At 42.6% G+C, this 134,829-nt stretch overlaps 2 protein-coding genes across 2 annotated transcripts; both read left to right on the forward strand.

The window, feature by feature from the left end:
- Positions 1 to 2,208: 2,208 nt before the first annotated feature.
- On the forward strand, positions 2,209 to 32,594 carry LOC149439348 (uncharacterized). Its single transcript, XM_089659160.1, has 3 exons — positions 2,209 to 2,428; positions 17,153 to 17,473; positions 31,901 to 32,594. Exons 1-3 carry the CDS (start codon positions 2,359 to 2,361, stop codon positions 32,011 to 32,013), a joined length of 504 nt encoding a protein of 167 aa, XP_089515286.1. The 5' UTR covers positions 2,209 to 2,358; the 3' UTR covers positions 32,014 to 32,594.
- Positions 32,595 to 40,502: 7,908 nt separating this feature from the next.
- Positions 40,503 to 110,935, forward strand: LOC149439349 (uncharacterized). Its single transcript, XM_089659161.1, has 16 exons — positions 40,503 to 40,679; positions 54,924 to 55,060; positions 61,858 to 61,907; positions 66,391 to 66,480; positions 69,819 to 69,869; positions 69,959 to 70,078; positions 72,271 to 72,320; positions 72,399 to 72,535; positions 73,210 to 73,274; positions 76,184 to 76,270; positions 78,702 to 78,797; positions 79,597 to 79,649; positions 84,681 to 84,796; positions 86,388 to 86,437; positions 88,249 to 88,347; positions 110,762 to 110,935. Exons 1-16 carry the CDS (start codon positions 40,533 to 40,535, stop codon positions 110,851 to 110,853), a joined length of 1,440 nt encoding a protein of 479 aa, XP_089515287.1. The 5' UTR covers positions 40,503 to 40,532; the 3' UTR covers positions 110,854 to 110,935.
- Positions 110,936 to 134,829: the final 23,894 nt, after the last annotated feature.

A 134,829-nucleotide genomic window follows, 5' to 3' on the forward strand; every position in this document is an offset into this window, starting at 1 on the left:
GGCTACCTTCCTGCGAGACACTGGTGCCCCCATCCTCTATAGACAACTGCACTGAAACCACAGGTACTCTTTGGTTTATCTTTTGTTTAACTTCTTGGTGAGTGAACATAGTGCTATGTGGGCAGCCATGTACCAGTAGATTGAGCTTTTAGGAACAGGCTGTAGGTGAAGCTACACTATGCTTTATGCTATGTTTATTTGCAAAATTTAGTAACATTGCGTTAAAAAAAAATAGATAAATTTCCACATTTTCTGAAAATTTGTGTAAAAAATTAAGTCTTCAGAAGACTCGGCTGCTCCAGGACCTCCAAAATGGCATTAGGTAGTCAAGAAATCAGATGTGTCATTTTTTCCCCTAGAACTCCAAAAGGTGCTTATTGGATGTGGAGCCCCCCTATGTGGCCAGACTGTGAAAAAGTCTCACACATTTGGTATTGCCATATTCAGGAAGAGTTACAGAATGTGTTTTGGGGTGTAATTTTAAGTATGCCTATGTTGTATAATAGAAATATCTCATAGATTGACAACTTTGCGTAAAAAAAAAAACATTTTCATTTTCTTTTCACATTTTCCAAAAACTTTTGGCAAAAAATGCAGTCTTCAGAGGACTCCCCATGACTCTTAAAATATACCTTGGGGTGTTTTCTTTCCAAAATGGGGTCATTTTGTGGGTAATTCCATTGTCCTGATGCTCCAGGACCTCCAAAATGGCATTAGGTAGTCAAGAAATTAGATGTGTCATTTTTTTCCCCTAGAACTCCAAAAGGTGCTTATTGGATGTGGAGCCCTCCTATGTGGCCAGACTGTGAAAAAGTTTCACACATTTGGTATCGCCATATTCAGAAAGAGTTATAGAATGTGTTTTGGGGTGTAATTGTAAGTATGCCTATGCTGTGTAATAGATATATCTCATAGACTGGCAACTTTGCATAGAAAAAAATAAATTTTCATCTTCTTTTCACATTTTCCAAAAACGTTTGGCAAAAAATGAAGTCTTCAGAAGACTCCCCATGCCTCTTAAAACATACCTTGGGGTGTTTTCTTTCCAAAATGGGGTCATTTTGTGTGTAATTCCTTTGTCCTGGTGCTCCAGGACCTCCAAAACTGTGATAGACAGTCAAGAAATTAGATGTGTAATTTTTGCCCCTAGAACGCCTAAGGGTGCTTATTGGATGTGGGGCCCTTCTATGTGGCTAGGCTGTGAAAAAGTTTCACACATTTGGTATCACCATACTCAGGAAGAGTAGCAGAATGTGTTTTGGGGTGTAACTGCAAGTATGCCTATGCCGTGTGAGAGAAAGAACTTGTTAAAATGACAACTTTGTGAAAAAAAAATTAAAATTATTTACTTTCATCATTTCCCCTTAAAAAATTGGCAAAAAATTACAACTTCAAAAAACTCTCCTTGCCTCTCATTAAATACCTCAGACTGTCTACTTTCCAAAAAGGGGTCATTTGGGGGGTATTTGTATTATCCTGCCATTTTAGGGCCCTGAGAAACTATATAGGTAGTCAGTACATCAGGATTGATAAATTTTCAAATATATCAAATATATATACCGTGGTCTGTGGACTCTATAACTTTAATACAGACTAAATAATACACACTGATTTGGGTTATTTCTACCAAACAAAGGTAGTACAATGGATTTTGGCCTAAATTAATGAAGAAAGTATATTTATTTGCAAAATCTAGTAACAAAAACGAAGAAAAACATGTTTATTTTCAAAATTTTCAGTCTTTTTCCACTTTTCTAGAAAAAAATAAAACCCCCAGTGGTGATTAAATACCACCAAATGAAAGCTCTATTTGTGTGAAAAAAATGATAAAAATTTCATTTGGATACAGTGTCGTATGTCTGAGTAACTGGCATTCACAATGTGAGAGCGCCGAAAGCTGAAAATTAGCCTGGTCAGGAAGGGGGTAAAAGTGTCCGGTCTGGAAGTGGTTAATGGTTTGCTGTTTTAATAGGCATCAAGGACTTCTGATCATCAATGATAAAAGCCTCTTGGTTTTAATAAAATATCATTTCATTTGTCCCTATGCAGAAAATACAGTTTTCCTATTTTTTGTAAAAGACAGAAAACAGAAAGAATTGTCTTAAAGCCAACATAACAGTTTGCCTGTAGCCCACAGAGAAGTAGTGGTTATTTCTCTACAGTTTCTTATAATACAACTTCCTCTTATCACACAAGAAGAATGAAATGTCAGAGGTGCAAGACCAGCTAGGCGTCTTCAGACCTACTCTTGAGGTTGTTGTGGCTGCACATTCCATTATGTCACAGATATTACCGAAAATACCCAAAATGTAGATCATCGCCTTTGGACTGATCTATTAGTGTTGTACATTTTTATTGATGAATTACAAAATGAAGAATTTCAAGATATTTATTATCATTTTACACCTGGCAGTTCATCAATCAGAAGGTAAGATACACAATTACAGTTTTTTTTTATAAATTGATTTTCTAACGTTGAAACTCTATAGTGTGTGGCTACTGACTTCCTCTGCCCTAATTCTGCGATGGATTGGAAGTAGTTATGTTAAACCGCAGTCTTGGGTTGGTTTTAATATAAGATAGAACTTTCATCTTTCCATAGTCGTGAAGCAGGCAGATCTTGCAGCATCGAGGGGGGACACAACCTACCTTCCCATGTTAGAAGGATTTACACAGCCATATTGTTTAAGCGGAATGGAAGAAGCCGAATTTTTAGAAGTGAAGAGGGAAGGAGAATTCAAAAAAAAAAAAATTGTGTTGGTGTGATGACAAGCCAACAACTAATAGTAGCATATTTGGCAATCATTTTTCAATTTCTCTGCATACAGGGTGATATGTTGTTTTGGGATCTTACTGCACTTTACTGAAAACCTTCTATATTGTCAATGCCCTCTACTCGAAACAATCATTGGTACTGGTAACATACCTAGACTAGCAAATGATCATCTTCAAATGTTTCAACAAAATAAGGCTCCATGTACACTGCAGCTGATAAACTCACGTTTAGGAGCTATTCTGCATTTTTTTTCAGCAGCCCCTGAACTCTCCCTAATGTTTTCCTATGTGTCCATGTACACATCTTCGTTTACAGGCAGTTGAGTTTACAGTTGTTTTTTTGAAAGCACCAAACTTGCGTTCAGGAGTAGATTTTATCAGCGTTTCAAACGCCAAATGCTTGTCAACGTGGCTAACCGCGTCTATAAGCGTTTGCAAAAATTTTTTAACTCTTCCATTTACAGATGCTGTCCAGAGCCTTTTTTCATCATGAAAAATACATGCAAAGCGTTTTCCCAGTACTCAAATGGACCATACTTGAGGTTTTGCATGAAAGAAAATATGTTAGACACTGCTCATTATTATACAGTATTTATATAGCGCTAAAAGGTTTGCTCAGCGCTGTACATTATAGTGGGGGACAGTACATGAGACAATACAGTAACAAAACAAAACATGAGGGGTTCAAGGGCCCTGCTCTTTCGAGATTACAATCTAGGAGATTATCTTCTTTAGCAACGGGTTAGTTGCATTGCAGAAGTCTTGTGGCTTATTTTTCACATTATAATAAGCATTGTTCTTTTGGGATACCATTTATGGATCATATCACTGTTCATTTTGGCACGATTTATTGGATATTAATTAGTTTATATTTTCACCCATAATCACCTATTTATTATTAGTGGTGTACCTAGGTTATGCCTTTTTTTGTTTGGGTGTTCTTCACTTTTATTATCCACATTTCGGATGTTTCATGTCCATTCTATTCAATATTTAGATCTGGTGTCAATTCCTGATTTGGTTTATTTTTCATTTTATTATGAATGAGTTTATATTAGTATATTGTGCGGAGAATTTCTCCAAGGAGTTTATATTATACTACATGTTCTTCCTATACTTAGATATAGCACAGCACCAATCAGCTTTTAATTGTTAATTTTTCCCATTTGGTATACGGTAAGATGTTAGCAGCTTTTTGCAATTTGATTTGAGGGTCTAGAGTGCGGGAGGACTATATAGATAAATTAGTAAAGAAGATTTACATCAGGTATTGTATTAGGAATCATGTATAATTATTTGAAAAAAAATAACAGCAAGAGACATTTTGAAATGTAGCTACAAGTAGTCACCATATGGTTAAGATCACCCTGGGAAATGTTGGCTGAACAGTCTAAATCCTTTTGAGTTTATGCATGTTTGTGCGCATTTATATGTGAGCAGGGGCGGACTGACCATTTGGAAACTCAGGCACTCAGTAGGGGGCCTTATGAGATGCCCCTGGTACCTTTTTCATAGGCTTTTTTGAGTTTGGGCAAGGACACAGGGGCCCCATGATCCCCTATTGCCCGGGGGCCCCATGAGTTGTCAGTCCGCCCCTGTATGGGAGTGTGCATAAATGATGCCAGTAGGCTTCTCTATGAACACAGATTTTTTATATGACCCCAAACGCTGCTCTAAAATACTAATCTATGCAGCGCAATGTGCAAGAACACATTGGCTAAAATAGAGCTGTGTTCAGAGGCATGCAAAAAACAAAAAAAAATGCTTCTAAGGCCTCGTTCACGTGGTTGAATTTAGGCGTACACCTTTGTGAGAGTTGTGTTTTCCCTGCATAGGATGCACAAGTCTTCCATGCATCCAATTGCAGGCAGTCACATTCATGTCAATTGGGACACAGCGGCTGCGTGGACACAGAAAATGTGCATTCGGGGATATGCACCAGCACCAGTATAGTTGTAAACTGAGAGCAGCAGCTACGTCCCAATTGACATGAATGGGACTGCTTGCATGCAGATGCATAGTACATCTTTGCATCTTGTGCAGGTAAAACACACCATCCTCACACAGGTGTACATCTCATGCTGATGCATTTCAGGCTTCAAAGACATTTGGGTGGGAAGAAGTCACCAATCCTGTGTCTAGGTCTAACGGGGGACCTGTAGGTGTCCACACTCATTATAATCAAGGAGCTGGCCATAGCTCTCCGTCAGGAGAGAGCTGTGTTCTCCGATATGGAAATAGACAGAAGTGCTCTACTCTAGAGACTGCATTCCATGTTGGATAGATTCCTTGTCCATCAGACAGAGAGAGTTGAGGCAACTGCTTAAAGTGTTACTAAACCCACAACAGTATGTTGTGTGGCTTTTTATAAGCGGAATTATGCTATGAGGCCCCCGCTGTTTATCATATTATATGTTCGAAGGTATACTAAGTACTGAATCCAACTACTGCATTGGAGGAGCAGTGGAAAGAGGAGAGGAATAGATGAGAGTGCATAAAAGAAGTCTATATGAGCCAGAGAATACCTGCATTACAAGCACTTAAAGTGTTACTAAACCCACAACAGTAAAATCAGTCTGGATATGTAGTAAAGCATGCTTGTTATACTCACTGTGGAACCTATGGGGTTAATTCTCTGTATTGTGTAAAAACGCTGTTTAATCCTGACTTCTCTGATCCTCCCTTCTTCCAGTGTCCCCCTCTTATCCCCTGATAAGACATATCCTGTGGAGTCACTCTGCACATGCTCAGTTTGGTGTGTATTGCTAGAGAGGTTTTTTTTTTTTCTTGGGAGGGTGCATGTGATCAGCACAGGGCTAATCAGCACTGTCCAGACAGAGGTCAGGTGTTCTGCATCCTCCTAGAGCAAAGTGAAAACTCCTCCTACAAGGTTTAACGTGCTTGGCTGGACACTGATAGAAGTCACAAGACTGCTCTAACTGCTGATGACAAAAGGTATTTAGCAGTTTATATTTACTAACGTAATTGCATTTCCACATTCTGTGTACTGTGGGAGACCAGATATAGTGAATGCAGGGTAGGGGTTTAGTAACACTTTGAGTCTGGGAGACAACTAGGCGAGTCCAGGGGACAGAGGGAATCCATAAGTCTCAGTGCAAGAGAGACTGGGGTGTCAAGAGAAGCCCTACTGAGAGGCCAGGAGTGGGCCTGTGCTGCAGGCAGCAATAGCACATTTGCACTGACCAGACCAGGGGCAGACTGACCATTTGGAAACTCGGGCACTGGCCCTGGTACCTTTTTCATAGGCTTTTTGAGTTTGGGAAGGACACAGGGGCCCCATGATCCCCTATTGCCCGGGGGCCCCATGAGTTGTCAGTCCGCCCCTGGACCAGACCTACACCTAGATTTACAGTGGCTGCAGGGAGCAGTGAGTAAACCCTATTGTGCCGTACAGCTGGGAGCTGTGACTACAGGCTGAGGGAGCCAGGAAAGCCCAGAGAGCCAAGAGAAGCTGATGAAATGGTCTGAGGGACCAGAAAGAAGAGCAGAGGTGCTGCTCACAAGAGATCCAGGTGGCTTAGCATTTTCAATTGACTGTGTTGCTGTGTGAAGCTGACACCCCTACGTTGTCAACTGCTGTGTTAAACCTTTCCTTTTTCAATAACAATGGGCCAGCAAACCCTTAGTTCAGACTGGCACAATTCACTTAAAAAAAGCAATACCACTGATCTAAAGATCCCCCTTATCACAGTATATATAGGCAATGGGGTTGATTTAATAAAACTGGAGAGCACAAAATCTGCTGCAGTTGTGCATGGTAGCCAATCAGTTTCTTACTTCAGCTTGTTCAATTAAGCTTTAATAATAAAACCTGAAAGCTGATTGGTTTCTCTGCAGAGCTGCACCAGATTTTGCACTTTCCGGTTTTAGTAAGTCAACCTCATTGCTGGTTCTCACTGCTAGAGAAAGATGTTAGTAAATCAGACATAAACAGTGTCTGAAATCAATTCAGTTTTGCTGGTCTGAAGACCACACCTTTAATGTGGTTGAGTAGACTTACCGTAGCTCCATTTCTCTGTATTACAGAAGTTAGAGACGGCCTTTTCAAAGTGCTTAACCTTTGCCAGGAAACAATTAGCACAATCCTGCAACTCTTCATGTTTTTTTGTTTATATGACCTATTTAATTATGTAGATTTCATAGAATTTGGAAAGATTAATACATGTTATCTCAAAGTATGTAGACAAAGGACCCTCCCGCCTTCACAATACCCCCCCCCCCCCCCCCCCGCCCCTGCCTTCCAGTTTTCAGGCCATGAAGACTAAATGTGCAAAAATGACTGGGTAAGCCCACAAATGTTTTCATACACCAGTCACCAATACTTTTCTTTTATACTGACCTTCCAAAATTACAGATGCAATCATTTAGAAGTTAAGTCAGCATAGGGGCACTTGTACTCAAAGAACAAGAAAAGGACCCTGTTCTATACCAGCCTTTCTCAACCTTTTTACTTTTGAGGAACCCTTGTAATAATGCTAAGGTTCTTAGTGAATCCTGGCTAAAAATGATTATTTCTATAGCTCATGGTACATTAGTGTAATCAATGGGTTAAAGAACATTTAAATAAAAGAATAAGGTGAGGTATACCTAGGGTATTTGACACCCAGGGCAAATCGTGTTTTTACCAATTCTCTACAAAATTATTTCAGAAACACCCTTCAAAATTATTTATACCCCCCTAAACCATGTTGTCTGACTGAGGTTAACCTCAGTCAGACAACATGGTTTAGGGGGGTATAAATAATTTTGAAGGGTGTTTCAGTAAAAGTTGATCTACCAGGAAAGAGCTTGTCAACATTTTTTTATTGCTTCCCCCAAGTGGGCTCACACGATACTCTCCTTAAACCACTTTAATAGGGATTCTGATTGGCCGACTGTCAGCACCAAATTTCCCCAAGCTCCCACCCCACTTCTTCTTGGATAGGACAAGACCCACTGCTGTAGTTGAAAGCCTCGGTCATTTTGTGCCCACTCTCTGCCATAGGCCTTCCCAGGATACCCCTGGCCATTAGCCTTTATATTCATATAAAAGTAATGGCTATACAAAAGTTGTAGTTCCGCCATTTAACGTTGTTTTGCAAAGATGGCAGTGACACATCACATAGGCATAATGTCATTGGCATAAATCACTATACACAAAAGTGAACAATCTGTAGCAGTCATTGTGAAAGCAGAACATTGCATGTCACACACAAGCCTTCCTTCTTTCGCAACTCCTCTCTCATTTCCTTGGGAGCACCACAGTGTGCCATCTCTCTGTATACTAAATCTGTAGCATTCTGCTCTGTTCTTTTTCTCTAAGGGTCATTAGTACTCACCCAGCGGGCTCTGAGTTGCCCATTAGGCTTTATGTTTCTAGCTCATGGCTTCCTTCATTTCAGAGACAAGACTGCTGCAGGTACACATCAACACATCAAGATTCTGTACACTTCTCCTAGGACCTCCAGGGGTAACACTTAGCCTGGCCTAAAATGCCTAAGATGTCTTTTGTATCCCGCTCCCAGTCAGGACTACTACAGCTGGCTCTTTGGGGTGTTCGACTATCTCTCCCTGACCTTCTGCCCTGTTCAGGGCCTTTGCAGTAGCTGATTAATTCTGCATGGCTGTAGGGTGTTTCGCTTTCATACCCCAACTCACTCAAGGCTCCCTCCATCCTGTCATTTATATGGGCACTAGCTCACCTCACTACAGGAAGGCTTGTCTAAAAGGGGACCAAACACCCAATTACATATTTCCCTATTACTACACTATTTTGGGATACAGCGACCTAGTGGCATTCTAGCTAACTGCACCAGCTTACACCCCCCCTTTCCCCAATCCATCCTACGCAGGCATACACATGCAAGTTTGCCTAATGCAATTATGTGTAGGAAGATCTTTCATTATTCTTGGAAAAAGTAATAACTACAGAAAAGGCAAGTCAGTAGAAAATGTGGTGTCCTCTAACATTAGTGGTCAGTGGTTAGTAAAAAATATTGTCCCCCTTGGTCATTGTTGGTGGGATATTAATCTAACATTGCTCATTATTCAAGGAACTCCTCAAGCAAGCTCAGGAGGAACCCTAGTCAAGAAACATTGGTCTACACCAACCTACTAATCTTCTTCCAGCCACAGCAGGCAACATATTTGGTGGGTGGAAAACCTATTACTCTACTGCACTCTTTGGTTCCTCCTGTTGGCTTGTACATCCTGTAGCGGGACATATAAAGGATAATAAGGATGTAAAGAATATGAAACTATGCATAGGTGATTACAGAATACATTACATCACACTGTTACATAACAAGAAAATGTTTTTGTCAGTACAGTATGAAAGTTAACAGAGAATGAGAGAGACTCTAGCAAAAATAAAAGTGTTTTCATTCTTGCATATGTTCCTGTTAGGCTGGCCATAGATGGGTTGTATTTGTTTTATTCAGCACACTGGCTGAAAGAAAAGAAAAAACAAAAAAACAAACAAACAAACAAACAGTTAGCTTCATCCACAGGAAAAAAGAACACCTTCATCCATAGGAAAAAAAGGATGCCTTCATCCACACAATCAAGACAGATGGAGGTATCAGCATGCAGGAACTTTGTATTCTGCCAGCAGGACTCTCTGATATACTGCAGCTGATGATTGAGGAAAGTTTTTCAACAATCCCTTTTGACAGAAGTACATCTAATGATCAACTTCTGCTGGACAGGAAGGGATGCCCATGGATTAAAATTCGTCCAGTCCCTGCTGAACAGGATGAATTTCGATCCATCTATGACCACCTTTACTTCTTCTCCAGTGACCATTGTTATATGGAGAAGCAGGGAGGAAGTATTACCAATCTGCAGCAGAGAAAATTCAGTTCTACTGACCTGGGAGACAGGGGCTGTGCTGTGTGGTAGAACTATGAAACTCTCCATTGCAGTGGGGCTGTGCCTAAAGTGATTTTTAAGGTCTAGGGGTCATGGAAAGGAAGTTTTATTTATTTAACCCCCTGCTGCTGTGCGTTACTAGACCTGTTCCCACAACATCTTCTTCCAATGCTCCATTGGTCTAAGGTCCTGAGGTCACAAAGACTGATAAAGGGTCCAAAGCTCTGCATTGGACATGATGATGCCAAGAAACGTTCTACCATTAGAGCATGGGGAAGCACCTTCTGCTGGTGAAATGGAAGATCAGGTAAGTAGAAGTACTTTTACTAGACCTAAATGAACAGATAATCCTTGCACAGAGGAATTTTCTGATTTCCTTGAGTTGGATTTGAAGAATTATGTGAACAGAAATACAAATCCTCTGGAAGGCAAAACAAATGTCCTCCTTCCACGTGCGATCCCCTGTTGAGTTGTCGGAGTGCACACCGGCTCTCTTGACCTGCTGTGAGGACACTGCAAGTTGTGCTACAAACTGTGCTGCCTGATCTCAAGGACACTGTTATATTGTGCTGGACTACATATCTGGCTACCTGCACAAGAAATGATGTCTCTAGGCCCACGTGGTGAGATTGTTCCATTTACCTACTGTATGAGTGCAGGACTTATCCTACGGCCTATGGACATACAGAGTCAATCAGCTACCTGGATGTAGGCTGGACCTGTCAAGTGCTGATCGTGCGTCCTTTCTTGGAAAGCTCCAGTTATGGTGATGAGAACATAGGAGGATTTGAGCTACTACAGGTGAAACTCGAAAAATTAGAATATCGTGCAAAAGTTCATTTATTTCAGTAATGCAACTTAAAAGGTGAAACTAATATATGAGATAGACTCATTACATGCAAAGCAAGATAGTTCAAGCCGTGATTTGTCATAATTGTGATGATTATGGCTTACAGCTCATGAAAACCCCAAATCCATAATCTCAGAAAATGAGAATATTGTGAAAAGGTGCAATATTCTTGGCTCAAAGTGTCGCACTCTAATCAGCTAATTAAGCCATAACACCTGCAAAGCGTCCCTGAGCCTTTAAATGGTCTCTCAGTCTGGTTCAGTAGGAATCACAATCATGGGAAAGACTGCTGACCTGACAGTTGTGCAGAAAACCATCATTGACACCCTCCATAAGGAGGGAAAGCCTCAAAAGGTAATTGCAAAAGAAGTTGGATGTTCCCAAAGTGCTGTATCAAAGCACATTAATAGAAAGTTATGTGGAAGGGAAAAGTGTGGAAGAAAAAGGTGCACAAGCAGCAGGGATGACCGCAGCCTGGAGAGGATTGTCAGGAAAAGGCCATTTAAAAGTGTTGGGGACTTTCACAAGGAGTGGACTGAGGCTGGAGATTTTCTGAGATTGTGGATTTGGGGTTTTCATGAGCTGTAAGCCATAATCATCACAATTATGACAAATCACATCTTGAACTATCTTGCTTTGCATGTAATGAGTCTATCTCATATATTAGTTTCACCTTTTAAGTTGCATTACTGAAATAAATGAACTTTTGCACGATATTCTAATTTTTCGAGTTTCACCTGTATATGGAACTGTGTTTATTCCCTTGAGGTATAACTGTTGCCCTATTGCTCTCCTCCGCAGAGGAAACACACTCTGTGGCCCAGATATGCTTAGCTGGACATACCTTGGTTCCTATTGCATATCATCATACATCACAGCAGGGTCTTCAGGAAGAGTTTACATCTGCACAGGAAGGGGGACCTGGAGAGTAGTGGGGGGCTGGCCTTAGTCCCCCGAGTCCCTCATTGGGAGGGGGGGAGGTGAGGAGGGGTGCTCCTTGGGTGTTGGGGGTGACCTGGGAGGGTGTGGGTAGGGTAGGCTGGGTGGGACACCTGGGGGGGGGGGTGGGCACGGGGAGGTTTGTGGGGGGGGTGAGTTGGGTGAGGGTGGAGAGGATTTGGGGAAGGGATGGATGGGATACTTGCACTGATTAATGAAATGTTTTTTCCTGTTACGTCCCAAATTAACATATGTTGTTTATAAGCCTTGAGGTGCTCTATCCTTTTGTGGGGGCTTTATTTGCAGTGACTATTGTTTGGATGCACCTCCCCCCTTATTATGAATATTGGGGGTTTTGGCATAAGCAGATATACCACTCCAAGGACGGGCTTTTGGGCGATTTTGTATAGGCAAAACATCTCCTATATACAGCATATATTTCATCTGTGTATTAAGATGTTGGACTGAAGTTCAGCTTTAGCTATCTAGTAAAAACTGTCATTTCAGAGTTGAATGCATAGGCACTCTAAACTCATGCCACACATTGACAAGAAATGAACAGCAGAAAATCTGTGGTTTCCGTCTCTCTATATATAGAAGACTTCACAGAATCACAATTGAAGACACAATACTTACCTCTGTTGCTGTCAATGATGGAAAACGCCACTCTGTTGCTCAGATATGGTCCCCCAAAGTCTGATGCAAAATCAGCATTTTCAGGAGTGTCAGTCTCCTGAATCCTCCACAGCTTTCACTGTCTCCACCTGTTGACCTCCATCTCATCTCTATAGACATCCCACCAGTCTCCTCCAAAGACTGCTCAACTCTTGGAAATGTGGATGGGGGTGGGTATTGAAGACATTTACTGTCGGATATAATAGTGATCCTATGTAACCTGCTGTATGGGGGATCGCTGTTATGACAGGAGGGGAGATCACAGAGAGCCCACATCTCCTCCCCGCTCTCTCCTCTCTGGACTAATCATTTTAGATGCAGCTGGCCATGAGTGCAGGAATGGGGGGGAAAGCTCAGCGGGCACGGCACAAAGTACAAGAGAGGAGGGGGCACCTGCATAGGGGGGGGGGCACAATTGAAATATCTCTTCACTACTGCACTACTCCTGTTGTTCCCTCGTGTAAGGTTGGGGGAGGGGGAGCTTGTGGAGGAGGGGTTGGGGGAGCTATTTGTGCTGGCAAGAGTAATGGGGGGGGGGTGTTAGGAGGCGGATTTGGGGAAGATTTGTGCTAGAAAAGGGGGAATTGGGGGGGGGGTTGTGCTACTAGGATGATTTGTGTATGCAGGTATTTGTGCTGCAAAGGGTAATTTGTAGGTGGTTGTGCTAGAAGGAGGAATTTGGGGAGGATTTGTATTACAAGGGGGGTGGGGGGAATTTTTACTAGTAAGGAGGATTTGTACTAGGAAGGGGGATGGGGGGGATTTGTACTAGAAAGGGGATTTTGGGGGGAGGATTTATATTTGTGGGGATATTTGTGCTAGGAGGGGGGAGTATTTGTACTAGGAGGGGAGATTTGCAGAGAGGATTTTCGCTAGGAGTGAGGATTTAGGGGAGAGGGTTTGTTCTAGAAATGGGGGGAATTTGTACTAGGAGGGGTGATTTTAGGAGAGAATTTGTACTAAGAGAAGGGATTTGGGGAGAGAATTTACACTAGGAGTGGGGATTTGAGGTGAGTATTTGTGCTAGGAGGGGGAATGGTGGGGTATTTGTATTAGTAGGGGGGATTTGTACTAGAAGGGGGGATTGGGGGGGATTTGTATTAGTAGGGGGGATTTGTACTAGGAGGGGGGATTGGGGGGGATTTGTATTAGTAGGGGGAATTTGTACTAGGAGGGGGGATTTGTACTAGAAGGAGGGATTTGGGGGGAGGATTTGGACTCTGGGGAATATTTGTGCTAGGAAGGGGGATTTAGGGGGGAGTATTTGTATTAGGAGGGGAGATATAGGGAGAGGATTTACGCTAGGAGTGAGGATTTGGGGGAGAGGGTTTGTGGTAGAAATGGGGAGAATTTGTATTAGGAGGGGTGATATTAGGAGGGGTGATTTTAGGAGATCATTTTTACTAGGAGAGGGATTTGGGAAGAGGATTAAGCTAGGAGTGGGGATTTGGGGAGAGGATTTGTGCTAGGAGAGGGGAATTTGGTAAAGGATTTGCGCTAGGAGTATAGATTTGTACTGGGGGGGGGGATTAGTAAGAGAATTAATACTAGGAGTGGGGATTTGGGGGAAAGGGTTTGTACTAGGAGGGGTGAGGGGCATAGAAGATTTGTTAGGGATTGGGGGGATTTGAGCTGGAAGGTGGGATTGGGGGCAAAGATCTGTGCTGTAAGGAAGGTTTGGACTGTAAGGATGGGGAATTTTTGCATTTTCGGATAGACTTTGGGCTTGCAGAAGGGATTTATGCTTAGGGGTGAGCGTGTTGATTAGTGCTTTTTTTTTGGGGGGGGTGCAGTTTGTCACCTTGAGTGCTAGATGATGTCCCGGCACTGCCCTCACTGCACACAAGGCACTCAACAGATCTCACAGCATCGATCCGCACAATGTGTAGCTATCTGCAGTTGCCGTTCTGACCTGTGGAATTCCCTGATTGGATTGGCAGCTGCAGTAGCCAGCTACACACTGCATGGAGGGATACTGATCTCAGCTATGTGCTGTGTGGGGAGGAGGAGATCTCTTAAGTGCCCTGCCAGCAGTGACCCTGTCCTCAACTCTGCTGACCACTGTCTTCTGCCATGCTGACTCCTGTACCCTGCCCTGCTAATCCCTGTCCTCTGCACTGATGACTCCTATCTTCTGTCCTGTTGACCCCTGTTCTCTGCCATGCTAATCCCTGTACACTGCCCAACAAGCTGCTACCCCCTGTACACTGCTCTACTGACTCTTATACACTGCCCTGCTGACCTTGCATCCTCTGCCCCCCTGCCATTTTTACTGCACCCCTAAATCAGACAGGCTAGATCCGGCCCTGGTGGCTAGTGTAGGTACAGGTTCCCTGTCTGTCAGGAACAACACTAGCGTTAGGGAAAGGTTCCAGTGGAGTAGGGAGAGAGCAGTGACTATGTCTACTTTACTAGGAAGCTCCACCTTGGTTTCGACCTGCCAGGCTGCACTCCACTTCTCGTGGCAGATGTTGTTGGTATCCCTGAGTCTTCTGACCACTGTCTCTATGTTGCTTAGTTGTAAGTGTGTGAGCCAGGCCTGTTTGTATTGTTGAACTACTTATGGCACACCATTTCTTGCAAATCGGGACTATGTGTGCTTACTGGCCACCACACCATGCTGCACCTAACCAACACACCAGAGATTTGGACCATTGTACTCTGTATAGAGCACAGGACTAGAACTCTTATGTGCTGCAGTCAAAAAGAGTTTTTTAAAGCTGCAGTACACAAGTAAATTAACAAAACAGGAAAATCCTACACTTTGCCTGTAAGGTCTGACTGAATTGCAGTAGGAAGCAAAGTTTAATTGGGTTTTTAGTAGAACTTGTAAAATGTGTCAGGCATGTTGGTTGTCTTTTCCTGTCTAGGCTAGAGTTCCTCCTTCTGAGGTTAATAGGGTTTCTTGAGCAGTGAACAATGGTGGACTGATCTTGTGCCTACACTGGACATCAGTGTAAGGAGGTAATTTTCCACTAACCACCAACGTAAGGAGACACTTCTACTATACATTTTACAGGATACCACAATGTTCCTGCCTGCCTTTTTTGCACAGATATTATTCATTTCAAGAATATTGTTGAAAATAATTTTATAGGGAGTTGATAACAAAATTCCCTGCCCTGTGTTTCAAATTTAAGCATATAGGTACTCCACAATATTTACAAAAAAGAAGAGAGGGCGCAGCGCTGAAGTACAGTATAATTATAAACCATATATATGTAAAGTGATAACAAAGTGCCAAAAACTGTGCAAAAAAGCAATAATAGTCCTTTAGACAATAAATGGTGACTGAAAAACATGCGTCTTCCGGTGATCAGAGTAATTGAATCATGCACTCACCAGATGCATAATTCAAATATGCATATAGATGGTATCCCGATATCCAAACGAAGTTGTCTCATAGATGGATAGGGTCATCATCCAAGTGCAGCAGTCCGTCCAAGGTATCTTCTAATGGATCGTGTGTTACCACACTAAAACACCCCTCAGCTGTCCCCTAGGAGACTCTGCAAGTAATGGACTCAGCAGGGTCCCAAGAAAAAAAGCCAGGATGGTGTGATACCGTTTAAAATAAAAATTTATTGGTCCAAAAGAAAGACAAGGACTGCATAAATAAAACTGACCATAAAGGTGTACAAAGATGGCCGCCGCTCCATGCGCTGGCGTAATGTCTGGGATATGCTGCTCTTACCCTGAGAGGGTAAGAGCAGCATATCCCAGACATTACGCCACCGCATGGAGCGGCGGCCATCTTTGTACACCTTTATGGTCAGTTTTATTTATGCAGTCCTTGTCTTTCTTTTGGACCAATAAATTTTTATTTTAAACGGTATCACACCATCCTGGCTTTTTTTCTTGGGACCCTGCTGAGTCCATTACTTGCAGAGTCTCCTAGGGGACAGCTGAGGGGTGTTTTAGTGTGGTAACACACGATCCATTAGAAGATACCTTGGACGGACTGCTGCACTTGGATGATGACCCTATCCATCTATGAGACAACTTCGTTTGGATATCGGGATACCATCTATATGCATATTTGAATTATGCATCTGGTGAGTGCATGATTCAATTACTCTGATCACCGGAAGACGCACGTTTTTCAGTCACCATTTATTGTCTAAAGGACTATTATTGCTTTTTTGCACAGTTTTTGGCACTTTGTTATCACTTTACATATATATGGTTTATAATTATACTGTACTTCAGCGCTGCGCCCTCTCTTCTTTTTTGTATGTCTTTTTGAGTCTTTTGGTACTTATTGGCGCATAGCAGCTTTTCCATCTAGCGCTCACTTTATCTCTATTTTTTGATTTACTCCACAATATTTGTTCTTTTATTTAAAACTGTATTCATTTTTTTGATCACGCTGATGTACCATGAGCTATTTATTTATTTCAGGTACTTATATAGCGCCATCAATTTACGCAGCGCTTTACATATACAGTATATTGTACATTCACATCAGTCTATAACCCTCAAGGGGCGTACAATCTAAAGTCCCTAACTTACATTCATACATACACATACTAGGGCCAATTTAGACAGGAGCCAATTAACCTACCAGTATATCTTGGAGTGTGGGAGGAAACTGGAGATTCTGGAGGAAACCCACGAAGGCACAGGGAGAACATGCAAACTCCAGGCAGGAGGTACCATGGCTGGGGTTCGACCAACGACCCTAGTACTGCCAGGCGGAAGTGCTAACCATAAAGATATAGATAGAAAGCTATAGATAGAATCAATCTTTGCAGGAGTTCTCTGAAAACTTGAGAATTATTTCAAGGGTTCCTTAGGAGAAGGAAGGTTAGGAAAGGTGGCCTAGACTGTGGAACAAACAAAAATGTTGGTGGTAGGTCACCCTGATCCATTTTGTACAGCTGAATGTAGTTATTAAATTGCCTGAAAATTATTGTACATATGATGGAATAGCAGATAATTGTTAATTGCTTGTTATGGGATGAAATATTACTTTATCATTCATTTTTTCTGTACCATAACACAACCCACAGTTTTTCCTTATTTTATGAATTTTGATAACAGGTGGTAACAATCGTACCGTGGTGGATCAGCCGCCTTTCATCACTGGTCAAACAGGAGGCTCTGTGATCATCGAATGCAAAGTATCCTTTCAAGCTTCTTCCTTCTCCGTGTTTTGGACTCTGGGCTGTGAGGAGAGACGTCCTGTTGGTAAGGAAGGCCGAGTTACCTACGAGTCTTTAAACCGAGTGATTATCATATCAAACCTAACTGAGGTTGACTCCGGAATATACTGCTGCCTGGTGGAGACAGCCGAGGGGAAATCGGCCAGAGGAAATGGAACAAGACTGAACGTGATAAAGACAACTTGTTCTGCAGCTGAAGGTATTAATTAAGTCATGAGGCCCTGTCCTAGAGATGCAATAGGAGAAGACAGTGGGTTTGATTTACTAAAGGCAAATAGGCTGTTCACTTTGCAATGGAAGTTGCACTTTGAAAGAAAATTTTCTGCAGAGCTTGGCGAATGAGGTGAAGCTCTGCTGACTTCCATTATCTGACGTGAACAACCTATTTGCCTTTAGAAAATCAACCCAGTATTTCAAGAGATAACCTTATAAAAACTGTTGAAGCATGGTGGATCATGACTGGCAATTAGGATCAATGTTCCACATTCTCAAATACATTGGAATATTTCTTACCAGTTGAGACTTTATGGGTGCCAGACAAACACAACACACATACATATTTATCTCATGGTAACTTGCTGCCTGCAAGCAGTGATTCCTGTACTGACTTCGAAATGTGTGACACGGCAGTGCCTTCTCACGGTGGCATAGTGACTACGGGTCACATAATTCAAGGAAGTAAATGTGTGGGGGTATTCTCAAAGTAAGTTTATAAACTTTAAGTTCATTCAGAGTAATAGGGGTAGGCTATAAATAATTAAAATACAATGTAGAAATAAATATATGATATTACATTTTGACCATAGATACACTTAATTAAATAACATTGCAATAGCAATGAATAAAACACATACATACAATGGAACAAAATTCCCTGCCCACAGAGAACCACTAGAACTCTCTATGTGTCAGTTATTCTGTGCATTATATCTGTTTACATACAGTGCCTTGAAAAAGTATTCATACCCCTTGAAATTTTCCACATTTTGTCATGTTCAACCAAAAATGTAAATGTATTTTTTGGGATTTTATGTGATAGACCAACACAAAGTGGAACATAATTGTGAAATGGAAGGAAATGATAAAGGGTTTTAAAATTTTTACAAAATATCTGATAAGTGTGGCATGCATTTGTATTCACTCCCCTTTACTAATTAATCTCGGTATAAATACAGCTGTTCTGTGAAGCCCTCAGAGGTTTGTTAGAGAACATTAGTGAACAAACAGCATCATGAAAGCCAAGGAACACACCAGACAGGTCAGGGATAAAGTTGTAGAGAATGTTAAAGTAGGGTTAGGTTATAAAAAAATATCCCAAGCTTTGAACATCTCACAGAGCACTGTTCAATCCATCATCTGGAAATGGAAAGAGTATGGCACAACTGAAAACCTACCAAGACATGGCCGTCCACTTAAACTGACAGGCCTGGCATAGAGAGCATTAATAAGAGAAGAACCAAGAGGCCCATGGTAACTCTGGAGGAGCTGCAGAGATCCACAGCTCAAGTGGGAGAATCTGTCCACAGGACAAGTATTAGTCGTGCACTCCACAAATCTGGCCTTTATGGAAGAGTGGCAAGAAGAAAACCATTGTTGAAAGAAAGCCATAAGAAGTCTCATTTGCAGTTTGCGAGAAGCCATGTGGGGGACACAGCAAACATGTGGAGGAAGGTGCTCTGGTCAGATGAGCCCAAAATTTTACTTTTTGGTCTAAAAGAAAAACTCTATGTGTGACAGAAAACTAACACTGCACATCGCCCTGAACACACCATCCCCACCGTGAAACATGGTGGTGGCAGCATCATGTTGTGGGAATGCTTTTCTTCAGCAGGGACAGGGAAGCTGGTTAGAGTTGATGGGAAGATGGATGGAGCCAAATACAGGGAAATCTTAGAAGAAAACCTGTTAGAGTCTGTAAAAGACTTGAGACTGGGGCAGAGATTCACCTTCCAGCAGAACAACAACCCTAAACATACAGCTAGAGCTATAATGGAATGGTTTAGATCGAAGTATATTCATGTGTTAGAATGGCCCAGTCACAGTCCAGACCTAAATCTAATTGAGAATCTGTGGCAAGACTTGAAAATTGCTGTTCACAGACGCTCTCCATCCAATTTGACAGAGCTTGAGATATTCTGCAAAGAAGATTCACTTTGTAGATGTGCAAAGCTGGTAAAGACTAGTGTTGGGCTCTATGCTCAAGTCAAACCTAAGTGTGTTCGCTGAACACACGAGTGCCAGTGCCTTGTGATTGGTCAAAGCAATCCACCTGACCGCAGGTCAGGTGCATTGCTTTAGCCAATCACAGCACAGGATGGCAGTATTTAAGAACTGTAATCACTTATACCCACCCTCGGATACTACCAATAAGTGGCAAAACTGTGTTAAACAATACAAAAAATATAAAAAAGTTGGTTGAGCTGCTGCTTTTATAAAGGTACTGACCTCTAGAAAAAATGTTAAAGCAGTGAAGCGCTGCCATATATACCGTACGTGCAAAATACCTCAAAATATACATATTATGAATTCATGGAATGTGATTCCTTTACAATTACACCATTAATATAAAAAAATGAATAAACAAATAATTCATATATTATAGCCTCTTGATGTGCAAACGTGCAGTGATTCTTCAAAGTGCAAACGTGCGATAATTCTTCATAAAGTAAATCGAGTCCTTAGTGCCCCCCTCCGGTGGTCCCACTTACTCACCAGCTCCCGTGGACTCTTATAAAATCAAGAGTCTAACACACTTGTCTAAGTATAGGTTCATCTGGGATTTGTAGTCCTCCTGTTGGTCTGGTCCTCTTGCTAGTCCTCCGTGGTTAGTTTTCCATTCATGAGAATGAGCTCCTATACATGTGCCATAAGAGGATAGTTGTTAGCCGTTTTCCAAACATGTCCTTAAATCCCACCAACAGTTACATAGTTAGTCTGGCTGAAAAAAGACAAAACTCCATCCAGTTCAACCATTTAAAAAAAAAAAAAGTTATAATCCTATACCCACAGTTGATCCAGAGGAAGGCAAAAAACCCAGCAAAGCATGACCCAATTTGCTCCTTTCTGATCCCCCGAGAGGCAATCGGATATTCCCTGGATCAACTCTACCTATAAATGTTAGTATCCAGTTATATTCTGTGTATCTAAGAAACAATCCAGGACTTTTTTTAAAGAAATCCACTGAGCTGGCCAGAACCAACTCTTGAGGGAGTCTTTTCCCCTTTTTTACAGCTCTTACTGTGGAGAAACCTTTCTGTGTTTGGAGATTAAATTTCTTTTCCTCCAGACATAAAGAGTGCCCCCTTGTCCTCTGTGATGACCTCGGGGTAAATAACTCTACACCGAGTTCACTATATGAACCACTGATTTATTTACATATGGAGCTCATATCCCCCCTTATGTATTATACATGGAGATCATATCCCCCCTTATGTATTATACATGGAGATCATATCCCCCCTTATGTATTATACATGGAGATCATATCCCCCCTTATGTATTATACATGGAGATCATATCCCCCCCTTATGTATTATACATGGAGATCTTATCCCCCCTTATGTATTCTACATGGAGATCATATCCCCCTTATGTATTCTACATGGAGATCATATCCCCCCTTATGTATTATACATGGAGATCATATCCCCCCTTATGTATTATACATGGAGATCATATCCCCCTTATGTATTCTACATGGAGATCATATCCCCCCCTTATGTATTATACATGGAGATCATATCCCCCCTTATGTATTATACATGGAGATCATATCCCCCCTTATGTATTATACATGGAGATCATATCCCCCCTTATGTATTACACATGGAGATCATATCCCCCTTATGTATTATACATGGAGATCATATCCCCCCTTATGTATTATACATGTTGATCATATCCCCCCTTATGTATTATACATGGAGATCATATCCCCCTTATGTATTATACATGGAGATCATATCCCCCTTATGTATTATACATGGAGATCATATCCCCCCTTATGTATTATACATGGAGATCATATCCCCCTTATGTATTCTACATGGAGATCATATCCCCCCTTATGTATTATACATGGAGATCATATCCCCCCTTATGTATTATACATGGAGATCATATCCCCCTTATGTATTCTACATGGAGATCATATCCCCCCCCTTATGTATTATACATGGAGATCATATCCCCCCTTATGTATTATACATGGAGATCATATCCCCCTTATGTATTATACATGGAGGTCATATCCCCCCTTATGTATTATACATGGAGATCATATCCCCCCTTATGTATTATAAATGTTGATCATATCCCCCCTTATGTATTATACATGGAGATCATATCCCCCTTATGTATTATACATGGAGATCATATCCCCCTTATGTATTATACATGGAGATCATATCCCCCCTTATGTATTATACATGGAGATCATATCCCCCTTATGTATTATACATGGAGATCATATCCCCCCTTATTATACATGTTGATCATATCCCCCCTTATGTATTATACATGGAGATCATATCCCCCTTATGTATTATACATGGTGATCATATCTCCCCTTATGTATTATACATAGAGATCATATCCCCCCCTTATGTATTATACATGGAGATCATATCCCCCCTTATGTATTATACATGGAGATCATATCCCCCCTTATGTATTATACATGGTGATCATATCCCCCCCTTATGTATTATACATGGAGATCATATCCCCCCTTATGTATTATACATGTTGATCATATCCCCCTTATGTATTATACATGGAGATCATATCCCCCCTTATGTATTATACATGGAGATCATATCCCCCCTTATGTATTATACATAGTGATCATATCCCCCCCTTATGTATTATACATGGCGATCATATCCCCCTTTAGTCTCCTCTTCTCAAGAGTTGATGATTTCTGATTAGTCACATGTGTAAGTACATTTCTTGAATCTCTGTTACTGCAATAGAATGTCCGCAGGTTTAGATTGCATCTTTGCATGCTTCACACTTTAAATCTCATTCCTGTCAATCAAACAGATTCCGATAAGCCCCCCCCCCCCCCCGCCTGCAGACCCCCACAACCACAGCCCAGGGTTGTGCGGAAGAGGCCCTTGCCCCCATCAACATGGGGACAAGGTGCTTTGGGGGGACGCACCCCCACATGTTGAGAGCATGTGGCCTGGTATGGTCCCCCTCCTTTCCTTACTTGCCGTGCTCCATGCTCGGATAAAGGTCTGGTATGGATTTTGTTTCTTAATTTTGGCATGGGGGTTCCCCTCAAAATTCATACCAGACTCAGAGGGCTTGGTATGAATGGGATGAGGGACCCTACACCGTTTAAAAAAAAAAACTATTTTATTGTTGGGCATTGCCGGCAATTCTTTTTACATTCATCTGTCAGCGGGCAACTTCACTGACAGCTGAAAAAATAGTGAATGTTTCACTACCCAAATACCACATGACTTAATAATATGCTGTAAGTCATTTATTTTAGTAAGTGAGCAGCATCTTACTGCATGCTCAGATGCGGTAAGATACCACTCAGTAAATTGTTCGTGTTCAAAGTTTGTGCACCCCACACTTTTCACAGATTTGTAAAAACATTTTGAAAACCATTTATCATTTTCCTTCCACTTCACAATTATGTTCCACTTTGTGTTGGTCTATCACATAAAATCCCAATAAAATACATTTACGTTTTTGGCTGTAACATGACGACATGTGGAAATTTTCAAGGGTATGAATACTTTTCCAAGGCGTTTTAACACCCTAGTTGTCCTCACCCATCAACCTAACATTTATATCTCACTTTATTGTTGCATGTTGATCATGAAAAAGAAGGTGAAGTCTGACCACAATAGAGAAAGGAAATAGCACATATATTGTTCATATACCATTGAAAGTGGTTATAAGTGCTGGTTCACATATATGCGGATTGGATGCAGTTTGAACCGCTTTCAATCTGCATGATATGTGAAAAAACATTGCTTCCTATGGTGCCTGTTCACATACAGTATGTCCGGTGTACTGGCAGTGAGGATTCAGTACAATGTCTGAGCAGTGCCTTCAGGTTTAAGTGAGGATTACAGGCTATTGACTTCTATGGGAACTGTTTCTAAACTGCATATGTGTGAACAGGATAAGATCCTGAGCTAATACTGTCCTGAACCTGATATAAACCTGACATGAACTGTTGAACAACTATTGTATCAATTAGCTGTGAAGCATGAGCTTCAATCCGCACCACACATGTGTAGCACTACCCCCTTAGGAGTTGCTAGAAGATTTAGGTCCCCCTATAGCCCTGCAAAGCCAGGCATCACAAATCTTCACAAAGGTTTGCATCCAGAGTCAGATTTCAGTCCTTGAGCTTTAGTTTTGTTGTTTTATTTAGGGGATTTAAACTGAGATAGGGTTAGGGGTGTACAGGATGCCCAAGGGTACCAACAACTGAGGACTACCTCCTGGAACTACACTGTTAAAAAAAATTAAAGGAACAATTTTTAATCAGAGTATAATATCAAGTCAATAAACTCCTGGGATATTGGTCTGGTCAGTTAAGTAGCAGAGGGGGGTGGTAATCAGGTTCAGATGCTTTGGTGTTAATGAAATTAACAACAGGTGCACTAGATGGGCAACAATGAGATGACCCCCAAAACAGGAATGGTTTTACAGGTGGAGGCCATTGACATTTTTTTCCCTACTCTACTTTTCTGACTGTTATTCACTAGTTTTGCATTTGGCTAGGGTCATTGTCACTACTGGTAGCATGAGGCGATACCTGGACCTACGGAGGTTGCACAGGCAGTCCAACTCCTTCAGGATGGCACGTCAATATTGCAATTGCCAGAAGGTTTGCGGTGTCTCCCAACACAGTCTCAAGAGCATGGAGGAGATTCCAGGAGACAGGTAGTTACTCTAGGAGAGCTGGACAGGGCCGTAGAAGGTCCTTAACCGGACAGCAGGACCAGTATCTGCTCCTTTGTGCAAGGAAGAACAGGATGAGCACTGCCAGAGCCATACAAAATGACCTCCAGCAGGCCACTGGTGTGAATTTCTCTGACCAAACAATCAGAAACAGACTTCATGAGGGTGGCCTGAGGGCCTGACATCCTCTAGTGGGCCCTGTGCTCACTGCCAGGCATCATAGAGCTAAATTGGCATTTGCCATTAAACACCAGAATCGGCAGGTCCACCATTGCACCCTGTACTTTTCACAGATGAGAGCAAGTTCGCCCTGAGCACATGACAGATGTGAAAGGGTCTGGAGAAGCCATGGGGAATGTTATGCTGCCTGTAACATCGTTCAGCATGATAATTTTAGCGGTGGATCAGTGATGATTTGGGGAAGAATATCCATGGAGGAACACACAGACCTCTACAGGCTAGACAATTGCACCCTGACTGCTATTAGGTATCCAGATTAAATCCTTGGACCCATTGTCAAACCCTACGCTGGTGCAGTGGGTCCTGGGTTCCTTCTGCTCCACGACAATGCCTGTCCCCATGTGGCGAGAGTATGCAGGCAGTTCCTGGAGGAATTGATGCCATTGAATGACCCTCACGCTTGCCTGACCTAAATCCAATAGAACACCTCTGGGATATTATGTTTCGGTCCATCTGACGCCGCTAGGTTGTACCTCAGACTATCCAGGAGCTCAGTGATGCCCTGGTCCAGATCTGGGAAGAAATACCCCAGGACACCATCCGTTGTCTCATTAGAAGCATGCCCCAATGTTGTCAGGCATGCATACAAGCACATGGGGGCCGTACAAACTACTGAGGACCATTTTGAGTTGCTGCAATTAAATTTCAGCAAAATGGACTAGCTTGCTGCATCATTTTTTCACTTTGATTTTCGGGGTGTCTTTGAAGTCAGTCCTCTGTAGGTTGATCATTTTCATTTCCATCAAACGATGGGGCATCCTTACATTCTTGACACATAACCCAGTCCATATAAGCATAGATATCCAGCATAATATTTTATCCCATTGAGATCTGATGTAATTTCAAAGTGTTCCTCTCATTTTTTTGAGCAGTGTATTTACAAGCCTTCTCTGCAGAGCAGAGCAGGCCCTGACACTTTTAAGGGTGTCCAGCCCTTTGTCAACCTCCTCCTCAAGAGTGCAGCCAGCCACTGCTCAGCTCCACCCACTGCCTCTAGAGCCTTCCTCTAAAAGCCCTAGAGCAGGGGGAAATTCCAGAGGGCTGGCCTACAGAGCCTCTCAGCTTCTGACCAAGATTTGACCTTCTGGCTATTACACTCAGGCTGCTACTCAACTTTCCTTACTGTCAATCAAGATTCTAGCTTATCCTAGCTAAACTAGGAGGGTGCTACACATGTGTGAATCAGCTCTAAACCTCAGACATGAACTATGAACAGTATATTCCTCTATAGTGTGTGCTTGTCTTAATCCAGAGCACATTTCTATCTGTTGCCCTGTTATAATCATGGGTTACTTTTGAAAAGTTTTACTGAAACCAAGAGAAAAAAATGACAAGGGAGGAAGCTCCAGCACACAGCCTGTGATTGACAGTTTTATGTGAAGGAGGTGTGTCACTTCCCTCCAATCAACTCTCAGAGCTCTCCTCACTGAGCTTTGCAGAGTGAAATTTCTGCTCTTGGCCTCCTTTTTTCATTCAGCACTTTTATGGCTGTAGAGTAAAGAAGACAGCAGATAGACAGATACAACCTATGTATGAGGATTTGTCTCATCTCTGTTTCTTCTGAGGCCAGTCACTTCACTGGGTATATGGAAGGGTTTACAACCACTTTAACTTTTAATGTCATTCATATTCTAAACCTATATAACACTTACTGATGAGCTTACCCAACAGTCAAATATTAGGTGTCTCCATTTCACCATACCTCCCCATAGGAAAGGAAGTAATAGGAATAATCGTAAACTGAGATGCCTGGTGATGAAAATGTTATGGTTTGGGGCTGCTTTGCTGCTTCAGAACCCTGGAAGGTCACAGGCATTGGGATTGATTTACTAAGGTCTCATTTACACTTGCTTTGAGTTTAACACAGACTAAAGCGCCTACCACATCAACATGCTTTTGTATATGTTTTTTATGTTTCTGATGCTTTTCTGAAGCTTTATTGAAGCTTGGCAAATGCCCTGTGTTTGTTAATTTTCTCTTTGTTTTAAAGGGGCCTAGTAGCACCCCAGCTTAGTAGTACCCCCACTCATCAGATCCCCAGCTCATTAGTAACCCTGTTCAGCAGATCTCCAACTTATTAGTATCCTTGTTTAGCAGATTCCTTGCTCAATAGTACCCCCAGCTTTGCTAATCCTCCACTCAGTAGTAACCAGAAAAATTAATAATAGCGCCTATGGTCAAAATTATATAACTTACTAATAGTGTACCAGCTGCAAAAAATCACCATATATAAAGTGTACCAATAAATAAATAATTTGCGCTAGTAAATGTGTATAAAAAGAAATCATCAAATCATAAGTCCAGAAAAAAATATATATATGCCAATACCACAAAAAAAATTAAAAAAACTTTTAAGTGCAAAAAACTTTTGTGCAAAAAAAGTGTCTAAATATGAAAAATTTTCACCAAAAAACCTTGATAATATAATGGCAGATCATCCATAAATATATCTTCAGAAACGGAAACTCTGCAACACATCGATCCTCATCGATCGAAATAACAGGATGAAAAACTTTGTAGTTAATCGAAAATCCACTTCTCCAATAGATAAAGGACCACCTTCAAACGTATCCATGGGGGGAAATGCCAAGCACTCGAGAGAAACAGAAAGACTTCATGGTGCAATATTATAAAAACTAATTCCTTTATTAGGTACTCATTGCACTTACTCAAGAGGTGTCCCAGCCGACACCAGCATCAACAGCATAACAGCAATCACATAAACGAGCCTGGCTACTCAGCACATGCGCAGTAGCTGGCAGCCAAAAACGTAATGACGTCACATCAATCAAGCTCCTCCCTACGCGTTTCGTCATCGACGTCCTCACGGAGCTCCGGGAGGACGTCGTTGACGAAACGCGTAGGGCGGAGCTTGATTGATGTGACGTCATTACGTTTTTGGCTGCCAGCTACTGCGCATGTGCTGAGTAGCCAGGCTCGTTTATGTGATTGCTGTTATGCTGTTGATGCTGGTGTCGGCTGGGACACCTCTTGAGTAAGTGCAATGAGTACCTAATAAAGGAATTGGTTTTTATAATATTGCACCATGAAGTCTTTCTGTTTCTCTCGAGTGCTTGGCATTTCCCCCCATGGATACGTTTGAAGGTGGTCCTTTATCTATTGGAGAAGTGGATTTTCGATTAACTACAAAGTTTTTCATCCTGTTATTTCGATCGATGAGGATCGATGTGTTGCAGAGTTTCCGTTTCTGAAGATATATTTATGGATGATCTGCCATTATATTATCAAGGTTTTTTGGTGAAAATTTTTCATATTTAGACACTTTTTTTGCACAAAAGTTTTTTGCACTTAAAAGTTTTTTTAATTTTTTTTGTGGTATTGGCATATATATATTTTTTTCTGGACTTATGATTTGATGATTTCTTTTTATACACATTTACTAGCGCAAATTATTTATTTACTCAGTAGTAACCCCCAGATCTGCTGATCCTCTGCTTTTGCTATTTAATATATACAGCTTACGAGTCCTTAGATGTAGTAGTTGCATTATTTTTTCAAGCTTTTTTTTTACCTTTATTTTCACTTGGTAATCCTGCAGATAACACACATCCTGTCCCAGGGTGACTGCGTTCATTCAATGTACCCTATCCATGGTTGTTACCCATGCTGGACTTCAAACATGCCTTCCTATTTTCATCTCCATTACTGGAGTACCTGTAGGAAAATCATGCATGCACAAGAAGAACCTGCAACCTCCATGCAGATAGTGGCCTAGACTTGAACGGAGGACCCTAATGCTGCATCCTTTCCTTAGTCTCCTCAAAAAAACAACAGAGTGAATATTTATCCCTCTATCACGAATATTTTTTAGAAGAGTCAAGGCCATTCTTTTAGATGCAAGGTTTTTATAACGGACCATGGTATTTTTGGGGCCTTCCTCTGCCAAACCAGATTTTACCAGGAAGCGGCAGTGCAAGCAAAAGTGTAAACAAATGGAAACTCAATGCACAAAAATCAGGCAGGCAGAGGGCAGTCACTGGCTGGGCAAGGTTTTAGGATGTGACAACATCAAGTATTACCACGTCAGTCTGTAGTCCTAATGGTGGAGTGCTCTGCAAAGGTAACATTGACACTACAGCACTGTTAGCAAGGTAGCAAATGATGTTGCCCTTTTAGAGACACAATAGAAATGGTATACTGAACATCTTTTTCCCCTAAATAGGTATTAAAATAGATGGAAATTGTGTAAAATATCACTGTAGTGCAAGGAGCATACTGATAGGAGTAGAGAGCAGAGTGACAGGGAGATGAGCTAATCAGTCTGATGTTTCTCTTTTCACTGTCCAATCACAGGTCAGAGGCAGGGAGGAAAGAGAGAACTATGCAGCACATGGGGCCTCTGGAGGATCTGTTCACAGGCTGACAAGATAAATGATTTTAGAAGGACAAGTTAGAGTGTAAGAAAGATGAATTAATCAGTCTGCCACTTTTACTGTCCATTCGCAGGCTGGGGGAAAGACCCGCAATTGTTACATAACCACAGTAGAGATCAGTTAGGTCTCCCCCACTGCCAGAAAGGGCTGTGCTGTGGGACAGAGCTGTGTAACTCAAAGAACTGGATGGACAGAAGCACACATTCTTTGAGAGTAAAAATGTCTCCCTTTTATGTATTTCAGTTGTGTATTTGGCAGCTTGCCTGGATTCAAGTGGTCATTTTTTTTAGAGGGGGGGTGGTATTCAGAAAATACACTTAAAACTATAATTTCTGGTTGAGATAAAAGCTACATAGTTACATAGTTAGTCTGGCTGAAAAAAAGACAAAAGTCCATCCAGTTCAACGATAAATAAAAAGTTATAAACCTATACCCACAGTTGATCCAGAGGAAGGCAAAAAGAACTCAAAGCATGATCCAATTTGCTCCTGCAGGGAAAAAAATTCCTCCCTGATCCCCCGAGAGGCAATTGGATATTCCCTGGATCAACTTTACCTATAAATGTTAGTATCCAGTTATATTCTGTGTATCCAAGAAAGAATCCAGGACTTTTTTGAAGCAATCCACTGAGCTGGCCAGAACCAACTCTTGAGGGAGTCTATTCCACATTTTCACAGCTCTCACTGTGAAGAAACCTTTCTGTGTTTGGAGATTAAATTTCTTTTCTTCCAGACTTCATGATGACCTCAGGGTGAATAGCTCTACACCGAGTTCACTATATGTACCACTAATGTTCATATAGGAGATTAAGAGGGGATTTGGTGATCATATCCCCCCTTAATCTCCTCTTCTCAAGAGAGAATAAATTCAGTTCCTCTAATCTTTCCTCATAGCTGAGCTCCTCCATGCCTCTTATCAGTTTGGTTGCCCTTCTCTGTACTTTCTCCAGTTCCCCAATGTTCTTTTTGTGAATTGGTGCCCAAAACTGAACTGCATATTCCAGATGAGGTCTTACTAATGATTTGTACCGGGGGAAATGATATCTCTCTCTCTGGAGTCTATACCTCTTTTAATACAAGAGAGGATTTTGCTCACTTTAGAAACCGCAGCTTGGCATTGCATGCCATTATTAAGCTTGTGATCTACCAGAACCCCCAGATCCTTCTCCACCATTGAATCCCCCAGTTGTACCCCCCCCCAGTATGTATGATGCATGCATATTCTTAGCCCCCAAGTGCAGAACCTTACATTTATCAACATTAAACTTGTGTCAACATTAAGCTTGTAAGTTGGAGACATCCTGTAAGGACATTATTCCACGGCACAGCTTGGTGTCATCTGCAAAGACTGAAAAATGGTATTTTTAATCCCAGACCCTATATCGTTTATAAATATAATAAAAAGTAAGGGTCCCAACAATGAACCTTGGGGTACACCACTGATGACCCCAGACCATTCAGAGTATGAATCATTAACCACTACTCTCTGAATACTATCTTTTAGCCAGTTTTCTATCCATTTACATACAGATTTTTCCAAGCCTGTAGACTTTACCTTACACATTAGCCGTGTGTGGGGAACTGTGTCAAATGCTTTTGCAAAATCCAAGTATACCACATCCACCGCCACCCCTCTGTCCAAGTATACCACGTCCACCGCCACCCCTCTGTCCAAGTATAACACGTCCACGGCCACCCCTCTGTCCAAGTTACCACGTCCACCGCCACCCCTCTGTCCAAGTATACCACGTCCACCGCCACCCCTCTGTCCAAGGTCTTGCTCACCCCCTCATAAAAAGAAATCAGATTTGTTTGTCAACTTCTGTCTTTCATGAATCCATGCTGTCTGTTGCTTAAAATATTTTCTTCCAGCAAGAACTCATCTATGTGGTATTTTATTAAACTCCCCAGTATCTTCCCAATTATAGAAGTTAAACTAACAGGTCTATAATTACTTGGTAAAGATTTTGACCCCTTTTTAAATATTGGCACCACATTGGCCTTACGCCAATCCAGTGGCACTATGCCAGTCATTAAAGAGTCCCTAAAAATGAGAAACAATGGCTTTGCAAATGAGAGAGCTCAATTCTTTAAGGACCCGTGGGTGAATAACATCCGGTCCAGGTGCTTTATTCACCTTTATTCTGTCTAAATATTTCTGGATCATATCAATTGTGAGCCAATGTGGGTCATCTGGAGCTGTGTCAATGCCATGCCCATTATGGGCAAGAGCTCCCCCATGCTCCTTTGTATTTAGTACATTTGCCTTTTCTTTGTCCCCAGTCACCCACTCTAGATTATTCTGTAAAGGGCCTACATGTTTGGACCTGACCTTTTTACTATTAATATATTTAAAACATTTTTGGACAGGTTGGACCTGCTTTCTTTTGCAATCTGTCGTTCATTTTCAACTTTTGCGGCCTTTATTTCCTTTTTGCATATTCTGTTATATATTTTTTAATGATTAAACGATGATAGCATTGCTTAATTTTTATATTTAATAAAAGCTCTTTTATTATTATCTATAGCTTTTTTAACTTTGTCCATAAGCCACATAGGTTTGATTTTTAGCCTTTTAAATTTGTTTCCCATGGGAATATATTTTGCACTGTGTTCACATACAGTCTTTTTGAAGAACTCCCATTTCTGTGTTGTGTTCATCGATGCCAACATTCCCTCCTAGTCTAAGTCTTGAAGAGCAGCTCTCAGTGTTGGAAAATTAGCTCTCTTAAAGTTGAGCATTTTTATTTCACTATATGAACCACTGATGTATTTATAAATGTTGATTATATCCCCCCTTAATCTCCTCTTCTCAAAAGAGAATACACTCAGTTCCTCTAATCTTTCCTCATAGCTGAGCTCCTCCATGCCCCTTATGAGTTTGGTTGCCCTTCTCTGTACTTTCTCCAGTTCCCCAATGTTCTTTTTGTGAATTGGTGCCCAAAACTGAACTGCATATTCCAGAAAAGCAAACAGCTGAAGGTAGGGGCATCTTCATGGTAACATATGGAGGTCAGAAGCAGATGTCTAGTAACATATTTAACTGTGTTTCTTTTTCAGATACCTGCCATTGTGAAAAGGGGGCACTGTTGCTGGCAGTGGAGATTTTACGTGTGATTGCTCTCATCATCTTGATCATCCTTGTTAGCATAGCTATCTGGAAATCCTGTTAGAATATGTTTCTGTAATGAAACCACAACATATCTATTCTTTGTTGGACTATTGGTGCTGTAAATCACCCACAACTCCTGAGGAATATGATTGGGGAACATAATTTTCCACACCTTTGACCTCCCACCAACTTTTCACTTCTTCAGAGACACCCCCCCTGCCTAATTTAAGCCTTGCCTTCATAACTGAAAGCTCCAGGACTACTGGACATTGGTAATGGCTGAAGAAGTAAAGTAGTAAACATGAAACGTAGAAAACACCAATACGATACTTGGTTTAGAGCAACATGACTGCTATGGGAGGAAACAAATGGACTGCAACAAATCAGGACCTGGATCAGGGCTAACTACACCTTAAGGACAGAGGCCAGTAAGCCATAATGTATATGTCAACTGTTTCCAGATGTTCCACCTTGCCCTTGAAATGTACCCAATGCAGAAAACTAATACTTTTTTGAAGAAATTGCATTTTTTTCGACGTTATATTGAATTTCTGTTATCCAGGATTATGTTATTTGATCTTTATTTTAAATTAATAAATGTATTATGAAAGTGTTTTGGTGCTGTACAGAACACATACATAATCTCTGCCTATCTGTCTTATTTTTTGCTCTCTTTTTCCCCTCCCCTCCTCTCCAACCAAACTAAGGAAATAGGATACACAGATAAGTCAATGAAAGAGGATACCATGTTCAAACCAGGGGTCCCATTTTCTATTAAATAATTGCACAGTATTGTATAGGGTATGTAAATGTTTGTGAAACTGGGATAAAGGAGGTCCTCCAGTGTAAGGCAACGACTCAGTGAATAGAGACAGAGATAGTGTGGAAAAGTCTCATATGAAGGTTGGATATATCAGGGATTGAGTTAAAGAGTAAACAGTTCACCATTGTTAGTTGGATCTGTTTACCCGCTATCTTCAAGGAAAACTCCTCCAGCTTCCACCAAGCAAGATGAACTTTCTCACAAGGCCACAAAATATAGGGGAGTGAACCAGGAGATAGGCTTCCTCTTAAACAAATAGGCAGAACCATTGGGAAGATAGCATGTAACCTTACTAGCGTTAAGTACCAACTAGTAAGAAGCTTCACCATGGTTTCACGGATTGTAAATGACCTAGCGCATATGCAGATGTTTGTAAGACAGTCCTCCTAATCTTCCATATTGAGAGGAATGTCTCAATCTGTCTCCCATTTGGTCATGTAACAAAGTTTATCCTGGGAATCAATTCCTAATAAATACATATAGAGTTCAGAAATAAGACCTTTACCCCTGGTGATTTTGTGACAGATAGGTTCAAACAAAGAAGAATTGCATGTCAGTAAGTAATGTGTTGTCTAAAAATGCTGAAATGGAAGAAATCAAAAGTGCTCAAGTCGAGGGATCTGATATGAGGTTTGGAGAGATGAAAAAGAAACAAACATGGAATTTTCCAGCAGCCGGGAAAAGAAAAAAATCTAATTATTAGCCTTCCACCAGGAAAAGTCCAAATCCCCAGAAAACCCTGGGGGTCGCCAATAAATGACGCTTGTGGAAGTGTAGGAGAAATTTATTTTTGTTTCATACAAATTTAAGCAATTGGGTTATTAAGCTATTCAAAGAAGCAAGGTCCCTCCGCAAGATATTTTTAGATCACAATAGCCCCGGGAGAAGATAAGGTCGAATAGATTCACTTTTTAATTGAACCTACGGGACTTTAGATTTGTAAATATTCCATTGGGCCATTTGTGATAAACGTGAAGATACATAATAGAGCCAAATATTGAACAAACCTAGATTTCCTTCATATGGCGATCGGTATGCAATATTTTTTGCAAAACAAGTACATGACTTAGACCATATAAAACTATTTATGTCTGAATGAAGGGAGTCTAGAAAGGATTTAGTAAGTCTAATCAGAAGGGACCCACACAGGTAAATAAATTTGAGGGGGAACTGATATTTTTATAGCTGTGACCCTGCTCAAAAAAGATACGTGATAAGAGAACCACAACGAGCATACCTCAGAGTTCAGAAATAAGGGGAAGGTAATTTTTAGAGAATAAAGAATGCAAATTAGGGGTTACGATTTCCAGATATGGGATTCCACAGACCATGCAAAAGCAAATGAGGAACGTAAAGCCTTGATCTACGGTTCAAGACGATTGATAGGCATACCTATAGATTTAAAAATATTTATGGATAAACCAGACAATACAGAAAACTCTCCCAGGATTTGTAGCAAATTAAGCATGGATATGGTAGGTTGTGTGAGAAACAGTAATAGGTCATCTGCATACAAACTGAGCCTATATTGGGAATTGGATGTGAGATATCTTGTAATGTCTGGATGTAGAACAATAGCTGTAGACAATGTTTCTGTGGTTAATGCAAATAAAAGTGGGGATAGGGGGCAGCCTTAGTGGTTCCCCTACCCACCTTAAAAAATTCTGAATTGTATCCGGGCAAACAAATCCTCAATTGTAGTTATATAAGGCCTGAAATGCATGAAAACATTTATTTTGAAAGCCGTATCTTGTAAAAAAAATCAACAAATTGCCAAGTGACACTATCAAATGCCTTATGAATATCAAGGCTTAACAGAAGAACATTGAGAGATTTAAGGTTCACTTCTTGTATTATATTAATGGCTAGATGGATGTTATCTGTTATAAAACCAGAATAATATGGGGATATTAAAGAGGGAATCACAGTGGCGAGTCCATAGGCCAACACCCTACTAAATATTTTAAGGTTATTATTTATAACTGACTATAATTTTGCAGTAGGGTATGATCTCCGATGGCTTTGGGGATAAGAGACGTATCGGACAACAGAATCTCCTCTGGGAAATGACCCCCCTGAAGTACCTAACTTTAGAGCTTTACACATTTAGGTATTCCTAAGGTGGCAAATTGTTTTTAATAAAATGTTGAAAATCCATCTGGACCAGGGGCTGAGCCCCCCCCCCCCCCCCAATGTAGTATTTTCTGTGTGTAGTTCTTTAGGAAGCTCAGCATTGAGAACATGTTCAAGAAGATTGCCATCAAATGTTATGCCTGCTTTAGTGTGAATAAAACCCATATTGAGGGAGCAGCTTCCACTGCTTGGATTCAATTCTATGGATCTTCGAGGGACATCAACATTCAGGTTGTATTCCCAATATTAAATTAAATATTAAGGAAGTGCTTCATATACTGTGAATATATTGTACATATATAAGAAATACCAATTCACATTCTGTATCTACATTTGATATCAATTCATATATAATCCATATATCCATGCAATTGATGCCAATGTGCCACTATCAGCAAATAACAGAAGTGCAAAATAATTCAGAGCATATAGTATAGTTGATATACTATATATATATATATATATATATATAAAATCTTCATACACATGTATTAAAAAACATTGCCAATTGTGCCACCACCTATAGGAAAGCAACTTACCCTCTTGTTTTACCCTAATATCAGGAAGGCAAAACAGCGCTTTAGGATAATTCACTCTAGGAGCCTCTCTCCACTCTCAACTGAAACCTGACCAGATCATCAAGTCTCCCAGGTAGCAATCCAGCATACAGTATATAAGCCCAAGGGAATAACACAAACTCACGATAGTGAAAGTACCGCTATGAAAATGTATTAGAAGATAAAACCATGTGCATCCACATATTCCCTGTGTGTATAAGCACTTATACTAACACTCCTATGTATATGAACATCAATAGGCATAAAAACGAGGTCCCTCAATGACTATGGTCATGGTGACATTACTAAGACTTCCTCAGGGGACTACTGTTACACCTGTTGGCGTTCACATACATGGAAGTGTGAGTATAACTGCTTATACACAATGGGAGTGTGTGAGTGCATATGGTTTTTATCTTTTGATATTGTTTTTTAATTTATGTACAGCATATTCACAATATATGAAGCACTTTCTTAACATTTATTTTTGGTTTGGGTTTTTTTTTCTTTTTTCAGAGGGCATAGTTTAATTATTTGTATTATTGTTTATTCCCCATATATATACTGTATATTCAGGTGAAACTTGAAAAATTAGAATATCGTGCAAAAGTTCATTTATTTAAGTAATGAAACTTAAAAGGTGAAACTAATATATGAGATAGACTCATTACATGGAAAGCAAGATAGTTCAAGCTGTGATTTGTCATAATTGTGATGATTATGGCTTACAGCTCATGAAAACCCCAAATCCACAATCTCAGAAAATTAGAATACTACATGCAATCAATAAAACAAGGATTGTACATAGAACAATATCGGACCTCTGAAAAGTATAAGCATGCATATGTACTCAGTACTTGGTTTGGGCCCCTTTTGCAGCAATTACTGCCTCAATGCGGCATGGCATGGAAGCTATCAGTCTGTGGCACTGCTGAGGTGTTATGGAAGACCAGGATGCTTCAATAGCGGCCTTCAGCTCTTCTGCATTGTTCAGTCTCATGTCTCTCATCTTTCTCTTGGCAATGCCCCATAGATTCTCTATGGGGTTCAGGTCAGGCGAGTTTGCTGGCCAATCAAGCACAGTCATCCCACAGGCATTAAACCAGGTTTTGGTGCTTTTGGCAGTGTGGGCAGGTGCCAAGTCCTACTGGAAAATGAAGTCAGCATCCCCATAAAGCTCGCCTGCGGAAGGAAGCATGAAGTGCTCCAAAATCTCCTGGTAGATGGCTGCGTTGACCCTGGACTTAATGAAGCACAGTGGACCAACACCAGCAGATGACATGGCTCCCCAAATCAACACAGACTGTGGAAACTTCACACTGGACTTCAAGCATATTGCAGTGTGTGCCTCTCCATTCTTTCTCCATACTCGGGGTCCTTGGATTCCAAATGAGATGCAAAAGTTGCTCTCATCAGAAAAGAGGACTTTGGACCACTGAGCAACAGACCAGGTCTGTTTTTCTTTAGCCCAGGTAAGACGCTTCTGACGTTGTTTGTTGTTCAGGAGCAGCTTGACAAGAGGAATATGACATTTGAAGCCCGTGTCCAGGATCCGTCTGTGTGTGGTGGCTCTTGATGCACTGACTCCAGCCTCAGTTCACTCCTTGTGAAAGTCCCCAACACTTTTGAATGGCCTTTTCCTGACAATCCTCTCCAGGCTGCGGTCATCCCTGCTGCTTGTGCACCTTTTTCTTCCACACTTTTCCCTTCCACATAGCTTTCTATTAATGTGCTTTGATACAGCACTTTGGGAACATTCAACTTCTTTTGCAATTACCTTTTGAGGCTTTCCCTCCTTATGGAGGGTGTCAATGATGGTTTTTTGCACAACTGTCAAGTCAGCAGTCTTTCCCATGATTATGATTCCTACTGAACCAGACTGATGCAGGCCATAGACGGGGAGAAAAACGGCCGATTTTTCTTTTAAAAAACGAAAAATCAGTCGCTCAAGCGGCCGACGTTACCAGCAATGGTAAAAAAAATTGGCCGATTTTCATCCCGTCTACAGCCGGCAAAAAGTGTCCCTGCAGAGAGCTCTGCTATTTCTTTCACAGTTCTTTGACAGTTCCTTGACATTTACAGAGGTTGCAACAATGTATCTATTTGTATCCATTTAGGATACAGATGTTTTTATTCGGAAACAAATAGATACAATGTTGCAACCTCTGTAAATGTCAAGGAACTGTCAAAGAACTGTCAAAGAAATAGCAGAGCTCTCTGCAGGGACTCTTTTTGCCGGACTGGAATTCCTCTTATTTTTCATCCTTCTTCTTCTTCTTCATCATCATCATCCTCTTCTTCATCATCATCCTCTTCTTCATCATCATCATCATCATCATCATCATCCTCTTCTTCATCATCATCATCATCCTCTACTTCTTCTTCTTCCTCTTCATCATCATCATCATCATCACCATCCTCTTCTTCTTCATCATCATCATCCTCTTCTTCTTCTTCTTCTTCTTCTTAATCATCATCCTCCTCTTCTTCTTCATCACCATCACCATCATCCTCTTTTTCTTCTGCTTCTTCTTCATTATCTTCTTCTTCTTCTTCATCATCATAATCCTCTTCTTCTTCATCATCATCATCATCATCATCATCATCATCCTCTTTTTCTTCTTCATCATCATCATCATCCTCTTCTTCTTCATCATCCTCCTTCTCTTCTTCTTCTTCTTCATCATCCTTCTTCTTCTTCATCATCATCATCCTCTTCTTCATCATCATCATCATCCTCCTCTTCTTCTTCATCATCATCATCCTCTTCTTCGTCATCATCATCCTCTTCTTCTTCATCATCATCATCCTCTTCTTCATCACCATCCTATTCTTCTTCATTATCATCATCATCATCCTCCTCTTCTTCTTCTTCATTATCATCACCGTCATCATCCTCTTCTTCTTCTTCTTCTTCTTCTTCTTCTTCTTCATTATCATCATCCTCTTCTTCTTCTTCATCATCCTCTTCTTCTTCTTCATTATCATCATCATCATCCTCTTCTTCTTCTTCTTCTTCATTATCATCATCCTCTTCTTCTTCTTCATCATCATCATCATCCTCTTCTTCATTACCATCATCCTCTTCTTCTTCATCATCCGCTTCTTCTTCTTCTTCTTCTTCATCCTCTTCTTCTTCTTCATCATCCTCTTCTTCATCATCATCATCCTCTTCTTCTTCTTCATTATCATCATCTTCTTCTTCTTCTTCATCATCATCCTCTTCTTCTTCATTATCATCATCCTCCTCTTCTTCTTCTTCTTCTTCATCATCCTCTTCTTCTTCATCATCACCCTCTTCTTCTTCTTCATCATCCTCTTCTTCTTCATTATCATCATCCTCTTCTTCTTCTTCCTCTTCTTCATTATCATCATCATCCTCTTCTTCTTCTTCATTATCATCATCCTCCTCTTCTTCTTCATCATCACCATCATCATCCTCTTCTTCTTTTCATCATCATCATCCTCTTCTTCTTCTCTTTTTCTTCATCATCATCCTCTTCTTCTTCATCCTTCTTCTTCATCATCATCATCATCCTCTTCTTCATCATCCTTCTTCTTCTTCATCCTCATCATCCTCTTCTTCATCATCATCACCATCCTCTTCTTCTTCTTCATCATCATCCTCTTCTTCTTCATCTTCCTCTTCTTCATCATCCTCTTCTCCTTCTTCTTCTTCTTCATCATCCTCTTTTTCTTTTTCATCCTCTTCTTCTTCATCCTCTTCTTCTTCCTCTTCTTCATCCTCTTCTTCTTTTCTTCTTTTTGTCTTCCTCTTGCAGGTCACTGCTCATGCGCAGATTTTTTATCGGTAAAAAATCGACCGATTTGCCCATCATTGCCGCGAAAATCGGCCGATCGGCAAAATCGGCCGATTTTTTTCCAACTTTACTGATAAAAAAAATCTGCCAAAATACCGAAAAACGGCCGAACAAATAGCCCACTAACGATCCGAAAATCGGCCGATTTTATTTTCGGCCGAAAATTCGGCCGATTTTCGACCCATCTATGGCCTGCATGAGAGACCATTTAGACCAGATTGTGGATTTGGGGTTTTCATGAGCTGTAAGCCATAATCATCACAATTATGACAAATCACGGCTTGAACTATCTTGCTTTGCATGTAATGAGTCTATCTCATATATTAGTTTCACCTTTTAAGTTGCATTACTGAAATAAATGAACTTTTGCACAATATTCTAATTTTTTGAGTTTCACCTGTATATGGATTTAATGATGTGTAATGTGAATGTTGGACATTGGTACCATTATCTTAGAGATTTATTTTTGCTGGGCTCTGGGGGTTTCCCCGGAAGATGACATTATACACCAGTGGTCTCCAAACTGCGGCCCAGGGGCCGGATGCGGCCTTAGCTTGCCTTTTTCTGCCCTTGCATCTTCCCACTTATATGAGACTGTTCTGCCAACTGACATCAACAATGGGGCACCATTTATTCCACTGGCCCCAACAATGGGGCACAATTCCTCCCAATGATATCAGTGATGGGGCACTATTACTCCCCCTAATACCAAACATATTGATGTTTACTCTCACTGATGCCACAGAATATTCATATCCCACTGGTCTCAGTCCGGCTTCCCCAAAAGTCTGAAGGACAATAAACTGGTCCTTTGTTTAGAAAGTTTGGAGACCCCTGCTATACACCATCTGATTAAGCACACCGGTTTCACCCCAAACCCTATGTGAGTTTTTGGCAGGTGAAAGTGTTCAGTGTTTTCTGTGCCCACGATCCTGTGAGATGAAACATTTCTGGATCCAATTGGCAAACCAGATGCTTTCTACTTGCTCAATATTTCCTGTTGTACAAGAAAATACACCCTTTTTGGGAATATATTATCCACTTTAGAAAATATTTCAGAAATACTAGTGGAGCAAGTTGTTTATTCTTGTCCTGGACAGCTTTTCCAGTAATTGATCTGTACACTTTGAAAGCTTTCGCCCTTCAGACCGCTGACCTGTGAGCACTATAGGCGAAGCAGTGGATGTTGAGTAGGCAGTGGTTTCACAATATTGTGCTGTAGAACTGTAGATGATTTTATTGTAGCATGTGGTCACATTTTCACTGTAACACAGACATGGGTACTGTCACACTCTCTCACTTGTTGTCAGTGATTTCTCTTCTGCATATCACCTATGGAAACCCCATGGACTGCAGTGCTAAAATAACGGAGATCCCTAATGACTTTCTCCAGGTGAGCATGTTAGATTATTGTTGCAAATTTTAAAATGTACTTGCTGACGCGTCACGTGTTCTCAAGTGGCTGTACCAGGATGATGCCTGCAGCTGTAGCATTATTTTCAGCCAAAGGTTGGCTTTCTTGTAATATTATTATTATTATTATATAGGATTTATATAGCACTAACAGTTTGCTCAGCGCTTTACAATATAATGGGAGACAATACAGCAACAATACAGTTCAATACAAGAGGGATAGGAGGGCCCTGATCTTGGGAGCTTACAATCTAGGAGTAATAGTATTCATAGCAGCTAACTATTACGGCTATTACAAGCAGCAGAAAGGGACATCCCTTCTGACTTCCACCGCTGTAACAGGATATCCCGTCCCACCGGAAGTCCCAATCGACCAGCCGGTACTGCCGCCGGCTATTCACAAGGCTGAACAAAGATCGGATTGGCTTTGTTCAGCTCTATTAAATAGTAAACCGGAAGCAATGACCTAACATCACTTCTAGTCTACTCGGAAATATGGCGCTATTTTTAAAAAATAAAAGCATTCAATCACACCGATCTTGATGTGATTGAATGCTTTTACTGCAGAGGAGGGATTTTGGGTCTTATTGACCCCAGATCCCTCTATAAAGAGTTCCTGTCACAGGACTATTGCTGAAACAAGGGATGACAGTGTAAAAAAAGTTAAAGTGTCCCCATCCCCCCTGTGCTTGAATGCAAAGGCAAACGCATGCATCGGACCTGCACACACATAAACATCGGTTGGCCCACACATGTGAAATATCACCATGCACGTCAGATCATGGACAGTAATTCTAGCTCCAGACCCCATCTGTAAATCTAAAGTGGTAACCTGTAAAGGCTTTTAAAAGATATGAAAAATGTACGTCGTTTGTTGCCGTTGCAGGGGCGTGCACAATTTTAAAGCCTGACATGTTTGGTATCTATTTACTTGGCGTAACACCATCTTTTATATTGTAGAAAAAAATGTTGTTACGTATTGTGTTTTTTTGCATTAAAATTTAACATTTTTATTTTTCCTCAAAAACATTGCATTTAAAGAGCAGCTGCATAAATACCCTGTGACATAAAAAAATGCAAACCCCACCAATTTATTCTCTGGGGCCTCTGCTTTAAAAACATATATAATGTTTGGGAATTCTAAGTACATTTCTTACAAAAAACTGATTATTACATGTGAACAAGAGTACTGGTCCTTAAAGAGAATTTAGAGCTTTATTTAAAAAAAAAAAAATTAAAATACCAAACATGTCATACTTACCTGCTCTGTGAAATTGTTTTGCATTAAGCAGCTTCGATCCTCTTCTTTTATGGTCTCCCGCTGGTGCTCCAGGCCCCTTCTCCTTGGCAGGTGCCCCCATGAAAAGCTGCTTTCCATAGGGGCAGCTGTGTGGGCTCGCTACCAAGCTGTCCAGTCTGCGTCTATTGACAAAGAGTGGGACGATCAACCCCGTCCCCCACTCCCTCGGCACAGCAGTTGATTAACCTCCCTGGCGGTATGATTATTTCCGATTTTTGGTGCTGAAAGCGGTACCATTATTTTGCATGGAAATTTGGCGTTTTATATTGTAGGCCTGTAATTCTTAGGAATATCTCACTGAAATCTGTCCGAACAAGATCCTAGTAAACATCCCGGGTAGGATAAAACTTGAAACACGAAATCATAAATTATAATTTAATAAATAATCATAAAAAATAATAATATAATTGTTCTGTTAGTAGATCCTGCTCAGATGCTCACACACTGTAGTTAGTAGCAGACATTTTATTAGGTGCTCATAGCTGCCATTAAACATGTGTCTGCATTAGAACTACAACCAAAGAGAGGCAATAACACAGTTGTACCAGTATCTAAGTAGTGAGACCCCTAGAGGCCATACACAGCATATAACATATTGCTACATCCTTTCTCTTTTAAATAAAAGAACAATGAAATATAACAAACACAAAATGGTGAAGTAGAACATAGCTATAAGTTAAATATAATCCTTAAGGTGAGCCGGCTTTCTGATTGTTCTGCCAGCTCGCGTAACATATGAGGTTTCTTCACAGAAATCTTGGTGTTCTTCTGATTCTGGCAGTCTATTTTCTGGGACTGTCTCTCTCTGCTTAGAGACCTCCCTATGCTCCTCAGCAGTCCCTGTTTCTTTGTTGCTGGTATTCATAGTCTCATCGCTTTGAGTGTCCATATACTGTTCCCAGGGCCCTGTATCATCTCCTTCTTGTGTTTTTCTCAGATGTCTCCGATTTCTCCTCCATCTTCTTCCTTCCTCTGTTATAATTTCATAGGACCGTGGTCCCAATTTCTGTACAACCTTCGCTTTTTTCCAGTGTTTGTCATATTTGCCTATTGGCTGAATCCGTACATTTTCATTGCTCTGGAGAACAGGCAGATCTTTTGCAGATTTATTATAATAGAAAGCTTGCCTATCTTGTTTCTTCGTTAGTTTGGCTTTAACATTGCCCACAAGCTTTGGCTTTAGTAGTTGACCTGCAGTTGGTAAGAGAGTCCTTGTACGTCTACTCATAAGCCGCTGTGCTGGACTGGTGTCTAGGCCTTGTGTGGGTGTGTTTCTGTGGTGCAGTATAGACAGGTATATCTCTGTACCTGCCTGTTTTGCCTTTTGCATGAGTCTTTTGGCTGTTTTTACTGCTGACTCGGCTTTACCATTACTCTGTGGATATCCAGGAGATGATGTCTAGTGCTCAAATTCCCACCTCTCCCTGAATTTTTTGAATTCTTCCGATGTAAATTGAGCGGCGTTGTCAGAGAACACAATATCCGGAATGCCATATCTGGCAAAATGGGCCTTGAGTTTTTTAATTACTGTTTTGGCCCTTGTGTCCTGTAAGTAGTCTATCTCCCAGAAGTTGGAAAAATAGTCCACAGTTACCAGATATTCCTTGTCGTTCCACGTGAACAGATCTGTTCCTACTTTTGACCATGGTCTGTTTGGAATTGTATGTGGTTGCAATGTCTCTTTCGGTTGCTTATCATTGCACGATGCACATATTCCACACTGTGCTATAAAGTTTTTTATGTGGTCATTCATTCCAGGCCAATAAACATATTCTCGTGCACGACGTAGACATCCTTCTACACCTAAGTGAGTCGAGTGCAATCTTTCTATAATGTCTCTTCTAAGGGATGTTGGTATGACAGCCCTTTCTCCTTTAAAGATGATTCCATGCTGCACAGAGAGTTCATCTCTTATATGAAAAAATGGAGAAACCTCCATTGGAGCATGCTGCTTGTGTTTTGGCCATCCCTTCAAGATGACAGTCTTTAGGATCTGTAGAGTTTTATCTTCCGCTGTGCAGGTCTGTATTTGTTTCAGTCTGTCTTTTGAGACAGACAGATATTCACACATATTGATGCTTTCAATGTCTTTTTCTTCTTCATTTGTGATGGGTAAGTAAGCTCTGCTTAGGGCATCTGCAATCAGTAAATCCTTTCCCGGACAGTAACAAATGTTAAAATCATATTTCTGAAGCCTTAACAGCATACGCTGCAGTCTTTTTGGGGCATTCAGTAGTGGCTTCTTTGTAATACTTTCTAAAGGCTTGTGATCTGAATGCACCACCACTTGTCGACCGTAGGTGTACTGGTGAAATTTCTCTAACCCAAATACTACCGCTAGTAGTTCCTTCTCGATTTGAGCATATCCTTGCTCTGTTAGAGTAAACGCTCTGCTCGCATATGTGATTGGCTGTTTATCCTGCATTAATGTGGCTCCAAGGCCGGTTTCTGAGGCATCACATTGTACTATCACTGCTTGATCTGGATCAAAATATGCTGCGTCTGCAATAGCATTTTTCACTGACTGAAAAGCAGTTTCATGGCTTTCTGTCCATTCCCAGAGTACGTCTTTGTGAGTTAGCTGTCTCAGTGGCTCACACATGTCTGATAAATGCTTGCAAAATTTGGAAAGATAATTCACCATGCCCAGGAATCGTTGTACTCCACGTATATCTGTAGGTGTCGGCATGTCCTGTATTGCCCTCACCTTCTCTGGATCGACTTTAACACCATTTGAGGTAAGAAGATGTCCAATATATGGTACTTCTGTCATTTTTAGTTTGAATTTTTCCAGGTTCAGTTTGATTTTTTTTCTACATCTGTCTAAGAATTGTATCATCTTTTTATCGTGATCCTTTGTTGCGGATTCTAGATCATCACCTTCCCCAACTATTAGTATATTGTCTGCTATTATTTTTACTCCAGACAGTCCTTCCAAAGCTTGCATCAATTTTTGTTGGAACACTTCTGGAGCCGGGCTTACTCCCATTGGCATTCTAAGCCACTTATAGCGTCCAAATGGGGAAGAAAATGCTGTTAATAAACTTGATTCTTTATCCAGTTCCACGTGCCAGAACCCATTTTTCACATCACATACCGAAAATATTTTAGCCTTTGATAGATCTGGTAGAATATCTTCTATTGTTGGCATTGGATAGTGATTTCTTTTAAGGGCCTTGTTCAGTGGCTTAGGATCAATGCATATTCTTAACTTGCCTGATGGTTTTTTCACTATCACCAAACTGCTTATCCAGTCTGTGCTTTCCTGTACTGGTGCTATCATACCTCTGCTGTGCAAATCCTGCAGTTCCTCTTTAAGCGGTTGCATTAAGGCTACAGGTACTCTTCTTGTAGGCAGTCTGGTAGGCTGTATTGTATGATCAATTTCTAGTTTGTATTTACCTTCCAGGCACCCATCACCTTCAAATAAATCAGCATACTCTGTTTTTATGTGGTGAAAATCCAAAATGTATTCTGCCTTTTGTTTAGGATTTTGAGTATTCTCAGAAACTTCCAGAGCCATGATGTTATGGGACTGCACCTTTATTAAGTCCATAGCCTGAACTGCTTTAACTCCCAGCAAAGGAATGTGATCGTCCTCCTGCAACACAGTAAACTCCACTCTGTAGCTCTTTCTGTTACGTGGATTTCTTAATTTTAGCTTGTATGTTCCCATGGTTTTCAGAACACTTTTGTTGTACATGACCAGTACCTTATCAGTGGGCTCAATGGGAACCTGTTTGTTAAGCAGAGTAAATGGAATGACATTGCAGCTTGCTCCACAATCCAGCTGAAATCTTATGGGCTGTTCATTCACCATAAATATGGCAAAGAGCTGCTTTGCATCATTGGCTACTGGCTGTTTGACTACATTGACGTTCTCTGTTGCAGACTGCAGCTGCAGCCATGTGATGCCCTCTGTGCTGTCCTCGTCTGTGTCCTGGGTCACTGTGTGGACTTGTCTGTACTGTTTGCTGGTTTTGAATCTGCACACAGCTGAAAAGTGGTTCATCTTGCCACAAGTCCTGCAGGACTCCCCATACGCTGGACATTTCTCTTTGTCTCTTTCATGTCTTTTGCCACAGTATTTACACTGGACTGAGCTCACAGGGAGCCTGGACCTTGCTCTGCCTTTCACAGATACTGCATGTACTGAGGCATCACTGGTGCCCTCCATCATCTTCAGCCTGTCTTTAGTCAGCTCAGCAGCCCTGCAGATTTGTATACATTTCTCCAAAGCCAGCTCTTCCTCCCTCAGTAATCTTTCTCTGAGGTGAGAGTCTCTGATGCCACACACTATCCTGTCTCGGATAAGGGAGTCCCTGATGTCCCCAAATCCACAGGTTGCAGCCAGTCTCCTCAGCTCTGTCACATATCTGTCCACACTGTCCCCAATCTCCTGATTCCTTGAGAAGAACTTGTATCTCTCCACTGTCTCATTCTTTTTGGGGTCACAGTGCTTATCAAATGCTTGCAGTATGTCTGTCAGTGCCATGCTGTCTGTGAGCCGGGTCTCGGCTAGTTCTCTGCCTTTTTCCCCAATCAAGTAATAAAACAGCTTTACTTCCCTCTGCTCATCTCTGGGTGCCACTGTCAGGTCCACATACAGAGTAAACTCTTCCTTCCAGTGTCTCCATGTCTGTGAGAGATTGGAAGAAGTGACATCCAGTCTCTGAGGGGGTTTCAGGCCACTCTCCATAGTGCAGTCTGATAGGGACTCTGTACTTACAGTTGCTGATTCTCTGTACAGTTCTAGTGTCACACAATCTGTATTTGTAGACAGAAGACTTGCTATTCAGAGGTTCAGTGCCCAGCTGCCACCATGTTCTGTTAGTTGATCCTGCTCAGATGCTCATACACTGTAGTTAGTAGCAGACATTTTATTAGGTGCTCATAGCTGCCATTATACATGTGTCTGCATTAGAACTACAACCAAAGAGAGGCAATAACACAGTTGTACCAGTATCTAAGTAGTGAGACCCCTAGAGGCCATACACAGCATATAACATATTGCTACAATAATAATAATACATTTAATTCAATAATATAATCAAACCAAAGTTACTGAAATTTTAAATATAGCGCCAAGTTCGCACATCACTGAGCAAAGTCGCAAAATCGGTTTCAGTGTCTGATGACGAATTTCCCCACGAATCATTATCACTCAATTCTGCAAGTGGTTCTGATTTACTATCGCTGTTCTCTAGCCGGTCTAAAACCGCTTTTGACCAAAAGGGATGCTTTTTGGACTCCATGGACTTTTCTCAGTTTCCAGGCAGAAAGAACAGTAAAAATGCAGGCAGGGCACAGGACAAAGCACTCGGGACAAAATGTATGTGAAATGGTTTGATACAGTAATGTTTTACTATGTGATTTTAGTGATTTTTGTGACTGTCACTTTTTGTCATTTTCAAATTTCCCACCGTTCCGTCCCCCGTACATCCTGACGCTCGCAGGGAATGGAACCCAGAAGACAGATGCCGGCATCCGCCGGATTACATTGCCGGGGACACTGCAGGAGGGACATCGCGGGAGCGCAGGACAAGGTAAGTGACCGAGGGATCGCGGAGCAACGCTGCATGGTAAGCCTGAGTGGTATTGAAACTTTACACCGAGCTACACTCGGGAATACCGCCAGGGAGGTTAACATTGGCTCCTTCTGCTATCAATTTGCCCAGGGAGGAGGAAGACAGCTGCAAGAGCCACTGCTCTCATGCACATCGCTGGATTGGATCAGGCTCAGGCAAGTATATGATGGGGCCGGGGAGGATTGTGCAGCACAGAAAGTTTTTCACTTTAATGCATAAAATGCATTAAGATGAAAACCTTAAGGCTAGGTTCACACCTATTCAGTTTGTGTTTGATCCGTTTCTGTAGTGCGTTTTGCGTTGTGATTTGCACATACATTTTAGCCACGTTTTTGCTGTGTTTTGCTTTTTGTTTTTCTTGTTGCTAGGCAGATTAAAATGCAAAATGCAGCAAAAACGCACTACATGCTTTTCTGCAGCATGTCCATTGAAGTCTTTAGAACCCAAAACGCAACTTTTTGCATTTAGAAAAGTTCCTGACCCTTTCCAAAATATGCACCGGGTGAAAACGCGGAGATGTGATTGTGTTCCATAGGAAATCATGTTAACTGGACTGTACTGCGTTTCTGCAAAACGCTACGGAAAACGCTTAGGTGTGAACCTAGGATAAGGCTTTAGAACCACTAAAGCGTACCTGTTTCTTCAGTGATAACTTTGTTATTACTTAGGATAAGAAAGTAATTCATAAATGTATTTTGAGGACAAATTAGGCTTTTTTTGGCGATACTGTTTTGTAAAAATCATTTTATTTTTGACTGAATCTACAGACAAAAAAAGAAAGAAGTGTTTAAAAAAATCTATTTTAAGTTTTTATTTTTCAAAAATATGCAGTGTAGATGTCCCCTCTGAGGAATGCCGATTACCGGCTCCCCTCTCCTCACGAGTTGTCACCGTGACAGCTCGTGAGGAGAGAAATGCCGATAACCGGCATTTCCGTATTTACATGTGATCAGCTGATCACATGACAGAGCCAAAGTCATCGGCTCTTTCCACTGATCGGTGATCCACTGTGTCCCAGGGACACTGCGCACCACCGATCGCCACGCTGCGCACCCCCGGGGGGTGCACACGCACGGTTAGAGTGGGAAGACGTCATCTGACGTCCTCCCATAACGAGAGAACCACCGCCCGTCCATCATTTCATTATGTGGCAGGCGGGGGGTGGTTAAACATTGCATTGAGGTTGGCTTGTAAGTTGGAGACATCCTGTGAGGACGTTATTCCACTGCACAGCTTGGTGTCATCTGCAAAACTGAAATGGGATTTATAATCCAGACCCTATATTGTTTATAAATATATTAAAAAGTAAGGGTCCCAACACTGAACCCTGGGGTACACCACTGACACCCCTAGACCATTCAGAGTATGAATCATTAACCACTACTCTCTGAATACCATCTTTTAGCCAGTTTTCTGTCTATTTACATACGGATTTTTCCCAAGCCTGTAGACTTTATCTAACACATTAGCCATGTGTGGTGAACTGTGTCAAACACTTTTGCAAAATTCAAGTATACCACGTCTACCGCCACCCCTCTGTCCAAGTATACCACGTCCACCGCCACCCCTCTGTCCAAGTACACCACATCCACCACCACCCCTCTGTCCAAGTACACCACGTCCACCGCCACCCCTCTGTCCAAGTATACTACGTCCACTGCCACCCCTCTGTCCAAGTACACCACATCCACCGCCACCCCTCTGTCCAAGTATACCACGTCCACCGCCACCCCTCTGTCCAAGTATACCATGTCCACCGCCACCCCTCTGTCCAAGTATACCACGTCCACCGCCATCCCTCTGTCCAAGTATACCATGTCCACAGCCACCCCTCTGTCCAAGTATACCACGTCCACCGCCACCCCTCTGTCCAAGTATACCACGTCCACCACCATCCCTCTGTCCAAGTATACCACGTCCACCTCCACCCCTCTGTCCAAGTATACCACGTCCACCACCAACCCTCTGTCCAAGTATACCACGTCCGCCTCCACCCCTCTGTCCAAGTATACCACGTCCACCGCCACCCCTCTGTCCAAGTATACCACGTCCACCGCCACCCCTCTGTCCAAGGTTTTGCTCATCTCCTCATAAAAAGAAATCAGATTTGTTTGACAACTTCTGTCTTTCATGAATCCATGCTGTCTGTTGCTTAAAATATTTTTTTCCAGCAAGAACTCATCTATGTTGTCTTTTATTAAACTCTCAAGTATCTTCCCAACTATAGAAGTTAAACTATCAGGTCTATAATTACTTGGTAAATATTTTGATCATCAATGAACAATGAATTCAACTCAAACATGGGAATGGTCCTACCCTTTAAGAACCCAAAAATGTATGTTTTTGTACCATCAATACCAAAAAATATTCTGATTTTACCAACATATCCCTCAGATTATAGTTTCTCTTAAAGGATAAGTTCACTTTTTTAACAAAAATAGTAAATGCATATTTTTGGCAGGTACAAAAAATGTGCATTTATTATTTTTGGTTGCAGGAGCCTGGAAACCATTGCACCAGCAGTCAACATATTGCTGGTGTCATGCAGGTCTCCTTCAGACCTGCCAGTATATCTGCAGATACACTGACAGGCAGACGCAATAAACTACCACGGGGCTCCACAGCGCTGTGGTAGTGCATTGAGAACTACATGCCAACAGCAGCTAAGGCTGTCGGGACTTGTAGTTCCTCATTCACAGAGGACTGTGAATAAGTGGCGCGGCCGGGTTAGCACGGGGGGGGGGGGGGTGGAGAAGATCCCCCACTAGCTGTCAAAGCAGGGCAGCAGAGGCTGGTGTGTTCATATCATGTAGCATGTTATGAAAGTTGAACATATCTTTTAAATGCTTGAATGAACTTTTGCTGAAACTCAAAAATATTATCTGACAATAAATGCCAATTCACTTTCATGCTGTGAATCTGAGTTGGATTGTAAACAGGTGGGTTTATGTAAAAATCTTTGTATGGTTTCTCCCATGACATGTGCTGCTGCAGTGACATACATTGACAAGGTGACTAGGGACATTGCGGTTTTTATGGACTCTTGTTATTTACATGATCACATTCCTAATAATTTGATTTGATGAAAGGGAGAAGTGATCTGTTATTTAAGCTGGCTGATAAGGAGGGTTATGGGTATTGATGATCCTGATATGTATGAGTCCGAAGTTCTTAGACAACTTTCTGACATAGTAGTATTTAAAAAGTTACCAAATTATCCTATGTGGGGAATTAAGAATAAAATGAAGACATGCGTACTGAGAGATTTACATGGTGAATTAATAACTGAGGATCTTTTTGAACCATCCTCAGCTCCTTACTCTATATGTATTGCTTAAGATTCATGAGGATCCAGAGTCACCTCCAGCTCACCCAATCATGTCTGGAAGAGATTCCGTATTTGCTCTGATGGCATCACACCTTGGTAGATTATTAGTGTCACTTGTAAAAAAAGAATAGGGTACATGATCGGTATGCTGGTACCCAATATGCTATTGAAATATTGAAATTGAGTGGTACATACAGTATACGGATGAACAATTATCATGGTTTGGTGAATTATTTGATGTGATCTTCTCAAACAACTATAACTTTTTTTGCATAATCAAGCTTGAGGTGATTGTAGCCGTATTAGTGCATTTGCGACAGAAACAATTGAGTACTGTCCGTGATACTTTTTTTATTTGCGCTAACATACAATTTTGAGGACAATCTTTCGGGGAATGAAATTTCAAATCCATTCAGGAAAGAAAAACTTTTGAACTAAGATTGATAATTCTATTTGACACAAGAGATAAGGGCCTTGATTTGGACATGGGATTCCTTACTCATTAACCAACAGTTTTATGACTATCACCTCAACCTCAAGCATGACTGCCTCTGTGAGTATTGTCCCCCCCCCCCCCAGACTTTGCTTCTGCTGTGTCTTATCTCTCTCTTTTTTTTTTTCTCCCATCCCCTACATCTCTTTCAACATTCTGCTAAAGCATTGTGATCAGTACTGCTTTGACTTGAAGAAGGGGACACTCCCCAAAAGCTTGTCCTCAAAATTGTATGTTAGTGCAAATAAAAAAAAAAAAAGTATCACGGACAGTATTATTATTATTATACAGTATTTATATAGCACTAAAAGGTTTGCTCAGCGCTGTACATTATAGTGGGGGACAGTACATGAGACGATACAGTAACAATACAATACACGAGGGGGTCAAGGGCCCTGCTCTTTCGAGCTTACAATCTAGGAGGGAGGGGATAGTGGTACAGGAGGAAGTGGCTGTGGGGGATGGAGTGGTAGGAGGAGATCGGCTGTTAGGTGAAGGCGGGGTAGACTTTCCCGAAGAGATGGGTTCTCAGGGTGCGTCTAAAGGTGAGGAGGGTAGGTGACAGTCTGATGGATTGGGGTAGTGAGTTCCAGAGGATGGGGGAAGTCCTGGAGAAGTTCTGCAGTCGGGCGTGGAAGGTGGAGACCAGGGAGCTAGAAAGTAGGAGGTCTTGTGAGGAGTGAAGATTACGGGTTGGGTGGTATTTGGGTATCAGGTCGGTGAGGTAGTTTGGGGCAGCGTTATGAATGGCTTTGTATGTCTGTGTTAGTAGTTTGAATTTAATGCGTTGGGCAATTGGGAGCCAGTGGAGGGAATGACAGAGGGGGGTGGCAGATGCCGAGCGGTTGGTAAGGTGGATGAATCTGGATGCTGAGTTCAGGACAGACTGAAGCGGGGATAGTCTGCGATGAGGTAGGCCAGTGAGAAGGGAGTTGCAGTAGTCCAGACGTGAGATAATAAGAGAGTGAACGAGTAGTTTAGTAGTGTCTGGGGTTAGGAACGAACGTATTTTGGAGATGTTGCGGAGGTGGAGCTTGCATGAGTTTGCCAACGATTGGACATGGGGTTGGAAGGACAGGTTTGAGTCTAGAGTGACACCTAGGACTTTGGCTTGTGGGGTGGGACTGATGGTGGCATTGTTGGTCATGATGGAGAGGGTGGGGGGGAGGGGGGCACGGGCTGGGGGGAAAATCAGGAGCTCGGTTTTGGAAAGGTTCAATTTGAGGAAATGGAGCGACATCCAGTCTGATATGTCGTTCAGTAGGTGGGTGATACGGGCGGAGACTAAAGGGGTGAGGCGAGGGGTGGAGAGGTAAATTTGCGTGTCATCGGCGTAGAGGTGATAGTTGAAGCCGTGGGAATGTATCAGTTTGCCGAGGGAGGAGGTGTAGATGGAGAAGAGAAGGGGCCCGAGTACCGAGCCTTGGGGGACCCCAACAGAGAGGGGGAGAGAGGGAGAGGTGGTAACGTTATAGGTAACGCTGAAGGAGTGTTGGGATAGATAGGAGGAGAGCCAGGAGAGAGCGGAGTCTCTGATGCCGAGGGAGTGTAGTTTGTTAAGGAGGAGGGGGTGGTCGACTGAGTCAATTGTTTCTTTGCAAAATCAAAAAACAGAAAAGAGCTACAACATGCAAGGAGAGAGTACTGTGGTAGGAAATCAACTTTTCGTAAGGACATCAAATGTGTTAGCAAGTTCAAAGGCACATGGCAAGAGCATAAAATTGTTTATGGACAGGAAAAATGCTGCAAGTAAGCTTTTAAAGTACTGCAACATATTACCCTCTCTCCTCATATAAAGGGGGTAAAAGAAGGGAGTCAAAACTGGGATTTCCATGTACCACAAGGAGGATATACACTACAAATTTGATAACAAAATCAACATCTTATCTTTATTACATAGTTCAAACATAATAAAAGTAACACAGTAGCCAGACTGCCATATAAATTTGGATAATGCATGAATCAAATTCCAAACATGGCATAATAGGTGGATGTGTTTCACAGCAGCACTTGCTTCTTCAGGCTCCACGCCTTTTGGATCTAACCAATATATCTCTAAAAATATAACAAAAATACATCAATAACCAACATAGTAGAGATATTTAGAAAAATGTATGCCAAAAATCAAAGATACAACATTGCAAATTAAATTACAGCAACTCCACAAATGAGAAAAAAAGGGGTGGGGGGAACACAGGTACCTCCTGGTGATGTGGCTCCAAGCTGTGAGGGGGCAGTCAGTTTACCAGTATTATATTCTCAGAGATTTATTGGTTGCCTCTGAAAGACATGGACCCTGAAGAAGCAAGTGCTACTGCAACCTAGCTATTTCAGCCAAGCAGCTTTTATTTTTTAGGAGTGCCACCTCCCCAAAAGTACTATAACATAAAATTATGAATGATGGATGGAACTTTGAAGGCACCAAAAATGTATTCACAAATAAAATGCATAAAGTTTATTGTACATAGTTTAAAATAAACAACATAGCTCCATTACAGAAACCACATATCAAATCAATATCAAATCAATCCACTAAAGAGACCCATAAGGTCACTAATACATGAATAGAACTCGCACTTCAACTTCAGCCGTCTTCCTCAGGGGTAGATAGGAAGGGTAATTTCTACAAAAGAACAATAAAATAACCAAAAAGTACAAAAATATGCAAAAAGACTTTTTACATGAATATATTATAACGCATTACATATTGCACTCACAACGTTGGTGATAAGAATAAAGCCACTCAGGGATGCGTCCGCTCCTCATCGGACACCCAAATGGGTCAAAGAGGGCACACAGAACTAAACAGATAAAGAGGAATATAATTAACTATGCATATATATATACTGGATTGCTGAAGATATTCTAACACAGAAATACAAAGGGGTTATAGTTTACTTGTGCAAAAACAGCAAACAGGGTCTCAGAATGAGAAACAGTATCTATGGGGTCATAACGCAGTTCCTAAAGCGTGGGGCGATATATAAATGTATGCGGGATGAAGATTAAAAAAAATGGATCCCCACGTCAAGAATCTCCAAAAAAATATAAAGAGGTCCAAAGTAATACTAAATGCCTCTGGGAAACGCGTTGATCCATTTCACCATTTTGAGAACTGAATGCATGCACCAGTAATAAAGATGTAATAAAGATTTGTTTTTGTAATAAAGAGATGTTTTTATCAAATATGTAGTGTATATCTTCTCTGTGGCACACTGAATGTCCGGCTTTTGACTCCTCTCTTTTCCCCCCTATATATTAATAGAGAGAGGGTAATACATTGTAATGTTTAGATTGATGGGATGGTGCCCTGATGGGAGTTTCTGAGGATCCCACCATTCTAATATCCTGGTTAAGCATTTAAAGTACTTTGATTTTTTTGGTGCTTTTGCCTTTTTAAAGGCCTACTTCTTGTTTTTTTTTTTTTTATTCCAGCTTACCTTCAGTGCATAACTAAGAAACATGCTGGTCTGTTCATGTGATGAGTCCTCACTTTATTCTGTTTTCTCTAACAGAACGTTAGCCATCTGGATCTTGTGGCTAAATCCTCCAGTCACGAGGATAGAAAACTTATAGGTCAAAAGTACTATGAAGCACAATTGCGGCTCATGCGCAAAGGAGGTGAATATACCATAGTCGAACACTGGATAATGTAAGTTCATAACCAATTTATTTCAGATTATACACTGGATTAGATGGATGTTCCTGAGACAGCTTTGGCCATCAATTATATCTAAAGCCAAAGCTTGACCTCTTGACTTTTGAACTTTTTTTGCCATTTCTGTATCTCCACCAGGGAGATTTACTCTCTCTTTTTGTCTAGGTGACTTTTGTCACTTAGAATAAAAGTGAGAGAGAGTTAAACATTTTGAGTAGTCACAAAAATAGAAAAGAAATATTTAACGTTTTACTTCTTGTTGTGTCTGTCTGTCAGGGCTCCGGGTATGACCAGAGGTGTGTGTACTGACACAGGGAAACGCAGGCTTCAGATATGGTATAAATAAGACAATTTATTAAGACTAACAATACAAATATAAACGCAGTGCACCAAACCCCAAGCTAACACAAATACATACAACAAGGTGAAACAAACCCAAACCTAAACTGATATAGATACACAGGTACATACACATATAGAGCACAACATAGTCAGGCAGGCCGGGTCGATAACTATCGGGCAGGTAGGTACAGGAGGAGCAGGCGGAGAGTAGTCAGGGTCACAAGCCAGGGATCAAACAGGAGAAGTCAGCAGAGGTCAGGATCAGGCAGGGTCGGCAACAAGTCAGGCAGGAACAGGAACAGGAATGCAGGTTACAAGATACAGGGGCCCATGGAAAAACACACACCAAGGCCCAGACTGCAGGTCTGGCCATCCCTTAAATACACCACCTGCAATCAGCCCCAGGTGATGGCTAATTGCTGAAGTGAACCTCTGGTTGTTGAGAGCACCCGCTGGCCAGCCCTGGTACTGCAGCCCACAAGGCAGGTGAGTCCCACCACTATTGGCAAGTCCATTCCTGACACTGTCAGACAGGATGGGAAGCTAATTTTCATCAATGGGTTGGCAAAAAATCCCCAAAAATGTAAATGAGTTTCACCTAGCGATGCACTGATACCGTTATTGGTATCAGTGCCAAAACTAAGCATTTGCTCGAGTACTTGGGAAAATGCTCCAAACCAATAGCTTTTTTCTATTCCATTGCGACTTGCATTGACTTCTGTTAAATCAAGTTGCAAGCTGTAATGAAATCGGAGGTCCAAATTGCACTGATCTGTGGCTCTGAAATTATACTGAAGTAGCGTGATTCCAAAGCACCACTGGTGTGAACCAGCGCTGAGCCCTGGTCCACACTAGTGCAGCTTTGAAATCACACTATTTCAGAGCGATTTCAAAGTCACAGACTGTTTCTTCATAGTTATAAAGGAACAGTAATAATTTTTCATTGGTCTAAAAAAACGGTGACATGACACTAAAAACAGGTAATTGATATCGATGAGCACTTAAGAAAAAGTTTTGGTACTCATACTTGGTCTTAAAAACTGGTATTGGTGCATCCCTATTTTTAACCATTCCCTACGCCATCAAAAACATACAAAAAGTTTTGGCTTTAAATATAATTTAACCTCTTGGTGGGTCAACCACAGTGCTTTACTGCGGCAGGGTGGCGGCTGCAGGCACAGTTACATATATATATGTGATTCTGCCTCTTCCGGGTAAGGAGCGTGCAGTGTGCCCCCCGTAACCACTGTGTCCACACACAGCAGATTACTGTTTTCAGTAATCAGTATGATCGCCATGATTGGCCATATCGATCACATGATAACAATGTCAACAACCTGTCATGAATGGCTTTCCACTCATGAAGAGCTTGCTTACTGTTGTGAACTGTGATTGGCCCACAGCAATCACATGGTACCTGGCTACTTGGACCATGTGATTACCTGTAGCCAAACACAGATCACAATCAAAAGCAACCCATTTTTGACAACTAAAACTATTTCTTACACAGTGATCATCATTGTGTAAGCATTAACAGTGTACAAAAAAATCCCTGATCATTCCTCCAGACTAGTACAATGTCACAGTGGTGACAATGAACTACTCTGATGACAGGATGTAAAAAAAAAAAGTAAAATAGTAAAACAAAAAGTTTGAAAATTGAATATAAATATTCTAGGTTCCATTCCCTGCCAGGGACACAGTACAGTAGTTTACAGTCATTCAAGTCAGAAAACAGGCAGAGCATGTCTTTTTGTGGTTTATTTGCTGATTTAACTTGGGTAAGGTGTGGGTGAGCCTTGGGGTACTCCAAATGTGCAGAGATGTAATAGAGGACACTTGTAACTTATCTGCTTTTTCAGGGCTCGACCATCCCCTTAGATTCAGAAATTAAGAGAACGACAACGCAAAAGTAGTAAATCAGGTGTATAAAATCCAAAAGCGCCTCCTACGATAAGGAGACACATGAGAATCCCATCTGAAGAGGAAATTCTCAGAATGACTCTGACACGTTTCGAAGGGGGGGTCCCTTCTTTATCAGAGCTAGGGAAGTACATGGGATTCACATGTGTCTCCTTATCATAGGATGCGCTTTTGGATTTTATATGCCTGTTTTATTACTACTTTTTTAAGTATATCTCCTAAATCAATAAATTTACTAACTGTTTACTGAGGTAGTGTGCAAGGTTTGTGCGCTCTGTTTTTGTTCTCCACTACAGTCTGTAGTTGACAGTCCAGAAGGCCTCAGCCATCATGCTGGCTCTCTTACATCAAGAAGAAAAAAGTGCTGTTCTAGGCTTCAGACTATTTATACACCTGAAAATACATGAGAATAATGCACAAAGGAAATTGGTTTGCCCTAAATAGTCCAATGTCTATGAAGATATTAATAAATATCACTCCAAAGTCCCATAACATGATACTTGAAACAGTAAAATCTTATTGAGTCCATCCGCTAAGGGCAAGCTCGTTCTTGGAGCAGAACCTGATTTTGGCATATGTCAAACTGGAAGGAACAGAGAAAGCACTTCTAAGTGTTTATTAAGATAACATTTCTGGAAATGAGGGCTGTAACGCACCGTGGACCGCAGCACTTGGCGTGATGATGTCATCAGGCATAGTGCAATGCGTTTCCAAACATAAAGTCTGAAACAGACAGGCGTGCTCTTTTCTCAAGCTTTTTGGATGTGGGATGCCTGCAAGCCAGCTTCCTTGTTCCTAAAGAGTGGTACACCCGGTTCCCTGTGTCATTCTTTCCCCAGACTGCGGTGATTATTTTCCAGTTGTTTTTAACTGATGTGCCTTTGATTTTTTTTACTACTTTTATCTTAATAAATTTTAAGTGAATCTACACTTAGAAGAGCCTTTTCTGTTCCTTCCAGTTTACCTATACAGCTCTTAGCCTTACCCTGTTGGTCACTTCCCTGAGCATGGATTGGCTGAGGCTGTATGAGTATTCAGGCCAGGGTCTATCTCTCCCACCCACTATATTCCAGAGCTCACTGGAATGAAGGGGGAACACCAGCAGCACCGATAATAGCCAAAAGCAATTGAGCACTGATACAAGCAGGTCAAAAACAAAATTTACCTGAACTCTAGCAACCTAACTATAAGGTTGCTAAAATGGCATACACAAGTCTGGTGGTTGTCCTTTCATGTAGGAATATCAGTGCCCAAAATATCGCTGTCTTTATTGGGAGAAGGCATGTCCAAGATGTCCAGTCCAGTTTTCCATACATAGTATGAAGCATGTAAAAGTAAAACACCAAAATGATAAAGTGTTTAAAGTGGCGCTGAATAAATAATCAATAATAAAATTCAATAATAAAAATGTATCGTGAATACCCATAAACTTAATAGTGACAACACAAACTTATGAACTGTTCGTGATTACTGTAACAAAAAACAATTAAAATAAAATAAAAAGTGATGAACAGTCCATGAAAAGATATAGTAAAGTGATCCAAAGTCCATGAAATTAAATCTTCTATTTCACCATGTGCAGTAGACTGAAAACAAAGTGCTTCATAGGATTCCCCCACATGGATGTAAACTCATCACAAATATTTGCCTTCCACGTTCGTGGTTGGCCAACAAACTTCCTGGGACACTTTTTACATTTATAGATGGATTATAGATCACTCGAGATAAAGATTCCACACCTCCGATTTGTTGGTAACAAACGCTGTCGCGTCACTTCTAGTCACGGGCCACGTCACTTCCGGTCGCCGCACTGTCACGCCCTGACGCATTTTGTAATTTCCTAAGAGTAAGTCGGAAGTAACGAAACGCATCAGGGCGTGACGGTGCAGCGACCGGAAGTTCATGTCCAATGGCCAAGTATTTTAAATATCGGTAATTTTGTTGTGATTTACAAGTTATACGCTATTGTATTGTATGTGTCATATTGCCATCCGCATTGGTTTAAATATTCAAATAGCTATTTATACAAAAATAGGGTGTTTGTTTGAGTCTCAGCCAGGTGTTCACTTTTTGGTCCCTATATTGATAAATTACCGGTGACTCCTCCAACCTTATGAATCATGAGGAAGTTTGATTAGACTGTTGGATTACTAAAGAGGATATTAAAGTGGATCTTCACTGCATCTGAGCACCACTAACCAAAAACACTATTTAATTTTAAATATTCAAAGCAAACTCCCCCATTCATTCATGTCTCTATGCTATTTTGTTACGAAATCACTTTGAAAAACATCTCTAGAATTTCTGACTGTGGCCATCATGAGTAAGGGCAAATGATTCATGTAGCATTTACTTCCTGGAGTCCATCTACCCTTATCTCAAGCATGCTTATAGGAGAGTTTGCTTAGCTGAGAAAACCCCTCCTCCTCTCCTACCCTCCTGAACACTCCTGGGATACATGACAACATTTGACTCAAAGAGTTTGGAAAATGGGACTTTTTAGGCAACATACGCACATGTAAAATATAAATAAATTTTTATTACAAAAAAGATTAAAAAGCTGATCAGGTCAACAAATTTGGTACATACAGCTGAAATATGAATAAACATTGTATAGGCGATTTCCAAGAAACACGCTGACTTGCTGTGAAGTTAGACCCTCTTTCTGAGGGATGGCAAAGAGGGAACGACGGCAAGTGTTTCTTCAGAACTGCGCCTTTCATCAGGGGTAAGCTGAAAAAGGAGGATGGCTAGAGAGCATTCATCCAATTCCTTTGCATTACATATTTCGCCAAAATTTGTATGTAGAAGAAAGAGTAGGAGATTCTTTTCCCTGTGTATCCACCTCCAGCACCCTAGGGTGTACCAGGCTAAATGTGGCCCAAAGATGGAAGGGGGGGAAGGGGACACCCCCAGATCTCTCACACTGAGGTCACCCCAAAGCACACCGGGACCAAGTCAGGGGCTAGGTTGCCAAGGAGGTCTAATAGTGCCAGAATGTCTAGTGTCCAAGGACAGGAACTGCCACTGCTTTCAAATGTGATAATCAAACAGTAATGCCAGGACAACATTTGCCTAGGCAAGAAACCAGAAAGTACCTGAAGAAATGTAAAAAAAAAAGTATTTAACAAGTACATTTGATATACTTTCCTATCTATTCACTAATGCTAGCAGCATAAGGATTAAAAAGAATCAATGTTGATTGGGAGAGTGAAGTTCCTCTTTAAAGTGGTTGTAAAGGCAGAAGTTTTTTTTACCTTCATGCATTCTATGCATGAAAGTAAAAAACCTTCTGCATGCAGCTCCCTCCCTCTCATACCTGATCCCGATCTTGTTCCAGCGATGTGCACAAGAGCTCTCTCTGCTCTCTCCCTTCTCATCGGCTCAGAGGCAGCATCGGGAGCCACTGGCTCCTGCAGCTGTCAATCACAGCCAGTGAGGAGGAAGTGGGGGCAGGGCTGAGCCGCACTTTGTGTGTTTTATAGGGAGAATGTCACCAGCACACTGAGGATAACCAATATGGGTCCATAATTTTTAATAAATGATCACGTCGTTACAGTAAGGCAACGTTTCGGAGTCTTGCAGGACACCTTCATCAGGCCTGTGTCTTATAGACAAACAGAGCTGGCTTGGGAGTGAGCATACAGGCATGCCACTATAGGAAGCTGCTTCCTATGGTGGCACACCAAGAAGAGGAGGAGCCAGGAGCAGGAAAAGGAGGATCAAGGCTGCTCTGTGCAAAACTATTACACAGAGCAGGTAAGTATAACATGTCTGTTATTTTAACAAACATAAAAAATCAAGTTTTACAAAAAATTTAACTAATATAGAATATAACATATTAGCAATAGCTTTCCAATTTAAAAACTGGCTAGGTGATAACTTCAAGCCTTTAAAGAAGTGGTTGAACAGAAATCAGAGGAGGACTGGACTGGGGGGACATTCAGCCTCCAGTCAGCACTAATAAAGATATATTTTGCTGGTGTCCCTAAGTGGTGATTTTCCTCCATTCAAATATTGATTACAGCAGGACCTGCAGTTAGTGACACATGCTGGCCTTTATGAAGCTACCAGCTCCATGTTCAGACCAGCATTTCCAGAATCAATGGAAAGTCAGCATGCCTTCCAATTACAGCGGTACTGTGGCACACGTTTTATGGTCATCATAGTTCAGTCCACAAAAATCTTAACCATGAAAGGGCCTGTTGTTTTGTCTCCTGAACAAAGGTTCCCAGTACTCCCCAGATAGACAGGTTAGCTTTTTGCATGTAGGCGCTGTGTAAACAAGGATCTGAATTAAAGTAGGACACCTTCCATCAATGTTTTTTTAAAAAAACAGGTCTTGGACACATGAATTAATACCACAAGAGAGGCATTTGCCTGTCCGTCCATAGGCAGTACATGGGTGTAAATACATCTGCTTGGTCGCTATTCTTCTAATGTTTCACTCTGTATACAGTTTGTATCTCACTTCTTCCACACTGTTAAATCTTACTCGTTATAATTTTTCTTATTTTGTATTGCAGACCGATGATTAAAAGCGTGGGAAATACCTACGGGCAGGGATTAAGGGCAGGTGGGTGCCAATTACAATCCTTTTTTTTTTCCTTCTTTGAATATCATGCTTTTTTGTCTTTTTGTCACCCACATTTTTATTTTTATTTAAAAAGTGTTTATTTATTTTGCATTTATAAAACAAGTACAATAACAGAGAAGGAGACAAATGATAAAAGGAACCCCAAACTAAAACATAGGAGTAAGGGTTACATGGAAAGGGGATGGACGTAGTTAACAAGTCATTATCAGGCCATGAGCCCCAATGAAGATCACAAATAAAAACATAACATGACAGATCAACAAACAGAAGCAATCAAGCACACATTTAGCCATACCATACACAACAGACACAATCACACACCAACACCTGTCATCTACATTTTTTTACATTTCTATACCTAACCTCCCAGGACTGAGATACAGATTCAATCATTTTATTGGTTTTCAACAAAAGGAGCTTACAAAACAAGCGTATAGATGAAACTGGCAAAAAGTAAAGGCATAAAAGTATAATGAAAAAAGGGTAGATAAGAACATAAAATATGTATACAACAGTCATGCTTAATATGGAATTATAAAGACAGGAAAGGAAAAAAAACCTTGATTATTACATATTACATAATGATTAGGTATAAACATTACATAAAGATACTGACATAATGTAACCAGATTTTCAAAGGAGGCAATGAAGTGTATGATTACGGGTGCATAGATTTCTAAAATAATAAAGACATATTAAAACAAAGAGGAGGCAGATGAGCAGAGTATATAATTTTAATTTGCTTACAGTGTTGCATGGCCGCGCAATTGCCAGTTAAAGTAGTACACTGCTGAATAGCAAAAAAATGCCCCGGTCATGAAGGAGGAAAACTCTTCCAGAGCTCAAGTTGTTATGTTGAGAGATGATTGAGAAACATTTATCCACTACAGAAAATAGTGTTTTGTTCATCCACATAGAAGGAAAGTTCAATGTACATGCATTTTCAATGGGTAAATTGGTATGCACATCTTTTATAAATAAACCACGTGTTGTGCAGAGCACACGAGATCACCATTTTTACCAAACGTACCAAACAGATATACCAAAATGATTCCAATGGTATAATTAGAAAAAGGAGCAAATTAAGAGACGTTCAGTGCTAGAGTTTACATACACTTGAAGTAGGATCAAAAGGCACTTGATATTTCATTTGGTGATCATTATTAACTATAGATCACAAATATGTACTTCTAACACACCGTTAGAATGGAAATACAGTTGTGTTCAAAATAATAGCAGTGTGTTGAAAAAAGTGAATAAAGCTCAAAATCCTAATAGCTTTTATTTCCATACACACAAATGCATTGGGAACACGACACATTCTATTCCAAATCAAAACATGAAGAAAAATAGATCAAATTTGTGTTGTTCCTCTAAAAAAAATTGAAGAAAAGTGAATATTAGACTGTTCAAAAAAATAGCAGTGTTTGTATTCTTCTTTACAAACTCAAACATTCACTATATAAACTGAGAAATGTTTGAAGATTTTTCTTTCCTTTGAATCACTTAACCTCCCTGGCGGTATGATTATTTCAGATTTTTGGTGCTGAAAGCGGTACCATTTTTTTTGCATGGAAATATGTATTTTTTTTATTGTAGGCTGTAATTTTTAGGAAAAACTCACTGAAATCTGTCCGAACAAGAGTCTAGTAAACATCCCGGGTATGATAAAATTTGAAACACAAAATCATAAATTATAATTTAATAAATAATCATAAAAATAATATAAAAATAATAAAAAATTTAATTCAATAATATAATCAAACCAAAAACACTGAAATGTGAAAAAGAGCGCCAAGTTCGCACATTGCTGAGCTCAGTCGCAAAATCGTTTTCAGTGTCTGATGACGAATTTCCCCCACGAATCATTATCACTCAATTCTGCAAGTCGTTCTGATTTACTATCGCTGTTCTCTAGCTGATCTAAACCGCTTTTGACCTAAAGGGACACTTTTTGGACGCCATGGACATTTCTCAGTTTCCAGGCAGAAAGAACAGACAAAATGCAGGCAGGGCGCAGGACAAAGCACTAGGGACAATATGTATGTGAAATTGGTTGAGACAGCAATGTTTTACTATGTAAAATGTAAAAAAAAAAAAAATGACATTTTTTAAAATTTTTAAATTTCCCGCCGCCGCCGGTGGCGGCGCCCGTACGTCCCGACGTCACAGGGACAGGACACAGACACCGGATGCCGGCATCAGCCGGAGGAGATGGCCGGGGACGCTGCAGGGGACACATCGTGGGAGCGCAGGGTAAGGTAAGTGAAGAACACATGCCGGAGCAGTGCCGCAGGGTAAGCCCGAGTGTAGCTCGGGGTTACCGCTTTTGGTACTGAAATGTTACCCCGAGCTACACTCGGGAATACCGCTAGGGAGGTTAATGAATATTTCGTTGTATAAGCACTGTTTCTGAGAACTGCTGTACATCTGTGTTGCATGGAGTCACCCAACTTCTGGCCCCTGTGAACAGGTATTCCAGCCCAGGATGATTGGACTACATTCCACAGTTCTTCTCTATTTCTTGGTTTTGTCTCAGAAACTGCATTTTTGGTGTCACCCCACAAGTTTTCTATTGGATTAAGATCCGGGGATTGGGCTGGCCACTCCATTACGTCAATCTTGTTGGTCTGGAACCAAGATGTTGCACGTTTACTGGTGTGTTTGGGGTCGTTGTCTTGTTGGAACACCCATTTCAAGGGCAGTTCCTCTTCAGCATAAGGCAGCATGACCTCTTCAAGTATTCTGATGTATTCAAACTGATCCATGATCCCTGGTATGCGATAAATAGGACCAACATCGTAGTATGAGAAACATCCCCATATCATGATGCTTGCACCACCATGCTTCACTGTCTTCACAGTGTACTGTGGCTTGAATTCAGTGTTTGGGGGTCATCTGACAAACTGTCTCCGGCCACTAGACCCAAAAAGAACAATCTTACTTTCATCAGTCCACAAAATGTTGCGCCATTTCTCTTTAGGCCAGTCAATGTGCTCTTTGGCAAATTGTAACCTCTTCAGCACGTCTTTTCTTCAACAGTGGGACTTTGCGGGGGCTTCTTGTAGATAAGAAATAATAAAATCAAGCGCTTGGTCAAGGGAAAAAGAGACACAATGAATGAATAAACAAGAAACATACTAGCTGCTAGCATAAAGGTCACCTCAGGACATAGCAGTATTAAATATATAATTAAATGCAGCGCTAGTATATTTGTGACACTCACAGAGTATATCAATAAAAGTACAGTAGATATAAAGTTCTCAAATAATAAGTCCAGAATATAGTGAAGGTTCTGTGACTCCTGTGGCGGTGAAGAGGAGTATAGATGTACACTAACCAGATAGATGAAATGCTTGCGCATGGAGTATATAAGACCTACTCCGGGTACTCAGGGTGTGAATCACTGGAATAGGTAGTAGTCATCTAAGCCACAGCCACCAGGTGTCATGGGTCTGTAATACATCAGGGGTCTCCTGGAATGCCGACTTCCACCACCAGAGGGGTTTTTTTAAACCTTGACATCAGACTTAAAGTAGGCAGGAATCAGGTAGACTTTCAAAGAATGGGGCTCCCATGGAATAAACAGGGCCCCAGACAAAGCTTCTGATAGTGTAGTAACTTTAATGCAGTAAGTGATAAGCATACAAGGAAAAACACTTACATTAGAAAATACAAGATGGCCACCGGCTGTGTGTAAAAAGCCATGCGGTGTAGCAATCAATATAGTCCAGTAGAGGGCACTCCCTGATGCGTTTCGTGTATAATACACGTTATCAGATAGCTTGGCTTCACATAGGCGTCTTCTAATTGTAACAGTACTCACAGGTAACTTTACACCTTCTTTGATCTTCCTGGAGCTGATTGTTGGCTGAGTCCTTGCCATTTTGGCTATTCGTCTATCCATTCAAATGGTAGTTTTTCACTTTCCCCCATGTCTTTCAGGTTTTATTTGCCATTTTAAAGCATTTGCGATCATTTTAGCTGAGCAGCCTATCATTTTCTGCACTTCTTTATATGTTTTCCCCTCTCCAATCAACTTTTTAATCAAGGTACGCTGTTCTTCTGAACAATGTCTGGAGCAACCCATTTTCCTCAGAATTTCAGAGAGAAATGCACTGTAACCAGCATGTACAACATTTGCTGCCTTCCTTCCTTAAATAAGGGCAATAATTGTCACCTGTTTTTCAAAGAATGAATGACCTCACTAATAGAACTTCACACTGCTATTATTTTGAACATGCCCCTTTCAATTAGTGATTCAATTACACAGAATCAGCAGCATGCATGTCATGACTGTTGGGTCTGTTGGATTTCTATTACTCTACTACACCTGCTAGTAAATTATTTGCCATGTAGAAATATCATTTCTACCAAAAACAGTGATTGATCAGGTTAGTGATGTCTGACTGCTATTATTTTGAACACAACTGTACTTATTTCAGAATTTTTTTTCTAATAGGTGGCATAAAATTGTCAGCATTTAAGATGGAAGAAGGATTTATGCTCCTGGAGATCAAGATTGCAAAAATGACTAATTTATACCTGGCAAGTGAGTATAAAGACGCCGAATTAAAGGAATCCTTTCATAAAAGCTGCCACGGCTGATTTTGTATTCTGCTCTGACTGACATGCTGACTTTCTGGCCTCAGAACTGGCAATAATGTTCATGTTGTGGTGATTGCAATCTTTCTTGGTCTACCTGACCTTGGCTTGGTATCAAGAGATCCCCGAACTTTCCACTTCTTAATAGGTGATTTAACAGTACTGATTGGCATATTCAAGGCTTTGGACATCTTTTTATGTCCTTTTCCATCTTTATAAGTTCCATTACCTTGTTAAGCAGGACTTTTGACAGTTCTTTTCTGATCCCCATGGCTCAGTATCTAGCCTAGTCAGTGCTTCCCCATAAGAGCTAACAAACTCATTAACTATTTATACACTGACACTAATTGCAATTTAAAAAGCCACAGATGTGGGACAGTAACCTCTAATTGGCATTTTAACCCGTGTGTGTCACCTTGTGTGTCTGTACCAAGGCCAAACATTTCAGGGGATGTAAACTTTTGATCATGGTCATTTGGGTGATTTCTGTTATCATTATGATTTAAAAAGGAGCCAAACAACTATTTGATAATAAATGGCGTCATATGATCATCATCCTTCAATAAAAGAGCATTTTTTGGCATGATCAGTCATATTTTCAATATCAATGCCAAAATTTCACAATTTCTGCCAGGGTATGGAAACTTTTGAGCACAACAGTATGTATATGCACATATCTGTGCATATGCATGCATAAAATGATGCCCAGCGAATATGATTTTTCAATTTTTTTTACTGATCTATAGTCAGAAATAAGTTTACACGTCTGTGTGTACAGACCCATTAAAAACAATAGGCTGCAATAACTTTCACACAAAATTTAACAAAAGAGATAATTAGGCTAGACTCATCCACCTCACCAACCGCTCCACCTCTGCCACCCCCCTCTGCCTATCCCTCCACTGGCTCCCGATTGCACAACGCATCAAATTCAAACTACTAACCCTGACCTACAAAGGCATTCACAACACTGCCCCTAACTACCTCACCAACCTGATTCCCAGGTACCACCCTACCCGTACCCTTTGCTCCTCACAGGACCTCCTTCTATCTTGCTCCCTGGTCTCCTCCTCCCACGCACGACTGCAAGACTTCTCCAGGTCCTCCCCCATCCTCTGGAACTCATTACCCCAATCCATCAGACTGTCACCTTCCCTCCTCACCTTCAGGCGCTCCCTGAAAACCCACCTCTTCAGGGAAGCCTACCCCACCCTCACCTAACAGCCATTCTCCTTCATTCCTCCTACCACTCCATCCCCCACAGCCACTTCCTCCTGTACCACTACCCCCTCCCTCCTAGATTGTAAGCTCGAAAGAGTAGGGACCTCTAACCCCTCGTGTGCTGTTTGTTGTTGCTGTACTGTTTCATGTATTGTCCTCCCCCTCTATTGTACAGTGCTGAGCAAACCCTTTGGTGCTATATAAACTCGATGTAATAATAATAATAATTAAAAAAACAATGGGCTGCATTTAGATCAGTAAAAAAGTCTAAATGCCTAAAAACGTGGTGTTTTTAGGTGTCCGTGTAAGCTTTAGAAGAATAGTTTATATTCTGTCCTAACTTCAAAGTATTATGATAATAATATTTTTAAAATATTTTTTTTATACAAACCAATACATATATTGAGAAAATAGTTTTTATACGCAATTTGTTTCTACAAAGTAGAGAAAAGAGAACTAAGGCCTTGGGATATTCAAGCTCCTTGCAGATTAACCCCTTGACACTGAGCGCACGCAAATATGCGGCCTCTCGGCATCTGGGCCTTGACGCTGAGCGGCCGCATATGTGCGTGCAATTAGAAAATACATATGTGCTGAAAGCGCGCGCCCTGCATGCTCTCAGCACATGTGTCCGTGACTCACGGAAAGATCCCGATCTCCCCTTTCGATCGGGACCTTTTCCGATCATGTGACCGCCGTGACAGCGAATCACAGCGGTCACATGACCCTAAAACCCCGCCCGCCTACTGGCTTCTAAAAACTCTTAAAGGGCCCAGGAGGTGCCAGCGCGAAGTGGTTAAAAAAAGATCACCAATTAATTAATTTATGCATTAATTAAAAAATATATTTAATTGTGCATTCATACTGTATAAAGCTAGTGTGGATACATGATTCTGGTTTTATGTTAGCTTCTGCATAACAGCACTGAGGGATAACAGCAGCATTGTAAGTAAATTAGACTTTGCTGTGCTAGGCTGTATTGTTAATCTAACACTGAGAACTTGCTGGCAGGAGGAAGGAGCAGAGCAGTTATTCGCAGTGCAGTCAGCAAACTAGGGTTAGGGCAGCTAAGCCCTTGAGAACATCTTCTATGATGAAACGCATTGGGCGGAGCCTGTGCTGATGTCATTACACTGCCAGACTGTTTGGTTGGCTTGTTTGTTTGCTATGCTGTCTTTTGCATATTGAAAATGTGAGTAGCGTTCTTTTAACATTAAATATGCTGAACAGTGTTATGCTATGGAGTCTCTGTGATTTTTTCTTGCCGAAATCCTGTAACATACTGAGTGGTGGTACAAACTGTTACTGATTCTTGCTGGTGGACCTTGGTTTTTGTTCCTGTGGTGAATTGATGTAAACGGTCCTCTGACATCAATGAGGGCTTTTAGACCTCTTTTGTTTTGAGGTCTCTAATTTTGGTAAGGGGTTGATGGTTTGCAATGGTGGTAGAGCTCATTAAGGAGATTCACAGAAGAAATTAAGCATCACCATTCATAGTTTATGGTGGACTTTTTATTGCTTATGATTTTGCACTTTTGTGGTGATTGCACAAGGTTTATACATATATATATACATACATATACATATATATCTATGTGTTTTTTTTAATCATTTGATTTATGAACTTAAAGGTACAGCACAACATAATTTTGAATTGCACAAACTAGTGTTACCAAGCTTGTTGGCTAAAAGCCTAACTTTGTGCTATTTTTTTTTTTTCTTCATATGGTACCCAGCTGGTTAATACAAAATCAGCTCTGACTACAAATAATCACTTTCAATTTGAAGCTGTCCCTGGCAGTCCCACAATATGTCTTTTACAACATAAGATTTCCCTGGTCTTTAGGGTTGAATGAAGCCTAAGTCACCCAACCTGGAGGACTGAGCACAGAACTGTAAATGCAGGGTGTCATGGACCCATCCTCTGAAGGGTGTCACCATGGCTTCCATTTATCCATGCAGCTAGGAGCACTGACCTTAGTGGAATGGTTCTGGGAGAAGGTGGAGAGAGGGAGAATTGCTGGAGAAATGTAAAGTCACTTACTTGGTTATGCTTTTTGGTAGGGATGTCTCAATTGCTGAACTGGCCAAACACAATTACAAATCCTACAGCAGGTAAGATCGGCAACGTTTACAGTTGAAAAGCAAATTTAGTTGATTGTCTTGAGATAATATAATAATATATTGTGTTTTTTTTTTTTTAGTAGTCAAAACTGCCACACAGGCTGCTGTAGATAAGTTTAAAGAACAGGCTGCTTGTTACGGAACCAAATATAACTATTATATACATGACACTGAAGAAGAGGGTGAAGGTAAAGGTGAAGGTGAATATAAGTCTGAAGTGTTAATATGTTCAAAAGGTACTGTGCTAAATATATGAAATTATATCATCAGTTTAATATTATCATCCCCACCTGCTGGGGTATTGCATAAACCAAAGTCAAAATAAATAATGTGACTATTTCCTTTCAAGATTTTTACGAGATAGACCATCAGTTATTTGAAATTTTATCCATGTAAAATGTGCAATACCAATAGGGCTGAGTGCTATAGAAAAAAATACATTTTGATCTAGAGACACAGGTAAACTTTGCTACTTGCAGGTCTGAATATGGGGTGTATTTACTGGAGTGTCCATGTGATCTACAGTATGTGGGAAGAACCACACAGACACGCAGGGTACATTTCCTAGAAGATTTGAATAATATCAGAAAAGGGTTGAAAACGCACAGCTATCGCTGCAGTTTGCCAAGGAGAAAGAGAATGGTATCAGGTTTACACTGTACTATGCTACTAATAGTGGGCTCAGTGGTGTAAAGACCCAAATCCAGAGATTGCTATACATAAGTAAGACCTGACCTCTGTTATTCTGTAGGATCATTTGATCTGGTAAGTTCTTTATCCTGCTATATTATGTTTTGGTGTTTAAGATAAGAAGGAAACGTATTGCTGAAGTTTAACAGGATTTATTGTGGACATAGAATTTTGTACTGCATCATTTTTAAACAAACCACTGCTCTGTTTTCAAAGTCTATTCAGCACAAATTCTACAAATTATGCTCACTCAGTGAGGTTTGTCTATCCTCATCACCTAAAGAATACCCTCTCCTGTTGCGTATTGAATGAGATTTTGACATTAAAGCTACATCATGAACATCATTTGGAATAAATCAGTGTTGTTTTAACACAATAGAAAAATTAACTCTAGCCTAGGTACATTTTTAATTTGGCTGGCACAAAGGAACCGAGCTGGTACCAGGACTAGGACTTATGACATTTAGGCAATAGGACCTTGGTGCTGTTAGTTTTTGTGACAGGATTGTTGGTTTTCGGCACAGGGGATCAGTATACAGATGAGATGAGCATGCAAAAAGAGATTAGGTTTAAATAAGGTAGGGTTATTGTTCAGGTAACAGAGATAGTTGGTGGTTGGGTTATGGGGGGTTACTGTTAAGGTTACTGAAAGAGTTGACATTAGGGTTGTTGTTGTTAAGGTCATTGGAAGTGTTACTGTTAGGGTTGAAGTTGCAGATGGAGTTAGTTTGAGAGTTACAGGGAAGGTTCATTGTAGAGTTACAGGGAAGGTTAATGTTAGGGTTACAGGGAAGTTTATCATTAAGTATAATGGTGGTTGATGCAAGCTCTTATATGCGTGGTGATGGTTAGCCAAAGGCAAAACTCTAGATAATGTTTATTGAAAATGTGTAAAAGAGGGACATTTTTGTACAGTCAAGTTTGACATATGGTAAATGTTCCACATGGTTCAGGATACTTGCAGGGTTTCTCTATCACCTTAGCTAAGCCATTCCTGATCCTAATAGGATAATACTACATTTATGCTGTTTGCTGTCCCCACTCTTGGCACACCTGGGATTCTGTTCCAGGCTCAACCTTCACAAGGGATGCTCATCTCCCTTTTCCCTAGCTATTTCCAAGTAGCGTCCATGAGACCCTGTATATATATTTTATCAGGGCCTCCGTCAAAGGGGTACCACATATTGTTAGAGCTATCTTGCTTCCTGCAGGATGAAAAGTGCCTAACTTCACAACAGGTCCACTTGCACAGCGTTTGGGATGTAACATGTTTTCTGTTCTCTACTCGTCACTGAACTCCTTTCCCAAAGAGAACTAGGTTACTCAATAAACTGATGACCACTCCGTGTCCAGGCACCCTTATCCTGCACCATATATGGACCAAAACCAAACAACCAGACACCATCCTATGAGCTCTTATCAATATTTGGTAACCTGGTTGTGTTCCTGTTATACTTGGCATCCACAAAGAACATCAATCAGTCATGTATATCTGTAAAATTAACCTATCATAATTTATATAAAAAAAGTGAAACAAATGTCCTGTTACAAAATCATGCAGTATTGAGATCACCAGAAAAAACTGCCTTGCACCAAGTGTAGTCATTCACAGAGATGAGGAAGTATTTTAGGGATTCCAGGATCCAATTGTTCAGCACTGACCTAAAATGTAAATTTAATATTTCTGGCGTTTATGTTTTAGAATCCGAAATTGATAAGGAAGAAAAGCTGACTCCTCTTTCCATCAAAAAGGTAACATTACATGGAAGGCTTTTGTATAGTAAAAGAGAGATGGATCACCTAGGATAATGGTTGTGATGTGCTTTCTAGTCTTTAGGGAGGTGGAATACGGTGGTTTCAGCGCACAGCAAGATATTCATCGCCCTTCATGACACTTCAGCTGTCCATAGTGCTCTAGAGCTACGCCAAGCAAATCATAAATATTACATGACCATTTTGGCAATATTGTGAGTATACAGAAGGTCATCAGTAGTATCACAGTATACTTTCCAAGCTGGGGTTACCACTAGGCATTAGTTCAGTGATGACAAAACTGAATTGCTGACACCAATGATTCGGTTGACTCCAATCTGGAGTTGGGTTTTTAAGGTAACAAGCCATTTAACCTCAACCTACTAACTTATCCTTAAAGTATAAAAGTTATCAAACCAGCTTATCATTGTCTAAAGGCGGCCATAGACGGTCCGAAACTCAACAAGGTAAACCAGATACAGGCCAAGATTCAAACCATGGATGGACAGACTGATTGCACCTAAGTTGATCGATTGACCTATGCATCCTATGGCTGCAGGAAAGAAAATTGTACTTCTATGGCCAGCTTTACTTTTAGTGAGCCAGTCCCGTTTCCTTATATTCAGTCGTACTAAATTTTAGTTACTGCTAGAATATCCCATATTTAGCAATCCCTGATTTTCATTCAGAAGAGTTGGTGCTTCAGGTAAAGTAACTGTGGTTTGGTTTACACATGGGATTGGTTTAGAAGATCATGGAAGGGTAAATGTGGACTTAATCTATTCAGTGTTTGCCTCTGAAAAATAGTGTGTACCAGTGGCTCTTATAATGACCAGCAAGTCTTTACCGGTGCAATTAGATTTTAAGCATGTCATATGTTCTCTTTAAGAGCCAATTACCCCGTTTTGGTGGAAATGCCTTTGGAAGAAAAAGATGGCTATTTGACTTACAAAGGTAATGAAGCCTACAAGGCAATAGCTTATAGACTGCATGTGAACAAAACTCAGGCAGCTTTCTATCTGAATTATTAACTAAACCCTTATACAAATGGACACCATATTGTCAGTTTCTCTGAGTTTTATAAATGTGTAACTCCAGTCAGAGAGTTCAGAATACAGTTGACATTTATGTGCAATATGTGAACTGTTTATTTACCAAAATTGTACATGTGTACATGTTCAGCTACTCTTGTGATCCTCTCACGAATACCACACTATCTACTAACTGTCGCAACCATTTAGCTTTCTGTGTCATCTCTCTGCTTGCAGCCTGCTAATTGGACTACCAGTGAAATCCTCTGTGTGCTTTCCTCTCCTGTAAGTTGTTTTAGGTAAACCTTTCCAAGAGAAATGCAATGGTTGGTAACTTCTGAAAATGCTAGCGGAGTGGCTGTCATACTGGGCTGTTGGCCTTATGGCTTCTGTACTTTCTAAATTAGGAAAGATTTCCTTTTAACATTTCTCCCTCTATCCACTCTAGTGTCTGAAACACAAGAGGATTGCAGGTTTGGCAATGTATTAGATCATGGCTGCCTAATGGTGGACACATGTGGATCAGTCAGTAGAAATGTTCCCTGAAGTGTTGCCACAAGGCTGGAAGAGCATAATTGTCTAAAATGTTTTCGTATCCTGTATCAGTACCCTTCACGGGAAACACCTGAACTAAATAATTTATAGGGTTGTCCACAATGTATGAACATGCATCTATGGGTTTAGGTCTAGGGACTCTATAGGAATTTGGTTTTAGGTTCTCCTGGTAAATGAACAGCTTTCCACAACACTTTATTAAAGACTTATATTAGCGTTTCCCAAATTGCGCACATTGTAACAAACTGATGCTCTTTAGAAAAAATCCATAACCAAAGACTTCAAAGTTTTTCCTGAACTCCATCTGGTCACTTTCTTCACTGTTTTAATAGGTCCTAATAGCAAAGTCATACTAGTTTTGGATGGGAGACAGAGGGGCGCCAGACTAAGTGCAGCATTAAAACATCTCAGTTTATTAAAATTGTGACAATTGGCAATCACATAATGTGGATAGGCAGGCATGTAAGATAGTTGGCAGCTAGATCTAGTGTTGAAAGTGGACAACTGCAGCATCGGATTGGTGTTGTAGTCATCTACTGTAGGTGAGTACATATGTTGGTCACTCAGTTCTCGGGTCTGCTCTGACAGTGGTGCTGTCAGTCACCACTCTGTGCTCTGCCTCTCCAGTGCTCACTGGAGCACTGGGCTGTGGAGGGGGCAGAAGTGACAGGCTCAGGCAATCAGTGGTACGCTGAGAGGCTGAGCCAGCTGCCAGTCAGGCATCTGGGTGGGTGGATGCCGACATTAATGTCAAGGGCCCTGCAGAGCCTGGACAGGCCCTGTGACATCAGCTGACAGCAGACTTTAGCCCACTGTCGGCTGAAAATGGGTCACATGAGTGAAGAACTAAGTGCACTCCTGTGACCCAAAGGAGAAGTAGGGGTGAAAGAGCTTTGGCCATACTACTCCTTTAACATGACAGGTAGCAACTGTAGCACCCCTCTAGTTAGCTAGGATGAGCTGGCTAGGTTTTTCAGTTAGAGGTTGAATAGCAACCTGGTGTGAGTTAGCCTGGGATGAGTCAGCCAGGTCATCTTCAGGTCAGGGCTGAGGGCTCCGCAGACCAGTTCTCTGATATCTCCCCCTACTCTAGAAATTTGAGAAAGTTCTAGAAGGAAGTGGGTGGGAGTGAAGAAAGGCTGATCTGCATACTCAGGGGATCTTGGCCAATCTCCAAGGAGGAGGCTTGGCATGGGGCCAGGGCAGCCCTTAAATATGAGAGAGCCTGATCAGCAATAGTAGGGATAGTGTTGGGTGGACAATGGAGTGAAGGCTGGAGTGTGGGGCCTGGGAGGGACCCAGGAGAGGGGCCTACCTGCAGGCTGGAGCAGGAAAGGAGGATCTCTCAGCCTCAATCTACCCCTGAGAGAGGACAGCCTGGAAAGCAGGGAAGAAGCCAGCCCAGCATAAGGCCTGAAGGCAGCCACAAACCCAAAAACATGCAGGAGAGGACTGTGTGAGTAATCCTATGCCCCCTGGGGCAGATAAGGGTAGAGGGCAGTCAGGAGGCAAACTCAACTAGCTCCTCATCTGGGTCTGCTTTGCTACTGTGGCAGCTTCTGGGTCCCCTTGCCCAGGGATTCTCTCGGGCAGCTGGGTGAAGAGGAGAATTCATCTGCGGTCTGAGGTTCTACAAGCAACAAACAAGCTCAAGGACTGTTTACTGTCTCCAGTGTGCAAGGTCTGAGGAAAATGCATGTTGCCTGGCTGTGTAGGACCATGGGGGGACCCAAAACTCAGCACCTCCTAAGGGGGTTGTGCTACACAACCAAGGGAGTTGTGGAATTAAGAAAAGGATAAGTTCACCAAAAGTCTTTGAAGACAGAATGGGGTTAATTTATTAAAGGTAAATAGACTGTTCACTTTCCAAATGAATTTTCCCCTACCTTAGAGAATGTGGTTGATTATTTTGAAAATAATATCCAGCCACAAGCAATAACCTCATTCACTAGGCTAAAAGAAAATTCCCTTTCAAAGTGAACATCCTCTTTGCGTTTAGTAAATCAACCACAATGCATTCAATGTTCTTTTAAAATTAATAATATCTGGTTATCACATTCAACACACTATAATGCATGTGATAAACAACAATAATAAAAAACATCAAACAGTAAACAGTAGATCCATCAGCCACACTTAAACTGTTTGTAATTTTGGGGACATCTCCAACAACGTCCTCTGTCTTAAGAAAAAGATTTGTATTGCTCCTGTATATAAACTTTTCTGCATTTATATGTCTAACAATATTTTTCATCCTTCTTTTATCTTTTGATTTAGGAAGTGACAAGGCAATCTTTCGCCATTTTAGCAAAGACTGTGCTGTGTTTTCATCAGAATCCTTAGTAGATTCACTCTTTCTTTGTTGTAAGTTGTGTTATTTAAAGTATATTTACATGCATTTTTTTTTAAAAAAGCGTATTTTGTACATTTCTTTAAAAATGCTGCAGCTAGAGATGTAAGTTTGGTTACTTCCCCCTGTATCGTAGGTGGGATATAGTGGGTAGAAGAGCACAGATCCCAGCCTGCATATTGATGCCTCTCCATCTCATCCCTGATCAGGGTTGTGAGTGACCAGCAGGGGACTGAGGGGGATATAAATAGGCTGGCACCCAAAGCAGAGGGCTCTTGTTCCTGGGGGACTAAGACTCAGCCTTATGGCTGTGGCATCCCTGGGAAATCCACCTGCAGCTGCAAGAATCTTTTATGGGGTCCCAGCTATTGTTTGGCTGGGGGTCTCCTGAAGCATTTGCAGAAAGATTCCAAAGAACCCTGGATAAAAGCAATTGGAGTAGAGAAACAGGCTGATACTGCAGGTGGCTACGCAGTATTCAGGACACAGTGAGTACCAGCCTTCTGGACTTAGAGTATTTCTTTTGTGAGATTTACTTCACTACCAGTACACTCAGAACTGTATTGCTGTTGAGAAGTTTCTGTTTAGTACCACTACACTTCAAAGAGGGTGATTTCCCCCCGAAGTATTAGTTAAGCATTAGTCTCCTCTACTACCCGTTTGAAGTTCATTGGAGTACCCCTAGGCTCACCCTATCCAAGTTCATACCCAAAAATAGAAAAATCACAAAAGGACATGCACAGCCTGTACTCTGACTTGAATAACTGGAAAATACAGTGTGCCTGGCCAATGTGTGCCTATCAGGGAATGGAACCTGGGATCAAACACTGTGCTACACTACCACAATTGGTGGGTTTTTTAAAGTGCCATACCACTAGAAAAGTGGCAGTAATGCTAACCTATTTATATTACATAGGGTGGCCCTCTCCTTATCCCCCCTCTTTCTCATTATCTCTTTAACCATTCCTTGTGCATGGACAGTGGTGCACATGACGTTATCAGCTCACGAGTTTTCTAGCAGAGTCAAGGAGTATTCTTTTGCATTTTATATTTATTAAAGAGATACAACAAAACACTTCCAGTGGTGTATTTAGCAGATCAAACAGGAGAATGGGAGCAAATAAAAAAAAGTTCCTTTTTATATTTACATACATTTTAAAAGAGTAATTATGAATATATATATATATATATATATATATATATATATATATATATATCAGTAATATGGGAGGAGTGCACAACAATGATCAATCACATTGCATAGCAATCAGGCCCTCCCAAAGGCCATATATAGAAAAAAGAAAATTGGGTTGCTGCACATAAAAAACTTTTCTTGTGGAAAAATCACCATACAAAAGGGTGTCCATTGTTGTGGATTTCCACAATAAAAGTTTTTTTACGGGCAGCAATCCAATTTTCATATATATATATATAAATATATATATATATATATATATATATATGAAAATTGGATTGCTGCCCGTAAAAAAACTTTTATTGTGGAAATCCACAACAATGGACACCCTTTTGTATGGTGATTTTTCCACAAGAAAAGTTTTTTTTACGGGCAGCAATCCAATTTTCATATATATATATATATATATATATATATATATATATATATATATATTTAGTTGTGTCCACAGAATGGAAGAAACTCTCTACTGCTTCCACACTGCCATACTTTGCTCTCTTTTGATCTCCACAATCAACAAATAGTTAAAAGATGACCAAATAAAAGTATAGCATGGGACCTTTAATTCCAGAGCAGCTGCCAACATTACCTACCATTTCTTGTATGTGATTTGGTGCATTTCAGTGTAGGTCTGTTGCTCTCTACTGTAACAGCACATCGGGGTGCCATTGGCACTGCAACGTCTCGCATGGTGGTGAATGTATTACAATGCATTGCAGTAATGAACATTTTATAAAGCATAAGTATGAATCCAGCCTTAAAGGAGTAGTATAGCCAATGCTATATTGGCTATACTTCTCCTATGGATCACAGGATCCATAGTAGAAGTCCCTATCAGCTGGCATCATTTAGCTGGTGCAGGCTCTGGACAGAGTCTAGATCCACCCAGATGCCTGAACTGGCAGCTCGCTGAGCCTCTCAGCAACGCTGGAGGGGCAGAGCAGAGAGCCAGTGACTGGCAGTCACTACTCCCTGCTCAAAGGAGATGGGGAGAACTGAGCAGTAAGCAGTGTTTGTTCGCTCAGTTCTCACTGCAGAGCTGAAGGGGGACAGATGCAGCATCGGAGTGATGCTGTATCCACCGAGGTGAGTTTAGTAAATAGTGAATAAAGTTTAGTTTAGTAAATTTTTTTTTTTCCAGAAAGCCATACTTCTCTTTTTCTCTATATTCTACCAACAATGTAATGAGCATATATGCTGTCTGCTGTCAGTATGAAAATTCTGTTCTCTACTTTTTTTCTTTATTAAAGGTCGCACAGCTATTCCTTCCTCTGAAGCAATGAGCGAGTTTGCACAGTATGCTCTCCAACTCAATCATACCTTCATCTTTTTTAGAAGAGAACCTGGTAATTACCATTATGTATTCTCAATCCATAATTAATGCTAAACGTTAAACATACAACTAATAGGGAATAGAAAAATATGGGAGATGTTTTAACTGTCAAAGGATTTGTAGTTCTGCCCATCCAGTTCTGAAATTTACACAGCTCTTGCACACAGCAAAACCCTGTCTATTGTGGCAGGAGACATGGTTGTTCTCTGCTGTAGTTAAATAATACTTATAGACATCCTTCTTACCCCAAGCCTCTGACAGGACAGTGAAAGGAGTAGCAGTAGACTGATGAGGTCATCTCTCTGTCACTCTGCTTTCTACCGATCAGCATACTGCTTGCGTTGCAGCATGACTGATTAGCTCCTGCTTGCATTAAAAAAATACATTTAATGATATGTTAATGAAAACAGAATTGCATGTACCTGGTATTTTTATATGCCTAAAGTTTAGCTTCAATATTAAAAATAATAATAGTAATAATAATAATAATAATAAAAATCTCTGCTGCACACGGCTTTACTCCCATGTGGCCTGTCTCTTTGGCACTCCATCTATTGGTCACAATCTGACATTATTACGTATCAGTAGTCCTGAGGAGTAGAATTCTGGCTGCCAGAGGAGCGAGTAAGTAAAACTGCTTTTTAACAGCACCCTAGACAAAAAGGAACAAAAGGAGGAGAATTTTCACTAGAACTCAACTTTGGACATAGAGTGACTGTGCTCAGTGAGCAATTCACCACTGCCTCAAATCTATGCATGCAATGTTAAAATATTTGATGAAGTCTTATCAAATAATAAAAATATTTTTCCAGCCTCTCCCTGCTTAGATATCCCACCAATAGTGACATCTCCGGATCTACAGAAGGCAAGTTGTCATCTTTATTAATAATGTATAAAACTGCATTTTGTTTGCTTTTATAATCTGTGGCATAGTTACATAGTTACATAGTTAGTCTGGCTGAAAAAAGACAAAAGTCCATCCAGTTCAACTATAGAAAAAAAAAGTTATAATCCTATACCCACAGCTGATCCAGAGGAAGGCAAAAAAAAACCCCCCAGCAAAGCATGATCCAATTTACTCCTGCAGGACAAAAAAATCTTTCCTGATCCCCCGAGAGCAGGGGCGGACTGACCATTTGGAAACTCGGGCACTGCCTGAGGGCCCGGGGTCAGTAGGGGGCCCCATGAGATGCCCCTGGTACCTTTTTCATAGGCTTTTTAGAGTTTGGGCAAGGACAAAGGGGCCCCATGATCCCCCATTGCCCGGGGGCCCCATGAGTTGTCAGTCCGCCCCTGCCCGAGAGGCAATCAGATATTCCGGATCAACTTTATAAATGTTAGTATCCAGTTATATTCTGTGTATCCAGAAAATAATCAAGGACTTTTTTGAAGCAATCCACTGAGCTGGCCAGAGCCAACTCTTGAGGGAGTCTATTCTCTGTGTGCTACAGAGACAGAGAAATCAGAAATGATTAAAGTGGAGGTCCAGCCATTTTTGTGTTTATTAAAAGTCAGCAGCTACAAAAACTGTATCTGCTGACTTAATAAACACACACTTACCTGTCCAACGATGTTCTCACCCGCGCCGGCCCTTCTCTCCTTCTCTTCTCCATGGCACCAGCATCTCAACTGTGGGCATCTGGCTGTGACAGCTTACGGCTTCACAGCCTGGTGCCCAGTGCGCATGCGTGAGTCATGCTGCGCCTCCTGATTGGTCCGGCAATCCCCTGGGACCTGTGAAAGTTCCCAAGAGACTATGGGAGGGAGGAGGGGGCCGAACTTCCGGCTCATTTTGCCGTGGCGAACTGAGCCTGAAGTGGGAGTCAAACCCAGGTACCCGCTCCCCCCGTCACCCCAAAAGGTGCCAAATATGGCAGTGGAGGGGGGGGAGGAGGCAAATAAGTGGAGCTTCCGCTTTTGAGTGCAACTCCACTTTAAAGCTTGGCCTTCAGATTTTCCAAACAAAGTATTACATTTCTTTGGGGATGCAAAGTAGGGTATTTTCTTTATTGTCACTGATGCTTTCCCATTGATGGGACTACATGGATTACATTGACAGGAGAACACCAGGGGATAAGAAGGGAGGGAGGACACTGACCCTGCTCACAGAAGTTGTGTCTTCCTCCCCTCAAGTGTATTGTTTTTGGACATTCCAGATGGTTCATGATTATAGCATGCTCTGTGTCCTGTGATGTACGATAAAGAAAATTGGATTTTTTTCTGTTTATTAAAACTGTAGCTGCTGACTATTAAAATACAGCCACTTACATGTCCTTTGGTCCAGAGGTGTCCTCACCACCGCTGGTTTCACCGGCTGTCTTCTCTCCCTGGCATCTTCAGTGTGGGCACCTGGCTGTGATAGCTTGCCGGGTCCCCACTGTGCATGCGCAAGAAGCGCTGCGCTTTGTGAATGGCCCCGTAGTCTTCTGGGACTTGTCACATGTCCCAGAAGACTATAGGGAGGGAAGGGGGAGGACAACTTCGCTTCTGATCTCCTGGGCGATCACAGTGGAAGCGGGTACCTGTCAAATTCTGGTACCCGCTCCCCAAAGGTACCAATCTTTATTGAGGAGTGGGGGACAAGGGCTTAAAGTGGAACTTCCCCTTTTGGAATCCATTTATTGGAGTACATCATGGGACACAGAGTTTCCTCCCCTCCTTCTTGAAGTTCATTACTTGCTATAAAACTGGTGTGGTTCTTGTGTGGGAGGGGCTACATAGGGGAGGACTTCCTGTCTGTTTTTGGTTGGGCAGTGTCCATTCACCTATACATAATCTAGATCGTAACGATTATATTGCTTTGTGTTCCGTGATGTACTCCAAGAAATAGATTTTACAAGTAAGTAGATAAAAATCCAATTTTCACCATGCATGTGTACTGTAGATCAGAATTGATATTTTCAGTGCTCATGGGATTTCTTCTTTAAAGGTAAAGCAGTACTGGAGGAGCCACTTGTATTTTTACCAAGGTTTCCTCCTTCTTCTCCCAAGGTATTTCCCACAGTCAAGTACACACACTCTTTCGCTTGTTTTTTTCAATGACCAGTCTAAGGGGATGTTTGTTTTTTGGAGTAATATTGTAGAACTGGGGATAGGAATGGGGAATTTAGTAGGATACTCCAGAATTAGAACTATTCACACTGAGGACATCTAGCTGATCTCTAAGTTGAGCGCTTTTGAAGTCCTGGCTGAAAGCAGATAGCAGACTTCTCTTTAAATTGTAGTAACAAGTAGTTTAGGAGTGAGCAAAGTCCATTTAGCAGTAGTAGCAGTTGCAGGGCTGATCTCCTCAAGCACAGGCCTGTTACGAAAGACACTTGCAGTCCAAAAGTAATAGAACTGAGCAAGGTCCTTTGCAGTAGCAACAGCTGGACAAACTCTTCAGAACACCAGCCAGTGTTCTCTTTTTCCAGGTCCATGCTGACTATCAAGCACCAGAGGGGTAGCAAAGCACACACAGTCCTCAAAATCTCTCAGTGTCTGCCATTCTGTCCTTGGACTTGTAAGTACAGTCTCCCTCCAATCTTCCAAGCGACTCCTTCTCCAGTGATACCAGACAGATCTTTGGCAGACAGCTCCCCTTAGTCAACTTACTGTAGACCCAAGACCACTCTCTCTAACCTCAGGCCCTCAGGTTGTCCACCTGAGGCTCGCATGGCAGCAAGTGCCAGGTGAGGCAGCCTGCCTCCAGCCGGGCTTGGTGCAATCCTCTCCAGGGAAAGATGTTGAACCCATGTGCTCACAGAACATAAATACTACTACCAGCATGCAATGGGGCCACCCTCCCGTGCAATTGGCCTGGGCTGTATCCATATTCAAGCTGCTATTCTGCTTAGTTCCCTCCCAGATTTTGGAAGGCTCCATAGCTTCCTGAAGGCAGGCAGAACTCAAGGTAAACCCAGCAGCACCAGCAGACCTGACTAATCCATCACAGCACCTTGTTAAGCAGAGAAACACAGCTATACTTATCCTAAGTATACAAATCTTAATACCCAACTAGGAGGGAATTACAGCACAGGGGCGGACTGACAACTCATGGGGCCCCTGGGCAATAGGGGATCATGGGGCCCCTGTGTCCTTGCCCAAACTCAAAAAAGCTAATGAAAAAGGTACCAGGGGCATCTCATGGGGCCCCCTACTGACCCAGGGCCCTCGGGCAGTGCCCGAGTTTCCAAATGGTCAGTCCGCTGCTGTTACAGCAATAATACTCTTTAGCTATCATTTATTATTATAGGGAATTCCCATTGGTTTCCTTTCGTTCTTATGAAATCAGATTTTAATTGGCAAGGGATCCAAAGTACCCCTTAACTGGTTCATTTGAGGCTGGAGGGAGGGAGGAGAGACTTATTTTAATACAGTATATACCAAAATAAAATTATAAAGTGAAAAATATAAAGTCAATAATAAGAGGAAGAATACATGACATCTGATCCATCAGATTGGGACATTTACTAGCATAGCTAATTAATAATTCACTCATCTCTACTAACATGATTGATGTTTGGGGTGGAGATTTTTCCAGACTATTCCTAGCAGAGGGCTGGGAGAGTTTTGATTAGCCAAAATGTTTCTTTGGTCATGTTGAGAAAAGATACTGCAATATTTATGGGATGATTCACAGTTATGCCTTCATTCTGCTGAGTAAGAAGGTTTATTGGGAACACGGCATTCAGGACAATCTCTCCAAAATTTGTGAATATGTATTGTTTATTCCTGGATAATAGAGAAGAAACTATACAAATGTAACACACAGGGGTCTTTTTATCAGTGTTGTCAGCAAAGATTCACACAACTCTCCCCCGGGGGTTGCCCATTTCCACATAAGATTCAGCTTGAAACATTGATAAAAGCCGTGTGAATTGTGTGTGAAAACATTGATAAATTAACCACTTGCCCTCCAGAAGATTTACCCCCTTCCTGACCAGGCCATTTTTTGCGATACGGTGCTGTGTTATTTTAATTGACAATTGCGCGGTCATGCAGCGCTGCACTCAAATCAAATTTCTGTCATTGTTTCCCCACAAATATAGCTTTCTTTTGGTGGTATTTGTTCGCCTGTGCATTTTTTATTTTTTGCGCTATAAACAAAAAAGTCCGACAATTTTGAGAAAAAAACAATATTTTTGACTTTTTACTATAAAACATGTCCAGTAAAAAAATAAAAAAAATAACATTTTGTCAAATTTAAGTCAAAATGTATTTCGCGACATGTCTTTGCTAGAAAAAAAACCCAATATGTGTAAATTAATTGGTTTACGTGAAAGTTATAGCGTTTACAAATGGCGGTATATATACCGTAATTTTTTTTTTTTGCTAGTAATGTCGGCGATCAGTGACTTATAGCAGGACTGCGGGACTGCGGTGGGCATTCTGACACTGAGGGAAACTGACTTGGTATTACTGATATCCTCAGTGACACCAATACAGTGATCAGTGCTAATAAAAAGCACTGACACTACTAATTGCACTGGGCAGGAAGGGGTTAACATGTGGGACGATCAAAGGGTTAACTGTGTGCTGTTTTACTTTGTGCTGTGTGTGTGCTTCACTGTAAGCACACTGCTTTGTATGGCTCTGCATCTCCGGAGCTTGCAGAGGAGATATCTGTGTTTATACACAGGTCTCTCATCCGTCGGAGATACTCAGTGATCACCGGGTGCCGGCGAGTAATCACCATCCAGGATCCGGCGATTGAAAGCCGAGGCCGAAAATGGCGGCGCAGGTAGAACGCGCGTGTGCCCCCTACCCGGTATTGCAAAATCATGTACAGTATATATACACATGATTTTGCGCACCCATGCTGCCCTGTAGCAGTATTTCTGCTATACGGCGGCATGGAACAGGTTAATGTCGTACTAATACAGTGTTCTATTTACTCTGAATTGTTTTCATCCAGTTATCAGGAAAATGGAAGGTGGTGGGATCTGCTACGTTTATTTCTGAAGAGCACTCTCCAACCGAAATTGAGTTCACTGTGGAGGGTCAGCATGTGATTCTCTCACCTGATAAAGGGTAAGCATGTAAATGTAGGACAGTGGCAAAAGGCATTACAGTGTTACTAAATCCACAACAGTACAATCAGTCTGTATATGCAATCAAGCATGCTTGTTATACTCACTGTAGAACCTAAGAGGTTAATCCTCTGCATTGTGTAAAAAGGATGTTTGATCCTGACTTCTCTGCACCTCCCCTTCTTCCAGTGCCCCCCTCTTATCTCCTGATAGAAATATCATGTGGAGTCACTTTACACATGCTCACTTTGGTGTGTATTGCTAGAGAGGTTTTTTTTTTTCTTAGGAGAGTGCATGTGATCAGCATAGGGCCAATCAGCACTGTTCAGACAGAGGGTCAGGGGTTATGCAGCCTTATAAGACAATCAGGAGAGAGAAAACTCCTCCTACAAGCTGTAACATGTACTCTGCTGAACACTGATAGAAGTCACAAGACTGCTATATACTGCTGATGAGAAAAGGTATTTAGCAGTGTATAGTTACTAAAATAATTTCATTTCCATGTTCTGTGTACTGTGGGAGACCAGATATAGTGAATGCAGGGTCCGGGGAGACCGGATATAGTGAATGCAGGGTCCGGGGAGACCGGATATAGTGAATGCAGGGTCCGGGGAGACCGGATATAGTGAATGCAGGGTCCGGGGAGACCGGATATAGTGAATGCAGGGTCCGGGGAGACCAGATATAATGAATGCGGGGTCCTGGGAGACCAGCTATAATGAATGCGGGGTCCTGGGAGACCAGCTATAATGAATGCAGGGTCCGGGGAGACCAGATATAGTGAATGCAGGGTCCGGGGAGACCAGATATAGTGAATGCAGGGTCCGGGGAGACCAGATATAGTAAATGCAGGGTCCGGGGAGACCAGATAAAGTGAATGCAGGGTCCTGGGAGACCAGATATAGTGAATGCAGGGTCCTGAGTTTAGTAACACTTTAATTTTACAGGTGAACTTCATGCAGATATAAGAGCCATGCTTAAATGCAAGCAGAGCTGTGTTGAGCTCAGAATTGGATGATCAGAATTACAAATCCAGTGGCAGCTGAAACAGCTCCACTATATATATATACATTTCACCTATGTATTGATCTGTTTACCTGAAGTTCAGCCTTAGGCTCCATGCACACTAGCATTTTTTCTAAGCTAAAAAAATGCTGGATAAACTGGTAATTAAATTTTTTGTTAGAATTTTAGTAGTGTTTAGCAGCGTTTAGAAGTGTGTAGGGGCGTTAGCCTATTATTGGCTGTTTTACAGTACATGTAGGCAAAGAAAAACTAGAAAAGAGCTGTTAGGAGCATTTTAGTAGCGTTCAGCATTCAACACTCCCAAAAACTCTTCAAAAACTATTTTTTTTCTGCTCCTAAATGCTGAAGCTTGAAAAACGCTACTAGCCTAAAAAGTGCGCATGAACACATAGGCTAACACTTTTTAGCTTCTAGGAGCAGAAAAAAATGCCAATAACAGCTTGTAGGAGCTTCAAAAAAATGTTAGTGTACATGGAGCCTTAAATAACTATTGTGAAATTTAGTATCAGCAGCTGGTTTTGAGAGACATTTTACATTAATTTGATTTTGTATTTAAATCACTACAGTATGAATACAACATGGGAGAAGCGATTTGACGGCTTCTATGATATAAAAGGTAAGAGAAAGGATTGTAGAATATTATATTTATCATATTCAGTGAATATTAACCACTTAAGACCAGGCCCTTTCTGACACTTTTTGTTTTCATTTAAAAATCAGCCTTTTTTGCTAGAAAATTACTTAGAACTCCCAAACATGCTATATTTTTGAAAGCGGGGGCCCTGAAGAATAAAATGGTGGGTGTTGCCATTGTTTATGTCGCACGATATTTGAGCAGCGGTTTTTCAAATATAATTTTTTTTGTGAAAAAATACACTTTTTTAAATTTTATTGCACTATATGGTAAAATATAAAGGATTGATGTTCACACTGAGCAAAAACGGTGCGTGCCCGTGTGACGCTGACAAGCTACATACATTTTACCATCCAAAGGCGACACTTTAAAAGCTTTTACAGATTACCACTTTAGATTTATACAGGACATCTGGTGCTAGAATTACTGCCCTCAGTCTGACGTTCATGGGATGCCTCACATGTATGGTGCAAGGCAGGGGCGGACTGACCATTTGGAAACTCGGGCACTGCCCGAAGGCCCGGGGTCAGTAGGGGGCCCCATGAGATGCCCCTGGTACCTTTTTCATAGGCTTTTTTGAGTTTGGGCAAGGACACAGGGGCCCCATGATCCCCTTTTGCCCAGGGGCCCCATGAGTTGTCAGTCCGCACCTGGTGCAATGACTGTTAACGTAGGTGTGTTGGACTGACGCATGCATTTGCCTTTGTGGGGCATGGGACGCTGTAAAATAGTTTTTTTTATTATTTTTTACATTTTTATACTGTCCCTTTATTTTTTATTTTGATCACTTTTATTGTTATCACAGGGAATATAAATATCTCTTGTGATAGCAATAGGCAGGTACTTTTCACTGAGAGATCTGGGGTCTGTTAGATCCCACATCTCTCCTCTGCCCTTAAAAGCTTTGGATCATACCAAGATTTGTACGAGGCAATGCTTTTTCCAAACAATAAAGAGTTTGGTTACAAAAAAAGTGATAAAATGTTCATCGCTTTCGGTTTTTGTAGACCATAGAAATGATCGGAGCTGTTCCGGGCCTCTGATCAGCTCTATGGTGAGACAATAGAACTCTTGTGTTCCCTGGTAGGACAGGAGAGCTTGAGAGAGTCAGTTGGGGGGGGGGGACATCCCCTCCTGCTGCTTCTGAAAGCAATCTAGTGGTTAATTAGCCGCTAACATTGCTTTTACAAGAAAACTGGCCGCCAGCTGAAAGAAACAATACCTGAAAAAAATGGCCTGGTCAGGAAGAGGGGTAAATCCTCTAGAGGGCAAGTGGTTAAATAAAATCTTCAGGTCCGCGCCTCCCCCCCCCCCTTCCTTCCCAGGCACGTCTTTCGCCTAGGCAGATTAACTACATTATGGAGTCCCCTGCCAGTGCTTTCCACTTCTTTTTCTTCCAGGTGCCCCCTCAGCAAGCCAGCTGTGTGCATCCATAGACACACACACAGTGTGGCTCGGTCACACCCCCTGCAGGGGAGATCTTCAAATGGGGACACTAGTTCTGGTAACCACCAGGGGTTCCCTCACTTTGGAGGGATTCCCTCTCACTTCCTGTTTTGGCTATGGAACAGGAAGCAAAGGGGTTTTCTTTTGTTGGGACACACATGGCAACTACAAAAAAACCTGACAGGGGTCATAACCCTTCCATACTCTGTCCAAAATAAAAAAAAAAAAATTTTTGCCTTCAGTTCTACTTTAAGGTAGAACTAAATGGTGGACAGCCATGATACAGCACGCCTTATGCACGGTAAAATGTAGATCAAAGATAACATGGAGTGTCTTTTTTTCTTCAGGTGGGGAGATAATTTTCAAAGTCCATGAATCACCTGAAAATTCATTGCTAGTATGGATTGGAAGCAAAAGGGAAGGTCGCGCTGCCCTGTATATATTATGTAAGTAATTTCACCAAACCAAAGTAAGAATGACAGATCCCACAATTGGTGTACATTAATATTATTGTTATTATTTTACCAAAACTGGTGCAAAAGAGTGCAAAATTTGGTGCGGCTCTGCACAGAAACCAATCAGCTTCCATGTTTTATTGCCAAAGCTTAACTGAACAAGCTGAAGTTAGAAGCTGATTGGCTCCCATGCACAGCTGCACCAGATTCTGAGTGCTCCAGTTTTAGTAAATCTCCCCTATAGTGTGTTATGACATTTACTCTGCATAGAGCCCCGGCACCCAACCTGCAGTCATTTTGATACTTTTTTATGCAGCCCTTGGAGCTACTTTGTTTTTTTCACACTGTGTCTGTTTCTCATGCTGGTCATTATATTTTAAAGCGTAGTTCCACCCAAAAGAAGAAGCTCTGCTTGGTTGCCTCCTACCTGGTTTTGACAGGTACCCCGCTCCCACTTCCCGCTCAGTTCACCGCGATGAAGTAAGCTGGGAGTTTGGCCCCCTCCTTCCTCCTGCAGTCTCCTGGGAACCTTCACAGGTCCCAGAAGACTGCCGGACCAATCAGGGGGGTGCAGCGCAACTTGCGCATGCGCAGTGGGCACCCGGCTGTGAAGCCGCAAGCTGTCACAGCCCGATGCCCACAGTTAAGATGCTAGTGCTGTGGAGAGAAGAAAAGGGATGGCGCAGGTGAGCACATTGCTGGACCCTGAGACAGGTAAGTGTGTGCTTCTTAAAAGTCAGCAGATACAGTTTTGTACCTGCTGACGTTTAACTGCCTAAGGACCTCCCTATAGCAGATATACTGCTACAGGGCGGCACCTGTGCGCAAAATCACATATATACTGTATGTGTATATATATGTGATTTTGCCTTTGCGGGTAGGGGGGCACACACACTCCCTACCAGCTCCGCCTTTCGCAGCCACAGATGTCAATCACTGGGTCCCGGCCGGTAATTACCTGCCAGTGCCCAATGATTACCGACGGTGAGGAAGACTGTTTTGTTTACAGTCTTCCTCCCAGTCAGCTCGCGCAGCACAGCCATCCTGATCATTGTGCTTACAGTGAAGCACACCCCCCCAACCCCTAGTAAAACACTCCCAGGACATAGTTAACACTTTGATCACCCCTCACATTAACCCCTTCCTGTCCAGTACCATTAGTACAGTGTTAGTGCTTTTTTTTTTTAGCACTGATCACTCTATTGGTGTCACTGGGGATGTCAGTGACACCAAGTTAGTTCCCCCCAGTGTCAGAATGTCCGCCGCAGTTCTGCTAAAAGTTGCTAATCGCTGCCATTACAAGTAGAAATAAAAAAATCACAGTATATATACCTCCATTTGTAAACGCTGTAACGTTCACGTAAATCAATTAATGTACAGGTATCAGGATTTTTTTTTAGCAAAGACATGTCACAGAATACATTTTGGCCAAAATTTATGATGATATTTGATTTTTTAAATTTTTTTTGTGGACATGTTTAATAGCAAAAAGTCCAAAATATTGTTTTTTTTTCTCAAAAATGTCAGTCTTTTTTTTGCTTATAGCGCAAAAAAATACCACCGAAAGAAAGCTCAATTCGTGGGAAAAAAGGATGTAAATTTACTTTGGGTGCGGCGTTGCATGACCGCACAATTGTCAGTTAAAGTAATGCAAAAAATGGCCTGGTCAGGAAAGGGGGGAAATCCTCTGGAGGGCAAGTGGTTTATAAACACAACCGATTGGAACTCCGCTTTAAGCTACGTTCACACTTGTGCAAGTAGGGAACTCTCACAAAATCGTATGCATTTACAACCCACAGGCAAAACGCACTGCTCTTTAGCAGACATACGGGGCACCATTAATTCTTAATGACACCCCACGCATTGGTAAAATGGCCACATTCTCGCGCATGTGAAACAGCATGTGCAGCTCTTTGGTGATGTAATGGAACAGACTTGAGGCCGTCCTCTGTACGTTGACCACTACTGCTGTAGTCATAAAGTAATTTATAGCTCTATATATACAATATATTATGTAGGGCTGGATTTCAGTTCTAGATTTCATTCCTAGATCTGGGAAGAGGAAAAAAGGAAAGACCTCCTAAAACTGGGCTTACATGTTACCAAAAGTATTAAAAAGTGCACATTTTTATTTGTCAAAAAATTCTGACACGTATACATACAAAACAATGTATCATACAGAGTCATAATACAGCATCAGAATATGAAATTACATGATAAGGATACTCAGTATGACTGTTTGACTGGCCATAAAAGATATAGATTGGTATCATCATAGATGTACAAAACTGCAGAGGTACTAATCTAATTATTCCAACGCGTTTCAGAGTGATTCCACTCCTTCCTCAGGGAAGAGAGAACTCTGCATATGGATGACATCATCTACAAGATTAAACATAATTTGTTTGGAACAAATCTCGTATCCATAACAACATTTAATACCTTATAATCTGTAGATATACTTACAAAGATCTGGGGAGAGTGGTGAAAGGAGGAGCAAGCTACACCAAGGCCCATCTCTAAGGCCCCATTCACACCTGAGCATTTTGTAGCACAAACCTTGAAGCTCCAAAACTCTCAGGGAGAAAAAAATCAATATTACTCAATGGAGATGGTTCACAACTCTATGCCAAGTCGCCTGAAGCAGGACACCTGAAGCTCAAAAAAGTTTCGGAGATACTCTTGTAGATTGATGTGTTTTTGGCACATTTTCATTCCCATAGAAATACATAGAAACACAAAAATCACGTATGTTAATGCACTTTAGCACTTTTTGTCACGCGACCAAAAGCATTTTTCTGGCATGCCAAAACATGGCAACAACTGATGTCACAGATTACATTTTTCTCTACTGGCTAATACAAAAAAGCCAGAACTTAAAAAGCCAGATAATGCCTGAACAAATCGCACACAAACATTTGCGAACATGTGACAAAACGTGCAAAATAAAATCACAAAAACTCTATGCTCAGGTGTGAATGGGGCCTTAGACTCATGCTACAATCTGACCCTATATTCTCTGTGCAGTCAATTTTGGATTTACCAAAACTATGTGTGAACCCAGGGTACGCTCCGTTCACACCCATGCAGCTGCAACTGTGCACATATTTTTTTTTTTTTTATGGTTGAACTGGATGGACTTTTGTCTTTTTTCAGCCAGACTAACTATGAGAACCTACCTAATTATTCAATCAGTCTGTACCCAATCAGGTAGGCCCTTGCTTTACATACTTGCAGGTAGATCTAAGGGAGATTGTAATGTGTTTGGTAAGTTGAAGGCGAGGTTCACACTGTTGCGTTCCAGGAATGCATGCACAATCATAAGAGAAACACGCTGCAGTTTAGCAGATAAGTGGGGGTGCTATTAAAGTGTTACTAAATCCACAACAGTAAAATCAGTCTGTATATGGAGTAATGCATGCTTGTTATTCTCACTGTGGAACCTAAGGGGTTAATCTTCTGCACTGTGTGAAAATCCTGTCTTCTCTGATCCTCCCCTTCCAGTGTCCCCCTCTCATCTCCTGATAAGACATATCGTGTGGAGACACTCTGCACATACTCAGTTTGGTGTGTATATAAATAATTGCGTGTACTGTGGGAGACCGGATGTAGTGAATGCAGGGTCCTGGGTTTAGTAACACTTTAATCCTTAATGGCACTTTCACGCATCGTCAGAATGCCGACGTTTTCATGTGCTCAAAACCTCACCATGCGATTACATGCAGCACAATTTTTAAAAATGGTCCGTGACTTCTTTCCCCATATTTCTGCAGGTAGGTTAGTCCTGTGAAATGAAAGGGCCGCCCTACCCACAGAATGCAGTCCGCACAAGTGTGAACCCAGGATACGCTCCGTTCACACCTATGCAGCTGCAACAGTGCACACGTGTTTTTGCATGTCGCTCTTAGGGCAGCCCATTCATTGCAATGGACTGTCCTATAGTTATTATACAGGATTTGTAGAGCGCTAATATTTTTTGCTGCGCTTTACATTATAAAGTGAGACGGTATAATCACAATTAGAGATGAGCGAATCGAACATGACGAAGTGGAATTCGTTCCGAAGATTTGGAAAAATTCTATTCGCGACGAATCCGAAGATTAGCAAACTTCGGATGCACGAATCGAATTTTCCCAAAAATGGCGGCGACATGTGTGGCGACGGAGAAAATGGACAGAGAAGATGGGGCGGGGATCTCTGGGAAGGCGCGCAGACAAGGCGCGCTGACCCATAATGCATTCATGACATGTGATCGCATTAGCCAATCAGCAGCCAGCCAGCACTGTGTAATGGTGGAGCTATAAATCGCGGCCATCTTAGAATTCTCCATTAGCCTCCGGTCATTCAAGAGAGACAGACCTGTGTGTATTAAGGGACAGAGTTAGGGCCACAGAGACTTTAGGGCCACAGAATCGTTACTCAGGGACACAGAATCGTTACTCAGGGACACAGAATCGTTACTCAGGGACACAGAATCGTTACTCAGGGACACAGCTATCAAAGAATCGAAAATTTAAAGTGACATACACCCTTTTTTTTTTTGGTGGCTGTCGTGCACAGTTGGTGCTGCAGTTTGCCGATTGTGCAAAATAAACTGACTTTCTGCTTCACAACCACTATTGTACGTTCAAAGAGTTAAATCCATTTACACGCCGGCTGGCGGTAATATTTTTTGGGTGATTAGTGCATTCCAGTGACACAAACGTACAGTTTCCAGCCAACGGCAAGCTGCAATTGACCGATTGTGTACAATAAACTGACTTTCTGCTTCACAACCACTATTGTACGTTCAAAGAGTTAGATCCATTTACACGCCGGGTGGCGGTAATATTTTTTGGGTGATTAGTGCATTCCAGTGACATAAACGTACAGTTTCCAGCCAACGGCAAGCTGCAATTGACCGATTGTGCTAAATAAACTGACTTTCTGCTTCACAACCACTATTGTACGTTCAAAGAGTTAAATCCATATACACGCCGGGTGGCGGTAATATTTTTTGGGTGATTAGTGCATTCCAGTGACATAAACGTACAGTTTCCAGCCAACGGCAAGCTGCAATTGACCGATTGTGCTAAATAAACTGACTTTCTGCTTCACAACCACTATTGTACGTTCAAAGAGTTAGATCCATTTACACGCCGGGTGGCAGTAATATTTTTTGGGTGATTAGTGCATTCCAGTGACATAAACGTACAGTTTCCAGCCAACGGCAAGCTGCAATTGACCGATTGTGCTAAATAAACTGACTTTCTGCTTCACAACCACTATTGTATGTTCAAAGAGTTAATCCATTTACACGCCGGCTGGCGGTAATATTTTTTGGGTGATTAGTGCATTCCAGTGACACAAACGTACAGTTTCCAGCCAACGGCAAGCTGCAATTGACCGATTGTGTACAATAAACTGACTTTCTGCTTCACAACCACTATTGTACGTTCAAAGAGTTAGATCCATTTACACGCCGGGTGGCGGTAATATTTTTTGGGTGATTAGTGCATTCCAGTGACATAAACGTACAGTTTCCAGCCAACGGCAAGCTGCAATTGACCGATTGTGCTAAATAAACTGACTTTCTGCTTCACAACCACTATTGTACGTTCAAAGAGTTAGATCCATTTACACGCCGGGTGGCGGTAATATTTTTTGGGTGATTAGTGCATTCCAGTGACATAAACGTACAGTTTCCAGCCAACGGCAAGCTGCAATTGACCGATTGTGCTAAATAAACTGACTTTCTGCTTCACAACCACTATTGTACGTTCAAAGAGTTAGATCCATTTACACGCCGGGTGGCGGTAATATTTTTTGGGTGATTAGTGCATTCCAGTGACATAAACGTACAGTTTCCAGCCAACGACAAGCTGCAATTGACCGATTGTGCTAAATAAACTGACTTTCTGCTTCACAACCACTATTGTACGTTCAAAGAGTTAAATCCGGTTTTATTTTTGGGGCGCTTATTGAATTAAAGAGTATGTCAGACAACACGCAGAGGAGTGGCAGAGGAGGCAATGTTTCAGGAGCGAGCAGACGTGGCAGCAGAGGAAGGGGTCGAGGCAGCACTAGTCGCAGCCAGAGGCCAGTGCTCCCGGTGTCATCCAGCGGTCGTGTCTCCACCGACAACCCTGCCGTCATCGATTGGTTGACTCGGTCGTCTTCCTCTTCCCACGTCACCTCTGACACCTACAGCCAACGGTCGGTGGGTACGTCAGACACAACCGTTAGTTGGCATGGCCCGGGAGCAAGCCCACTGAAATCACGTGTCCTCTACCTGCCCCTGTCCTTTGCTGTTCCCTCACCAAGCGAAGTATCGCATGCTGTGGGCTCAGCCCCACTGTACAGTGAGGAAGAGCTAACAGAGGGCGGTCAGGAACAGGGGGAGACATCCGCCTCTTCAGCAGCCAGGCGAAGAAGTACTGGCGAGGAGAGTGGCTCGGTAGCCGGTCTAGAGACAGGTCTGTCTCCTGACCCACACGCAGCCGAGGGGGCTAGTAGTGACGCGGAGACCCTAATTGATGATGATGAGGCTGATCGCACTTGGCAGCCTCGTCGTCATCAGGCTATTGCTTCCGCATCATCAGGAGAAGAGGGTGCCAGCTTGCCAGCGAGCAAAACAGTCGGTGGGTTGCCCAGGAGGCAGCAGGGTCGCAGCAGTGTCAGTGGAGCCAAACGGCCACGGAGTAGAGCACCAGCTCCACTGCAGCCTACCACCACGGCCAGTAGTGGTGCCGGTGTGCACGGAGGAAGTAGCAGTCAGCCAGTGAGGAGTAGCGGGGGCAAAGTTTCCTACTTGGCGGTGTGGCAATTTTTCGTCAAGCCGCCCGAGGAAGTAAACGTAGCCGTATGTCGCCTATGTGGCCAGAAAGTCAAGCGTGGCCAGGGGGCCAATGTTGGGACTACAGCGTTGCGTCAGCATATGCAGCGTCGCCATTCGGTGGCCTGGGAAAACTGTGATAAATAGAGATGAGCAAATTATTCAAAAATTCGGTTCGGCTGATTCGACGAATTCGCCGAATAAATTTGCTTCGAGCCGAATATATTCGCTGCGAATTTAACTTATAAAAAGGGTGTTTCTAGGCTTCAGAGAGCCTTTATATTAGTGCAGAACACTGTACCTTTAATTTAAATGCCCTTGGAGTCTGCTGGGGAAGAGAAATACAGTTGCAAGAAAAAGTATGTGAACCCCTTGGGATTACGTGGAGTTTTGCATGAATTGGGCATAAAATGTGCTCTGAACGTCATCTAAGTCACAACAATAGAAGAACACAGTCTGCTGAACATAATACTACACAAACATTAGATGTTGCCATGGTTTAATTGCACATAACATGTAAATATTCACAGTGCAGGGAGGAAAAAGTATGTGAACCTTTGGACTTAATAACTGGTTGACCCTCCTTTGGCAGCAATAACCTCAACCAAACATTTCCTGTAGTTGCAGATCAGACCTGCACAACGATCTGGAGTCATTTTGGACCACTCCTCTTCACAAATCTGTTTCAGTGTAGCAATATTCTTGGGATGTCTGGTGTGAATCGCTCTCTTAAGGTCATGCCACAGCATTTCAATCGGGTTGAGGTCAGGACTCTGACTGGGCCACTCCAGAAGGCGTATTCTGTGCTGTTGCAGCCATTGTTTTGTTGAATGACTTGTATGCTTTGGGTCATTGTCCTGTTGCATCACCCATCCTCTGCGGAGCTTCAGTTGGCGGACAGATGGTCGTACGTTTTCCTGCAAAATGTCTTGATAAACTCTGGAATTCATTTTCCCATCAATGACAACAATCCGTCCAGGCCCTGAGGCAGCAAAGCAGCCCCAAACCATGATGCTCCCTCCGCCATGTTTCACAGTGGGGATGAGGTTTTGATGTTGGTGGGCTGTGCCTTTTTTTCTCCACACATAGTGTTGTGTGTTCTTCCCAAACAACTCAATCTTGGTTTCATCTGTCCACAGTATATTTTGCCAGTAGTGCTGTGGAACATCCAGGTGCTCTTTTTCAAACTTCAAACGTGCTGCAATATTCTTTTTGGACAGCAATGGCTTCCTCCGTGGTGTCCTCCCATGTACTCCATTCTTGTTTAATGTTTTCCTTATTGTAGATGTGTCAACAAAAATGTTAGCATGTGCCAGAGATTTCTGTAGGTCTTTAGCTGACACTCTGGGATTCTTCTTTACCTCATGCAGCATTCTGCGCGGTGCTCTTGCAGTCATTTTTACAGGACGACCACGCCTAGGGAGAGTAGCAACAGTGCTAAACTTTCTCCATTTGTAGACAGTCTGCCTTACCGTGGACACATGAACATCAAGGCTTTTGGAGATACTTTTGTAACCCTTTCCAGCTTCATGCAAGTCAACAATTCTTGATGGTAGGTCTTCTGAGAGCTCTTTTCTGCGAGGCATGGTTCACATCAGACAGTGCTTCTTGAAACCAGTAAACCCAAAACAGGTGTGTGTTTTTTAAGGGCAGGACAGCTGTCAGCAACACATCCAATATCATCACACTGATTGGAGTCAAGGTTGGCTCACTCCTGGCTCCAATTAGCTCTGGGAGAAGTCATTAAGCTAGGGCCTCACATACTTTTTCCTCCCTGCACTGTGAATGTTTACATGTTATGTGTAATTAAACCATGGCAACATCTAATGTTTGTGTAGTATTATGTTCAGCAGACTGTGTTCTTCTATTGTTGTGACTTAGATGACGTTCAGAGCACATTTTATGCCCAATTCATGCAAAACTCCACGTAATCCCAAGGGGTTCACATACTTTTTCTTGCAACTGTAATACTGTCAGTCAGTATGACATGCAGATGAGTGCCGTCGATCTTAGAATCACTGCACACTTCACTCATTTGGGCAGTCACGGGGCCAAAACCAGAGTGTGGAGCCACAGTGTGGCGGTGGAGGCAGCAGCAATGGGAGGCCATACAGCACCCTATGACAAAATGGAACCCACCAGCAGTGTGAGGAGACCTGAAAGTGGCACATGGCAGAGTGTGGCGATGGAGACAGCAGCAATGGGAGGCCGTACAGGGACCCATGACACACTCTGGACCTGGCAGCAGCATGAAGAGGCGGTACAGGGGCCCATGACAGATTACGGGCCTGGCAGCAGCATGAGGAGTCGGTACGGGGACCCATGGCAGATTACGGGCCTGGCAGCAGCATGAGGAGGCGGTACAGGGGCCCATGGCAGAGTGGCGGAGCGTAAGCAGCTAAAATTGAAGGCCATACAGAGGCCTATGTTAAAAAGTCCCCCCAGCAGCAGCGTGGGGAGACGACTATCAAGAGTCCAATGGCAGAGTGGCGGAGCAGAAGCAGCTTCAATTGAAGGCCATACACAGGCCTAGGTTTAAAAGTCCCTCACAGTTAATTCCAATAACGAACTCTACTCCTCCGTGCAATCTACTTACGAGACCCTGGGCAGGTCTGGGTCCAATTTGTGGTAGAGACTGGTTTTGTTCAGCCATGCTTGAGCGAGTAATAACAGGTCTGTGCTGCCCTTTGGTGTCTGGCTTAATGCGCACAACACTGAACGTCCCAGCGTTTGTCAACGATTTGCCGTTAAGTGATGCAAACCCGCTGAACCACGTTCATGAGGAGCCGGTACAGGGGGCCATGAATCAGTATGGACCTGGCAGCAGCGTGCGCAGACGACAGAGGCACATGGCGCAGGGTGGCGGTGTAGGCAGCATTATTCTGAAGCCATACACAGGCCTAGGTTAAAAAGCGGAAGCCGTCAGCAGCGTGAGCAGACGACAGAGACACATGGCGCAGGGTGGCGGTGGATGCAGCAGTATTCGGAAGCCAAACACAGGCCTCGGTTAAAAAGCGGAAGCCGTCAGCAGCGTGAGCAGACGACAGAGGCACATGGCGCAGGGTGGCGGTGGAGGCAGCAGCAATGGAAGGCCATACAGCACCCTATCACAAAATGGAACCCACCAACAGTGTAAGGAGACCTGAAAGTGGCACATGGCAGAGTCTGGCGATGAAGTCAGCAGCAATGGGAGGCCGTACAGGGACCCATGACACACTCTGGACCTGGCAGCAGCAAGAGGAGGCGGTACAGGGGCCCATGGCAGAGTGGCGAAGCGTAAGCAGCTTAAATTGAAGGCCATACAGAGGCCTATGTTAAAAAGTCCCCCCAGCAGCAGTGTGGGGAGACGACTATCAAGAGTCCAATGGCAGAGTGGCGGAGAGTAAGCAGCTTCAATTAAAGGCCATACAGAGGCCTATGTTAAAAAGTCCCCCCAGCAGCAGCGTGGGGAGATGACTATCAAGAGTCCAATGGCAGAGTGGCGGAGCGGAAGCAGCTTCAATTGAAGGCCATACACAGGCCTAGGTTAAAAAGTCCCCCCAGCAGCAGTGTGGGGAGACGACTATCAAGAGTCCGATGGCTGAGTGGTAACGATTCTGTGTCCCTGAGTAACGATTCTGTGGCCCTAAAGTCTCTGTGGCCCTAACTCTGTCCCTTAATACACACAGGTCTGTCTCTCTTGAATGACCGGAGGCTAATGGAGAATTCTAAGATGGCCGCGATTTATAGCTCCACCATTACACAGTGCTGGCTGGCTGCTGATTGGCTAATGCGATCACATGTCATGAATGCATTATGGGTCAGCGCGCCTTGTCTGCGCGCCTTCCCAGAGATCCCCGCCCCATCTTCTCTGTCCATTTTCTCCGTCGCCACACATGTCGCCGCCATTTTTGGGAAAATTCGATTCGTGCATCCGAAGTTTGCTAATCTTCGGATTCGTCGCGAATAGAATTTTTCAAAATCTTCGGAACGAATTCCACTTCGTCATGTTCGATTCGCTCATCTCTAGTGATAAAGATACGGCGGTTCTGCCTGCCCCAGCCCCCGCTCCATCACCCGCTCCGTTACTTGCTCCGTCACCCGACGTCAATCGCCCTCTATCAGCCAGTCAAGGCTCCAACACCTCTGCTGAGGGGAGTTGTCGCTCGTTGGCATCTTCCGCTCGTTCAGATGCTCCTTCTCCTGCTACTCCTCTTCACGGATTCCGTCAGCAGTCTTTCTTGGAATCCGTTTCCAAGAGACAACAGTTTGCGAGCACGCACCCGACGGTGCAGAAGCTGAACGTCCTCCTGTCCAAGTTGCTGGTGCTGCAGTCCCTCCCTTTCCAAGTGGTGGACTCAGCACCTTTCCGAGAAATGATGGCTTGTGCCGAGCCGCGGTGGAGAGTGCCAAGCCGGCATTTCTTTGCCAAAAAGGCAGTGCCAGCCCTGCATTCACATGTAGAAGAGATGGTGGGCCAGTCTTTGAGCATGTCGATCTCTGCCAAAGTGCACGGCAGTGCCGATGTGTGGAGCTGTAACTACGGTCAGGGACAGTACATGTCATTTACGGCCCACTGGGTGAACGTGGTGCCGGCACAGCCGCACCAGCAACTTGGACAGGTCACGCCGCTTTTGCCTCCACGTTTGCACGTCCTTGGTCCAGCAAAGATGTCCGCCTCTACCACCTCTTCTTCCGCCGTGTCCTCAGCCGCCACCCCCGTGCCAAGTCCCATTACCCGACCGGCATATCACATGTGCAGGGCGCAACGGTGTCACGCTGTTCTGCACCTGGTATGCCTTGGCGAACGTAGTCACACAGGGGAGGAACTTCTGAGTGTAATGAACAGAGAAATCGACAGATGGATGTCTCCGCGCAAACTGAAAATCGGAACCATGTTGACCGACAACGGAAAGAACATGGTGTCTGCTCTGCGTCAAGGAAGGTTGTGCCATGCGCCATGCATGGCTCACGTGTTCAATCTGGTTGTCAAGCGGTTCCTAAAATCCACCATCCCACTGCAAGACATCCTTAAAATGTCACGTAAACTTTGCATGCATTACAGCCATTCCTACACCGCAAAGCACACCCTCCTTGAGCTGCAGCGGCAGAACGGAATTCCACAGCATCACCTGATCTGCGACGTTGCAACAAGGTGGAATTCAACCCTACATATGTTAGACCGCCTTTACGAACAGCGAAAGGCCATCACCGATTTCCTGATGTTACAAGCGGATAAAGGTACTCCCCTGTGTAACTTCGATGTCAGCCATTGGCAGCTCATGCGTGACACCTGCCGCTTGCTCAGGCCCTTTGAGGAGGCCACGCTATTCGTGAGTCGGCAGGACTATGGGATGAACGACGTCATTCCTCTGTTGCACGTCCTGGAACAAATGCTGTTAACAATGGCTGGTCAGGGTGCGGTAGACGTGGCGCACAGATCTCAACGCCACATGACCCCTGTGGGGGCAGGACAGGAAGAAGAGGAGGAGGTAGAGGAGGACATTGGTGCTCAGGAATCATTGAGTGAAATGGGTGGTTTTTCCACTCAGCGGACAGGAGTGGAGGAGCAGGAGCATCTGGTAGAGGAGGAGGAGGAGACAGAGGACCCAGACGCACCGTGGCAGTATGCTGTGGAGATGGAGGCAGGGAGTCCCTCGCATTCCTTGGCACAAATGGCCCATAGCATGCTCGGTTGCTTGCGTAGCGACAGCCGAATAATAACCATCAGACAGAGGGATGACTTTTGGCTGTCCACCTTGTTGGACCCTCGCTACCGTTCAAAAATGGTGGCCTTTTTCACACCTGCTGAGAGGGAGGCCAAAATAAAGTACTATAAAAACCACCTATGTAGTCAGTTGGTCTCTGCCTTTCTGCGCCAACGTCCATCCTCAGACACTGTGGGCCCTGTGCGCTCGCGTTCCGCTGCCATGGCAGCAGGGGAGGGGTGGGGTGGTAGGAGCAGTGGCAGCTCCACCAGCAGCGGCTGCCTCAGTCTGCAGTCGATGATGAGTAGCTTTCTTCACCAGCGCAGTGAGGAAACTACTAACCAGCCGCAGCAGCAGCAGCAGCAGCATCAGGTGGACCTGGAGCAGGAGCTCAAACAACAGGCTTGGGCCTACTTGGACAGCACCCTGCCAACCGAGGTAGACAATCCCCTTGACTACTGGGCAACGAAACTTGACCTTTGGCCCCAACTAGCTGAATTTGCCCTTGAAAGGCTGTCATGCCCGGCCAGTAGCGTGGCATCGGAGCGCGTGTTTAGTGCGGCAGGAGGTATTGTAACTCCGCGGAGGACACGACTGTCCACCCAAAGTGTGGAGAGACTGACGTTTGTGAAAATGAATCAGGCGTCGATTAGTCTGGATTTCAAACCATCAGTTCCTGACACAACTGACTAAATCCGCCATGAATCATGCCCCAAACATGTTATTAGGGACAAATGGAAGACCTCCACCTGATCCGTACATTTGTATATATATTTTATTGAGAGGCTGCTGGTCGGCCGACTCATGTTTTGCACATTTTTAATGACTTATACTCTGCAGGTCGGGCCCCTCATGAATTGGGGTTTTTAAATTATTTATACTTCGCTGGACGACCGTCACATGAATTGAACCTTTTTAATGACTTATACTCTGCTGGTCGGGCCCTTCATGAATTGGTGTTTTTAAATTATTTATACGTCGCTGGACGACTGTCACATGAATTTAAACTTTTTAATTATTTATAGTCGACCAGTTCCAGACCGATGGAATAGCAATTTTTTTAAATATTTATTTGACACGTGTTGTCCATCTCATCAATGAGGTGGACTGTTTATTTATTGGCCACGGTTTGGCCCCCTCCTGTTTCTTACATTGTTAACTTGTTGTATCGGTCACGGTTTGGCCACATGTTTGGTTGTCTTGTTAAGATTTTCTGTAATGTACACAGTTACGCTTGACTTGTCGACTTTCCACAATCTACTAAGGTATAGCATCGCATCAAAGGACTTTTTTTTTTTTTTTTGGTCTAAACCATTTCTTATAATGTCATTTTGTAGGATACGCCGCTGTAAGGCGACCTACTTTTTTGTCACTGTGTAGACATCTATTTATAGGCTGATGTTTGGCCAGAAAGATATATTTAGTAATAACCTAGCCGTTCAAGCCGCTCACTGAACACCTCGGGAATTGCTTTGTATATCTGTCGCCTTAGAGGCCGCTGTCTGAACAGCTCATGAATTGCTTTCTATATGTGTCGCCTTTGAGGCCGCTGGCTGGACAGCTGATGAATTGATTTGTATATATGTACTTATTGTCCGCTGTCCGGACAGCTCATGAATTACTTTTTGTATATAGCCTTCCAAACCACTCTCAGAATAAGTCATGATATTCATGCTGTGTATAGCCTTATAGGCCAATGGTCAATCAAGTCATGATTGTTATAGTGAGTATAGCCTTATAGGCCGCTGTCTTTACAACTTTATAATTCCATGCAGTATATAGCCCTATCGGCCACTTTCTGGCATCCAGTTGCTGTAGCCCCCATCACCACACTGTGCCACGGGCCCCTGTACCGCCTTCTCATACTGCTGCCAGATCCATCCTCTGCCATGTGCGTCTTTGTCGTCTGCTCACGCTGCTGGGTTCCAGTTTTAAACCTAGGCCTGTGTATGGCTTCCGAATACTGCTGCCTCCACCGCCACCCTGCGCCATGTGCCTCTGTCGTCTGCTCACGCTGCTGACGGCTTCCGCTTTTTAACCTAGGCCTGTGTATGGCTTCAGAATAATGCTGCCTCCACCGCCACCCTGCGCCATGTGCCTCTGTCGTCTGCTCACTCTGCTGACGGCTTCCGCTTTTTAAACTAGTCCTGTGTATGTCTTCCGAATACTGCTGCCTCCACCGCCACCCTGCGCCATGTGCCACTTTCGGGTCTCCTCACACTGCTGCCAGGTCCATACTGATTCATGGCCCCCTGTACCGGCTCCTCATGAACGTGGTTCAGCGGGTTTGCATCACTTAATGGCAAATCGTTGACAAATGCTGGGATGTTCAGTGTTGTGCGCATTAAGCCAGACACCAAAGGGCAGCACAGGCCTGTTATTACTCGCTCAAGCATGGCTGAACAAAACCAGTCTCTACCACAAATTGGACCCAGACCTGCCCAGGGTCTCGTAACTAGATTGCACGGAGGAATAGAGTCCGTTATCGGAATTAAATAGACAAAACGCCTGTCAGGGCTCCCAGGTGTGACCAGAGGTGTGTGACTGACGCAGGGAAACGCAGACTTCAGATATGTGATAAACAATATAATTTATTAACACTAACAATACAAACATAAACGCAGTGCAATACTAAACATAATACAGTGCAAACAAACCAAACCAACCACCCACAGATAACAGTACATACAAGCAAGCGTCGTCAGGCAGGCCGGGTCAATATCAATTGGGCAGGTAGGTACAGGGGGAGCAAGCAGAGATTGGTCGGGGTCACAGGCCAGGTTCAGCAGGTAGCTAGCAGCGTAGTACAGAGGGTCAGGCAGAGGGATGGTCAGGGTCGCAAGCCAGGGATCAGAACAGGTAGCAGGCAGCGTAGTACAGAGGGTCAGGCAGAGGGATGGTCAGACAAGCCAGGGATCAGAGCAGGGTCAGCAGAGAATCAGACAGGAACAGAGAGCAGGAACAGGATACAGGGCCCAAGAGAAACACAACACCAAGGCAGAGTCTGCAAGTCTGGCCATCCCTTAAATACCCCAGCATAATCAGTTCCAGGTGTTAGCTGGCTGCAAAGTTGAGTCTCTGATTGCTGGGAGCACCCGCTGGCCAGCCCTGGTACTGCAGATCAAAAGGCAGGTGAGTCCCACCATTGCTGGCTAGTCCATTCCTGACAGTACCCCCCCCTCAAGGAGCGGCCTCAGGACGCTCCAAACAGTCCTAGCTGGGCAAAATGTTCCACCGCCCGGGTCTGGTAACTGGCAGGATATCAAAGACTGGCACACCGGGCAGGACTCCGGGCAGCGGCACACCGGGCAGGACTCCGGGCAGCGGCACACCGGGCAGGGGCACACCGGGCAGAGGCACATTGGGCAAGGGCACACCGGGCAGAGGCACATCGGGCAGGACTCCGGGCAGAGGCACATCGGGCAGGACTCCGGGCAGAGGCACATCGGGCAGGACTCCGGGCAGAGGCACATCGGGCAGGACTCCGGGCAGAGGCACATCGGGCTGGACTCCGGGCAGAGGCACATCGGGCTGGACTCCGGGCAGAGGCACATCGGGCTGGACTCCGGGCAGAGGCACATCGGGCTGGACTCCGGGCAGAGGCACATCGGGCTGGACTCCGGGCAGAGGCACATCGGGCTGGACTCCGGGCAGAGGCACATCCGGCTGAAGAGAGGCATCCGGCTGAAGAGAGGCTTCAGGCTGAGTAGAGGCTTCAGGCTGAGTCACGGAAGGCAGGTTCACCGGTTTGGATACTGGCAGGATGGTATTGGTTGGAAAGAATTTTCGCTTTTTTCTGGTTTTAACTACTGGAGCACTGCAAGTAAACGCAGGTCTGCAAACGAATGGAGCAGCTGGAGACAGAGAAAAACTGGAGGATGGAACAGGAGAGGGAGCAGTTGCTACAGAGGGCTTTTTTACAGGGTTAAAGGCAGGATAGGTGCAGCGAGTGGGAACAGGGTACTGACATGCGGTAGATAGCCAAGTATACTGGGCTGTAACTGGAGGAGCTGGTGGGAATACAGGAGTAGAGTTAGAAGCAGGACTGGGTTTTTGTAAGCTGACTGAGGCTGGGTGCAACAAGTCTGTCCATGTCTGCAGTATGGGTTGAACAAAGCTGAGCTTACACAAAGCCTGTCTGGTCAATGACTGCACTGCGTTTATACAATCTCTTAGTGTCTGTGGTGAACATGTGGAATAACGCTCCAGAAAGTAACCCACATCATCCTCTAATAACCACACCAGGGACTCTACCTGGTCTGCACTAAATGGTGGCAAAAATTCATCCCTGCATTTGGGGGAACCAGATGAAACCAACTCAGCACAAACCTCAATCAAAGGCTGCACCTCAGAGAACTCTGTGCCCTGATCTACTAGAACATGAGCGAGCCATATACATTCTAGTAGTTGATCCCTGGGATACTCCTTCAGAGTTTGATAAGCATACTCCCTGTCATCAAACACTAGCAGAGATAAATACACAACCTCATCCAGATCCATCCTTCCCAGCAACAAGCCAAGATGGCTTCCCTGTGCAGCCACTTCTGGTCAGGATTGGCCTTGGTGTAATGTCAGGGCTCCCAGGTGTGACCAGAGGTGTGTGACTGACGCAGGGAAACGCAGACTTCAGATATGTGATAAACAATATAATTTATTAACACTAACAATACAAACATAAACGCAGTGCAATACTAAACATAATACAGTGCAAACAAACCAAACCAACCACCCACAGATAACAGTACATACAAGCAAGCGTCGTCAGGCAGGCCGGGTCAATATCAATTGGGCAGGTAGGTACAGGGGGAGCAAGCAGAGATTGGTCGGGGTCACAGGCCAGGTTCAGCAGGTAGCTAGCAGCGTAGTACAGAGGGTCAGGCAGAGGGATGGTCAGGGTCACAAGCCATGGATCAGAACAGGTAGCAGGAAGCGTAGTACAGAGGGTCAGGCACAGGGATGGTCAGACAAGCCAGGGATCAGAACAGGTAGCAGGCAGCGTAGTACAGAGGGTCAGGCAGAGGGATGGTCAGACAAGCCAGGGATCAGAGCAGGGTCAGCAGAGAATCAGACAGGAACAGAGAGCAGGAACAGGATACAGGGCCCAAGAGAAACACAACACCAAGGCAGAGTCTGCAAGTCTGGCCATCCCTTAAATACCCCAGCATAATCAGTTCCAGGTGTTAGCTGGCTGCAAAGTTGAGTCTCTGATTGCTGGGAGCACCCGCTGGCCAGCCCTGGTACTGCAGATCAAAAGGCAGGTGAGTCCCACCATTGCTGGCTAGTCCATTCCTGACAACGCCACACCAAAAAGAGTGGCCATTTCCAACACTTATTCCAGAAAGAGGAACAACCCGTTTCATATACGGCCCGTAGACGTTTCACGTCTGCCACATTCAGTCGATTTAAGACGCAAGCTCCACTTCCTGTGGTCTCTGACCGTCGATATACCTTTAAGTGTCAGCTTTGAAGCTATATTCCCTCCGGAGCACTGACACTGGTGCCCTTCCGTCAACATGCCTTTAAGTTTCAGTTTTCAACCATATTCCCCACAGAAGCCAAACTCCTGGGTATCCCAGAAGCTGCGCAGCGGGTCAGGGCAATAAAGCTCCCGGTTCGCAGGTTGTTCCGTCTTTTGGATGGAAGTACGACGGTATATGATCTTCTTCGCACCCACGGCATTACCTCATAAAATTTCTGCATTGCATCTGCAATCACAACGCTGACTTCCCGGATCGCCACTCAGCCATTGGACTCTTGATAGTCGTCTCCCCACACTGCTGCTGGAGGGACTTTTTAACCTAGGCCTGTGTATGGCCTTCAATTGAAGCTGCTTCCGCTCCGCCACTCTGCCATTGGACTCTAGATAGTCGTCTACCCACGCTGCTGCTGGGGGGACTTTTTAACATAGGCCTCTGTATGGCCTTTAATTGAAGCTGCTTCCGCTCCGCCACTCTGCCATGGGCCTCTTGGGTATCCCAGAAGCTGCTCAGCGGGTCAGGGCAATAAAGCTCCCGGTTCGCAGGTTGTTCCGTCTTATGGATGGAAGTACGACGGTATATGATCTTCTTCGCACCCACGGCATCACCTCATAGAATTTCTGCATTGCATCTGCAATCACAACGCTGACTTCCCGGATCGCCACTCAGCCATTGGACTCTTGATAGTCGTCTCCCCACACTGCTGCTGGGGGGACTTTTTAACCTAGGCCTGTGTATGGCCTTCAATTGAAGCTGCTTCCGCTCCGCCACTCTGCCATTGGACTCTTGATAGTCGTCTCCCCACGCTGCTGCTGGGGGGACTTTTTAACATAGGCCTCTGTATGGCCTTTAATTGAAGCTGCTTACGCTCCGCCACTCTGCCATGGGCCTCTTGGGTATCCCAGAAGCTGCTCAGCGGGTCAGGGCAATAAAGCTCCCGGTTCGCAGGTTGTTCCGTCTTATGGATGGAAGTACGACGGTATATGATCTTCTTCGCACCCACGGCATTACTTCGTAGAATTTCTGCATTGCATCTGCAATCACAACGCTGACTTCCCGGATCGCCACTCAGCCATTGGACTCTTGATAGTCGTCTCCCCACGCTGCTGCTGGGGGGACTTTTTAACCTAGGCCTGTGTATGGCCTTCAATTGAAGCTGCTTACGCTCCGCCACTCTGCCATTGGACTCTTGATAGTCGTCTCCCCACACTGCTGCTGGGGGGACTTTTTAACATAGGCCTCTGTATGGCCTTTAATTTAAGCTGCTTACGCTTCGCCACTCTGCCATGGGCCCCTGTACCGCCTCCTCTTGCTGCTGCCAGGTCCAGAGTGTGTCATGGGTCCCTGTATGGCCTCCCATTGCTGCTGACTTCATCACCAGACTCTGCCATGTGCCACTTTCAGGTCTCCTTACACTGTTGGTGGGTTCCATTTTGTGATAGGGTGCTGTATGGCCTTCCATTGCTGCTGCCTCCACCGCCACCCTGCGCCATGTGCCTCTGTCGTCTGCTCACGCTGCTGACGGCTTCCGCTTTTTAACCGAGGCCTGTGTTTGGCTTCCGAATACTGCTGCATCCACCGCCACCCTGCGCCATGTGTCTCTGTCGTCTGCTCACGCTGCTGACGGCTTCCGCTTTTTAACCTAGGCCTGTGTATGGCTTCAGAATAATGCTGCCTACACCGCCACCCTGCGCCATGTGCCTCTGTCGTCTGCTCACGCTGCTGCCAGGTCCATACTGATTCATGGCCCCCTGTACCGGCTCCTCATGAACATGGTTCAGTGGGTTTGCATCACTTAACGGCAAATCGTTGACAAACGCTGGGACGTTCAGTGTTGTGCGCATTAAGCCAGACACCAAAGGGCAGCACAGACCTGTTATTACTCGCTCAAGCATGGCTGAACAAAACCAGTCTCTACCACAAATTGGACCCAGACCTGCCCAGGGTCTCGTAAGTAGATTGCACGGAGGAGTAGAGTTCGTTATTGGAATTAACTGTGAGGGACTTTTAAACCTAGGCCTGTGTATGGCCTTCAATTGAAGCTGCTTCTGCTCCGCCACTCTGCCATTGGACTCTTGATAGTCGTCTCCCCACGCTGCTGCTGGGGGGACTTTTAACATAGGCCTCTGTATGGCCTTCAATTTTAGCTGCTTACGCTCCGCCACTCTGCCATGGGCCCCTGTACCGCCTCCTCATGCTGCTGCCAGGCCCGTAATCTGCCATGGGCCCTCGTACCAACTCCTCATGCTGCTGCCAGGCCCGTAATCTGTCATGGGCCCCTGTACCGCCTCCTCATGCTGCTGCCAGGTCCGGAGTGTGTCATGGGTCCCTGTAAGGCCTCCCATTGCTGCTGTCTCTATCGCCACACTCTGCCATGTGCCACTTTCAGGTCTGCTCACACTGCTGGTGGGTTCTATTTTGTCATAGGGTGCTGTATGGCCTCCCATTGCTGCTGCCTCCACCGCCACACTGTGGCTCCACACTCTGGTTTTGGCCCCGTGACTGCCCAAATGAGTGAAGTGTGCGGTGATTCTAAGATCGACGGCACTCATCTGCATGTCATACTGACTGACAGTATTATTTCTCTTCCCCAGCAGACTCCAAGGGCATTTAAATTAAAGGTACAGTGTTCTGCACTAATATAAAGGCTCTCTGAAGCCTAGAAACACCCTTTTTATAAGTTAAATTCGCAGCGAATATATTCGGCTCGAAGCGAATTTATTCGGCGAATTCGGCGAATCAGCCGAACCGAATTTTTGAATAATTCGCTCATCTCTAATCACAATACAATTCGATACAGGATGGTTAGGAGGGCTCTGCTCCTGAGAGCTTACAATCTAATGTAATATGGCCTGTGCTCCAAATTCACACAAAAGAAGTGCATGACCCTTTTTTTTTCAAATGAAAGCGCATATTTGCATTGGTTACATCAGCTAACATAGTTAGTCTGGCTGAAAAAAGACAAAAGTCCATCCAGTTCAACCATAAAAAAAGAAAAAAAAAAGTTATAATCCTATACCCACAGATGATCCAGAGGAAGGCAAAAAACCCAGCAAAGCATGATCCAATTTGCTCCTGCAGGGAAACAAATTCCTTCCTGATCCCCCGACAGGCAATCAGATATTCCCTGGATCAACTTTACCTATAAATGTTAGTATCCAGTTATATTCTGTGTATCTAAGAAATAATCCAGGACTTTTTTAAACCTGTTCTGGGGTGCGATTTTGTAAACACATTTGCAAGGTGCATTGGGGCCATTAAGCATTTTTGCGTTTTTACTTGTGTTTTTCATGCTTTTTTTTGTAGGGGGATACTGGTCGTTAGGCACAAAACCCTGCCAAAAAATGCACCAAAAACACATGTACATGCGTTTTTCATCTATTGAAGTCTATAGGGCCAAAAACGCTCTACGCTGCAACAAAAGAAGTACATACATCTTTTCAAAAGTTGCACTGCACCATGTGACATTGATGTGAACGGGTACCATAGAGAATAATCTGCATTCCAATGTCAGAGGAAATCGCATTAGTGTGAATGAGGTCTAAAGGGGCCCCGCAGCTTAGGCTGCATATAGTACCAACTGTTATGGCAGCCTGCGCAATATACTCTTTGTACTTTTTTACTTTCAGTTACTTTTTTGTCTGAGGAAGTACTATCAATGAAAGAGGAAAGGATAGAAAGGTAATTTTGGTTTAGAGCCGCTATGATTCATATCTGAAGGAGACACAAGAGGAATTGTGAAAAGGAAATGATAGATTTTTCACCACAATGTGCTCTTGGTAGAAACTTAACTTGGAACAATGAGCAAAATCAAAAATATCATATATGACACAGTCTGTCAATGGCATTAATACATCCCTGCAACATTAATTACCCATTGATCCTGCAAGTAGATCCATTATGTTTTCTCTTCCTTTAAGAGGCCAGGGTGTCCAGCCAAAGTTTCAGTTACAAGGGATTGGACAAACCATACAAAACTGGTAGAATGCATGAAGGTAAAAAACCTTAAGCCTTTACAACCACTTTAATGCAACTGACAGACTGAATTATATATATATATAAACACACACAGGGGCAGACTGACAACTCATGGGGCCCCGGGCAATAGGGGATCATGGGGCCCCTGTGTCCTTGCCCAAACTCAAAAAAAGCCTATGTAAAAGGTACCAGGGGCATCTCATGGGGCCCCCTACTGACCCCAGGCCCTTGGGCAGTGCCTGAGTTTCCAAATGGTCAGTCCGCCCCGTACACACACGTACACACACACGTACACACACACACACACACACACACACACACACACACACACACACACACTTTGTAATGTTTCACACACACACACACACACACACACACTTTGTAATGTTTCTCCATAGGCATCCAATCATTTATTTATTTTACTTTTACTCTTTTTATATATATTACAGCTAAACATTCTGTTGTGGGTCCTGTTCAAAGGGAAAAGTTCCAACTTTATGCATCCTGCTTGTCCTTGCCTAACATAAAAGTGAAAGAATAAAAAGGTTACTGTATATCACTGCTACTATAGAAACCTCTGTTAATAACTGCCTCCATTTAATAAAAAATGGTATTAGACTACACTAGAAGACTTTCATTCACAAATGTATGTTTCATGAACGTTTGTTCAATTTTTGAATCGGGAGGGTGATCAAATCAGCATTGGCTTTCACACACAGTGGCAAGAAAATTTGAAGGCGCAGGATGGAATATTTTTCTTGACTAAACAAATTTCCAACAATGAATGTGGTTTTCATTTGGAACATTCCATTCATTACAAAATGTAACATTAGAAGCACACAACAGTTTAAATTTAATCAAGTCATTGAAAGTACTGATGAGAATTATCGAACAAACTTTCATTCAAAAATATACTAGTGTATGGTAAGTTTAAATCTGGCTGACAATCTGTAGGAATCCCAAAAGAGGAGTCAAGCTTGTCCCTCAGAAGATTTTTTAAAAACATATTTAATACTAAAAATATATTCGCAAGCATGTGCAAAAACATCACCACTATTGCTCCACCCCACGCGCTTCGTCCACATGGACTCGGAATCCCTAGAAGTCATCTATGCGGATGAAGAATGTTGTGGATCGGAGCTGAGCAGTGTTTCTATGCCTGTTTCAGTTTATGCTTGTGAATACCTGCTTTTATTAATAAATATAAAATTTTAAGCATACTACAAAATTGGATTCTCCTTTGTGTTATCCCGTACATCTATTGCATGGCATATGGCATGGCATCATTATATCAGGAGACTTAGTGCTAATGAAACTGTTCCCTGTGGAGATTATAAAGCGCAAGTGGACCTCCACCGTATTGAGGTCTGATATTTTGGTAAGAGGTGACTGCATGTGTGGTGGTGGAAACAAAGTTTTATTGGAAGCACAGCGAGATGTCTTTTGCACCGAAATTGTTGATTCACCAATGGATGGACTTACATTAATTTATACGCATTATGTGTTGATGTGTATTCTATTTTTTATTTATTGCACTGGTTATTTATTGTAATGAATGTTTTTACTGATATTTATGCACATTGTCATTAGTATTTAAAAGGTATAGCGCAACACATTTTGCACTCTAATCAAAAACAAATGCAAACATTTCGTGCTCCACTAATAGATGTAAAATATACTCAATGAACTTATTCATAAACAATATAAAATTCAAAGTAATTTTCAATAAATTATAAACAACATTTGTGAGTCCAACTTTGGTGTGCAGTCCTTCTGAAACTGCATAACTGTGCAATCTCCAGTTTAAGTAGCACAGTGCTGAATAGCAAACAAATGCCCTGGTTATGAGGGGGGCAAAATTTTTCAGAGCTCAACTAGTTAAATAGAAGACTGGTCTCTAAAGAGACCCATCATAGTATGTGATCACAATAACCATCACAGTACAGGCCTGGGTCATAAAATCAGACCCCATTTTGTTGGCATAGGAAAGTGAGTGAGAATGTGTGGGAGTGAGTAATTACAACAATTAACATCTGCTAGTCCAAGCAACAACCTGTTAGGCCAGGTTTATTGACCAATCATATACTAGTTCAGGCTTCAGAAGGCAGAATACACATTCATGGCTAAGTATGTCTCTTTTCCTGAAAAAGTCAAATTTGAAATATGTCTCATAACTGCTGAGCTAATAACATTACTTTAGAATAGGAATATATTCACACATATTAATTATTTATCAGCATCTTTAGACCAAACACTCCTACAGTATATAATGAAATGCAGGAAGATAATGGGGAACATTACTCTTTTTGAGTCTACTCATATGAGAAAGCTCATGATTAGTCTCTATCAATTTGGGACTTAATTCTGTGTAATAGTATGTTAGTTCCCGGAATGTAAAACATAGTAGTCTGGAAATATATATATTTTTTTCTCCATAAGATGCCCTTTTCCCCCCCCAAAAAATGGGGGAAAATGTCTCTGTCTGTCTGTCTTATGGAGCGAATATGGAGTGGCCAAGTCGTACCTAGTGCAACCAGGATCTTACAGTCTCAGGTCCTATACAGCAGCCAGGCAAACAGCAACTTCACACACTGATTCAGGAATCACAGTTCATGAGGGTAGCTGTCAGGGTCCTGTCCATGGCAGGAGTTCTGGAACATCTGGCATTTCTGCCAGTACTCTACATGGCCGCAGAAGTATACATCAGCCTCAGTCTGGTGCCAGATGGCTTTTATAAGGAGGCTCATCACTTCCTCTAGTTGCTGGATGATCTCTAGCTCCCCGTGCCCTGTTCCGGTTTCCTGTGCTTCTGACTTGTGATTTCCTGTTACCGTCTCGGCTTGCTCCTGGACCTGTCTACTCTGATTTACCCCTGATCTGACCTCGGCTTGGCTTACGGATACTCTCTCTCTCCCCTCTGTGTATGACCTTGGCTATCCCATCTGACTACGACCACTCTGATTCCCACTTGGTACCTGACCTTGGCTTGAACTGACTACCCAGTAAACATCCAAATCCCGGAAGGGCTTGCATACCACACACAGGCGTCTCCTGTCTGCAGACCTATCTCCGTGCCCCAGCTGTGCTTCTGAGTGGACCACCAGCCAGCACTCCTACAGGTGACCTTTGCAACTATGGGCCTGACTCCCGCTGTCCCACTCTCAGGGGAGTCCAGAACTTCGCCGCAAGGGAAGCCCTCTATCCATTGGCCTTCATCACCAGGTACATGATAGTAGCCTTTTGAACATTTTATTGCAGCATTAATTTGGATGGGTTCAGGGGACTGTGGGATACTCCATATTACTAACTGGAACAATAAGGACACTCTTCCTTGTAGTAGCTCTTATGGACAGTCCCTTAAACAGTGGGACATTAAGTGGACAGCACAATGTCACAATGTCCTTCCAGCTTAGAATGCAACTCTGATTCTCCCTGTGAACTCCCAAGGCAGGTCTTCAGTGGCACCCCTCTTTGGTCCCTGAAAGCAAGCCCTCTCAGCAAAGGCTGTGATCCTGAGCAGGCTAGACCTAGGGCAGTACAGCCAGGAAGGCAGGCAGCCCCCCTGGCTAAGAACATCTCTTCCTGGTCAAGAACCCAGGCCTCTGGGATCCATACTATATTTACACTCCCAAGTCATCATTTGGATACACCTCTTAAGGGATTGGCTGGGGCTGCATAAATATTCAATCTGCCTTTCTGACTCTTCCACAAACTATATTCTGGAACGCTCCAAAACTAGGGGAAGGAAGCCAGACTAGCAGCCTGCAGAACCAAGAGCAACCTAAAGCAATCAATTCTGCTCTGAAATACAGGAGAACCAAAACTCAATTTGCCTTACCAAAAATAAAAATAAAAATATTAAAAAACAACAACTATCAACCCAGCAGGAGGATACTACATACAGATGAAGATGTCAACTTACAGTAAAAGCCAAAATAACAGATGTTTTGTTACACAGTGTGATGAGACAATCTTATTATATTGGCCTTAAGGTGGAAGATTCCAACATGTACTCCACACTGGCATACACATAGAGACTGCCTTCATGCAAATCTCCACAGTTCAGTGCTGTCAGAATTTCTATAACAGGAACTATATTTCCATCTTTTCTCTTGCTGAAATCTTGGTTGTTTTAAACTGACTAGGTCCCATAAATCCAGGGTCACTTTCAGGTCTCCGTTCGGACAAGAGGCAATCTCTTTCCCAACTGAGATAGTATTTTTTAATTTTCAAATGAAGTGAGTACAGAATTGAGAAATCAAGGACACCTCTCAGTGCAGGAACAATGGGTTTCTGTCCTCTTTACTGCACCTGAAACAAATGAATAATATTTACCAGCCTTTCCAGGCCCCATAAATGTATACCATGGAGATACCTTGTATGTGTGACCAGGTAGACTTGTGGACACAACAAATTAACAGCCTAGTCATTCAATGACTCACCATTGTTTCAGTTCTGGGATGGGTAAACAAGAGACTAAAGGTGGGAATACACAAATAGAAAATCGACCGATCAGTCATTCGACGACCAAGAGGCGTTCGTTTGTTGGTCGAAATCGTGGTCCACATTAACCAATCTAAAAAAAAAAATCATTCGTCGGGCAATATGTAGCGCTGACGTCTTCCATACAAGTGGGAGTGATGCAGTGTCCGTGTGACCTTGTAGCCACGCCCTTCTGGCCAGAACGAGCGATATACACAACAATTACCAGCAATGAGTATAATATAAATTATTACATGACCTATATACATAAATAGTGATACATAAAATATAATATGCAGAATTCTGGTTTCATCATCTCATTAGGCCAATCGACTTTTAACATTTAGATTTTTCATTCGTGTTTACGAAGATTCCTTGGACATAAACATCCGGGTCATCTTCTGTTTCCGCTCATGTGTGATAGCGCTTGATAGATTTTTTTCATACGACCGTCATACCACCGCATAGAAAATCGGTCGTTCGTATGCGAAAAGACAACATTTTTCACTGTTGTTCAACCGTTCACAATATCGTTATCGGTTAAACATCCTGCTCATCAACGAAGAGAAAATCGTTTGATCAGTGGTTCCGCAAAATTTTTCATACCATTTTCTTATCATGTGTACGGAACATAATGCTCCGTACACACGATAAGAAAATGGTCGGAGAATTTTCACTCGATTTCTGTCGCTTTTCTAATCATGTATTCCCACCTTTAAGGTCGTTTCACATGGGCGTTCCATTTTTTTTCTTCAGTTCAGTCATGTTTTTTTCAAAGAAAAAATGAATGAGTTTACATCCGTTTTTTCATCTGTTTACATCCATTTTTTCACTCATTTTCATCTGTTTACATCCATGTTTCATCTGTTTATATTGGTTTACATCCAATAATCTAAAATAAATTGAATAACTCAGGCGCTATCTATGGTGAAATGAAAACTAAAAATTTTAATTAAACGTATAAATACTGTAGCCGCTAGTTCACACAACCCATGTCTTGGTGGGGCAAATTATACAATCATATAGTGAAGTAAAAAAATGCTGCGCTACATGAAACAATGACAATTCTTATATAACCAAAAAACCAAGTGATAAAAATATATATAGAGAGAGAGAGAAAAAGAGAGAAAGAATATAAAATAGTAGAAAAAATATTATTGAAATTAAAAAAAATATATAATAATTATATATATATATATATATATATATATATATATAAAACAAAAACCATACAAAAAATAAAAATATGTTTAAGTATGAATCAAACAAAAGTCATTCAAAAACTCAAGTTCAATCAATAAAGTGTTCATTCAGTGAACCCTCCTTTGGATAATGAAAAATATGTGCATCTGTCATCAATTCCCATGCAAAGACATTCTCCACCATATATCTGCTCAACACATGCAGTGTGACCTCACATTATACAATGTTACGATCTAACTGCACTTTTGGTCCCATATGGACTCAGAAGATCAGCTTGCTGAATGAAGACTCCAAAGTAGGCTCCCCCCTGATAAGCGTCTTTGTATCAGCCGTATTTCTCAAGAAACAGAACTCAACATAGTGCTTTATCCATCAATTAAACATAAGAAATACACTCACGTTGCGGAGGTGTATTTTGCACCAGGTATGATGAACATCCAGTGATGTACTGATTAAACACTAGATGGCAGTATCATCTCAGCAACAGTCCTGTACATGCTCAAAACAGACACCATACATATTGTAATGCAAGGCAAAGCACGGGCCCAGTTACCCCCCGGTTCACATCTATGCGGGCCACATTTTGCACGGGCACTAGAGCCCATTCCTTTGAATGGACTCCCGTACCCGTGACACGCAGGGAAGAAGTCCCTCCACTTCTTTGGAAAACGCAGCTTGCACGGGAACCTCGGTTCCCATTATAGTTGCAGAATCGATGACAGATGTACATAATTTTTTGTTATCCAAAGGAGGGTTCACTGAATGAACACTCTATTGATTGAACTTGAGTTTTTGAATGACTTTTGTTTGATTCATACTTAAACATATTTTATATGTATTTATTTATTATTTATTTTTAAGTTCAATATTAATATTTTTTCTACTATTTTATCATTATATATATATATATATATTTTTTTTTTGTATCACTTGGTTTTTTTTTGGTTATATAAGGATTGTGTCATTGTTTCATGTAACGCATCATTTTTTCACTTCACTATATGATGGTTTACATCCGTTGTTCATCCGTTTAGATCTGTTTACATCCGTTTATATCTGTCTACATCTATTTACATCTGTTTTTTGTCCGTTTACATCCGTTCCATTTTTTTTGTAGGAAGCAAAATAGGGTTTTCTTTTGTTCAAAAAACAGATGTTAATGGATACAAACATTAACGGATGTAAAAAGATGTTCATCCGTTTACATCCGCAAGCCCATAGAAATACATGGGGGTCCGTTTTTCTTCCTTAAACGGACAGATGAAAAACAGACATACGGGCCGCCCGTGTGAAAGGACCCAAACACTTCTCATTAAAGGGATCTCTATGGGTAGTTATACAGATGGAGTTTGGAACTGTTTGTTCAAACTATCCATATAACAAACAGATTCCATGGATTATCCATTGCAAGTTATAAGTAGAGATGAGCGAAGAAATGAAAAATTCGATTCGGCTGATTCGGCGAATTCCAGTGTGAAATTCGATTCGATGCGAATTTCTCCGCTACGAAGATGACTTATTTAAAGGGTTTCTAGGCTTCAGAGAGCCTTTAAATTAGTGCAGAACACTGTACCTTTAATTTAAATGCCCTTGGAGATGAGGAAGGAGAAGGAGAAGGAGAAGGATGAGAAGAAGGAGAAGGAGAAGGATGAGAAGAAGGAGAAGGAGAAGGGTGAGAAGAAGGAGAAGGATGAGAAGAAGGAGAAGGATGAGAAGAAGGAGAAGGAGAAGGATGAGAAGAAGGAGAAGGAGAAGGATGAGAAGAAGGAGAAGGATGAGAAGAAGGAGAAGGATGAGAAGAAGGAGAATGATGAGAAGAAGGAGAAGGATGATAAGAAGAAGGCTGAGAATAAGGAGAAGGATGAGAAGAAGGAGAAGGAGAAGGATGAGAAGAAGGAGAAGGATGAGAAGAAGGAGAAGGAGAAGGATGAGAAGAAAGAGAAGGATGAGAAGGAGAAGGATGAGAAGAAGAAGGATGAGAAGAAGAAGGATGAGAAGAAGGAAAAGGATGAGAAGAAGAAGGATGAGAAGAAGGAGAAGGATGAGAAGAAGGAGAATGATGAGAAGAAGGAGAAGGATGATAAGAAGGACAAGGAAGAGAAGAAGGAGAAGGAGAAGGATGAGAAGAAGGAGAAGGATGAGAAGAAGGAGAAGGATGAGAAGAAGGAGAAGGATGAGAAGAAGGAGAAGGATGAGAAGAAGGAGAAGGAGAAGGATGAGAAGAAGGAGAAGGATGAGAAGAAGAAGGATGAGAAGAAGGATGAGAAGAAGGAGGAGAAGGATGAGAAGAAGAAGGATGAGAAGAAGGAGAAGGATGAGAAGAAGGAGAAGGAAGAGAAGAAGGAGAAGGAGAAGGATGAGAAGGAGAAGGATGAGAAGAAGGAGAAGGATGAGAAGAAGGAGAAGGAGAAGGATGAGAAGAAGGAGAAGGATGAGAAGAAGAAGGATGAGAAGAAGGATGAGAAGGATGAGAAGAAGGAGAAGGATGAGAAGAAGGAGAATGATGAGAAGAAGGAGAAGAAGGAGAAGGATGAGAAGAAGGAGAAGGATGAGAAGAAGGAGAAGGATGAGAAGAAGGAGAAGGATGAGAAGAAGGAGAAGGAGAAGGATGAGAAGAAAAAGGATGAGGAGAAGGAGAAGGATGAGAAGAAGGAGAAGGAGAAGGATGAGAAGAAGGAGAAGGATGAGAAGAAGGAGAAGGATGAGAAGAAGGAGAAGGAGAAGGATGAGAAGAAGGAGAAGGAGAAGGATGAGAAGAAGGAGAAGGAGAAGGATGAGAAGAAGGAGAAGGATGAGAAGAAGGAGAAGGATGAGAAGGAGAAGGATGAGAAGGAGAAGGATGAGAAGAAGAAGGCTGAGAATAAGGAGAAGGATGAGAAGAAGGAGAAGGATGAGAAGAAGGAGAAGGATGAGAAGAAGGAGAAGGATGAGAAGAAGGAGAAGGAGAAGGATGAGAAGAAAAAGGATGAGGAGAAGGAGAAGGATGAGAAGAAGGAGAAGGAGAAGGATGAGAAGAAGGAGAAGGATGAGAAGAAGGAGAAGGATGAGAAGAAGGAGAAGGAGAAGGATGAGAAGAAGGAGAAGGAGAAGGATGAGAAGAAGGAGAAGGAGAAGGATGAGAAGAAGGAGAAGGATGAGAAGAAGGAGAAGGATGAGAAGGAGAAGGATGAGAAGGAGAAGGATGAGAAGAAGAAGGCTGAGAATAAGGAGAAGGATGAGAAGAAGGAGAAGGATGAGAAGAAGGAGAAGGATGAGAAGAAGGAGAAGGAGAAGGATGAGAAGAAAGAGAAGGATGAGAAGGAGAAGGATGAGAAGAAGAAGGATGAGAAGAAGAAGGATGAGAAGAAGGAAAAGGATGAGAAGAAGAAGGATGAGAAGAAGAAGAAGGATGAGAAGAAGGAGAATGATGAGAAGAAGGAGAAGGATGATAAGAAGGAGAAGGAAGAGAAGAAGGAGAAGGAGAAGGATGAGAAGAAGGAGAAGGATGAGAAGAAGGAGAAGGATGAGAAGAAGGAGAAGGATGAGAAGAAGGAGAAGGATGAGAAGAAGGAGAAGGAGAAGGATGAGAAGAAAAAGGATGAGGAGAAGGAGAAGGATGAGAAGAAGGAGAAGGAGAAGGATGAGAAGAAGGAGAAGGATGAGAAGAAGGAGAAGGATGAGAAGAAGGAGAAGGAGAAGGATGAGAAGAAGGAGAAGGAGAAGGATGAGAAGAAGGAGAAGGAGAAGGATGAGAAGAAGGAGAAGGATGAGAAGAAGGAGAAGGATGAGAAGGAGAAGGATGAGAAGGAGAAGGATGAGAAGAAGAAGGCTGAGAATAAGGAGAAGGATGAGAAGAAGGAGAAGGAGAAGGATGAGAAGAAGGAGAAGGATGAGAAGAAGGAGAAGGAGAAGGATGAGAAGAAAGAGAAGGATGAGAAGGAGAAGGATGAGAAGAAGAAGGATGAGAAGAAGAAGGATGAGAAGAAGGAAAAGGATGAGAAGAAGAAGGATGAGAAGAAGGAGAAGGATGAGAAGAAGGAGAATGATGAGAAGAAGGAGAAGGATGATAAGAAGGAGAAGGAAGAGAAGAAGGAGAAGGAGAAGGATGAGAAGAAGGAGAAGGATGAGAAGAAGGAGAAGGATGAGAAGAAGGAGAAGGATGAGAAGAAGGAGAAGGATGAGAAGAAGGAGAAGGAGAAGGATGAGAAGAAGGAGAAGGATGAGAAGAAGAAGGATGAGAAGAAGGATGAGAAGAAGGAGGAGAAGGATGAGAAGAAGAAGGATGAGAAGAAGGAGAAGGATGAGAAGAAGGAGAAGGAAGAGAAGAAGGAGAAGGAGAAGGATGAGAAGGAGAAGGATGAGAAGAAGGAGAAGGATGAGAAGAAGGAGAAGGATGAGAAGAAGGAGAAGGAGAAGGATGAGAAGAAGGAGAAGGATGAGAAGAAGAAGGATGAGAAGAAGGATGAGAAGGATGAGAAGAAGGAGAAGGATGAGAAGAAGGAGAATGATGAGAAGAAGGAGAAGAAGGAGAAGGATGAGAAGAAGGAGAAGGATGAGAAGAAGGAGAAGGATGAGAAGAAGGAGAAGGATGAGAAGAAGGAGAAGGAGAAGGATGAGAAGAAAAAGGATGAGGAGAAGGAGAAGGATGAGAAGAAGGAGAAGGATGAGAAGGAGAAGGAGAAGGATGAGAAGAAGGAGAAGGAGAAGGATGAGAAGAAGGAGAAGGATGAGAAGAAGGAGAAGGATGAGAAGGAGAAGGAGAAGGATGAGAAGGAGAAGGATGAGAAGAAGGAGAAGGAGAAGGATGAGAAGAAGGAGAAGGAGAAGGATGAGAAGAAGGAGAAGGATGAGAAGAAGGATGAGCAGAAGGAGAAGGATGAGAAGAAGGAGAAGGATGAGAAGAAGGAGAAGGATGAGAAGAAGGATGAGAAGAAGGATGAGAAGAAGGAGAAGGATGAGAAGAAGGACAGTTCTGTGACAGTTTCTGTCTATTTCTGACAGTTCTGGGACATTCACTCCATACAGCGGTTTCAACCGCTGTATGGAGGGAATGTCATGGAACTGTCAGAAATAGACTATTAATGACAGTTCTGGGACTGTCCTTCCATGCAGCGGTTGAAACATTGTATGTATTTGTTTCCATAAATGGATCCATTTATGGAAACAAATACATACAATGTTTCAACCGCTGCATGGAAGGACAGTCCCAGAACTGTCATTAATAGTCTATTTCTGACAGTTCCATGACATTCCCTCCATACAGCGGTTAAAACAGCTGTATGCAGTGAATGTCCCAGAACTGTCATAAATAGTCTATTTCTGATAGATCTGGGACATTCACTCCATACAGCTGTTTTAACCGCTGTATGGAGGGAATGTCATGGAACTGTCAGAAATAGACTATTAATGACAGTTCTGGGACTGTCCTTCCATGCAGCGGTTGAAACATTGTATGTATTTGTTTCCATAAATGGATCCATTTATGGAAACAAATACATACAATGTTTCAACCGCTGCATGGAAGGACAGTCCCAGAACTGTCATTAATAGTCTATTTCTGACAGTTCCATGACATTCCCTCCATACAGCGGTTAAAACAGCTGTATGCAGTGAATGTCCCAGAACTGTCATAAATAGTCTATTTCTGATAGATCTGGGACATTCACTCCATACAGCTGTTTTAACCGCTGTATGGAGGGAATGTCATGGAACTGTCAGAAATAGACTATTAATGACAGTTCTGGGACTGTCCTTCCATGCAGCGGTTGAAACATTGTATGTATTTGTTTCCATAAATGGATCCATTTATGGAAACAAATACATACAATGTTTCAACCGCTGCATGGAAGGACAGTCCCAGAACTGTCATTAATAGTCTATTTCTGACAGTTCCATGACATTCCCTCCATACAGCGGTTAAAACAGCTGTATGCAGTGAATGTCCCAGAACTGTCATAAATAGTCTATTTCTGATAGATCTGGGACATTCACTGCATACAGCTGTTTTAACCGCTGTATGGAGGGAATGTCATGGAACTGTCAGAAATAGACTATTAATGACAGTTCCGGGACTGTCCTTCCATGCAGCGGTTGAAACATTGTATGTATTTGTTTCCATAAATGGATCCATTTATGGAAACAAATACATACAATGTTTCAACCGCTGCATGGAAGGACAGTCCCAGAACTGTCATTAATAGTCTATTTCTGACAGTTCCATGACATTCCCTCCATACAGCGGTTAAAACAGCTGTATGCAGTGAATGTCCCAGAACTGTCATAAATAGTCTATTTCTGATAGATCTGGGACATTCACTGCATACAGCTGTTTTAACCGCTGTATGGAGGGAATGTCATGGAACTGTCAGAAATAGACTATTAATGACAGTTCCGGGACTGTCCTTCCATGCAGCGGTTGAAACATTGTATGTATTTGTTTCCATAAATGGATCCATTTATGGAAACAAATACATACAATGTTTCAACCGCTGCATGGAAGGACAGTCCCAGAACTGTCATTAATAGTCTATTTCTGACAGTTCCATGACATTCCCTCCATACAGCGGTTAAAACAGCTGTATGCAGTGAATGTCCCAGAACTGTCATAAATAGTCTATTTCTGATAGATCTGGGACATTCACTCCATACAGCTGTTTTAACCGCTGTATGGAGGGAATGTCATGGAACTGTCAGAAATAGACTATTAATGACAGTTCTGGGACTGTCCTTCCATGCAGCGGTTGAAACATTGTATGTATTTGTTTCCATAAATGGATCCATTTATGGAAACAAATACATACAATGTTTCAACCGCTGCATTGAAGGACAGTCCCAGAACTGTCATTAATAGTCTATTTCTGACAGTTCCATGACATTCCCTCCATACAGCGGTTAAAACAGCTGTATGCAGTGAATGTCCCAGAACTGTCATAAATAGTCTATTTCTGATAGATCTGGGACATTCACTGCATACAGCTGTTTTAACCGCTGTATGGAGGGAATGTCATGGAACTGTCAGAAATAGACTATTAATGACAGTTCTGGGACTGTCCTTCCATGCAGCGGTTGAAACATTGTATGTATTTGTTTCCATAAATGGATCCATTTATGGAAACAAATACATACAATGTTTCAACCGCTGCATTGAAGGACAGTCCCAGAACTGTCATTAATAGTCTATTTCTGACAGTTCCATGACATTCCCTCCATACAGCGGTTAAAACAGCTGTATGCAGTGAATGTCCCAGAACTGTCATAAATAGTCTATTTCTGATAGATCTGGGACATTCACTCCATACAGCTGTTTTAACCGCTGTATGGAGGGAATGTCATGGAACTGTCAGAAATAGACTATTAATGACAGTTGTGGGACTGTCCTTCCATACAGCGGTTGAAACATTGTATGTATTTGTTTCCATAAATGGATCCATTTATGGAAACAAATACATACAATGTTTCAACCGCTGCATGGAAGGACAGTCCCAGAACTGTCATTAATAGTCTATTTCTGACAGTTCCATGACATTCCCTCCATACAGCGGTTAAAACAGCTGTATGCAGTGAATGTCCCAGAACTGTCATAAATAGTCTATTTCTGATAGATCTGGGACATTCACTCCATACAGCTGTTTTAACCGCTGTATGGAGGGAATGTCATGGAACTGTCAGAAATAGACTATTAATGACAGTTCTGGGACTGTCCTTCCATGCAGCGGTTGAAACATTGTATGTATTTGTTTCCATAAATGGATCCATTTATGGAAACAAATACATACAATGTTTCAACCGCTGCATTGAAGGACAGTCCCAGAACTGTCATTAATAGTCTATTTCTGACAGTTCCATGACATTCCCTCCATACAGCGGTTAAAACAGCTGTATGCAGTGAATGTCCCAGAACTGTCATAAATAGTCTATTTCTGACAGTTCTGGGACATTCACTCCATACAGCGGTTTCCGGCAAAAAGTGTATGTGCAGAGTTCCTCTATTCTGCAGATACACTTAGAGGAGCTCTGCAGATACACTTAGAGGAGCTCTGCACATACACTTTTTTCCGGTTTGGAATTATTCTTATTTTCATCCTACTTCTTCTTCTTCTTCTTCATCCTCATCCTCATCCTCTTCTTCTTCTGAGGATGAGGATGAAGAAGAAGAAGAAGAAGAAGTAGGATGAAAATAAGATTAATTCCAAGCCGGCAAAAAGTGTATGTGCAGAGCTCCTCTAAGTGTATCTGCAGAGCTCCTCTAAGTGTATCTGCAGAATAGAGGAACTCTGCACATACACTTTTTGCCGGCTTGGAATTATTCTTCTTTTCATCCTACTTCTTCTTCTTCTTCTTCTTCATCCTCATCCTCAGAAGAAGAGGATGAGGATGAGGATGAGGATGAGGAAGAAGAAGAAGAATGAAAAGAAGAATAATTCCAAGCCGGCAAAAAGTGTATGTGCAGAGTTCCTCTATTTCTGACAGTTCTCTCACAGCTTCTTCACATGTACAGCGGTTGAAATATCTGTATCCTAAATGGAAACTAATAGATACAAATTGTATCTATTAGTTTCCATTTAGGATACAGATGTTTCAACCGCTGTACATGTGAAGAAGCTGTGAGAGAACTGTCAGAAATAGAGGAACTCTGCACATACACTTTTTGCCGGCTTGGAATTATTCTTCTTTTCATCCTACTTCTTCTTCTTCTTCTTCTTCTTCTTCTTCTTCTTCATCCTCATCCTCATCCTCTTCTTCTGAGGATGAAGAAGAAGAAGAAGTAGGATGAAAAGAAGAATAATTCCAAGCCGGCAAAAAGTGTATGTGCAGAGTTCCTCTATTTCTGACAGTTCTCTCACAACTTCTTCACATGTACAGTGGTTGAAACATCTGTATCCTAAATGTAAACTAATAGATACAATGTTTCAACCGCTAAACATGTGTTCCTTCTGTCAGAGAACTGTCAGAAATAGCGGAGCTCACTGCAGGGACACTTTTGCCGGCTGATCGGGAAATGTTCGATTCGCGCACCCGAAGTAGGCAAAATTTCGGTTTCGACACGAATCGAATATTTCCTGAAATTCGACTCGAATTCCGGTTCGCCTAGTTCGATTCGCTCATCTCTAGTTATAAGGTCAAGACATTCATGACAGCATGTTTATACTGCATATCTATTGATGCCTGCTTACAGACTTATGGGTTATACTTTTTTTCTGGAAAAACCATTATAAATATCATGGACACACTCTGTATGTAAAAGTATGTGATTTAAATCATAAAAACAATGTTGCAAGGTATCTATATTTATTTATTTCAGGTACTTATATAGCGCCATCAATGTACACAGTGCTTTACACATATATTGTACATTCACTTCAGCTCCTAACCCTCAAGGGGCGTACAATCTAAGGTCTCTAACTCACATTCATACATACACATACTAGGGCCAATTTAGACAGGATCCAATTAACCTGCCAATATGTCTCTAAAAGTTTTTATCCTGACACAAGATCCCATTGCTAAAAAGAATTTCTGAATATTAACACAGGTTGTTATGTGTAACCCCATTATATATTTAGTGTGTTGAAATTTATATTTGTGCAGAATTATTGTATGTGTGCTGCCATATACATAATCAAATAATAAGTAGTGAAGTATGCAAATAGGTTTATATTTAGGTATGGATATATATATATATATATTGGGGGGGTTAGCACAGGTGGGGGATCACCTTCCCTGGGAAAAAGGTAGACCACGCAGCAGGCTTTCTTCAAAATCTGACTGGTTGTCAGTTTTATTGAAAGGTTTGCAAAATATCAAAACAGAAAAATAAACCCTCACCATCCAGGCACTAACTAAACACTTTTCCTATCTCACTGGTGATGGGCTTCTCCCTGTCACCAACAAAACAATAAGCAAACCTTTTTCCTTGTTTGTGTAACACACACTTTCATGCACAGCTCTCTCAGGAATGGCTCTCTGAGTTCCAGGCCACAAGCAGCTCCTTGCTCCAGCCCTGCCTTATTTATACCACCTGGTGGTGGTCATCAGTGGAGCACAAAATCCGGTCCGGAACCACCTCTGCCATTGTGGCCCCGAAAACCTGAAGTGGACTCCACCATAAACTTCAAAGTATGATCGCATGCGAGGTGACACATAGCATCAATCGATCACCTCGCCGTTCATACTGTCACAAAAAAAAAAAAAATATATATATATATATATATATACAGATATATAGTCTTTCTATAACAAATTGGTTACATCAGTTTACCAGTAAACTCAAAATAGTCAGGACTTATCTAAGAGTGACACTCAGTGGCAAAAGGGTGGTAATACAAAAACAAACATTGGGTGGAGTATTAGACAAATTCCCCAATAGGAAGACGGTAACGCCTTCTAGGCCACCTTCTGGGCAAGTATATTCAAATTTTATGAATGTATTGTATGCCAGTAGATAAAAGAGAAGTCAGGTAGACAAGAGAGGTGATCGCAGCCATCCATCTGATCATGAGATGAATGCACCCATCTAACTCCATCTGACCATCCAAGAGACTGCATATCTGATCACACTCAGGACACACAATTCCTGCCTATCTAGATGTCATTTTGTGAGAGTTTAATTCCACTCAATTGGCAGCCATCTTTGGTTTTATAATTTCTCGTTATATTTGGAAGCACCTTTAACTGACTAAATTAATTGTACAGGCATTTCCTGGCATAACAGTCCATACTTCCTTCGACCTGGCAAGAGTACTATAATGGCTGTGTGAAAACTCACAGTGCTATAGGCAAACACCCCAGTCACTTTACAAAGGTCTCAGAGGTGCTGATAATGGTTGTAATGGAGTGATAAGTGGTTAGCACTTCCAACTAGCAGCATTAGAGTTGTTGATTCAAATTCCAACCATGGCACACCCTCCCTGGAGTTTGCATGTTCTCCGTGTGCCTGTGTGGGTTTCCTCCCACACGCCAAAGACATGCTGGTAGGTTAATTTTCTCCTGTCTAAATTGGCACCAGTATGTGTATGTATGAATGTGTGTTAGGGACCTTAGATTGTACACTCCTTGGGGGAAGGATTGATGTGAATGTACAATATATATTTAAAGCGCTGCATAAATTATAGGTACCTGAAATAAATGTAACAGCAGCATATCTACAAGTATTTATACAAAAAGTATCCGGTCTGATGGGAGTTAGAAAGTTTTGGAGTGACTCTGTAAATCCTGCTGTGTTTCCAAGTCCAAACAAAATGCAATACAATCATACTAGCAGTGAGCTGTATTACCAATCAGGTGTGCAAGTGTGCGCCATTTCCAGAATGGCTGTATACAAATAGGGCCAGCTCCTGAGTTGGTTTGAAGATGACAATCCTCCTTGTTTTGTCTCATTGTTTCTTATTTGTATCCCCTATGAGTAGTGGTTGTGCAAGTTTTTTTTAACTGCCCAACTATTGCACATATACACTTATGTATAGATCAAAGTCATCTTAGGATCTTAGGATCATTCCACCTCTGCTGTTCTATTACATGAGCATTAGTTTCATATGGCTTTGGCAAAAGCTAGTTTCTAGATTATTAAAAAAAAAAGGGCATATACTAGTAATACCTCTCTTTTAAAAATGCAGGCTTATTTCAGTGCAAGAATTATCTAGCGCAACAGGATTCACTTTGTAAGCTGTATTCCCACATCGATCACTCCCTGAACCTTCCAGTTGACATAATATTATACAGCAGGGCTTAACATTTTGAGTCTAGACCTACTAGCCAGGCACAAACCTTGCTCTCCACCAGTTGCCCCACCCAACCTCGCCCTGGTCCGCCTCCAACCCTACCCCCAGCCCGTCCTCCAACCCTGCCCCCAGCCCTGCCCCCAACCACACCCCATTAACGCTTATGAAATTACATTTTTCTTTAGAATAAAGAGTCCAAAATAAAAAACTGTACACAGTAATGTATATCCCCCCTCCCCTGTACTCCATTATAGTGATATGACATGTATACAGTAATGTATATCCCCCCTCCCCTGTACTCCATTATATGACATGTATGCAGTAATGTATATCCCAGCTCCCCTGTACTCCATTATAGTGATATGACATGTATACAGTAATGTATATCCCAGCTCCCCTGTACTCCATTATAGTGATGTGACATGTATACAGTAATGTATATCCCAGCTCCCCTGTACTCCATTATAGTGATATGACATGTATACAGTAATGTATATCCCAGCTCCCCTGTACTCCATTATAGTGATATGACATGTATACAGTAATGTATACCCCCCCTCCCCTGTACTCCATTATAGTGATATGACATGTATACAGTAATGTATATCCCCCCCTCCCCTGTACTCCATTATAGTGATATGACATGTATACAGTAATATATATCCCAGCTCCCCTGTACTCCATTATATGACATGTATACAGTAATGTATATCCCAGCTCCCCTGTACTCCATTATATGACATGTATACAGTAATGTACATCCCCCCTCCCCTGTACTCCATTATAGTGATATGACATGTATACAGTAATGTATATCCCAGCTCCCCTGTACTCCATTATATGACATGTATACAGTAATGTACATCCCCCCTCCCCTGTACTCCATTATAGTGATATGACATGTATACAGTAATGTATATCCCCCTTCCCTGTACTCCATTATAGTGATATGACATGTATACTGTAATGTATATACCAGTTCCCCTGTACTTCATTATATGACATGTATACAGTAATGTATACATTACTGTATTTCATTATATGACATGTATACAGTAATGTATACCAGCTCCCCTGTACTCCATTATAGTGATATGACATGTATACAGTAATGTATATCCCCCCTCCCCTGTACTCCATTATAGTGATATGACATGTATACAGTAATGTATATCCCCCCTCCCCTGTACTCCATTATAGTGATATGACGTGTATACAGTAATGTATATCCCCCCTCCCCTGTACTCCATTATAGTGATATGACATGTATACAGTACTTACTCCTCGAGTCCCCCGCGGTGGTGGAGAGGGTGTCTCCTCTCAGCGGAGGAGAGCGGACCTCTCCTGCACCTGTCCCCTCAGCGGTGGTGTCGAAGAAGCCAGAAACCGGAAGTTGGAAACCGGAACTCGGCTTCACAAAGAGGCTTGGAGCACAGCCGCTCCATCTGTGCCGCTAAAGAATTTCTCCTCGCATTTGGCGAGTGGCTTTTTCAAGCCATGTTATCGCCATATCACCAAGTCCACACTCTTGGGGAACATATCACAGGGTCCATATAGTCTTCACCAGTTTGAGCATGATCACCCATACATTCCAGTGTAATTCCAGAATGCTGTAGTACTATAGTAGCAGCTGCATAGCTACCATGCCCCACAGGGACGTGCCAAGCCAAATGATCCTTGATGCATCTCCCACCTACAGAGACTTTCTCAGAGGGAATGCTATACAAAATATAATAATTCTCAACATTTTTACAGAGAAAAATAGCTATAACATACTGTAATCAATTGACCATTTTCCAAGACCCTGACAATGCCCTAAAACTCCTAATTTAAGAGCTAAATGACCCAATAAATATTACCTGCCACTGCCCCCCTGGTATTCACCTAGCCTAAGTTGGTATGTCCATAACATAATAAATGGCCAAGAGGGGACCTCTTCTCTTTCCAAAACCATACCTCCATCTCCTCCTCCATCATTTTCCAAATTGTCATCATCAGACAGAATTTGGCGCTGTCAGAAGGCTGTCATTCACATGACTGGATGACACTTTATCCATGAATACCACACCACAAACTGAAATCCTCCGCTTTGCTGTTTCTGATCCTAAAAATAAAAGTCACCAAAACTCATGTTGGCAAGATGCACTCCTTCCCTACATAAGTAATTCTGGTCCTGTGGCAGTAGCCTGTGGACACCACAATCCCCCTATTCTCCTCACAAAACACAAGACTGCCTGATTGAGTGCAATACTGGTCCAACAGAGATCCTTGTAAAATTAAGCACTTCTCTACACAGACTACAGCACTGTTTTGGACCACAACAGGACCAGAGCCTGACATAGTTACCAGATATGAATGACAACAAGAAAAAAAATTACTCAACATCGCCATTTCAAAATGCCTGTTAAACAAGGTGTGGTCTATTTTAAACACAAGACTACTCCAACACCAACTGACCTATCCTCTTGTTGTTTTATCAAGCCTCCAACTGTAAGCATTCAACTCAGTCCCCATTCTGAATGCATGTGTGTTACAATCCTCAGTAGCCAAGTCATGCTTTTTCAAGTCCTTGAAGACCAACTGAAGTAAAAATTGAGACAGGACCAACTCCTCAGTCTGAATCAGCTGAAAACAGTCCATCGGGCACACACCCCTACCTGTGACTGCAACCCAACTAACTATCCTAACCCCTTTTCATCAGTCTTTGAATGTTGTACTGCTAAACTTAAAATCCACTGGAGCAGAAGCACATCCCCAAAATGTGAAGAACCCTACCCCCAGTTGTCCCCAATAACTCACTAATATTTGGAAAGTGCCATAAAAAGCCAGTGAAAAAGCCAGTTTAAACATGCACACTTCATAATCTGATGAACAGACCCTAGTGAACAACCAAAAGAGCCCTTCTAGGATCTCTAAGGTAATGGGCCTTCTATGATCGGTTACTGAACCCCATACCCCATTCCTCGTCATATGCTCATTAAAAGGGGCATTTTCATGGCCCGCTGACAAAAAAGAAAAGACAAAACAATGCTAACACTGATTTGGTTTTGGTTGCCATCAAGGATCCTCCAGTCTTCAATGCCACCAAGTGCCACAACACTATTTCCTCAAATGTATTGGCTCTCTGTCTTCTCGTGAACACTGTTCTATCTCCTCTCAGTGCAGACAAGCTGCTCTGTATGCCCTCCAGGTGTTAAGTACCAATGTTGCTGTAGCCAAATGATTACTACTTTGATGCCACCTGCCACAGCCCCTTGGCCAATGCACCAAATCTTTGCCATTAAAAACAATACAGGGGGTCAGCAATACTGTTATCTAGTCCAGGTACATATGTTGCTCTACAATGAAAATAAACTTTAGAAATAGTAAGGCCAAATGTTGCAAAAATGTACTACCAGCCAAGAAAAAAAAAGCTGCAAATCCCTAGAAAGCTCTCCCATTAAAGGTGGAGAGGAAGTTCTCCAGTTCAGCCAAGCGCCTACAGAAAACCCTGCCCATTAACAGAATTCTACAGGCAAAGTTCAGTTCGCCCAGAATGCTCTGCAAATCCTTGAGCAATAACTTTTTGGAAAACAGCACCCACTCAACAACACTCATCAAATCCTTAACTTCTCTACCAGTAACCTACATTCTACCTGCAAGGACTTGATCTTGATTTTCATAAACCTTATGATCAGGGCTAGCCCTTCTGTCTTGTCCTCTGTCAATGGGACCACAAACTGCCAGAAAATTGATTTCAGTGTTTGCAACCCAACATAAAATAACGGAGCCCCAGGAAGTGAGCCGATGTGTAAGTAGGCTGTGTGGGATCCCCTAGGTCATGTGGTCCAATCATCAGTCGGTTTCAACAGAGCTCCTGATGGTGGAGATGGCATTTTGCTGTGTGCAGGTGCCAGGTCACAAATACCAGGTTTACCTTGTTCACAGACAATCCCTGCAGAGACTAACCCTATGCAACCTAGTATGGAAGTGACGCAGCTGTCAGGGATCTTGCCTCCGTGCAGCGGCGCGACAGATCCCCTCGGGCTGTGGCGGTGCGAGTTCGCAGGCGCGGGAGCATGCGGCTGTGCATGCACGGTAGCATGGAAGACCCACGCATGTGCAGTGAGCATACACGTCATGCCAGGTGGGCTATTTAAACCTGCAAAGTAGTAAATCAAATGCCTTCTGGTCTTATACGTTCCTGCATACATTTCCTGATACCTGTATTCTGCATTACCCGACTAAGAGAACTCCGCCTGCACCGACCCTGGCTATCCCTGACCATTCTTTTGCCTGCTCCTTTGTACTTATCTGCCCACTTGATATCGACCTGGCTTGCCTGACTCTGCTGTATTATCCTGCCTGCACCTGTACCTGACCAGCATCTTGTAAGCTACCATATGCACCCTCCGCTGCACTCATGACTCTGCATCTGGACTACATCCGGATCACGGCCATATCTGTCAGCCACAGCATCCACGCACCGGTGCTCGGTCCCAAGACCCGCATCCGGACTGCCGCCTCACTTGTTCCTGCACCCACACCTGGCTTGTGTCCGGATCTCCTGGGCCCCCAACTACCTGCCAACAGCTGCAAGACCTACACGGCACTCCTGCCCCTCCTAGCTCTGCGCCCCTTTTCCCACTTCCAGGGGCTCCGAGCGGGAGTTGTAAGAGGACGCCCTCTCTCCACTTCAGGCTCTCCAACCAGGTACATGACAGCAGCAGTACTGGCAAGTCTGAGGAGGATAGGGATTGTAAAGAAGATCCAAGAAGCAGGCAGACAGCAGATCAGCAAAATCCCAGAGAGAAAGCCAGGGTCAGTACACAGAAGATCAATCCAAGGAAACAAGGCAGAACAATACATAACAAAAGGGAGATCAGAGACAAACAAGAATGTTGCTCAGGCAATGGAAGCTAATCTGAGCATGAATTAAAAGAGGGAGATGGGGAGGCTTGGCAGGAAGTGGCCAAGAAGCAAGATATAATAATCAGCAGGTGAAGCAACACCCATAGCTACTACAACGTAGTTCTATTCACCAAGTAAGTGAGAACAGAGCCCATGCCTGAAAAAACCACAGGTACCAGCAGAATCAAAGACGGAAGGAGGTAAAAACACACCCCAAGCTTGTGAAAATACAGGTAAGAGTAGAACTGTAGGTGAAAAACCAGCTCTGCAATTGATTTATGTGATGTTCTTTCTTTATTGAGGCAGAAAAAGTAATTAAGGTAGTGCAGAATCCCACCCCTCATTTGTCTGCGAAATGACCCATTTCAATAATGTACTAAACATCTCCAAATACGCACAGGAGATAGAACAGCCCATTGGCTGGCATCTATCAACATAGCACTGACCTTCAAACCAGCACCCCCACAAAAACACATTCTGGATGGACTGGCAACAATCAAAAAGCAGACTCATTGTCCACCTTCACCATCAAGGCATCCATTTCTGCCCCCCTGAATAAAGACACTGCTTCATCAAAGGATGAATAAACCACCTTACTCAGCTGTTCATCAATGCTGCCATTAACCGGAGATAGCTTCAGATATGACAGGTGGTGTATTAAACTAGACCTCCCCACCTTATTTTTCTGAACCATGTGCAGTAGAGAAACCAACCCTCCCATCTTACCCAACTCTACTCTTTTTGTTAATTAGTCTGGGCAGACAACAGATTTTTTACTCCCACTCCTCAGCTTTATAAAGAACTACAACATAGAAATTCTCAGTTCCATTGTGATGCCCTTCTGCAAAAGCACCACTGCACCCCTGTCTGAAAATTTACTTAGCAATGGGAGCATCTTGCCAAGTCTCACCAGCACCATCCAACAGACTAGTTTGATCTAGCACTGGAGAATAATCCCCCATGCTTACAAAAGCCTCAGGTAAGGAGGTGGCTAGTCCCCCAACATCCTGAAACCCTGGGCAAAAAATTTTAATTAAAATATTTTTCTCAATAGCCACAAAGGATATAAATTCACCTTGTGTGCATCCGATTCATTTGAAATCAAATATCACCTTGTAAGAGTAGCACAACATCATCTACATCAGTGGTACTCAACCTTCCTAATGCCGTGACCCTTTAATACAGTTCCTCATGTTGTGGTGACCCCCAACCATAAAATGATTTATCCAGTAATTATAATTCATGAAGTGTCGTTTTACCTCCAATACTGCTGCTTTCAACACAGTAGCTGCTTTTAACAGAGTAGCTGCTTTCAACACAGCTGCTGCTTTCTACACAGTAGCTGCTCTTTACACATCAGAAATATGTGTTTTCCGATGGTCTTAGGCGACCCCTGTGAAAGGGTTGTTCGACCCCCAAAGGGGTACGACCCATAGGTTGAGAACCACTGATCTACATAAAGCACCACCCCCTTGGGAGTTGCTGTTGAATTGGGTTCCCCTATAGTCCGTCACAGCCAGTTGATCAGCATTTTTCACACATGTGTACATCCATGGTAAGAAGTCAGGCCTTGAGCGTTCATTTTGTTTTTTTATTGAGGGGATTAAACTTGGATGGGATAAGGGGTGTATAGGATGCCCAAGGGAACCAAAATCTTGAGGACGAACTTCGTGAACTATTCACAGCTTCTCTTTTAAGACACACAGTCTATATTGGAGTGCTAGCCAGCAACTCCAGGTGTAGTACCCCAGACCTCAGATGAAATCCTCTTCACCCAGCAATCTGTAGATTTTTCCTTCCTGAGCAGGGGATCTGGCTCCTGTTCCTTTGGCTACAGTCACTAAAAGGGGACTAATCTTGTTTCCCACCAGAGTGCTCCTTCCCCTATCCTCCCAGGAGGTGTAGGTGTACTCACTCATATCCTCTCCTGCACAGCTTGTGGAATGGCTGCTGCTTCCAGGCCTATCAGCTGGGCGGCTCCCTCCTTGCCCCTCTCTCAGGGGACTATTGAGTCCTGACCTCTCCTCCTCTCTGTCTGCAGGCTCGCAGGCAGGCCCCATCTCAGAAAACCTCCTGGCAGGCTTCTTCCTCCAACCTCACATCTTCCTGTCTCATGCTCCACTCTCTCCTCCCCTCCCTTCCTGCTTCTGATCAGGCGCCAACACCTTTTAAGGGAGTTCAGCCCCTTAACAAGCCTCCTGTTAGGGATTGGCTGAGGCTCCTAAAAAGGGCAGCCAACCACTCTT

Source organism: Staurois parvus, unplaced genomic scaffold (genome assembly GCF_062004578.1).
Source record: "Staurois parvus isolate SC_StPar_1 unplaced genomic scaffold, SC_StPar_1.0 ptg001133l, whole genome shotgun sequence".
Taxonomy (NCBI): domain Eukaryota; kingdom Metazoa; phylum Chordata; class Amphibia; order Anura; family Ranidae; genus Staurois; species Staurois parvus.

What these genes read in the sequence shown, in the direction of transcription:
- LOC149439348 (XM_089659160.1), top strand. Translation starts at nt 2,359, where the DNA reads ATGAATTACAAAATGAAGAATTTCAAGATATTTATTATCATTTTACAC. An exon ending in GGCAGTTCATCAATCAGAAG is followed by an intron (nt 2,429 to 17,152) that starts GTAAGATACACA and finishes TTTTGATAACAG; the next exon opens with GTGGTAACAATCGTACCGTG. An exon ending in AACTTGTTCTGCAGCTGAAG is followed by an intron (nt 17,474 to 31,900) that starts GTATTAATTAAG and finishes TTTCTTTTTCAG; the next exon opens with ATACCTGCCATTGTGAAAAG.
- LOC149439349 (XM_089659161.1), top strand. Translation starts at nt 40,533, where the DNA reads ATGTGGTCACATTTTCACTGTAACACAGACATGGGTACTGTCACACTC. An exon ending in ATAGTCGAACACTGGATAAT is followed by an intron (nt 55,061 to 61,857) that starts GTAAGTTCATAA and finishes TTTGTATTGCAG; the next exon opens with ACCGATGATTAAAAGCGTGG. An exon ending in TGGCTATTTGACTTACAAAG is followed by an intron (nt 73,275 to 76,183) that starts GTAATGAAGCCT and finishes CTTTTGATTTAG; the next exon opens with GAAGTGACAAGGCAATCTTT.